We start from the raw sequence: 144,179 nt of genomic DNA, 5'->3' as shown, positions 1-144,179 counted from the left end.
TATGGGAGAGAAGTAACATCTGTGGGCTGGATATAATGAAGTCTTCGCTCCTTCCCCCAAATGATATTCTCTTTATGTATTTTCTGCCTACTCTCTATCTTCCTGAAAATTAAAACTTGGACCTCTGGTGTACAAAACAAGGGTTCTACAGCTGGTCTTCCTCCTCAGGCCACTGAATGCTTTCTTGAATCCCATCACCCATTCTACATTTAAGACTCCATACAAGCCAGGCCCGGTGGCACACACACCTCTAATCCCAGAACTCAGGAGGCTGAGGCAGGGGGAATCTCTGTGCGTTTTACATCAATGTGGTCTATAGAGAGAGTTTTAGGCCAGCCAGGGCAACATATGCAGGGAGACCCTGTCTCAAAAATAGAAAAAGGAATCCACACACAAATAATAAACGTGGAGATGTGCCAGCTATAGTGGAGCACTTAATAAATTCTAAAAAGCCTTATGACGGTGGGAAAGCTTCTAGTTTATTGTCAAGCCTCTTTAGCTAGAAGCAATACCTCATTAAAGATAAAAACCTTTGTACTGGGAAGAAACACTCCGAATGTAATGAATGCAGTAATCTCCAGCCAGAAGAAAAACTTCCTTGTTCATCAGCTAATCCATACAAGGAAGAATTTTTAATGTCATAGGCATGAAAAGGCTTCTTATAAAGAAGCCCTGCTTAGGGCTAGGGATGGAGCCCAGTGGTAGAGTCCTTGTCTAGTGCCCCCCCCCATTATATCATCAGAAACACACACATACAAACACTAAATACCAAAGAATTTGTAATGGAGACAATTACTGTGTGTATAAAGAAGGCAAGAAATCACCCAATAGAAAATCAGATCTCATATGAAAATCTGTATTTGTGGTAGGCCCTATAAAAATATTCATCTTAGTTGGGAGTGTTAACTTATGCCTATGATCCCAGAACTTGGCAAGTATAGACAGGGACATAGTGAGGTCAAGGCAAGCCTGGGCTACATGAGAGCCTGTCTCAAAATGAACCAAGCCAACCCCCCCCCCAAATAGTAATGAATGTAGCTCAATCATGAGGAAATCATGAAACAGTGTAACAGTGACCCTGAGGAACCACTCTGCAAATGTACCAAAATGTCTTGTTTAAGCTGCTTCTTGTGCTTGTAAGAATCATACATATAACACCAAAGCCCCCACATGGCAGCTCACAACTGCCTGTAACTCCAGTTCCAGGGCTTCTGACACCCTCACACAGATATAAATGCAGGCCAAATGCCAATGAACACAAAATAAAAGTAAATGATGCTCACAAGACTTTTGTCTATAGCAGCCTAAACACTGAACACTCCATTAACAGCTAAAGGAAAGGTTCTTCTTTTGGCCAAGGGTCAAATGAAGACGTTTAGGAGTTGGCGTAGCTTGGTGGTACAGCGTGTGCTCAGCATGCCCTGGCAAGATCCCTAGCACCAAGACAATATGTGTAACATAGAGCTTATAGGAGACCCTATATATTTTCCCCCAAGAAAATTAAAGTTAAGAGAATTAGCCAGATTGCAGTGCGTGGTGGGGAAATAAAATAGGCCAATTTCCTAGACTGAGAAGACATGTGTGGGAATTCATAGCTCAGGATATTTGACATGTAGGGGCCACATAGAGAGACAGAGCTCCACAGTAAGACAGGCTTCTCATAAACCGTGGGGGTGGGGTGGGGTGGGGTAAGCTCTGAGTGTGTGAATCCTCAGTAGTGGATGTGTCATGTTGACATGTGCCAGCCATGTCCAGGACTCCAGAGCCTTGGGAAAATGCCAAAGCCTTCCCCTACCTGGGCTGAGGTTCAGGGGGAAATGACAAATCTCTCCCTTCTAGTCTGTGTTCAGATATTAACAGTGTATGGGGAAATGTCCACTATAACATTCTCCCCCTGGATATTTATAGCCTATAGACTGCTCCCCTACAGAGAGTATTCCTACAAAGATTAGCTGAACCTGTCTCCTCAGTACAGCTGTATCCCATAAACTATGTCCCCTTGTTTATCTATAGCTAATAACCCAGCCTCTTTGTTCAGCTGTATGCATAGCCCCACCCCTGTTGAACTATATACAATATACACACTGGGTTTCCAGGGTGCTGGGTGCAGAGGTTTCTCCAGCAGAGTCTAGACTAGCTGATCCCAGCTTTCTGTCCATCTGTCTGTCTTTTCTTCATTCCTTCACCACCCTTCCTCAAATCAGAGTCCCTGGAACCATACAACGACATGGCAGTAGACAATGCAAGCGAGACAGACACACCACAGCACCAAAGAATATGTGTATATGTTGAAAGTATTCACACGAAGAGATTATCTGTATCAGCAATCAGTAGGAAAACACAATTATTTCTCTAGGAAATATCATGGTGGGACCTGTTAGATTGTCCGATAGACGATCGAATTAATGTTGAGAAGACATGGGGCAATTAAGCTGGAATACGAGCAATTAGGAAATATTTGACACCTTTTTGAAGTTTTTTTTTTTTTTTTTTTTTTTTAGTTTTTCGAGACAGGGTTTCTCTGTATTGTTTTGGAGGCTATCGGTCCAGCTCAGCCTCGAACTCACAGAGATCTGCCTGCCTCTGCCTCCCGAGTGCTGGGATTAAAGGCGTGCACCACCACCGCCCGGCTCTTTTTGAAGTTGTGTGTGTGTGTGTGTGTGTGTGTGTGTGTGTGTGTGTGTGTGTGTGTGTTAATGTTCATGTGAATGCAGCTGCCCTGGGAGGGAAGATTCTCCTGGTGCTGGCATTAGAAACAACTGGGATTCACCCAACTTAAGTGCTGGGGAACCAAATTTGGGTCCCATGGAAGAGCAATAAGTAGTCTCAACTGTAGAGCCATCTCTCCAAGCCCCTATTGGGCACCTTAACCATTTTAAGTCATCACTTTTATATGGTGGTTCTTAAAACACGACTTTTTCTATGCCTCAGTACCACTACTATATATATATTTATAAAAGAGAAACAAAAAGTACATGACCATATAAAGGCATGTAAATGAATGTTTATAACAGTTTTATTTGTAGCTGGGTGTGGCGGCACATGCCTGTAATACCAGTTCTTGGGAGGTAGGAGAATCAGGAGTCAAGATCACCTTTGGCTACATTTGGAGTTGAGGCCAGTCTGGGCAACATGGGATCCTGCCTCAATACACAGGAGCTGGAGAGATGACTCAGTAGTTTAGAACACTGGCTGCTCTTACAGAGGGCCCAGTTTCAATTCCCAGCACCAGCATGACAGCTCACAACCATCTGTAACTCCAGTCCCAGGGGATCTAGTGCCTTCTTTTAGGGCATTGGGCACACGTGGTGCAGGGCATATACACAGACAAAACACCGATATACATAAATAAATCAAACTAAAAATCTTAAATAATAAATAAATTTAAATTTAAAAGTCTTATTTGTAATAGCTCCAAATTGGAATGTCCATCATCATTAAATGGAAATTATGTAGCCATGCGACAGTGCTTCTAATCAATGAAGGCAAATTAACAGTTTATAAGTGCAGAAGCATAGACTAGCTCAAAATGATTATGCTAACTAAAACCAGCAAGACTCCCACAAACTTCCTTACAGCATCATTCTATTTAGATAAAATGCCAGAAAATATAAACTGATTAGTAGTAATAAGAAACAAATCTGGGGTTGGGGGAGGAGAGGAGGAAGAGGGAACTGAGAGTAATGTGTAAAAAATTAAATTAAAAAAAAGAAAAGAAAAAAGGAAACAAATCAGGGGGCTTAGCTGCAGTGGTGCACACCTTTAATGCTAGCACTTAGGAGGCAGAGGCAGATCTCTGTGAATTCAAAGTCAGCTTGATCTACAAAGCGAGTTCCAGGACAGCCAGGACTGTTACACAGACAAATCCTGTCTGGGAGCGGAGGTGGGGGTGGGGGAGTGGGAAGCAAGCAAACAAAAAGGAAATAAACAGATGAAATCAGGGAGGATGAACAAGAACAAAAGAAAACTGGCTGGGGATGTGTTCACTTCCTTGACTGCAGTGACAGATTCACGATGGGAACATATTTCAAACCCTATTAAACTGCCTACTATAAACATGCTGTTTAGGGCACCTTCTACCCCCTAAGAGTGCTTTGTTTTTTCAATTTCTGAGAATTATAAGTTAAGAGCATTATAAAAATAGCTTAGAATTACATCTCCATTTGTAATACAATTCAGATTTATTAAGATCTCTTAGGTTGCTCCTCAATTTTATAAGACACTTGTAGGAGGAAACTTAGGACTGTGCCATTAGCCATACGGATCTAGAGGTGCAAACGGATGTGGTAACGAAAGGGCGGAACCGCGTCGCTAACCACACCCACTTTGGGCAGGACTAGAGACAAGGCGGTGAACTATGCTGCTAGCCTGGCCCACCTTTGGGTGTGGCTAGAGTGGTGTAAGGAGGTTCTTATAAAAGACTGCAGCAGAACCGTATTCTCTCTCTTTTCGGCTTCCGGTTTCCTAGCGAAGGCTGCTTGAGTCGCCTGGGTTGCCCGTTTTCTCTTGTAAGTAATTTCTACAATAAACAGTTACCTATACCCTCAACAAGTGTGCCGTTTATCGTTAGTTACATCGACAGACACTAAAAAATATTGTGAGTGGTTAAAGCGCTTGCGCCTCTTAAAGAGGACTTGGGGTTCAGCTCCTAGCACCCACAGCTTCCTGTACCTCCAGCACCAGGGGAATCTGACATTCTTTTCTGGCTTCTACAAGTACCTGCATGCCCACAGTGCATATCAACAGTCTTATACACATGCACATACAATCGTGTGTGTGTGTGTGTGTGTGTGTGTGTGTGTGTGTGTGTTCCCACTTGTGGACACCAGAGGTCAATAATAGGTATTTTCCACAATCACGCTACACCTTACATTTTTTTTAAGTTGCATTTATTATTTGGGGGAGGAACACACCATGGCAATGGTATGGAGGTCAGAAGACAATTATTAGAAATTGGTTCTCTTCTGCCATGGGGTCACAGAGATCAAACTCAGGTTTGGCAACAAGTGCCTTTACCCACCCAGCCATCTCACCTGCCCCCCATCTTATTTCTTGAGACAGACTGTTAGTATTCAGACACCTGTACTGGCCTGTCCTTGGGTTGTGACAGGGTATGCCCTCAGCTGCAGTCACTAAGAGCACTACCTGTGCACATTCAAACACGTTCCCTTTTAAAACGGCCCTGACCTCCCATCCTCCCTTTTCTTTCTTCCCTGCTCTCTGTCTGTTTCTCTCTCTCTCTCTCTCTCTCTCTCTCTCTCTCTCTCTCTCTCTCTCTCTCTCTCTCTCTCTCTCTCTTCCTCTCTTTCCTTTCTCCCACTATTTCCATCCCTGGAGACCGGTCTCTCCCCTCCCTTTCCCCCTTCTTTATGATTCCTTTACCTAATTAACAACAACAAAACTCTTCTTGAACCCGTCGCATAGTCGCATAGCATCTTTCTCTCGTGCACTGCTTTCTTAAATTACAACAGAGTCGCTCACTGAACATAAAGCTCACTGACTGGGATCCTCCACCTCTCCAGTGCTGAGATCACAGTTGGACTTGGTTGTTTCTTGTTGTTATCATTTAATGTGGGTAGGGAGATTGAGCTCAGATCCTCAAATTCACCTGACAAGCACTTTACCCAATAAGCCATCTCCTCAGACCCTAAGACACAACATATTTTGAATAAGAAGAAAAATCATCAGATCATAGGAATTGAATCCAAAAGCTGTGTGGTAGTTTGAATGTAATTGGCTCCCAAAATCTTATAGAAAGTGGCACTATTAAGAGGTGTGGCTTTGTTGGAGTGGGTGTGGCCTTTTTGGAGGAAGTGTGTCACTGTGGGTTTGGACTTTGAGATTTCCTATGCTCAAGATACCACTCAGTGAGACAGTCCACTTCAGATTGCCTCTGATGAAGATGTATTCAGCATCATGTCTCCCTACACACCACCATGCTCCCCACCATGATGATAATGGACTGAACCTCTGAAACTGTAACCCAACACCTCAATTAAATGCTTTCCTTTATAAGAGTTGCAGTGGTCATGGTGTCTCTTCACAGCAATAGAAACCCTAAGACAGGCTATAAGAGCAAAAATGGTACTAAATGTCTTTCTTTAAATATGTTTTTAAAATATATCTTATTTTTAATTGGGGGAGGTGTTATGTGCTTGTAAATTCAGGAGCCCACAGAGATACTGGATCCCTTGGGGCTAGAGTTACAGGTGGTTGTGAGGCTACACAGAGAAACCCTGTATAGAAAAAAAAAAGTCTCTTCTAGATGTAGTGATTACCTTTCCCACCAAGGTAACAAATCAAGGAACTATAGTTGGCTATGGGGTCTAAATTGTATACAAAAAGAATTTTTATATTTATTTATTTATTTTTGAGATGAGGTTTCTCTGTGTAACAACCCTGGCATTCCTGGAACTCTACTTGTAGACCAGGCTGGCCTCAAACTCACAGAGATCCTGCTGCTTCTACCTCCCAAGTGCTGGAATTAAAGGCATGCACCATTAGGCCTGGCCATAGAAGGAATTTTTTAGTAACTGTAAATAATTATTTTGACTATATATGCCTTAAACTTTGGTAAACAATATATTTAAATTGTGCTATAGAGATCGGAAAGCACAGTTTAAATGAGTCCACCAGATCCAAGATAAGTGATAATTAGGTATTTATTAGGGAAGCACTTACACAGATAAGAGTAAATAACCACCTTGGTCTTCCTGCTCCAGAAGATTCAGCCTCTGCCCTTCCAGTGCTCTTACCACAACACAAGAGAGCAGGTCAGCCCCTGTTCTTCCTATAAAGGTTATCTCTGCATACCTGAAGCCACGCCCATAGGATGTGGCCACCACCAAAAGTTCATTGGCAAAGCAAGATGCCACTACATTTCCCCTTTTTGTCTAAATAAGAGGGTTTTAAGCCTGATACAAAAACTATATACAATGATAACAAATATCAAGCGTAGTACAAGAGAAAGAAAGGTAAAAAACATATACAAATTCAGACCTACAACCAGCAAGAGCAATATTTTCTTTAATTTTTATTTTTAAATTTAAATTTAAATTAGAAACAAGGTTGCTTCGCATGCCAATCCCAGGTCCTTCTCCCTTTCCCTCCCTTCCTCCCACACCCTACCACCAAACCCTCCAATACCCTCCAGCAAGAGCAATATTAAACAGGAAACACATGCTAAATGTCCAGTCCCAGGGTAATAGCATGTAACAGAGATTATTACTCTGATAGCTGTCCTATTCTAATCTTGTATCTAATATGCTCTAGCTAATATAAGAGAGGATAGTAGCTGTGGCTATCTAGTCTTCAACTTCATCAAAGACCTGAGAAGGAAAATAACATTACTAGGGTAATTAGGAAGTACAAGCAGGCAACTTCCTAAAGGTGCAAGAAATGACAGAAAAAACAGGCTACCTTGACAGTCACCCAAGGTCTCAAAGTAATACTGGGGCAATCAATTTTGACTAAGGCCGAGAGTATCTGACAGACCATCTCAGAAGCAGGAAAATCTAAAGGATTTTCCTCCCCTGACTTGACAAGATTGAGCAGTTTCTTTATGTTTATTTCCTGCTAGCCCAGTTAGGTCAGTGTGTCCAATGTCAGTGGTCAAGGCAGGGGCAGTTCTTTGCCCAAAAGGCCAGCATTGCCAGGAAGAAAACAAACTCCAAATGTTGTGTCATCAGTGCCTATTGAGATCCTGAAAATGTGTCTATTGTGTGGTGTACATGCTTTAATTTTCCAAATTCTGCAAAATGAAACACATCCATTTGCCAAATTTCATTCTAACTATATTTTTAGGGTTACTTCCTCCTCGTAAAGGAGTTTGGTTATAGAAGGAACAAGTAGAACTTTTTTGTGTGTGATTTCTTTAGCTTCTTGCCAAGTGATGGAGAAATCTTTGTAAACCTTTGCTATTCACATGTTTTTTTAAAATGAAATTCAGAGGCCTCCAGCATACTTCCTATTAATAATTAATCAATTTCATCATTACCTTGTGGTAGAGGACCTGACAGACCCATATGGGATTTTATGTGTGTTATATATGTGGGATGATTCCTTTTCTTGATTATTTCTTGTAGTTGTATAAATAATGAAGTTAATTTGTAGCATCAGTAATAAATTCAGCAGTTTCAATGTGTAAGACAACTCTGTCTGCATATTGAGAGTTAGTAACTGTATTGAGAGGTTCTGGAAAAATCCATAAGTACCATGAGAATAGCATACAATTCTCCCTTTTGTACAGAGTTATAAGGGCTTTGAACCATTTTACTTGTATCTACTGATTTATATCCTGCCTTACCTGATTTGTTTGTGTTAGTGTAGAACATAGGAACTCCAGAGATTGGTATTTTCCTTACAATACGTGGAAGGATCCAAATGGTTTTCTTTATGAATTTTATTCTCTCATTTTTGGAATGATGGTGGCTAATCTTTCCCCCCAAAATTACTGTAAGCTCTTTGCCAATATTCATTATCTTTCCATATGGACAAAATTGTCTCATGAGTTAAAGGTACTAAGATTTCTGCTGGGTTCATTCCTATCAGTTGATGAAGCCTAAATTTTCCTTTTAAATCAAATCAGAAATGTTTTTATATGTTTTTTAAAATTTTTATTCTGTTTATATGACAGAAATAACTATTCCAATATGATGTTTTCCCTCTGCATCAAATTCCCTGAAGGGTATTCCATAGATGGTAATATAACCAGAATGCAGTCAAGCTTTGGATCCACATAATCCACATGTGCTTCTTGTATTCTCTTTTCTATCCATTCCAATTTCTTATCACCTTCAACTGATAATATTCTTGGATATTTAAGTCCTTGTCCCCTTATAGGGTATTTTTCAAATTTTTTAGATCATGTCCTTTTATTCCAGTAATGGTCTGTAGCTGGGAAATCTCAGCTAGCAATTTTTGATGATCATTAAAAGTCTGATATCAGTCTCTTCTGGTCTGTACATTTTGTGGTTTAATTTTCTGTAAATCTATTTTATATCCTAAGTAATTAATATAATCTCCTTTCTGTAATCCCCACCAAGGCAAAACTTTCTTTATGCCCTCAAACATTTTTTCTAACGTCTCTGCCTTAGAATCAGCCAATAAAATACCATCCATATAATGGTAAATTTTCTAGATTGTGGAAACTGTATATGAATTATTTCCAGTGGTTTTTGCACAAAATACTGGCACAGGGTGAGACTATTTAACATTCCCCATGTGAGGAACTTCTACTGATATTTCTTGACCAGCTGAGAACCATTGTAAGTAGGCACCATGAAGACAAAATTTTCTTATCCCTTTCTTGTAAAGGCCTCAGCCTTTCTCTTTGTCCTTCTGGCCCTATACATTCAACCCATCTCATTCTTTGTTTTACCTGAGATAGAGTTCCAATTCCTAAGAGGCCAACTTGGATTCCAAGATTCTGGAGTTATAATGGTGACATCCATTCCTGTGTCTAGTAATCCTTTGAGTATAATGTGTATACTCTTAGTTTTGGTCTTTGGTCATTTATAGAAGTTGGCCAAATGTATGTTTTGTTTTTCCCTCCATGAATTTTTGATTCATCCTCCAAAGCTATTCTACCATCCAGCGCAGTAGATTTTTTTATAACAGGGACTGGATTTCCTAATTTTTCTGGGTAGGATTGTCCTCCACAATGACTGGGAATGACTGGACCACAATCGACATGGGGGCTTTTGAGAGGGCCCCAAAGGAGTTTCCCTGATGGTAAAGGTTGCCTTACTTGTCTCTTGTTGATCTACATCCCTTGGTCCAATGTCAGCCTTACTCACATCTTCTACATAATCCAAAAGGTTGTAGCCTTCTACTTGGGTTATTCCCAGAAGAAGCATTATTTCTCAGGATGCCTTGTCTACAATTTCTTCTCAGATGTCCTATTCTACTACAATTAAAACATTTGGTATTCTTATGTTGCCTCAAACTTTTGGAGATCACTTCTCCTACCCAAGCCTCAGTGTTACAGTCAAAGCCTGAAGACAGATAGTTATGGTTTGTCTTAGTTATGAAAAAAGAAAAATCACATATAAAACTTTAGACTAACAAAGATAGGATAGGTGATAGAATACTCTCTTTAAATTTTCCAAAATGCCATCATTTTGGAGGTAACCCAGCCACAAAAAGACAAACATTGTATGTACTCACTCATATATGGACATTAGACATAGAACAAAGGATTACCAGACTACAATCCACACTGCCAGAGAGGCTAGGAAACAAGGAGAACCCTAAGAGAGACATACATGGTTCCCTGGAGAAGGGGAAAGGAACAAGATTTCTTGAGCACATTGTGAGCATGGGGGGAGGGGAGGGGGAGAAAGAGAAGAGGAGAAGAGGAGCAGAGTGGAGGATACAAGGAAGCAGGAAATTGAGTCAGGGGAAGAATAGAGGAGAGCAAGAAAAGAGATACCATAATAGAGGGAGCCATTATAGGTTTAAATAGAAATCTGACACTAGGGAAATGTTCAGAGATCTACAAGGATGACCCCAACTAAGAATCTAAGCAGTAGTGGATACCTTAAATGCCTTTCCCCTATAATGAGATTGGTGACTAACTTATATGCCTTCATCCAGTAGCTGATGGAAGCAGAAGCAACACCCACAGCTAAACACTGAACTGAACTCTGGAATTCAATTGCAGAGAGGGAGGAGTGATGAGCAAAAGGGACAAGACCAGTCTGGAAAACCCACAGAAACAGCTGACCCAAACAAGGGGGAGCTCATGGACCACAGACTGATAGCTGGGAAACCAACATAGGACCAACCCAGACCCCCTGAACATAGGTGTTAGTTAGGAGGCCTGGACCTCTGGTAGTTGATCAGTATTTATCCCTAATATACGAATACACATTGGGAGCCCATTCCACATAGAGGGATACTCTCTCAGCCTAGACACATGGGGGAGGGCCTAGGCCCTGCTCCAAATGATATGACAGACTTTGAAGATCCCCCATGGAAGGCCTCACCCTCCCTGGGGAGTAGAAAGGGGATGGGATAGGGGGTCAGTGGAGTGCAGGGGAGGAGGGAAGGGAGAGAGAACTGGGATTGACATGTAAAACAAGATTGTTTCCAATTTTTTAAAAAAAGGAAAATATTTCCAAAATGCTAGTGGACTAAATATTGTTGACTATAATTCTTGTTTGATAACTATTTTGTTACATATAATTTTACTATGCTAAAGTTAAAAATCTTACTTTTTAATAAGACAGAAAAGAAGAGATAATGGGGGAGGTCCTTCTGTATGCTGTGAATATATGTTTCTTTTATTGGTTTAATAAAAAGATGATTGGTCAGTAACTAGACAGGAAGTATATGTGGGGCTACCAGAGTAAGAGAACGCTGGGAAGAAGAAGGAGAGGGGAGCTGTCAGGCAGATATCATGTAGCTGCAGAGGGAGCAAGAGGACTGGGCATCACCGGTAAGCCAAGACAAAGTGCAGATGCATAGATAATAGAAATGGGTTAATAATTAAGAGAGAGCTAACCAATAACAAGCCCGAGCCATCGGCCGAACAGTTTATAACTAATATAAGCCTCTGTGTATTTATTTGGGACTGAAGGGCAGCAGGACTGGTCTGGGCAGAAATTCCATCTATGAGATCAAAGAATTTTTTTTCAGAAAAAAATGTTAATGGAACCAGGTGAAACAGAAACTCTGTCTACAGTCCAGGGGCATCATGCACGCTGGACACATATTCCACCACTGACAGACAATCAGAACTCCCTAAAATTTCTTAGGTGTTTTATCCAGTGGTAAAATAAATAACTGTTTAGATTCTCATTAAAAGGTGCTATAAGTATATGCATCATAGAAATGAAAATTGAGGGAGTAAGATATCATTTTATAGTTATTGAAGGGAAAAAAATTAAGCCAGGCATTGGTGGCACACGCCTTTAATCCCAGCACTCCGGAGGCAGAGGCAGGTGGATCTCTGTAAGTTTGAGGCCAGCCTGGTGTACAGAGCGAGTTCCAGGACAGCCTCCAAAACAGTACAGAGAAACCCTGTTTCAAAAAACCAAAAATAAAAAATAAAAAAATAGAGGGAAAAAATTAAGACCATCAGCACCTACAGAAGGGTTCTTGGGTTTATGTTGGGAGTAGAATGAACCAATTCAACCTCCTTGGAAAGCAATATAATAACATCCATTAAAATTAACTATGCTGGACAGGCTGTGGTGGCACATCACTTTAATCCCATCACTTGGCAGGCAGATCTCTGTGACTTTGAGACCAGCCTGCACTACAAGAGCTAGTTCCAGGGCAGGCTCCAAAGCTACACAGAGAAACTTGTCTCGAAAAACCAAAAGTAAAATAAAATAAAATTAGCTATGCTTATAAGAATGTTATAGAAGACATCTATGTTGGTTCGCCCTAAAATATGTCACTCTAACAAGCTAATTATTTTAAACTAGAGGTCCTTGGAGAACAGCTGATCTTGGAAGAGACTTTACTTTAACATCTCTTTATCTGCCTAAAACCAGACTTTCCAAAGAATGCAGCTACCTTTGCTTCTTTCACCGATTTTTCATTAACTAACCCCCTATCTTTAGGAAGAGAGACAGAGGAATGTAGTCACACCTGGACAGATTTTTCACAAGTCATTGACTATCTCCTAAATCCCATTCAATTCCCAAATGCAATCCTTCACTAACTACTGTCTGGGCATTGAGTTCATTTATTCAGCTAATATTGTTTACCACTCCTCAAGTTAGTCATCTTTCCCATCTCCCAGTTCCCATAAAGAAGGCAATATAATTATCTAGACCTGATTGGTTATTGGATAATGGCACTTCTGTGGTTGTCCCTCAAGCATGTTGATAGATGTGTTTATCTTTTTCTCCCGTTAATCTTCCGTTGTTGTCTCATTCCAGAAAAATTGTTGGAAAGAGCCAGGAAGCTTTCCCTTTGTCCCACATCTACATAATCATTCAATTCAGCTGGAAAAAAGGAAAGCGCTATAGAAAGCTTTTAATGAATCATGTTCCACAATGGGATGGGATGAAATTAGAGATGACCAAAAGATAAAAATGCTACAAAAGTTTGTGCAGTGGTGAAAGATAATGATCGATTGCACTCTCCATGGGCTTGGAATGACTTCCAAGAGATACTGTTGAATGAAAAGGGCAAAATGGAAAAGCATATTGCATGAATCAGTGCTCCCCTGGAGAAACAGGACTAGATAGGGACTTTTGGGATGGAGGTGGGGCAAGAGACCTGAAGGAGCAGGCCATAGAATGGAGGTGTGGCAGGTGATGTATTTTGGCACTGAGTGAAGTTGCTCTTCTTCACATGGAATTCTTTTTTCTTCCCAGATATCTTAGTTCTGCTGTTAAGGGTCTGTCTGTTTCTGGTTGGTTGGCTGAATGGTTGGTTGGATGGATGGTTGGAAGGATGGAATGTTGGTTGGTCGGTTGGTCAGTTGGTTGGTGTTTTGCTGAACTTTAGGGCTCTATGCCTTGTAGGCGAGTGTTCTGCTACTGTACCACACCCCAGGGCCCTCTGAACACCTTTCAGCTCATTATATGAGTGATAACTGAGAATGCTACCCTTTACTTAGAATCAACCGATTATGACTTCAAACACATATCCAAACACCTTCACAGCAACACCAAAACAAATAATTGACGGAATAACAAAAAAAAAAAAAAAGGCGTGTTTGTTCCTCCACAAGTGACTGTAGTGGTACAATGCTTCTCTTGTTCCCTGGGCACTTGATCTAGCCACAAGGCCAATGAGTGATTGTTTAATTTTTATAAGCAAATAATGAGAAACCTTGGGCCACACCTTCCACACTACGTGGTCTTATCTCTGGAGCCACTTTGTGCAGCTTCAGTCAACCATAGCCAACTGAGAGCAGAGTTCATGGGAGTTTCTTCTTCCTGCAGTTTCACTGATAGAGGTGTAGTTTTTGCATAGCAACTTTAGCAGGCAACTAGCTTTCTTTCCTAACTAAGCAGATAACTTCCCATCTTCCCATTTAAAGGAAGCACCAAGCACAAATTCTAGGAACAAGTTTCCCTGAATAGTGATAATAGTCACAGGAAAATATGTGTCTACAGTGAGTTTCGTTAGATGTATGTGATGTCCGAGTTATGAAGATTGCACTTCAGAGGGCAGCAGCCAGCAGTTCTTTCCAAAGCATGAGCAGCTTGCATCAGTTTTGTCTGGGGTCTATTCACTTGCCAGGGTTACTTGGGAGCCTCTCTGTACCCCTCACTGACAGCTGCAGACACAAATGGGCAGCCTGTGGTTGTCTTTTCTCTGTTTTCAATCTTGGCAGTAGTTCCTAAGAAGGAGTTCAGAGGCCCATGTTTGTGTGTGTGTGTGTGTGTGTGTGTGTGTGTGTGTCTGTCTGTCTGTCTGTCTGTCTGTCTGTCTGTCTGTCTGTGTGTATCTGAAAACTAGAGTACCTGGAGTCCTCGTTGTTTTTTGGAGGTCACTCTTCAGCCATAAGTCCAGAGTACAGTTAATTAAAAACTAATTTGAAACTTGGTTGTTACAAGAGCGGAGACTGGGTAGTGAGAGATCGCTCAACAGTTAAGAGCACTGGCTGCTCTTACAGAGGACATAGGACCCAGACTTTGTTCCCAGCACCCACATGGCAGCTTACAACTGTCTGTAACTCCAGTTCCAGGGGATCCTACACTATCATCTGACCTCCAAAGGCACCAGGCACCCACATGGTGCAGCAGACGCACATGTGAATAAGACACCCATATACATAAAAACAAATAAGTAAAACTTAAAAATAAATAGAGCCTGGTGGTGGTGGCACTTATCTTTAATCACAGCACACAGGAAGCAGAGGCAAGAGGATCTCTATTGAGTTCAAGGCCAGCCTGGTCTGCAGAGCAAGTTCTAAGACAGCCAAGGATACACAAAGAAACCCTGCCTCGAAAAACCAAATAAATAAGTAATGAAATAAAGAGCTGGTGAAGTACCTTACCTGGTAAACATGTTTGTTGCACAAGCCTGACAACCTGAGTTCAGCTACCCAGAACCCAGGGTAAAAAAAAAAGAGAATCAACTCCTGAAAGCAGTCCTATGACCTCCACATGCATGCCAGTACATGCGTGCCTACAGGAACGCGCACAGACACACACACACACACACACACTCTCTCTCTCTCTCTCTCTCTCTCTCTCTCTCTCTCTCTCTCTCTCTCTCTCTCTCTCTCTAAATAAACAGTAGTCAGCATTTCCTTCTGTGTCTGATTTAGCTTCACCTCTAACTGAACAATGATGGGGAAATGACAGAAGGAAATGGTAGGGACAGAATGGAAAGACAGCTGCAGGATTTGATCCTGTGATTTGATTGTTTCCTTTCCAAGCAAAAATAGAAAGGCAGTACTAGGAGCAAACTGGGGGGGTGAGGAAACACCAAACTTCTGTAGGGTGAGCTGAGAAAGATATTCCTCACTAGGTTTATGGTGATGGTCACCCGAGACTATTAAAGAAAACATTTTCTGGTACTGGAGAGATGGCTCAGAGGTTAAGAGCACTGACTGCCCTTCAGAGGACCCTGGTTTAGTTCCCAGCACTCACATGACAGCTCACAACTGTAACTCCAGTTCCAGGGGATCTGACACCCTCACACAGACAAACGTGCAAGCAAAATACTGTTGCGCATAAAAAATAAAAAGGGATCATCAAAAAAACCAAAAAACTTGTAAGCTGGGAGATGGTGGTGCACACCTTTAATCCCAGCACTCTGGAGGCAGAGACCGGAATCGATGTGAATTAGAGGTTAGTCTGGTCTACAGAGCTAGTTCCAGGATAGTCAGGGTTACACAGAGAAATCTTTCTTGAAAAACAACAACAAAACAACAACAAAAAATTTTGTAAAAAGAAAAGAAAGAAAGAAAATACTTTCTAGGAATTTTCATCAACAGAGCATGGAGATACCCTTTTAAAGGCTTATTTAAATTTTAGTTTCTGAAACTCTATGCAGGGCAAGGTATCTCTATTTTGAGTAACTCTCTGTTTTTATATAAAGCCCCACAGAGTACCCAGCCTTGTCTGTGCATACAGCTCTGTCTGAACCACAGGAAATTGCAAATATAGTGGCTGACCAAATGTTAAAAGAGGGTGAATCCTAAGCTGAAATGGAGAAAAGAAATGGAATTTTTTTTTAGAAAACAAAACCCTAAGACAAACATAGCAGAGATTAAGATCCATGGGAACAGGGTTCTGAATATTTATGGGTAATCCTTGAATAATCCTTAGAAATAGATATCACCGATGCAAATGATGATAAAAAATTGGATGGATTTTCCCATCGCATATGGCAATAAAACCTATGTGATGACTAAAAAGACAGCGATGCTATTACCAGGGTCATGGATGCATAATTCTGAAGGCACAGAGGAATAAGTGACATCAGTTCTAGAAGTAAGCCCTCTACTTCCAAGGACCACACTCCTATGATTATTAGGACTAGGAGGCAGGGCTGGGAGTGGTTTATGTAGGGCACTTGCCTAGACCTTGAGTTTGATCCCAGAATTATGAAATAAAAGAAAGAAAAATCAAGAAACAGGAAGCAGGGCACCCAGTGTGAGTTAATGACTACAGAGACTCCGGGTTTGATTTTTAAGTTGTTAAAGCAAAAAATCTAAGCAAATGAGCCAGATCCTGCATGCGTTTAAATTTAAGCAAGGTCTTTTCTTCTTAACAGCTTTTGTTATTTACTTTACCCCAGTGGCTGTAGAAAGCAAACATGCTTTAAATTGTTTGTTTCTTGATCACGTTAAAATAACCCTCAGAAAACTTGAGAGCTAAGCAAAAGTCTTCATTTTCAAATTGCAATACAACACAATTCACTTTTTTTTTACTTAATGAAAAATGTTTTTAACCAGGAAAATGTTTTTAATCACTAATACCAAAAAAAAAAAAAAAAGACAAAGAAAAAAATCAATCCTGGAGACTGGGTCTCTATAGAGAGTATCTTTAGTTTTATTTGTTTCTTCACCAAAACTCACAGACATAAGCATCACAACAACTTGTGTTCAGAACCTAGTCATGAAATCCATCTGCAAGCAATATGTCTAAGTTCAAAAGTGAAGAAAATGAGCCTCTTGATTGAGGTCAGATTTGGATCCCTCTAAAACTTACAGAAAATGTGATGTTGAAGGTCAAGTGTGCACGTCTTCTAATGAGTGGCTTCATATTTTCTAACATAGTCTTCAAGACATCTAGGACCCCGTAAAGATGATCATCATACAAAAAGCCATAGATGGGACTCCTTCTGTGTTGAAGTCTCAAGATGCTTGGGTTTTTTGTTTGTTTGTTTGTTTTGTTTTGGGGGTGTGTGTTTCAAACTTTGTGGTGGTGGGGTGTGTGTTTGTGTGATGCGTGGAGGCAGATAGTGCACATGCCATGATGCACCCGTGCAGGTCAGAGGACAACCCGTGGAGTTACTTCTCTCCACCTTCACAGGGGCTTCGGGGCTCTCACTTAGATCGCCAAGAGGGTGCATGCAACAAGCACCTTTGCAAGCTGAGCCATCTTGCCAGACCTGCTTGCTTGTTTTTGTTGTGGTGAGAGGGTGTCTGTTTATGAAACCTATAGAAGCCTTGAATTTATAATCCTTTTGCCTCAGACTCCAGAATGTTGGATTATAAGCATGTACCACGATGCCTGGCTCTGTAAGCTTTCTTTCTTTTTTTCCCCCATTTATTTATTTATTTATTTTTGGATGTGTATATATATGTTTGTTTGTTGTTTTTGTTTTGTTTTGTTTAGAAAGGGTTTTCTCTGTAGTCCTGGCTGTCCTGGAATTCACTATGTAGATCAGGCTGGCCTTGAATTCACAGAGATCCTCCTGCCTATACCTCCCATGTGCTGCTGCCACCACCGCCCAACTCTGTAAACTTAATGCAGCAAAACAATTCTTCTCTCCCTTCTTCTCTTTTTTCCTTTTCTGGGGGGAGGGAGTGGGATACTTGTTTTATTTTATGACAAAGTCTTATGTAACCCATGCTGGCCTGTGTTGTGTAGTTAAGGATGACTTTTAACTCCTGATCACATACCTCTGTAGCAGCTCCCAAATCATGACACAGAGATTTAATTATGAGTTATGAATGTTCAGTCTCATCTTATGCCAACTCTTATAACTTAATTTAACCAGTTCCTCTTCATCTACAGTTTGCCTCAGTTTTTTTAAACCTTTTTACCATTCTATATGTCCTATTCTGTGTCTGTCTGTTGACTGCTGCCTGGCTTCTGGCCCCAGGCATCTCCCAGTCTTTCTTCCTCATTCCTCAAGCCTGTATTTCTCCCCCCACTTATCCTCTCTGCCTGCCAGCCCCGCCTATCCCTCTACTTCCTAGCTATTGGCTGTTCAGCTTTTTTTTTAGACCAATCAGGTGCCTTAGGCAGGCAAGGTGAAACAGCAACACATTTTTAACATAATAAAAAAAAGCAACTAAACAAATTCAACAGTTAAAGTAATGTTCTTCAACATAAACAAATGTAACACATCTTTACATAACTAAAGCAATATTCCACAACACACTTCCACCTCCCGAATGCTGGGATTATAGGGACCTGTCATCACTTACAGCCTCACTTTCAAGATTCCTTTTATGATATCTGGGCTCAAACCCAGGGCTTTTGTGCATGCTAGTGCTTGCTTTCCAAGTCTTAGTTTGACAAGTATCATCATGTGGGAGCCCTGTTTAAAATATAGATTGTGAGCCAAGTGTCGCAGAGCATGTCTTTAATCCCAGCACACTGGAGGCAGAGGCAGGCAGATCTTTTTGAGTTAATGGCAACCTGGTCTACAAAGCCAGTTCTAGGATAGCCAGAATTGTTACACAGTGTCCAAAAAAAATGTTGACTGTGATTCAAAATATGTAGGCTAAGATTTAGACATTTGCACTTCTGATAAAGTTCAGGGTGATGCTGTTACTGCTGGTCCAGGAGCTAAAGAGGATTCGAAGTGTTCAGAAAGCTTCACTCACTAGCATCCAGGAAAGACTGGCCAGTGAACATCAATCAGTACTGGCTTCTGTCAAGCTTAGGAGAAATGTGGAATATATTGCTGATAGGAAAGCCAGTCACAACAGCTAAAAAGCCTGAAGCTGTTTTTTTCACAGATGTTCCGTGTCATGTAGACTCTAAATTCCCAAATTTTAGTTTCTTTCGTTTCCCCACACATAGATTTGGTGTTACAGGAGCCTAATAAAATACTGTCTATCCTTCAAGTGTAGCTATAGATAGTGATGATGCTCCTAGTCACCTTCTTAAGCCATTGTTGTAGCTGGGCCTGGTGGCACAGGGATATAGTCCCAGCTGTTAGGAGGTGGAGGTATGAAGACTGTGAAGCCACCCTGTGTCACAGTGAAAACAAGTGTGTAAGTTCAAATGAATATTAGGGTAAAGACAGCAAGAGGGCATGAGTTATGGCTCAAGTGGTTCAGAGCACGGGTTGTGTGGCAGTTTGAATGTAAGTGGCCCCCATAACTCTATAGGGAGTGGCACTATTAGGAGGTATGGCTTTGTCGGAGTAAGCGTGTCACTGTGGAGGTGGGCTTTGAGGTCTCGTATATGCCCAAATCACACCCAGTGTCTCAGTCCCCTTCCTCTTGCCTTCTGATCAAGACGTAGCCAGTCCCGTGTCAGTCTGCACACCACCAAGCTCCCCACCATGGTGATAACAGACTAAACCTCTGAAACTGTAAGTCACCACATTAATTAAATGTTTCCTTTATAAGAGTTGCCATGGTCATGGTGTCTCTTCACAGCAGTAGAAATCCTAAGACAGATTGCTTTTGCAAGGATCTGAGTTTTTTTTTCCTAGCACCCACATCAGATGGCTCACAACCACTTGTAACTTCAAGTCATGGGGATCTGACACTCTCTCTTGTCATCTATAGCCAGCTTATACTCACAAGTACATACTCACACATAAGCATAGATAGATGATAGATAGATAGATTTTATGTATATAATTTAAAAATAAAATCCATCTTTTTTAGGGGGTGGGGCAATGTCTCAGTATACAACCCTGATTGACCTGGAACAAAATATGTAGACCAGGCTGGCCTTGAACTCACAGAAATCTGCCTACCTACTGTTGGCTCCCAAATGCTCTGACTAAACACACATGCCAACACACCCAGCTCTAAAATGTATTCTTGTAAATAAAACAGCAACAACAATAACAAAGCCATAACAGTGAAGTAGAAGATTAAGATAATAATCAAACCAAACAGATAAAATATGGGACTCTGTGACAATAATGATGTTGGTTTGGGAAGCTTCAGCTAGCTCCTGAGCTGGGGTCGGAAACACAGCTAGGTATTTCCTAGTTCTTGGTCTCTTATCCAGAGAACTGGAAATGAGGGCTCGCACAGATCTGTAAGAATGGTAAGGTAGAGCCAATAGGAGACAGAGGTTGGGTTGGACTATAACGCACAGGCCTACTTTCCCACTCCCCAAATAACCAATGTCCTTTCCACTTGGCCTAACCTACAAAGAGGTCCACAAACTTCCAAAATAGTGTTCAATCAAGTGTTTAAAGATACGAGCTTGTGGGGATAATTTCACATTTGAACTATGACATGGTATTACTCAAAGTCTCTGGAATTCATGTTCAGCTGTTAACATGAGGAAGTCAAAGCTGAACCCCTCTATGATCCTGGGGTTTTCATTTTGTTTTGTTTTGAGACAGGGTTTCTCTGTGTAGTCTTGACTGTTCTGGAACTTACTCTGTAGACCAGGCTGGCCTCTAATTCAGAGATCTGCCTGCCTCTGCCTCTTGTGTGCTAGAGTTAAAGGCTTGGGCCACTACTGCCCAGTTCAGTGGAAATTCTTAAAATGTATGATGGCTAAAGAAACTCCATTTTATGCTAGGCATCCATGTTGGTCCCCACTGCCTATCTGTCTTTCCCTATTGACTGAGTGACTTCCACCCAGAAAAGTACAGCTATGACCATCTACTTGTTATGTTATGACTAACTGCCTCTTTGGCTTCTGTAACGTGCTTGTGCAGACAGTCAAGGACTATTTTGAGGTTGCCTTGACTACCTAACCTTGGCAGAGCAGAACAGCCTCTTCAGGATCTTCTTGTAGTTTTTCACCTTTAAAAATCCTTCCCTTGCCCCCTCTTCACCCTGCAATCTCAAGTTTGGCCTAGAGATTGTTGTCCTGCTATCAATTTCAATAAATTTAATAATTGTTATCCATATTTGAGTCCATAACAAATATTTGAACTTGAATTAAGAGCCCTAGTTTATCTTTCCACTCATGTATTTTTTCCTTGAACAAAGTGAATTTGTATTCTGAGGCATGCTGTTTATGGGGAGCCCAGCAACTGCATGTTTCTTGGGGTTACCTATAGGTATCCTAATAGTCTGCCCCAAGCAGTCATAGGCTCTCTAGTGTCTTTGACCAGTTTCTTTTATCCTGTTTGTTGACCTCCTCAAGGGTCTGGCACCTCTCTCTAATCTTCCCTCAACTTTCCAGCTCTCACACATGATACTCTATTTCATGTTAATCAGAGCAGACAATTAATTGACATATAAAAGGATAGACTAGTACAAATGACTTAATAACCAGCAACTGTATCATGATTATTTTTAATGACAATACACACTTCTAACCACTGAGCCTTCTCTCTATCCCACCCCCTTTCTGTTTTTACCCTAAATTCATTTTAACTCACATACAGTTGGTTTCAGTATAACAAAAGGTGGCTTTACAATCCTCCTGCCTTTGCATCTTAAGTACTGGAGCTATGTCCCTGTGCCACCATGCCCAACTACAACAATGACTTAAAAAAAAATGACCAAGTCAGTTCTGGTGGTGCAGGCCAGTAGGATTTGCTGAAGGAGACAGAGCCAGGAGGATCCTGTGGTTCCAGGCCAACCTGAGGTACACATTTTTTTTTAATAACAGATCTTTAATAGTGACAAACACTAAGTATACATCTAGTGCATATCTTAGTCAAACATGAAAATTTTAGAGGGTCTTCTCTAGTAGGGCATCACACCACGTTGGAAATGCCTACTGCATTAGTAATATTAATGGTGGTTGGCATTTGCTGATAAATATATGCTAATTAGCATCCTTAGCACCTTCTAGCTACTCTCTTACATGGTATTTACAAATCTCATTAGAAGTAGGTATTGTAATGATAGTTTTACAGATAAACTGATGCATGGAGATACACATTTTTGCTGGGCACTGGTGGTGCACATCTTTGATCCCAGCACTTGGGGGGCAGAGGCAGGTGAATCTCTGTGAGTTTGAGGTCAGCCTGGTCTACAGAGCTAGTTCAAGGACAACCAGGGCTACACAAAGAAACCCTGTCTCAAAACAAACAAACAAACAAAAACCAAATGACCAATAGTATCGTCAATTTCTATCTACATCTGTACTTGAAGGATCAATGTGAAAGCAACAAGAAGGAGCCAATAAGCCTTTTTATCTTGGTGTTTTGGGATAGCGTCTCACCATGTTGCTCAGCTGGCTGAGAACTCATTGTGTAGCCCAGGCTGCTCTCAGACTTACTGTCTTCCTAACTCAGCTTCCATGGTCTAGGACAACAGGCAAGTGCCACCATGCCTAGTGGGCTCATTAGTTTTCAATTATATTAATATCAATCAAGGTCAGTCATAGAAGAGCATAAAATAAGTAAAAGAACAAGGAAGTAATAACACTATATGCAAAGGGGAAAAATATTAGGGTCCCTGGAACTCTCTGTGTAGATCAGGCTGACTTCAAACTCATAGAAATCTGCCTGCTTCTAGCTCCCAAGTGCTGGGGTTAAAGTGGTGTACCATCACACCCAGCTTTGGGATATTTCTTTTTTTTTAATATATTTTTTAATCTTTTATTTTTATGTGGAATGGTGTGCAGCCTGCATGTGTGTCATGCAGTGCTCTTGGAGGCCAGAAATGAGTGTCAGATCCCCTGTGACTGCAGTTACAGATGGTTGTGAGGCACCACGTGAATGCTAGGAATTGAACTCAGATCCTCTGGATGAGAAGCCAGTGCTCTTAACCAGTGTGCCATCTCTCCAGCCCTTCTTTGAGTTATTTCTTTGCAAGGTTCTTTGGTGACTTCACAAAGTTGCATTTGTTTTGGATATGTAATTTATTTGACAATGACTGTCATAATACGGATATTTTCCATGTTAGTACATTGGCTTTTCTATGGAACTACTTGATAGCTACATCAGTCTTAATTCAATTTGTTTTTCACCAAACCCTGGTCCTGTGCATAGTAGGGAAGAGCATTCTATCACTCAGCTACATACACAGCCCTGAATTTTTTTTTACTGAGCTGTACATTTTTCCCACTCCCCTCCCTCCTGGCCCCACTCTCCCAATTTACTCAGGAGATCTTCTTTTTTTTCCTCATTCCTAGGTGGACCCATGTATGTCTCTCTTAGGGTTCTCTTTGTTATATAGGTTCTCTGGGATTGTGGACTGTAGGCTGGGTATCCTTTGCTTTATGTCTAACATCCACTTATGAGTGAGTACATATTATATTTGTCTTTCTGGGTCTGGGTTACCTCACTCAGGATGTTTTTTTTTCTAATTCCATCCATTTGCCTGCAAATTTCAAGATGTCATTATTTTTTTTAACCACTGAGTAGTACTCCATTGTGGAAATGTACCAAATTTTTCTTATGCATTCTTTGGGTAAGGGGCATCTAGGTTGTTTTCAGATTCTGGCTATTATGAATAATGAACATAATTGAGCAAATGTCCTCATGGTGTGAGTGTGCATCCTATTGGTATGTGCCAAAGAGTGGTATTGCTAGATCTTGAGGTAGATTGATCCCCAGTTTTCTGAGAAACCACCATTCTGATTTCCAAAGCAGCTGTACAAGTTTGCACTCCCACCAGAAATGGAGGAGTGTTCCTCTCTGCATAGTTGTCATCAGTGTTTTTGACCTTAGCCATTCTGACAGGTATAAGATGTATCTCAGAGTTGTTTTGATTTGCATTTCTCTGATGAATAAGGATGTTGAGCATTTCCTTAAGTGTCTTTCGGTCATTTGAGATTCCTCTGTTGAGAGTTCTCTGTTTAGAGCTGTACCCCATTTTTAAAACTGGATTATTTGATCTTTGATGTCTAGTTTCTTGAACTCTTTGTATAGTTAGAATCAGTCCTCTGTCAGATGTGGGTTTGGTGAAGATCTTTCCCAATTCTGTAGGCTGCCGTTTTGTCTTGTTGACTGTGTCCTTTGCTTTACAGAAGCTTCTCAGTTTTAGGAGGTGCCATTTATTAATTGTTGCTCCCAGAGTCTGTGCTACTAGACTTATATTTAGGAAGTGGTCTCCTGTGCCAATGTGCTCAAGGTTTCTTCCCGCTTTCTCTTCTATGACATTCAATGTGGTTGGTTTTTTTGTTGAGGTTTTCGATGTATTTGCACTTGAGTTTTGTGCATGGCAACAGATATGGATCTATTTACATAGACATCCAATTATGCCAGCACCATTTGTTGAATACGCTTTCTTTTTTCCATTTTATATTTTTAGCTTCTTTGCTAAAAATCAAGTGTTCGTAGGTGTGTGCATTGATATCAGGATCTTCTTTTTTATTCCATTGGTCCATCTGTCTGTTTTATGCTAATACCAAGCTGTATTCATTACTATAGTTCTATAGAAGAAATTGAAGTCAAGGATGCCTCCAGAAGTTCCTTTATTGTACAGGAATGTTTTGGCTATCCTGGGTTTTTTGTTTTCCGTATGAAGTTGAGAATTGTTCTTTCGAGGTTTATGGAGAATTTTGCTGAAAACCCTGAATTTTTTAAAAAGTATTTTTAAAATTTGTGTGTGTGCTTGTATGTATGAGTTTATGTGTCTGTGTCTTTGTGTGTGTATAAAGTGCTCTGGTGCCCACAGAGGACAGAAAGGATTGACTGTTCCCTTGAATTTATTAGCTGCCATATATAAGTGCTAGGATATGAACTCAGATCCCCTGAGCCATCTCTCCAGCCCCCTAGGTTTTCGTTTTTTTAAAAAAATAATGTATTTATTCTTATTTTATGTGCACTGGTGTTTTTCCTTCATGCCTGTCTATGTGAAGGGTTCAGATCTTAGAGTTATAATTTCTTTTCTTTTTTTGGTTTTTTCAAGACAGGGTTTCTCTGTGGCTTTGGAGGCTGTCCTGGAACTCCCTTGGTAGTCCAGGCTGGTCTCGAACTTACAGAGATCTGCCTGCCTCTGCCTCCTGAGTGCTGGGATTAAAGGCGTGCGCCACCAACGCCCAACTTAGAGTTATAATTTCAAGCCACAATGTAGTGTTGAGAATTGAACCTTGGTCCTCTGAAAGAGCAATCAGTGCTCTTAACCACTGAGCCATCTCTCCAGGCCCTGTTTTTTTTTTTTTAAACCATTTCATAACAGCATAAAAATGTCATTGTTTACAGTGTGCCACGGGATGTTTGGATACAGGTACACACTTTATAATGTTCAAATCAGGAAATAACCTACTTCCTCAAACATGCATCATTTCATTTCTTAATTTTAATTTTTTTGTTTTTTTAAAAATGGTTCCTCTGTGTAGTCTTGACTGTCCTGGAACTCAGTCTTGTAGACCGGGCTGGCCTTGAACTCAGAGATCTGCCTACTTCTGCCTTCTGAGTGCTGGCATCAAAGGTGTGAGCTATTGCCACCTGACTCTATTATTTTTTTATTGTGAAAACATTCAAAAATTCTTTAATTCAAGCACTTAATACTCTATATTCATCACAATATATTTAAGACACACAAAAAGTTGTAAACAACAATAAAATGGGCACCTATGACTAAGCACTGAGATTATAAAATGGCATATTATGGTCCAGAGGTGTAACTCAGTGGTAGCTTGTGTGTTTATCGAACATAAGGTCCTAGATTCAATAGTCCTCATCAGAGAGACAGAGACAGAAAGGTAGGGGGGAGGGGCATTGCCAATGCAAGTCTTACCTTTGTGCAATCCTCCTCCCTTGCGGTTTCCACCTTCTCTAACATACTTAACTGCTTTCTGGAAGTCAGTGACTATTCAGCCATGCTTTGATTTTGTTGTTGTTTTGGTTTTTCAAGACACAGTTTCTCTGTGGCTTTGGAGGCTGTTCTGGAACTAGCTCTTGTAGACCAGGTTGGCCTCGAATTCAGAGAGATCTGCCTGTCTCTGCCTCCTGAGTACTGGGATTAAAGGTGTGTGCCACCAACGCCCTGCCAGCTCCACTTTTTTTTTTTTTTTTATGAGACAGGGTTTCTCTGTATTGTTTTGGAGGCTGTCGGTTCAGCCTGGCCTCAAACTCACAGCGATCCGCCTGCCTCTGCCTCCCAAGTGCTGGGATTAAAGGCGTGTGCCACCACCGCCTGGCCAGCTCCACTTTTTATGTTTTCCTTTTTTTTTCTTCCAGACAGGGTTTCTCTGTGGAGCTTGGAGCCTATTTTGGAACTCACTCTGTAGACCAGGCTGGCCTTGAATTCAGAGAGATCCACCTGTCTCTGCCTCCCAAGTGCTAGGACTAAAGGTGTGTACCACCACCACCACCACCATCACCGCCCAGCCCTTTTTAAGTTTTCTTTAACAAAAAACTCACAGGACAGCCAGAGCTACACAAAGAAACCTTGTCTGGAAAAAGTGCATGCCTTTTAATCCCAGCACTCAGGAGGCAGAGGCAGGCAGATCTCTGTGAGTTCAAGGCCAGCCTGGTCTACACAGACAGTTTCAGGAAAGCCAGGGCTACACAGAGAACCTCAACCGCCTTCCCCACTCCAAATCAACAGTAACCAGCAGTTCAACTTTAAATGACCATTAAAAACCTTTCAGATTGGGCTGGGCAAGGTTGTACACTCCTTTAATCCCAGCACTCAGGAAGCAAAGGCAGGCAGATCTCTGTAAATTTAAAACCAGGCTAGACTGGTCTACATAATGAGGTCTACTACAGCAAGGGCTATATATAGAGATTCTGTCTTAAAACAACAAAAAGCAAGGCCACACCTTTAATCCCAGTACTCGGGAGGCAGAGGCAAGTGGGTCTCTGTGAGTTGGAGGCCAGCCTGGTCTACAGAGTGAGTTCCAGGACAGCCTCCAAAGCCGCAGAGAAACCCTGTCTCGAAAAACCAATAAAAAAGAAAAAGAACAAAAAGCAGCAACAATAACAGCAAAATCTCTCAAATTACATTCACTATACTTCCCTGTATTATGAAAATTGGCATTTCATTATTATTTCACTTTTTTGTTATTGTTTTATTTGGGTTTCTGTTTTTGTTTGTTTTGGTGGTTTGTGTTTTTTTGTTTGTTGTTTATTTGTTTTGTTTTTCCAAACATGGTTTCTCTGGGACAGCTTTGGCTGTCCTAGAACTCACTATGTAGACTAGTCTGACCTTGAACCTGGAGATCCACCATCCTCTGCCTCCTGAGTGCTGGAATTACAGACATGTGCCACCACAGCCTAGTTTCTTTCTTTTTCTCCTTTCTTCCTTCCTTCCTTTCTTTCTTCCTTCTTTTCTTTCTCTCTCTTTTTCTTCCTTTCTTCATTTCTTTCTTTCTTAACAGAAAACAAACAAACAAATGAAAAAAAAAAACCCCAAGGTCTTCCTGTGTAGCACAGACTAGCCTTGAATTTAGATCCTTCTGTTGCAGCCTCCCAAGTGCTAGGATTACAGATGTGTAACACCATACCCAACTTATTTGTTATTTGTCAATGAATTTCTTCTATTTTGAAGCAGGGACAATTATACTATCCTAAATTAAAGATGACATTTAAAAAAAATCAAGATGCTGGCTGAATGAATCAGTGATTCTACATTGAGAAGAGTAAAAACAATAATTTATTTGCCATCCTTACACCTCCACTGACGAGAAGAAAGACAGAGGACTTAGAAGAAGCCTTGGAAGCTGTATTGAATGACTAGTGTTCCTGACAGGTCAAAGCAGCTGTCAGTCTAAGAAGAGGCCTGTGTTGAACTCTTCCTTCCCACCCAGGCCTGAAGCAGGTGCTGGAGCATGTAAGAATGAATAGACGACCTTTCAAACGGAGGAGGAGGTGAGTAGTGAGACTTCAGGCTGTACGTTTCAAGTCAGGTCTCTCAGAATCTGCTGAGGAAAAAGTGGGTTTTGTTGACAGTAATTGACAGCTTTAAATGTTTTTTGTTTGTTTGTTTGTTTGTTTCTTTATCTGGGGTCAACCCCTAAGCCAGCAGTCATCTTTAAAACACACACAGATAAGGCTGGGGAAGTATAGTTTAGCAGTAAAGCACTAGCCTAGAATGAGTGAGGCCTGGGATTTGAATGCCAGCACTACAGATGTAAAAATTAAAAAAGATGCATTTGGGGCCTGGCATAGTGGCATGCTTCTGTAATGCTGTCACTGAGGAGGCTGAGGCAGGAGGATCGGGAGTTCAAGGACTGCCTAAGCTACCTAGTGAAATCCTGTCTCAAAACACATACATACATACACACACACATAGGTCAGTTAATTAAAATCATTTTTAAAAGATTGATTTGCAACATGGATGTAGTTCGGTAGCAAGGTACTTCGACACATGCAGTGGTCCCCTGGGTTTGACCCATAGGCCTGCAAAAGTAAATAAACCACACGGAAATGTCTTGCATTGCTGTTGTCTTATTTGCAACGAGATGGCAAAAATGTCATTTTCTTTGAGTTAAAAAAGAAAGCACACTAGAAAGATAATTAAGGAGGCAGCGTAGAAACCAGACTGGATCAAGGAAAGATGCTGGAGAGAGCAGCCACCTCGAGACTGATTGATTGCCCTACTTTAGGAAGGCTGTGAGGGAGGGCTGATGTTACAAGGCATCATGCCATGCTCCGTGGGAGGACCAAGCTGAATGAGACACAGCCCCTGTCAAGGATGAATGAGAGGAAATGCCAAGCTCCACGCTTGCTCACCCCAGCACGCCTCCCCTAGAGACAGTGGAACAGAGAGACATGAATGAGAGAAGATGGGCTTTTGTAAAAGATCCCAGTAGGGATAAATTCCAGAAAGCGGGCACTTTGCTCCGTCTTTTCAATCTGACAATGTCACTTCCCATGTCCTAGTAGGAATCTGTCTGAACACCCAGCTGCTGGTGTTTTGACAAATAATACCAAAAGAGGTGACGGGAGCAACACATGCAGAGGTGGCCTGGACTTGTTAGCAGATGTGGTGTCAGAAACTGCTCACTGACTCAGAAACAAGAGGGGAGCAAACATTTTCCCCAGTTCTGCGGCTGTCCAAAGGACTGCAAGACTGTCAAGGTCTGCAGTGAGCGAGCCTCTTTATAGTTTGTTTATTCACCACGTTCCTTAAACCTAAACTGAAGTCTCATCTCAAACTCCAAGAATTAAAGGAGTCATGTGAATCATTTCCGGGGCTTGATAGCCTAGGTGACACAAAGACTAGACACTCTTTCCCTGACCCGAGGCCCCATTATTCACCCGATTTATTACAAGATCACAGCCCGGGCTAGAAGAAAGGTCGCCGCTGCCTCCTCCCAGGGCACCACACCCATCTGTGTTCACGAAGGCAGACACCCAGCCGAGATCATCCCGTGGTAGACAGGTAATGGGATGTGGAATCAGATTAGCCTGAATGCTGACTTTGTCGGTGCAGAATGGCTGCCTGCAAGTTAGTTAACCTCTTACAGACACAGGTTTCTCACTTCAGAGACGAGGTGACATTCTTTCTCCCTCCCTCCCTCCCTCCCTACTCCCCCTCTCTCTATCTCTCTGTCTCTGTCTCTCTGTCTCTGTCTCTGTCTCTCTCTCTCTTAGACACACACACACACACACACACACACACACACACACACACACACACACACGAGTTGTGTGTGAATGTCCATACCTGTTCATAGCTAAGCTACAGAAATATCCTACTAAAAAAAAACAAACAAACAAAGGAGAACATACACCTCAGGAGTTCATTTATGTAGGAAAGAGAGCATGACAGGGCTGGGGACAAGGGACAGAAAGTGACAGCAAATACATTTAGGGATCATTCTGAGGTGATGGGTGTGAAGGCATACCTTACTGAAAGTGGAGAGATTTCATGGTATATAAACTTTACTGTATTGAAGTCACTAAAGGTGAGTGGCAGCAATGACTCAGTGGGTGGAGCTTTTCACCACCATGCTTGAGGACCTGAGTTCTAGCCCCTGTAAGAGGAACTGACTCCTTGGAATTGTTCTCTGACTTCCACATTTCTGCTGTGGAGATCAAAATAGTAAAATGTTTTCAAAGAAAAATTAAAAACCTGCTGGGCACCTTTAATCCCAGCACTTGGGAGGTAGAAGCAGGCAGATTTTTGAGTTCAAGGCCAGCCTGGTCTACAGAGTGAGTTCCAGGATGGCCAGAGCTACATAGAGAAGCCCTATTTCCAAAAACAAAACAAAAACCCAAACAAAAACTCACTAGGATGCTCAATGCTATAGTGAGTACCAAACATTCAACAAGCATTTATTGGTAAGCAAGCATTAATTTCCTCATGATGCATACCTTAGCTCAATTTCACATCTCCCTCTCTTCTTCCTTTTCTCCCTTCTTCCCTCCCTCCCTTTCTTCCTATCTTTCTATGCTGGGACTTGGAACATGCTAAACCTATGAACTACACTACCTCACTTAGTATCTACTTTAAGTTTATATTATTATAATACATACTATAACATATATAAATTTATATGTCATTAATTTTGTATATTATTCTTAGCCAGGTGTTGGTGGCACACACCTTTAATCCCAGCACTTGGAAGGCAGAGGCAAGCAGATCTCTGTGAGTTTGAGACCAGCCTGGTCTACAGAGCTGGTTCCAGGATAGCCTCCAAAACAATACAAAAAAACCCTGTCTCGAAAAACCAAAAAAAAAACTGTTTATTATTCTTATGTGTATGAGTATTCTCCCCTCATGTATAAGTGTACATCCCGCATGCCTCGTGGAGAGCCTGGAACTGGAATTATGGGCAGTTGTAAGCTACCATGTGTGTGCTAGAAACCAAACCCCGGTCCTGTGGCAAGAATGCCACACTCTCCCAGCCCCTTACACTACTTCCTTCTAATTTTTAACACTTTGGCTATGCATTGTTTTTAAATATGCAAAGAGTCTTCATTTATTTCTGCTTATTTAGTTTCAGATTCTGGAAAGTTCAAGATCGCAGTGCTGGCAAACTCAGTGCCTGGCGAGGGCTGCTCTCTGCTTCGCCGGTGTTGTCTTGAGAGCTGTGTCGTGATTCAGAAGGAGGAGTAGATAGGCAACAGGGGCCACTTTCACTCTTCTCCATAACCATCTGCCACTGTGTGATTGCTGACTATGATTTTGATTGAAATCACTGTGCTTGTCCATGAGCTTACTAAGTTCACAGCGCTGGAGGCAGGACTCCATTGCAGAGCTCATGGTGAATCCTGAGACGCTCATCCCTAGCACTGTCAAAAATAAACAAATGAGTGTCACCTAGCGTCACCATGGTAATGGAGAAACAGTAACGTTCACTGTAAGTTACATGCACTATGAAGACATGCTCAGAAGACTAAATAAAGGCTCCCATCTGAACAGAACTAATGTTGTTGCCTCAGGAAGGCTTGCTTCCCCTAAGTGACAATGACAGAGATTAGGGAGGGGGTGATTTCAATTAGCAGCAAGGAGCATGTATATGAACCCACACACATATATGCACATATCCAAATGAACACGAGAGAGGGGAGAGGGAGAGAGAGGGGAAAGAGGTCATGTAGCCAGGAAAGGCCACATGGCACTTCTCTAATAGGATGAAATATTTATGGAGGATGTGTTTGTCCCATTTCACAGAAAAGAAACTAGAAGAATAGAGGGAAGCAAGAGGGCAAACATGTATTTGGATATGAGACGCTAGGAGTCTAGTTCAATGGTAGAACACTTTCCTAGCATGGATAAAGCCCTGAAGCCATCTCCAACACTGCTGACAACAGCATCGGTAAATTATACTGGACTATTCTTTCTTTCTCTCTCTCTTTCTTTCTTTCTTTTTTTTTTTTTCTTTTTGGTTTTTGAGACATGGTTTCTGTCTGGAACTCACTCTGTAGACCAGGCTGACCTCGAACTTACAGAGATCCTCCTGCCTCTGCCTCCCAAGTGCTGGGATTAAAGACATATATCATCACTGCCCGGCCTATTTTTTTCTTTTAAACATTTTTTGTTTGTTTGTTTGTTTGTTTGAGACAAGGTCTCCCTGTATATCCTTGGCTAATCTGGGGCTTGGTATGTAGATGAGGTTGGCCTGAATTCACATCTACCCTCCTGTGGCTGCCTCATGAGTCCTGGGGTCACAAGCACGCATCACCATACCAAGCAATTAGCTTTTTCTTTTAACTAAAAGTGTCCTGACCGGGAGGCACAGGCAGGCGGATCTCTGTGAGTTCGAGGCTGGGCTGGACCGATAGCCTCCAAAACAATACAGGGAAACCCTGTCTCGAAAAACCAAAAAAAAAAAAAAAAAAAAAAAAGTGTCCTGACATTTTGGTCACCCTGCCGGAGGGGTGACTAAAGAGAATTCACTTTTTCAAGTTAGAACACCCCATCAATAGGGAAAACATTGGAAAACAAAATACTCTTTCCTTCTTAGGACAAAAAAGGGCTGCAGAGGTGGCATGGTGGCTCACAGGCTCATTTTGTTCCAGTGCTCGATTCTGGATGCTCAATACACTGGGTCAAAAAGGAGTAAACACTTTCAAAAGAGCTCGTTTCCTGACCCCAACAGTCTATGAGTATTATCTCTGGTGGCTTAAGGGTTCTGGCGCTGACCTAGGGGATGAGAATACCTGCTTGCTGCCCCCTCTCTAACCCTGGGGTTGCCAACCGGGGTGTGAAAGAGCATAGCAGGCTGACATCTAGGCTCCTCTCAATATCTGTAAACTGTGGTCTGTCTTTCCCAAGCTATGGGCATCTGTGCCTCCCCATGCTTGGTCCAAATGGCCATTTTCTTTTCGTTTAATTTGTCCCCTCTCTCTTCCTTTCTTACTTTTGGTTTTTCAAGACAGGATTTCTTTGTATAGCCAGCTATCCTGGAACTCTCTATGTAAATCAGGCTGTCCTGGAACTCTAAAGCCTGTCTGCCTCTGCCCTCCAAGTGCTTGGGATTAAAAAGAGTACACCAGCTAACTTGTCCTCTATTTCTATTGCTCTTTCTTTCTTTTTTCTTGTTTTTTATTTTTTTTTATTTATTTATTTTTTGGTTTTACGAGACAGGGTTTCTCTGTTTTGGAGGCTGTCGGTCCAGCCTGGCCTCGAACTCACAGAGATCCGCCTGTCTCTGCCTCCCGAGTGCTGGGATTAAAGGCGTGCGCCACCAACGCCCGGCTTGTTTTTTATTATTTTGAGACAGGGTTTCTTTGTGTAGCCCTGACTGTCCTGAAACTAGCTCTGTAGACCAGGCTGGCCTCGAACTCACAGAGATCTGCCTACCTGTGCCTCCTGAATCCTAGGATTAAAGGTGTGAGCCACCACTGCCATCACTGGCTGACTCTCCCTTTTCTTCTCTAGCCCTGCTTTTCTGTAACTCATTTTCTTCCTCCCTTCCTTTTCTTTCTTTTGAGACAGGCTCTTGCTGTTTCAGAGTCTGTCACCTGCATTGCCAGGCCAGGGCCCCTGTTTTCTTCCTCTCCTCCTCCTTTATCTTTACTTTTATTCAAACAAATAACAACAACAAATAACTACAGAGGTTCACTATGTTGCTCCGGCTGGCGTCAAACTCAGAGACCTGCTTGCCTCTGCCTGCAGAACGCTAGATTTAAAAGTGTATGCCGCCGTGCCTAGCTCCCAGCTCATTTCTTGGCTCTTGCCTTTTGTTCTCTAGTGGAAGCAAAGGGGTTAAATGAAAAGTCATGAGGGACTGCGAAGATAGCTCAGTCAGCAATGGTGACATGCACGTGTAATCCCAGCTCGAGGGAAATGAAGACAAGTACATTTCTAGGGTTCATTGGCCACACAGCTAGACAAGTTCCAGGTCAGGAAAGGTTGGTGGTGCACACCTTTGACCCCAGCACTCGAGAGACAGAGGTAGTCGGATCTCTGTGAGTTTCAGGCCAGGCTGGTCTACAGAGTGAGTTCCAGGACAGCCTCCAAAGCAATACAGAGAAACCCTGTCTCAAAAAACAGAGAGAGAGAGAGAGAGAGAGAGAGAGAGAGAGAGAGAGAGAGAGAGAGAGAGAGAGAGAGAGAGAAATGCCAGGTTGTCCTCTGGCCTCCATGTGTATACATATATGAACTCTTGTCTTATTCTCTCTGTCTCTGTCACTTGGTGTCTCTGTCTCTCTCTGTCTTTGTCTCTCTTTCAGCATGAGTTACCCCAGGGTACTGTGCAAGGCAGTATGTTGAGATACACTGCCCAAACTGTCTATTGAAGACACATTTGACTTCGGGTTCTAGTTTATGCCTTTAGCCTTGAACAAGCCCCTGAACCTCCTCCACCTCCACCCTTAGGGTTAGGGATAGGACCACGGACCTCATGCATGCTAGGTAAGTGATCTACCAATATACATCTTTCCCCCCTTTGAAGCAGTCTACGCTGCCATAAACCACTGTCTTGAGTCTTTCAGCTTCCTGAAATCCATCCCTTATCTAAGTGGGATTGGTAATATCTGCTTTCCCAGGTTGCTGTGGACTTGAAATGATGTAATGTACAAAAATACCAAAACACCACACATCATGCACCACGTTGCTTCTCTCTCTGTCTCTGTCTCTGTCTCTGTCTCTGTCTCTGTCTCTCTCTCTCTTTCTCTCTCTCTCTCTCTCTCTCTCTCTGCTTCTCTCTCTCTCTCTGTCTCTGTGTGTGTGTGTGTCTCTCTCTCTCTCTCTGTCCTATCTACTTTGTGTTAGGGATCAAACCAGGGCTTTGCGAATGCTAGCCAAGTATTCTCCATCTAGCTACTAATTATCCCGAGTGTAATAAAAAGTTACCTTTTGTTTTCTTATTGTCATAGTGGTTTGTTTTTATTTTATTCCTAAGCTTTTTAAAAAAAAAGAAAAAAACCACATTTATTTACTTACTTTTTGTGTGCATTCCACCATGTATGTAGAGGTCAGAGCACAACCTGTGGGAGCAAATGTGAATTCTTTCCTTCTACCATGTGGGACCCAGGGATTGAACCGGGGTTGTCAGCAAGTGCCTTTACCCACTGAGCTATCTCACTGGCTTGGCAGTGGATTTGAGGAAACACACACACACACACACACACCACAACAACAACAATAACCCTAGTGTATTTCAGCATCTTACATACATAAAATTAAATGAAAAATGGTAATTTGGTGGTATATACCTGCAATTCCAGCTATTTAAGATATAGAAGCAGAGGTCTCAAGAGTATGAGGTCAGCCTGGGCTACACACTACGACTCATCTCAAAACAAACAACCCCCCAGCTCCCAAATGCAGCATGATTCATTGTGACTTTCAAAGCACACACGTTTTTCACGGATTGTTCTTCGTGTGTGCATATGTCAGAAGAAGCACTTAAAACGGGTAGAAAGCCCTGGAACGTGTGTTAATGTTTACTCCTTGATGGGAGGTGCAGTGAGGATGGGCTGGGGACTTGTGTTGTAGTTGAAGGAAGGAAAGGGGTGGGGAGAAAGGAAAGGAAGGAGAGATGAATGAAATGAGGGAGGGAAAAAAGGAGAGAAGAGGGAAATGTTCAAAGCAAATTAAGACACATTAGGGCTTATTAATCCAGTCTGCGTGTGTTGAGTCTTCACTGCCTGGGTCTCTTTTCTGCTTTTCTTTATTGAAAATATTTTATTTTTGTGTGCATGCTCATATGGAAGTCAGACGTTGACATTGGATGTCCTCCTCTATTCTTCTCCACTTTATTTTTTGAGATAGAGTCTCACTGGACATGGAGCTCACCAAATGGCTAGACTGTCTCTATAGCCCCAGCACTGGAATTATAGGTGTGTGTGACCATAACTGGCTTTACTTATTTAATTATTTTATGTGGGTGTTGGGGATTTGAACTCTGGTCCTCATGTTTGTATAGCAAGCACTTTACCCACTGAGCAGTCTTCAGGGTCCAGCCCCCAACCCATCTCCTCACACCACCCCCATAAAAAGTATTTCAAGGCTGGGCATGTTGGTGCATACCTTTAAAAGTGGCCATCGGGGAGCAGAAGCAAAAGCAAGTTCAAGGCTAGGGTTGGATACATACTGAAGCTTTGTTGTTAGATACAAAACAAAATCAGTTTCAACTTAGCTGAAAATCTGGAGAAAACAAAGGGTTACCAATGGTAACAACAACCACCCAACTTAACAGAAATAATCACCACCAATGTGTTTGGCATGTACATTATTCATCTTTTTATTCATCCACAGATACAAATGCAGTTTTAAAACAGCTGAATGACTTTATTTTGTGATACTTGGGTTACCTGCTGGCAGCTGGGTTAGATTGCCTCTGACCCAGGTGTCAAACAGCAGGCTTCATACAAACAGAACAATTTCCAGCCCCTTTTATTATTGAAGTTTCTGGCTCATAGAATTGCCCTTCACGAAAGATCTGCTGTGTAGTGTGTAAATATTTAATTTAATCCACATCCACTTAGGCCTTCTGGTGTTTGTTATTCATTTATATTTCACCATGCTACATAGTGCCAAATTTATCTGCCAGTTCACTCCATTCCATTTATTTGAAGAAAGGAAGGAAGGGAGGGAGGGAGGAAGGAAGAGAGGCTGGGAGGGAAATAATCAGAATGGTTTGTTTGTGGTGTACAGATACCAAATATTCAGGCAATCAACCACACTTTTATTATCTACTTGGCTTATAATTATATGTGTTTTTTCTCCTACCTAAATAATAAATGAGAATTTTTTTTCCTCTTTCCATTCTTTGAGGGGTTTTGTTTGTTTGTTTTGTTTTTTGACACAGGGTTTCTCTGTGTAGCTTTAGAGGCTGTTCTGGAACTTGCTCTGTACGTCAGGTTGGCCTCAAACTCACAGAGGTCTACCTGTCTCTGCCTCCTGAGTGCTGGGATTAAAGGGGTGCACCATTCTTCGAGTTTTTAACAATTACTTTCTTGACTTTGAGTGCAAATCCAATGTTAAGTTTTGAAAAAACGCAGTTAACAGTATGGATTTGGTGCCTAATATGTAGAAACCTTCCCTTCCCTGGCTAGCATAGTAGTCACTAGCTACCTGTGATAAGTTCAAGATCACTAAAACTAGAATTGCTGGGCACAGTGGCATCACCTTTAATGCCAGTGCTAGAGAGGTAGAGGCAGGCAGATCTGTGAGTTTGAGGGCAGCCAGAGCTACACACTAAGAACCTGACTCAACAAACAAACAACACCAAACAGAGCTCAGCTGTACTGTTTCTTGTTCAGCATGCCCAAAGAATTGGGTGTGGCCTCTACACCCCAAGATAAATGAAAGGGTAGAAGAATTCATTAAAGAAAATTTAAAATTCAGCTCTCTCAGCCACACTAGGCCTACTTCATTTCCTTTTCTTTTCTTTTTTCCTTTTTCTTTTTCTCTTGTGTTGGGATTGGTGCTAGGGATTGCCTGTTCCCAGGGTCTTGTAGATGCTAACTACATGCTCTACCTCTGAGCTACATCCCCAGAGCATGCAACATTCATCTGGCTTTTGGAAACCTCTGCTGATTCATGGTGGTGGAAGGAACCTGAGAGATGAAGGCGGAGCCTGAAGGGTGAAGGCGGAGCCTGAGAGGTGAAGGTGGAGCTTACCAAAAGCGCCTCTGTTCTTCCCTAGAGACAGCTATTCTTTTGTTGTTGTTCTCATTATTTATTTGTTTATTCATTTATTTGTTTATCTATATGTTTATTTACTTATTTGTTTGTTTGTTTATGACACAGGGCATCAAACCTGGGGCCCAGGGCCTCGAACATGGTAAACAAGCACTCTACCACTGAGTTACATCCTGGGCCCAGACTTTGAAATCTAAACTTTGATCTCTTCTCAAGCTAACAATTCATGGAATGATTTTTCTCTTGTGACTCTGGGCAATAGCACACAGCACGGCAGCGCTCCCAGTTAGCCTGGGATCAGGAGGGAAACCGCCAAACTACCATTTACCCTGCTGCTGAGCCAGGCTGAGTCATGTCGTACATTATGTATATTAAATGCATTCTTTGAGGCAAGGTCTCACTACATAGCACAGGATGGAGTCGGACTTGCTATCTTCCTGCGTTGGCCTCCTGAATGCTAGGATTAGAAGCACATCCCACCATACCTGCCTTTAAATATGCTTTTATTTTTAGCATTTAATTGCTTGCTGGGTTCGTGGTGGCACACACGTTTGATCCCAGCACTCAGGAGGCAGAGGCAGGCGGATCTCTGTGAGTTTGAGACCAACCTGGTCTACAAGAGCTAGTTCCAGGACAGCCTCCAAAGCCACAGAGAAACCCTGTCTCAAAAAACCAAAGCAAAACAAAACAACAACAAAAACATTTAATTGCTTAGAATGTATATACACGCATACAGATGACAGCAAGCACCTGGGCAGAGGCTGAGGACAACTTTAGGCCTCAGATTTCTCCTTCCAACATGTGAGCTCTGAGGATCAAACTCAACTCTGATGGCCGGGATTGGTGGCAAGTATCCTTCCCCACTAAGATATCTTGCTCGCTTTTTGTTCTTGATTTTTGTTTTTGTTTTGTTTTGTTTTTTGATAGAGGTATCACTCTGTAGTCCTAACTGGTCTGGTGCATATTGCACAGCCCAGGCTAACCTTACACAGGCACCCTTCCTGCCTCAGCCTCCAGAGTACTGGGATTATAGCAGTGTGCCACCACGTTGAACACTAAATGAGTTTGTTGTTGCTGTCTCTCCAATCACGTTCTCAAGTTCTCTGAATGCCCAGGCTGGTCTTGAACTGTTTTTTGCTTGCTTGTTTGTTTCAGACAAGGCCCCACTATGTAGCCCAGTCTGGCCTCAGATTCACAGAGATCTGCTTGCCTCTGCCTACCAGTGCTGGGATTAAGACATGCATCACCATGCCCAGCTGGTCTTGAACTCTTGCTCCTCTGCTCCACCTCCCAAGTGTTGGGATTATAGGTGTGCACTGCCACACCTAGCCCTCTATATGCACTTTTCACTTATGGGTGTGGTGACACATTATTTGTGACTTAATAAAGCTTGTCTGGAGATGAGAATGCAAAGCTAGCCACAGTCATAGAAGTTGGACTCAGGAGTCAGAGGTAGATGGATCTCTGTGAGTTCAAGGCTACCCAAGGGCTGCATGAGAGTGAATCAGTCTAAAAGAGAAACAGAGATCCTGGCTTTAATCCCAGCACCAGAGAGGTATGTAAGATAGGAACAGGACTTTCAGTATTCAGTCTAGCCATGTTGAGGACAGGAGAGATTTATGTTTCTAGACACAGGGAAGACAGGATCTCCATTTCAGCCTTGGTAGAGGTAAGAGTTAGTGGCTGGCTGCTTTGTTTCTCTGATTTTCACCTTGAACACCAATACCTGTCTCTGGGTTTTTATTATTTGTGTTACATATGGATGGTTTGTTTGTGTGTTTATTTTTGTTTTTGCAATTATGGCTATCAAACTCAGAGCCTCACAGATACTAGGCAAGCATATCACTATAGATAGATTCATACACCTAACCCAGATGATTTTTTCAATGATGGAGTAATAGGAATATATATATATATACATATATATTATCAGAGAGCATCTATATTTCCTTTTTAAAAATGAAATTAATGATTCTCATTAATGCAATGTATAGAAAGCAGGAATTGGCATTGGCCAGTGAGCATTAAGTGATTTTATAAGACCACTAAGTGGTTATAGCACAGGATTAGGTCATGTTCTATTCTACTGGAAGATGGGACAACTTGATAAATAAAACCTTTGCATTAAGGAAACACAATTAGCAAATGAAATTTCCACTGACAATATCTTTCTAAAGTTCAGGAGGAGTTGTAGCTCAGGGCTGGAAGGATTGCTTAGCATGTGTGAGGTCCTGGGCTCCACCCCTAATACCTGGCAAAAACTAAACTAAACTAAACTAAACTAAACTAAACTAAACCAAACTAACTCCTGGCGTTTCCTATGACCTCTGTGAGGTGCTGTTTAACTTTTTCATTCTCCTTCTGTAATTTTCCTTTGGCTTTTACAAAGGTGGGCTGTGTTGCTACTTGAGAATGACTCAATCTGCCATTTAAACCTTAAATCACCTCATTTTATTAGAACACCTACAAAGCATTTATGATTTCAATTAATAAAAGTGTGTCCTCTGCAATAATTGCCTTGGACCATAAGCGCAAAGTTAAAAACACTCAGGAAGTTATGTAAAACCCTTTAGCAAATGACAAATGTGTGCCTTAGGCATTAAGCCATTTCAAATAATTTTAAAGTTGCTTTCACAAAATACCCTCAGCCAGAGAGGTCAACTGAAGAAAAGAAATGCTGTGCCAAACTGTACAAAAAGCCAAGCTGGGGTTCCACCAAGATTGGAGCGGAGAGGCAGTTAAGTAAACAAGGCTGTCCAGAGCGAGACCTCTGTAGGGGGGACTTGGGGACATTGGTAGATGTACTCTCAAATCTCAGATGGCACAGGGCTGCAGCGGGGACAGCAGTCACTGGGTAACGGAATCCCAAACCACCAAGGTCTCTAATTAGCATGGTCACCTTGTAAGGAAGAGAACAGACAAGCGTTCCAGACCGCCCACCAGCACCCCACCACCCACCCCTGCACCTCCAAAGACACCTTAGTGCACACGTGCAGAGTTGCAGAGGTAAAGGAAAGACTCGATTGATTTAATGCGAGCCTTCCTCCGAACTGTACACAAATGCTAGTGTCTCACCAAGTCCTCGGCTCAGCCCTCTGGGGCTAATCATCACCAGCTCCTGTCTTTGCCTCTTTGTATTAGCAATAATGAGCTCAGGGAGAGCTTCTGAGAGGCTGGGCTGATTTTAATCAGCCGCGCCGAGTCACTGGTTACAAATAATCTCATTGTTGAATATATCTTTGTGGCAGCACTCAGATCCCCTGAATAAGGATAGTTGTGCACTTATAAAAAAGCACATTCCCAGGCCTCACCCAGGACCCAGTCAATCAGAACCCTTAGAGAGAGGTACCAGGAATCTGCATTTCAATAAGCTTTCCTTTTAATTCTTAAATATATTAAAATTTAAGATCGAATATATGGAAATTTTTTGTTTGTTTTTGTTTTTTTGAGATAGGGTTTCTTTGTGTAACCTGGCTGTCTTAGAACTCACTTTGTAGACCAGACTGCCTCTGCTGTCCTTCCCACGTCCCCCCCCCAACCCCTCCCACACCGGGCTGAGAGTAAATGCCACGATGGCCTGGCTATGCGGAATATTTTGTAAAAAGGTTTTTACTATGCAGAATCAAGTTTGAAATTCAGCAAAATCTTTGGATCCGAATAAAGAAAAAATAATAACTATGCAATAATTCAGGGCCAGAAACAGCAGCAGTAGGCACAGTTTAACAGTATAAGGACTTCTAGAGAGTTCAGAGAATTGGCAAGCCCTGGGTGATGATTTAGCTCTTATTTTCAAGCTAGTCTCCATTTCAAATAACTGTATTCTATGGACTGAGGATGTTGCTCAGTGGTAGAGAGCTTGTTTAGTGTGCCTACGGCCTAGGGTTCCTTTCCTATCACCACAAAACAAACAAAATTGTGTTCTAGTAGTTGGGACCATCAGTAAGTTTTCATCTCTTATTTCCATACTGTGTGCATACGTTCATGGGTGTGCATGTTTGTGTGCGTGTGTGGTATATTCATGGGTGGGTAGGTTGGTTTGCAAGCCTGGTCATAGTATGATACTGGGTATTTCCTTCTATCACTGTTTACCTTATTGCCTTGAGACAGGGCCTCTCACTGAACCAGAAACTCACCCATTTTGGTTAGACTGGCCGCTCAGTGAGCTCTCCACTTGTCTCCTTCCCACAGTGCTGGGGTTATAGGTACTTACAGTCATGCTACACTTCACGAAGGTGCTGAGAATTTGAACCCAGGTCCTCAGGTTTGCAGACCAAATGCTCCTATCCATTGAGCCATCTACCAGCCCTCTTATTTCCATTTCTTATTTGTAACTTGAAAATTGAAAAAAATGTTTTTTCTTTGTTTTTTTGCTGTTTGTTTATTTTGAGACAGGATTTCTCTGTGTAGCTCTGGCTGTCCTGGAACTTGCTTTATAGATGAGAAAATAGAAGTTTCTATGCTATGTACTACAGAATGGTTTTTATAAAGATGGATAAAACAAGAAAGCAGTTTGTAAACAACAAATTTACAGTCATTAAGTCTAGATAGTAGAGAGTTGTGTTATTCTTCTACTGACTAATGTTTTCTTTAAAATAAAAAAAGCAGCTACTAATTCACTTATTATCCTCTGAACTAGGACCATGTCTGAATGGTGAGTGAACTCTCCATTGTCTTTGCAATTGAGTTAACAATGTGGTAATTTACAGTGATTGTTGAGACTCTCATGAGTTACGTAGGACCATTCATAAGTACAATCACAGTTTAAACCCTCATCCCTCTTGCCTTTTTTGTTTGTTTGGTTTAGGTTTTTCAAGACAAGCTGTTTTGTGTGTAGCGCTGGCTGTCCTGGAACTCATTCTGGAGACTCGGCTGTCCTCAAACTCATAGAGATATGCCTGTCTCTGCCTCCTGAGTGCCACCACCACCCAGCTCTTCTCGTCATTTTTCTTCATATTGTTTCTTTTTTGTTTTTCATTTAATGTTCTTTGTTTGGTTTTTAAAATAAATAATACATTAGGAAGTGTCAAAAAGTGTACAAAGCCCTAAAAGAAAACGTTACTTTCTGTTTCTACTACCCATTCACCTAGTTCCCACTCCAATCACTATGACTGATTTCATGTGTACATTTTCAGACTTAATTTTATTTATGCATAGATATAACTGCATATATTCTTCTATTTTTGTTTTTCTCCTCACGCATGCTAAACAAGGATTCTACCACTGAGACTCCCCTTTTACTTAAAAGTAAGTATTACACTTATTCTGTTTTGTGTATGTGAGCTTGTGGAGGTCAGAGGTCAATTTGCCCTAAGGATGAAATTCAGATTTCCAGGCCTGACAAGAAGTGTCTTGTACTCAAAGCCATCTCACTGCCACTCCCCCTTCATTTTGATACACACCTTTAATCCCAGCACTGGGGAGGCAGAGGGATCTCTGCTAGTTCAAGGCCACCCAGGGCTGCACCAGATTGAATTTGTCTAAAAGAGAAACACATAAAGGTGATCCCAGCACTTAGGATCCCAAGCCTGTAATCCCAGCACTAAGGACAGGAGTGATATGGCTGGGCAGAGAAAAATACAAGGCAGGAGGAGACAAGAGAAAGATGCAGTCTGAGGATGCAGTCTGAGGACAGGATCGCCCCTTTGGTCTGAGCATTGGTTAGAGGTAAGAGCTCTCTATTGGTTAGCTGCTGCTTTGCTTCTCTGATCTTCAGCTTGAACCCCAATACTTGACTCTACATTGTACTATTAAGACCTATTAGAACTGGTGTTACATATAACTATCTAATGGTTTGAAGTAGAGTCTTGATATGTAGATCAGGCTGGTCTTGAACCCTGGCTCTTCCTGCCTCAGCCTTTAGATGTTACTAGAAATGCAGATGTGTGCTGCCATGCCCCTACTCCTCCATCATTTTTAAAAAATGATATGGGGTGAGTTATAGATGTGCTGTCATTCATGGAAGGCTTCCAATCTTTTGTTTTTGTCATAGTGCATGAGCTTCATTCATAAGTACCTATTTATGTGAGTGTATCCATAGGATAAATTCCACATGGCTTGTTTCCTAGCCTCTGAATATTTTGGTTGAGACTATTCCAAAGTTTCTTCTATTGGGAACCAAAATTGTACACAGTACTCTACATGTAATCTTTATAGTCCTGAATACAGGAAGATTACATTTCTGTCTTTTTATTCTTGCAAATCAGATCTGCCAGAACTATAAAGCAATTTTTAAATAGCCTAATAACTGCTTCAAAATAAGGCTTATTGAAAATAATGGCCTACTGTTAATGGGAGAATATTAAATTTCTAAACACTGTGATTTTCAGTTTTCTTGCACCACTAAATTTTAGACTTTTATTCTTTAGCACATGTTCTTTTTATTGATTCCCTTCTTAGCAGGAGTGTTTGATTAAGGCCAAATACTTTTGTATTATTGTGTATTGTTGAATACACCATAATAAAAGCAATTACAAGCAAGGAGCATAATGGGAAACATTATAACTGTCAAGAATGCATGGTGGCTAAATGTTCTAATTTAAAGCACTTCATCTCGTGCTGGAGAGATGGCTCAGTCATTAAGAGTTCTGGATGATCTTCGAGAGGATCTGGGTTCTATTCTCAGCATCCACATGGTGGTTCAGAACTATTTGTACCTCAAGTTCCAAGAGATCTGAAGCCACTTCACCAGGCATGCATGGTACACAGATATGCATGCAGGTAAAACACCCATACAGCATTTTTAAAAGTCTAAAAATTTCATCTCAAGTGGCTGGAAAGATGCCTCAGTAGTTAAGAGCATTTGTTGTTCTTGCAGAGGACCCAGTTCTAATCATGGTACTTACTTCTTAGTTCACAAAGATTTGTAACTCCACTTCTTGGGTATCTGATGCCATCTTCTTGCCTCCACAGGCACCTAGCATGCGTATGGCATACATACATACATGCATGCATACAAACACATATACATACAAAGTACTCATGCACATAAAATAAAAATAAATACATCCTAGAATATTTTGTCTCATTTTCATATCAAAAATCCCAATTTTAAACTTTAAGAAATATAATCACGACGGGCATTGGTGGCGCACGCCTTTAATCCCAGCACTCAGGAGGCAGAGACAGGAAGATCTCTGTGAGTTCAAGGCCAGGCTGGTCTACCAAGAGAGTTCCAGGACAACCTCCAAAACAGTACAGAGAAACCCTGTCTCGAAAAACCAAAATAATAATAATAATAATATAATCACAATAAAATTATAGAATTTTTGTTGTTACTTTTTTAAAACAGAGTCTCACATAGTCCAGGCTGGCTTTGAACTTGAGATGACCTTGAACTCCTGGTTCTCCTGCCTGCTACTTCCCAAGTGCTGGAATTATAAGTTTGGACTGCCACATTGGACAACAAATAGAGAATACTTTTGGTCCCCAAATATTCTATAATCTATCAGCGTCTAAGACAGTGGTTTTCAACCTATTGGTCTTGACCCCTTTGGCAAACCTCTTTCTCCAAAAATATTTACATTATGGTTCATAACAGTAACAAAATTACAGTTATGAAGTAGCAGCAAAAGTAATATTAGGATTGGGTGTCATCACAACATGAGGAACTGTATGAAAGTGTCAAAGTATTAGGAAGATTGAGAACCACTAGTCTAAGACATCAGCAATTGCTTGAAAATTTGAAAATTTCCAGTTTTTCTTAAAAATTTTTTTCGATGGTGTCTAGCTATGTGGTTCAGCTGACCTCAAACTCACAACCCTCTTCCCTCAGTCTCCTGAGTACAATATCATGACTTGTCTTACTGACAATTGATCCCCAATGACTCAGAGACTGAGTGTCAGGAAGAAATAAACACCAAGTCTAAGGCCATTTTAAAGGATTGGTTGGACCTTCTCAAAACAAATGACATTGATTTACTTTGCTAAGAGGCAAACTTCCAGCTGAGTGTGGTGGCACACTCCTTTCAGCACAGAATTTGGGAGGCAGAGGCAGACGAATCTCTGAGTTCCAGGCCAGCCTGGTCTACAAAATGAATTCCAGGACAGCCACAGCTACACAAAGAAACACTGTGTTTCAAAACAAAATGAAAAAAGGAAAACAAACAAACAAAAACCCCAACAACAACAACAAAAGCAAAAAAATTAAAATAAGTAAATAGGCAGAACTTCCTTAATGGAAAACCACAATCATCCTCTGAAGTTCACTTTAATTAATTGGCTCAGTGTGACGTTTTCAGTTAGAGCTGTGTGTTACTTCCTGTCATCTCGCCCAAATGACCTTTTACCATGATTGCTCAAACAGGAGGAAAATAGACTTGGGGGAAAAAATATCTGTGCTGGTGTTTCCTCAAGGGAATGCATAAAAAGAATGTTAGTAGGTTGAGAAACTAAGACAGAGGTCTTAAACAGCACATGAAGTAGATAGATGACAGTTGCTGTTTTTGTCCCATGGATTATAATCAACACAAAACAATTTGTAGAAAACAAGAGAACTCGGGACTGAACACCAGAGAACTGCTTATCAGGAGTAATCAAATTGGCATGGTAGATGAAGAACCGGATGGGAAGCCATTCTTTATCAATTTTTAAAGACAAAAGCCCTCACATCTGCTGGCACTGCACCCTTTGTCACTGTAGATTCAACCTCCCAGATGCTGAGAGCTTCAGCCTTAATTTATCTAGGGAAGCAGCCAAGAGCTGGAGATTAAAACCCACGCAAAAGAGTAACTCCCCCTTGTAAGGATGGGCTATTGCACCATACATACATCAGGCTTTATGACTCGATGGCGCTAGCATCTTTTTATCTGGTGACATTAACTTGATCTTGAGATATTCCACTGTCACTTATCTTCACCTAATACGTGTAGTTCTCCATATGTGTGCCTCATAATTTGTCTTTCCTCTCTCCATGCAAATGATCCCACCCGATTTGAAAGGTGGTTCCCAAAGCATCAAAGTGATTTGAGAAACAGCTACCCATTTTAAACTGCAGGTATTACATACTCACTTGCCTCCCTTTCAGAGTCTCTCTCTTTCCTTCTCTCCACCAACACCTCATGTGTATGTGAACATAGTGTGCATATATGGCTAAGCACTCGTGAAGGCCAGAAGATATCAGTGCTCACCTCTACCAGACATTACTCTCTTGACACAGAGTCTCTCATTGAACCCAGAGTTAGGCAGGCAGCCAACCATCCCCCTGCTCTGCCTTCCACAACACAGTTTTTAACTATGTAGCCTTGTCTGACCTGGAACTAACTCACTATATAAACCAGGCTGGCCTCAAACCCGTAGAGATCTGCCTTTCTTTCTCTTGTGTGCTGGAGTTAAAGGCATGCACCACCACACCCAGTTCTTCATGCCCAGCTTTTTATGTGGGGGGCAGGTACCCTTTTGTTTGCCCAACAATTGCTCCTAAACACCAAGCCATTAGTGGGCAGTGGTGGCACCTGCCTTTAGTCCCAGCACTTGAGGCAGAGGCAGGTGGATCTCTTTGAGTTCGAGGCCAGCCTGGTCTACGCAGCTACACAGAGAAATCCTGTCTCAAAAAAGCAAAAGAGAAAAAAACCCAAAACAACAAAAACAGACCATTTTTTAAAATTTAAAAATACTAGCAAGTGAGCCTAGCACCTAGTCATCTTCCCAGCTACTCAACTGTCATCTTCTAAAGGCAACCCCAGGGATGGAGAGATGGCTCAGAGGTTAAGAGCACTGATTGCTTTTCTAGGGGCCCTGAGTTCAATTCCCAGAAACCACATGGTGGTCCATAACCATCTACAATTCAATCTGGTGCCCTCTTCTGGAATAGAGGCACAACACTGTATATGTAATAAATAAATCTTAAAAAAAAGATCCACATAAAGGCAACCCCATACTTTTTATTTTCATTTTAGATGCTTTTGTTTGTTTGTTTTTTCTTTTTTTGGTTTTTTGAAACAGGGTTTCTCTGTGGCTTTGGAGGCTGTCCTGGAACTAGCTTTTGTAGACCAGGCTGATCGTGAACTCACAGATATCCCCCTGCCTCTGCTTCCCTAGTGCTGGGATCAAAGGCGTGCGCCACCAACGCCGGGCTCAAAAAGTGTTTAAAATGGCCGGGCAGTGGTGGAGCACGCCTTTGATCCCAGCACTCGGGAGGCAGAGGCAGGCGGATCTCTGTAAGTTCGAGGCTAGGCTGGACCGACAGCCTCCAAAACAATACAGAGAAACCCTGTCTCGTAAAAACCAAAAAAAAAAAGAAAAGAAAAGAAAAGAAAAGAAAAGAAAAAAAACCCACACAAAACACTTTTGATATGCATCTCAAAGGGGGGAAAGGTATATGGTGGTTTGAAAGAAAATGGCCCCCAAAGGGAGTGGCACTAATGGGAGGTGTGGCCTTGTTGGAGTAGGTGTGGCCTTGTTGGAGTAGGTGTGGTCTTGGAGGAAGTGTGTCACCGTGGAGGTGGGCTTTGAGGTCTCGTATATGCTCAAGCCATGCCTGGTGAGACAGTTCATTTCCTGTTTCCTGTAAGATGTAGAATGTTTAGCAACTTCTCCAGCACCACACCATGTCCCACCATGATGATAATGGACTGAACATCTGAACTGTAAGCTACCACATCAATTAAATGCTTTCCTTTATAAGAGTTGCCATGGTCCGCCCCCCAAAAAAAGTTGCCATGGTCATGGTGTCTTTTCACAGCAGTAGGAACCCTAAGACAAATTATTGTTATCATGTAACCGTAATACATTGTCTCAACTAACAAAGTCCACAAACATTCTCAAGGTGAGAGAGTTGGAAAGATGGCTCAACAGTTCAGAGTGATTTCTAGCACCTACGACAGGTGGCTCACGACCACCTGAACTCCAGTGCCCAGGGGTCTGACTTCTGCAGGCACCCACTCGCGCACGCGCATATGCCCAGTCATTTCCTGTACCACATACACATAATTTTTTTATTCTCAAGATGAGTCTTACTTCCATATTTTACTATGCCTGTGTAACTTAGGTGTGAATATTTTAAGCACAATACAGGAGAGGATACCTCTGCTTTTCTGAAAAACTCTGGCAGAATCTAGACCTCCCAAGATCGGTAATATCTGACGGTGTGCTGGTAGTGCTGGTCACCACATGGTGACCCACGCCTTGCCTAGTCTACGACTCACCTTTGTTGGAGTGAAATCCATCTTACTGTCGCTCAAACTGGAAACAGCTCAAGCCTCCTGAGGCTCCATCGTGTACCATGTACCAGCCGATTTAAAAAGCTGACACTGGAGTATGCTTCTGGCCCACTGGATGCTGAACTCTTTTTATCTCAAAATAGTACAGCCACCATCAGAGTCTCTGTAGGGCAGGCGTCCAGGGGCTGCTCTGAATGCTGCTGACTGTGCGTTCAAGGAGGCGTGCCAGAGAGCCTGATGCTCTGAAGCAGTTCTCCTCAGCAGCCAGGACGCAGAGAGCCGCATGAAACCCCCCAGAGCTTAGAAACCGGGCCACTGTTTAAGAGCACCACTATGGAGGTTTAGAATGGGCTTTCACGGTGAACCTTGCTTGTCCGCTTGACACACCCAGGAAGAAGGAAGGTCTACTGAAGAATTCTTTCCATCAGATTGGCCTGTGGGCACATCTCTGGGACAGTTTGATTGCGGATTGACATACGAGGGCTCTGATGTGTTCTGACCTGCACACACATGGAACAGACAGGCCTGGGCTGCATTTAAAACCTGGCTAAGCAGCATTACTTCAAGGTTTCTAATTCAGTTCCTGTCTCCAGGTTCCTGTTTTGAGCCCCTGCCCTGTAAACTGAAATAAACCCCTTTCTTTCTACCCCAAGTTTTTTTTTTAAACCATGATGTTTTTCTCTGCAACAGAAAACAAACTAGAAAAAAAAAAAGCATGAGCCTAGTCTAATGTTCAAGGGGCGGTTCCAGAAAGAGGCAGACCTGAGTTCAAACTCTGTTTCTCATGTACTTCCTATGTAACGTAGAACAAATTATTTCACTTTTTTTAAAGCCTCAGAACATTTTGTGAGTATGAAATTTGCCATCAACATTTTGGCAGTTAAGAGGCTGAAGAGATGGCCTGGCAACTAATATATCTTGCAGAGGACAAGAGTTTGGTTCCCAGCACTAGCGTCCAGTGGCTCACAACTGCCCATGAGCCCAGTCCCAGGATATCTAGACTCCTTGGGCACCTACACTCACACATGATCATTCTCCCTCAAAAATTCCATCTTGACAATTAAAAACACTCATATACATACAACTAAAATGTTTTAATATAAAAACAACTAACAAATACCTGCTGACCTATAAACCAAATAAAAAGTGTATGTGTTAACCATTCTGTGCCCTATCTTCAAATTGAAGCCCTGCTAAGGTAATTAGAAGCACAGGGGTTTTGCAAACTCTACCTAATCCGTGTATATTCAATGATCACAGAACAAACTAAAACACAAGGATCGCAGGAGTGATGTGAGTCAGACCATTAATTGCCAAGTAAAAGGAAATATTGAGGTAGCATGAGGAGCATGGCCTGTTACCTAGTTAGCATCCTTTCCCAATGCATCCTTCCTGTTTGTTATTCATTCATTTATCTGCTCTTCCCCCACACTGGTCCTCCAATTCCCAAGAGGACCTAGATGGCTTAAGATACAGAGTACATTCCATTTCCACCTTCTCCTCCCACCTCAACCCCTGGATATCGATTGGGGTGAGCATGTGACCTAAATTGTTCAGCCAGAAAAATCTCAGGCCTTGTTTGGAAGGTCTGTGAAGAATCTGTCTTTTCTTTTCTGTATAATGTCCTGTGAGGATACAGAACAGGACATGAGACTGCACACAGCCTGCCACACCAGGAGCTGCCACACCAGGAGCTGTCATGTCAGAATTACCAAGAGGATTGTAATAAAGATGCAAATGGACTGGTGAAGGTGTTTACTGCCTGACCACCTGAGTTCAACTCAAGGACTCACATGGTGGAAAGAGAGACCCTCTGCTGGAGTTGTTCTCTGACCTTCACATGTTCACCATAAATAAATATATCTGCTGGGTGGTGGTGGTGGTGGCAGCACACACCCTTAACCCCAGCACTCTGAACTTAACCCCAGAACTCTACGAGTTCCAAGTCAGCCTGGTCTACAGAGTGAGTTCCAGGACAGCTAGGGCTGTTACACAGAGAAACCCTGTCTCGAAAACCAAAAACAAACAAACAAATAAATAGATGTGAACAAAAGTTCTGATCTGAATCAAGCCTAGTTTCTTCCCCTTCAAGTAAAACTTTTCCAACAAGTAAGTTTTTTCCCTAATACCTAGGATTGAACCAACGAGTTTAAGTCAATTTGAGTAGACCTTTCTGTTATTTATACTGAAATAGCTAACAAATTCATTCTAAGAGAGTTATAATGGCTGCCATGAGAAAGTTCCAAAAAGAGTTATAGTGATTACATTGACATCAGCATTAGTATTTTAAATGGAAATTATAGCAACTACCCTATCCACTTAACAACGGATTATTAATAAAACAGAGAAAAACAAAAGAGAAGGGAGCCATTACTTCCCATATTGTAAGAATAATACATGTTCATTAAAGAAAATATAATATATTGAGGAGTCCAAAGCAACTGTTTATAATCCTACTATCCAGAAAAATTAATATGTTGGTTTATTTTCTTCTAGTCTACTTTAAATGCATAATTAAAATTACTCTACGTATGCAATTTGCATTGCATTTTAAAATAGTTTATCATAGCTCCCTGGGTATGGTGACTCATTCCTACAGTCCTCAAACTAGGAGGCAGAAGCAGGAGGAACAGGAATTTGAGGACGGTCCGGGCTAAGCTCAAAGACAGCCTGGCTACATAGCAGGACTCTCATGGAAACTAAGAATTAGAGAGAGAGCTTACTTGTGTAATATTTGCCCAGCCTACAAGAAGAGTCTGTCTTCTACTTCCGAAGAAGTAAGTGGATAAGTAATCTTTCAAATGCATTTATTAGTAAACATTTATTTGCATCTTAGAGTATTTTCTTAGGATGGAGCCCTGCAGATGAAGTAAGGGAGCAGCTGCACAGGGTACATATGGATATGAAAATAGATAATGTAGACAAGAGAAATTGCTAAATTGAAAATCACTGTTCAAGATGAGCTATTATTGTACGTTTGCCGCCTCTGAGCCCTAAACTTTTCCTACTTTCTCAGACAATGATATATGGCTCCTTACCACCCTGTACTGTGTCCTGAGTTAAACTTTGGTCGCTAAAATCCCTTCCTTTGGGTTAAGGTAAACAAGGTCTACCTCACCCCCCCCCAAAGTCTCAATGACAACAGGGGAAATGATGCCAAAGTTCACTACTGTGCTTCCTGTGGAGGTAGGTGAGAGGTCACTAAGAGGGGTGTGGGATCTCTTCTCCCCCCAGCAGGCTTTGATTGGAACGCCGTTACCCAGCAGGACCACAGCTTCCGGGAAGAAGCTGTAGCAGTGTAGACTGGGAGCCTCCTCTGTGTAGGGTGATAGTCTCCTCCCAGATTGAAACGGTCCATCTTTCAGCAAAGCTCTTTAAGCAGCTCAAAATAGCTTCAGGAAGTCCCTGATTAACTAGGCCAGAGAAGGGAAAAAAAAAAAAAAAAAAAAAGCCGAGAGTCCTCACCTCAGACAGAAAGCAACTGAGCTGCAAAGAGAGACTCTGAGGCCAGCTGAGCTGCCTGGAAGAGGATTAGTCCAACCCAGGCACCTGGAAAGGACATTCTCCAAACTGTGGAGCAACCTGCAGGCTGTGCAGTGTGCTCCAGGTTCCCGCTGTGTGAGCTGTCACCCATGCTGAGGTGGGCCTTAGTAAAACAGCTGTCTTGGAGACAGTGTGCTACTGTAAGTAAGCCCCTCACCCACACTCCTGTAAGTGATCCCAATAACACTCACTGGTTTATCAAATTGGATGTTAGTGATATATCCATACTTTAGGTCTGCCATGTGGCGTCTCCCTATCCTGGCGTGAGTAGAGTGTATTACATCTCCTCAGGAAAAGGTATGTCATACAACGCCTCCATTCTTCTGGTCCTCATCTTCCTAGTTGCTCTAACTGTTGTTAAAACGTTTAGGTTTATCCAGTAAGGAGACACAGACCGCGACTCAACGAGCCCACGTGGAGTTTATTGGTGGACGGGGAGGGAAAGGGGGTGAGAGGTAACCAACCCGTACAGAGCAGAGAGAGAGATAAGAGAGAGAGAGAGCAAGAGTAGGAGCAAGAGCAAAAGAGTAAGAGAGAGTAAGAGAGGAAGAGGATCCTGTAAGAGAAGAGTAAACGGGCAGGGGTCAGTCCCTTAAAGGGGTCCTTTGCACCTGCCTGGTTCTCACGGAACTCTGGGCTGGCCAGAGTGTTGCCTGAGCGCATCCTGCCAGGTAACAGGGCAGGCCAGAGTAATGCCTGAACCTTTCACTAACGCCTCTCCAAGGCCATCTGCAATTAAGGCAGGGTTGCATAAGAGGTAGTAGGGAAATGTTAGATACTCAAGTGAGGGTCTTGTGAACCTTCCCACCCTCCATAAGGAGATGTAAACATTCAACAAGCCCAGCTGGGATGATTCTTTTGCAAACTGAATTGGCTGAATTTCCCAAGATGGTAGCTGCTTGGCTAGGATAGTTACACACAGCAACAGAAGCACTTTGTCCATCACTATGGCTAGTGTTTATGAAAGAAATCCTTGTTTAAAAGGTGATGGCATTCTATTTTATAAAAAGAACTCCAGTCTGGCAGTGGTGGCATGCACCTTTAATCCCAGCATTTGGAAGGCAGAGGCAGGAGGATCTCTGTGAGTTCCAGGCCAGCATGGTCTACTAAGTGAGTTCCAGGACAGCCAAGACTATACAGGGAAACTCTGGGGAAGCGGGTGGGGGAATGCCAGCCTTCGTTGAAGATACATACAGCCAAGAATGACATGGCACAGGGATGGAGAATCTGAGCTGACCTGAATATAAAGTTCACCTGCTGTCCCACTATACCTTCTACATAGCTCTCAGCTCAACCAAACCCTTAGCCCTTGCGTTTCTTCTGTATCCCTGAAGACGCAGAGTAGGGGCAGTTTCCAATTCCTGTCACTCCTGACTCCACCCTGATTCAGATTCTTATGACACAGTCTCTAGGTTACTTCAATCTCTTTAATCTGTTCTTTAGCCCAGAGTGATCTTTCTGAACTGCACATCTGACAGCTATTTAATGGTTTTCTATAGCTGTCAAAATAAATGGCAAAACCTTTGTCCCTCGGGATTCTTCTTTTCCTTCGTCCATGTGTTGTCACGACGCTTCGTGTCTCGTGCCTATTCAGACGACTTTGTACCTTTTTATTTTTTCATTTTTTAAAAAGATTTATTTATTATATATACAAGGTTCTACCTGCGTGTATGCCCGAAGGGCAGAAGAGGGCACCAGATCTCATTGCGGATGGTTGTGAGCCACCATGTGGTTGCTGGGAATTGAACTCAGGACCTCTGGAAGAGCAGTCAGTGCTCTTAACGTCTGAGCCACCTCCCCAGCCTGACTTTCTACTTTTTAAATTCCACATTTTCAGGTCATGATTAGCAGGTTAGAAAGTATGTGGAGATATAAGGATAACCGGAGCCAGCTGGAGATATTGTCACCGTCAAAATAGTTAAAGAAGGGGCCATATTTATAGCGAAAGACAGACTCTGAGAGTGAGGGGCCAAATGAGAATGGCAGTGCCTTCAGATGTATGAGAACATCTGCCCAACAGAAAGACAAAAACTCGGAGGCTAGGCATGTAGTTTACTTGATAGAATACCTACCTAACAGCCACAAAGTTCTTGGCTCAGCCCTCAGTCCCACACAAACCAGGTGTGGCAGCACAAACCTGTAATCCCAGCGCTGAGATAATGTGGAGACAGGAAGAGAAAAAGTTCAAGGTCATTCTCAGGTACATAGTCAGTTCTAGCCAACTAAGGATAAGTAAGATCCTTTCTCAAAAAAAAAAAAAAAAGATGTTTCAGTAGTAGAGGTTTTTCCAACTTTTCATTGCATATGTTGCAGCTTCATTGTTTTTCTTTTGAGATTGGGGTCTCAAGACATTACCCAGGATAGCCTTGAACTTCTGGAATCAAATGATCCTCATCTCTCAGTCTCCCAGACAAGATTACCTGTGTTCCCTTCTGAGCCCAGCTTCATTACAGATATTGTAGAATGGACTTCCGCACAGGATAGAAAGACGACCTAAGTGTTTGCAAATTCTTTGACTTGGGTGTCTCAAAGTTGTGTGTCTTCACATCAGTATTTCTGGAAGGCAAGCGCCACATAGAGATGACCAACAATAACATTTAGAGTGGAGGCAGCTCCTGGCTTCGAGATTTTACGTTTTTGCACTGGAGGCTGAAGAAGAATGACATTATTATGGACATCTGAGAAAAAATAATGACAGCACAGAGGTAGAACAAAGGAACTGAAGTAAAAGGCATGACACAGCTTCTTTCAAAGGCGACCTGGGAACAGCAGTAGACAAGGAGGCCAACCAGGTTGGCTCACCCACGTGGACCACTCCTCCTGCGTCATTTGAGCCAGAGGCTGTTTTCCCTGTAGAGTTTGCAAACCCTAAGCTTCGAGGCTGCTCTTTTGCCCCAGCTTTTTTCTAAAGCAATGATGAGAGCTCTCAAAGTCTTGCCCAAGTTGCCTTAAAACCCAAACCAAACCAAATCTGTTTGCTTCATGCCTGCAAGCCATCATTCTAGTGGAACGAAACTTACAGTCATAGTATTTTTTAAGTGTTATTTTCAAGCATTTGATCTCAGACATACCTACATACCTAGACTATATTTAGAGTCTAATTAATGCTAGCAATATTATCTTTGAAAACAAACACTATTCATATGCTTACTCTCAGGAGCTCTACCCTGACTTTGAAAAAAAAAGAAAATAAAAGCACTTGATATTTGTCTTCTGTTTGTCTTCTGTGACAGATCCTTGTTTTAGTTTAGACCAGCAGGAATTAGAGGAAAAGCTTTGTAGATTAAAATCTTCACATCATAATTATCCATTCATGTGGTAAAGCTGTGACTCACATAAGGCCAAACCCTTCTGCTTCTGAGCAATTCATTGTTTCCTTGAGAAGCAATTCCACCTGCTCAGCCTCAGTGGCTGAGGGAACACAGAAGCCTTCTCAGCCTGAAAGAAAGATAGGCTAGCTAGATAACTTCCTAACGCCTCTTGAGTCACATTTTTAATTAGCAGTAATCCCTCTTGGGAGAAACCTCATTGGCTATGACACTGTCAGTGTGCACAGCTATGAGTCATCTTTATAGTGGTTTCTCTGTTTATTATTAGAAGTGCGATTTTACAGAATATCACAAAGCCATATTAAAATGTGGGAGAAAAGAAAGACAAGCCATTGAGGGGTTTATCAGAGTATCTTTTGACAAATCAAAAACCAAGCAGGGGGCATCTCTAAGAGAGGACTCTGCTTATTAGCTCTCACTGAATAGCCACTTATCTCTCCATTTCCTCCAAGTAGCTTTTCTCCTTACAAAGGCATGACTAATGATCCGGTCTCCAAGGTCAACGGGCCTGTCCTAGTCTTCATACTACTTGACTTTGTCTAGTTGTCTAGTCTCTGATACCCTGCTTGATATTGATTGGATAGAAAATAGCATCTTTTGGATGTCTTTCTACTCTTCCTGTTGCAGGGCCCATTAGCTATCTTACAGACTTAAGTGATGGACTTCGTGTAGCCATCTCCCCCAAATCTAACCCTGATTGCAACTCTCCCAAATCTAACCCTGATTGCAACTTCCCTGTGAGCGTTGTCCCCCAAGTATTTTAGGCATCTCGTGTGGGTGTGGTTCCTGGGATTTCACATCATCTTCTTCACATGTCATAATCATACTTTCTCTGTTTCTGCCAATGGCAGCAGCAGCAGCAGCACATTTTCCTAGCTACTGTTTGGACCTATGGAATCCTTTTTATCCCCCTTCTTTATCTCCACTGTATACCATGATATCTCAGACAGCTACTGGCCAAGACAAGAGATTCCCTTTGTTCCCGTCTCCATTCAGTCCCAGCTCATCTCTATCAGATCTGTGGCTCCTTACTCCTTCCCCAGAATTACAGTAGATGTCTGCCTTCTCTTCTGCAACCTCTACTTGATCCCTTATGTAGCCATCACATTCATTCTGGCTTTAAAAACCAGCTCTGAGGGGCTGGAGAGGTGGCTCAGAGGTTTAGAGCTCTGGTTGTTCTTCCAGAGGTCAATTTCCAGCACTCACCTGGTAGCTTACAACTGTCTATAACGGGATCTGATGCCTTTTTCTGGTGTGCAGGTGTGCACGCAAGCAAAGCACCAATATACATAAAATACATACATAAATATTTATATATAAAAAGCCTTATTGTGTTCTTTTTGTTTTGTTTTGTTTTGTTTTGGTTGTTTGCTTTTTGAGACAGGGTTTCTCTGTGTAGCCCTGGCTGTCCTGGAACTCATTCTATAGACCAGGCTGGCCTTCTCATCTATACTTCTTGGGGTAAACCCACCAGCTCTCCTATCTTAACTATGTATTGCAAACTCTCTTTTTCAATAAAGTGAAATGCTCATACACCCCTTTATACTTTCCCTGGCTTCCCAGGGCCACACTTTGCCTGTATTGTTTCTTCCATGCTCTCGTTCTTCCCTGGCATGGCTTATGTGCGTCCTGTGTACATGCTTGCTGTACATGCCCAGGAAATCTCATGCACCCCTCTGTTATAATCTCTGGCTGAGGTCCTCAACACAGGTGTGACTAACTTCCTCCTCTTTCACGCTCTCTTCTTAAGGAACTTCAGTTTTTCTCTTTTGCTGGTTATGACTTTCCACCCAGTACAACACTTAAGTGTGCTTAATTTTCCTTTTATTTGCTAGATTTTAAAGCTCAATTATTTATACATCAATTCAACAATTTTAAAGGAGTGCCTGGAATGGAACCCAAGGCCTCATCCATGCTAAGCACATGCTGTACCACTAAGCTGTGCCTCTGACCTAGCAAATATTCTTCGAATATTTCTTAAGAATAATCCCTATGCTAGACTCTGGAGGTAGCTCCCTTCAAGGACTATAGCTACACTTTGTCTACAGCTAGTGTGCATCTGCTCTTTGGGGAGACACAGAGGTGTTCTAAATTCAGCAAGGAAAAAGACAATGACCAAATTACCCCAAAGAAAACAATACATGAACCAATCAGAAAGAAGACAATGTGTAGAAAGAAGCAGGTGTATGAAGGCTACCAGCATTAGCCTAGGAATATTACTCATTTACATCTATTTCCCTTACCGAAATGGTTCGAACAGCTGTTAAACAGAACTATTCCATTAGGAGCATCCACAAGCATGAATTGTAATGACATAACAAAAGCATCTATGGAATTATCAGAAAGTGCATTTTTTCTTACCTTTTTGTTGTTAGCTGCTCTATAATAAAAATGTGATGTCAACAAAGCCATATCTCATTCATAAAAAAATATTTTTCTGCCGGGCGGTTGTGGCGCATACCTTTAATGCCAGCTCTCAGGAGACAGAGGCAAGCAGATCTGTGTGAGTTCAAGACCAGACTGGATCTACAAGAGCTAGTTCCAGGACACAGAGAAACCCTGTCTTTTTTTTTTTTTTTTTTTTGGTTTTTCGAGACAGGGTTTCTCTGTAGCTTTGGAGGCTGTCCTGGAACTCGCTCTGTAGACCAGGCTGGCCTCGAACTCACAGAGATCCACCTGCCTCTGCCTCCCGAGTGCTGGGATTAAAGGCGTGTGCCACCAACGCCCGGCTGAGAAACCCTGTCTTGAAACCCCCCTAAAAATATTTTTCTGAAGAAGTAGGGTCTTGTTGCTCAAGGTGCAGAGTCAGTGACTGCCTTGCCTCAATCTTCTGAATAACTGCGCTTACAAGTGATGGTCTCCTGTGCTCAAGTTATAGATGGTAATTTAGTGTTCTAATTTAGAAAGCTAAAATAAACATCGGCAAATTTGTTTCCAATTAAGATTATTTTTCTGAGGTTGGTAGCCTAGGCCTGCAAAATCCCAGCATTTGAGAAGCAGAAGCAGGAGAATCACAAGGCTGAAGCCAGCTAGAGCTGCATAGAAAGACTGTCTCAGCAAAGCAACAATGTCGTGGGGTTTTGTGCTGTTAATCCTGCTTAATCCTGCCTACCTTATCCAAGAAACCACTTCTTCTTCTTCTTCTTCTTCTTCTTCTTCTTCTTCTTCTTCTTCTTCTTCTTTTTCTTCTTCTTCTTCCTCCTCCTCCTCTTCTTCCTCTTCCTCTTCTTCTTCTTCCAATCCATTTTTAAAGTTCTTAAATTCTTGTCACTCTTACATTTCTTAGTGACAAACAGAAATAAAATCCATGATCCAAAAAACCCAAACAAAACTCAAACCAGGGAAACGCTTATAAACTAAATATGGATCCTAGCAGTAACAGCAGAACAGAGAACATGATTTTCCTTTAAATTCTTAGCAGATGATAAAGTGTAGAAACTGAGCACTTACACATAATTTAAAGCCTGGAATCACTGACCAGAAATTACACAGTTGGATCATGGGAAAACAGCAGAAGGAGGTTACAAGTGATCCTAGTGGAGCGCTGATTCTTACAAGGACTAGTGGAGTGGGTTGGGGAAGTAGCTTAAGATAGAGTATGCACAAAAGATAGAGTGTGCCTCTTATGCTCAAAGCTTCAGTTACCAGAGCTAAAATAAATAAAATACTAGTGCAGTAGAATTTCCTAGAAGCTTTATGAATATGTGTATATTTTGATTCCCTTAGATCATCTTAAACTAGAGAGTTAGAATTTCTGAGACTCGAGTTCTTTTTGGGGGGAGGGCAGGTTGAGACAAGGTTTTTCTGTGTAGCAGCCATGGCTGTCATGGAACTCATTCTGTAGATCTCTGCCTCCCAAGTGCTGGGATTAAAGGCATGCACCACCACCATCGCAGCTGAGGTTTGGGTTCTTTTTACAAAGTTCTTAGTTGATTCTAGAAAGCATCTTCATTTGGGAGCAACAGTCATAGACAGTCTGCATTCTCAATATATGTTGGATACACACATGACAGACGAATGAAGACTCCTACTGGGGTTAGAAGGCTTTTATTTTTCCAAACAGAGAAATGCACATGCCTTAAGTGTATATGGAAGATAACTGTTTTAAAAGAATGTCTGCATCTTATGAAACTAGAATAAAGATTATTGCAGTTCATTTTACTTTTGTTCACAAAAGATAATAAAAAGTTAAGATATGGTACTCAAACCTTGGTCACTGAGATGAACGTATTTGAGACAAAAATTTATTATATGAAAGCTTCAAGACCAGGTATACTCCAACAGCGTCACTTAATAAAAACAGAGTAATATTTTAGAGTACAAACTATTGGTGAATGTGTCATTTATTTTTCCTGACCAACTTGTTTTAGGCTGAAGACCCCTAAGTCATTTCCTACATTTCCTTTCCCTTCTCACACATTAGATGCATTGACTATGTCTTCATAAAGGTCAGGGAGACAGAGGAGAGAGGGGGAGGACCCAAGAAGGGGGAGAGCAAACTCTTCAGGTGCTCTTATTTATCTCTTTTAAGGGCCACGAATTCCCTCATGAAACATCCCCACCATCCATGACCTCAGCTAAACTTAGTTACCTTCCAAAGGCTCCATTGACAAACGCCACGACATTTGTTCAATGTTTAAACGAGAGCAACAGCAAATTCAGCACGAAACTCATGCCAGGTCTATGGCCGCGGGATTGTATAACACATCATTTGGAGAGGCACTGGGCACAACACACACAAGTCTTGTCAGTGATGTGAGAGACATAGAGACCTAGCTAGGGGGAAATACCACAGTGGGATACAGCCCTCAGCATTCTGAGGTGGGTGAAAAGACAGGTCTGTGTGAAAGATATTTCCTGTAGGTGGATAATGGAGGACTGCGGGAACAGAGGGAGGACTCTGCAATGGAAAGGTGCTTGGCATCTTTGGAGAATGAGGCAGAGCCAGTTTGACCACAGAGGGACTGCTCACGTTGGCGTGTAGTTGCAGAATACATATGTAAAACACAGGGTTCTTTCCATCCTACTCTGACCCCCATGGACTCTGTCTCTCCGTCTCCATCATGAGTTTCCTGTGGGGAGAAACCCAGCTCCCTATTTGGTTGAAGCTAAGGAAATTAATCCAGGCCTCTGCAGAGGGTGGTACATAAATCACCCGCTACAGAAAGGAAACAAAGCCAGCAGAGTCCTCGTGACGAGGAGGACAAGGTGCCAGTTGTGAAATGGGGCAGCAGGCCGCTTTCCCAGGAGCCGAGATGCTGAAGAGCATGGAGAGAGAGAGAAAGCGGGTCTTCTGCTTTAGACATCTTAAACTGAAGAAAAACGATGCTAGAAGCCTATCCTGATACAAGAGAAGGGGGGCCTTGTGTTGCAGTGGTCCCGGCGCCACTGGCCTCGGCGGAAGGCCTCTGGGTGCTGCAGGGGCTGCGGCGAGGCAGAAAGGGCTGAAAAGGGACCTAAGGAGCAGAGGTCAACGGCGTGCAGACGCTGCGGGGTTCAGGGGCGAAGCAAGGGCGCAGCGGTCTGGGGGAAGAGCACATCCTGGGACGCGCTAGGGAGATCAGAATGCTGGCTTTCATCCTCCGGGGCCTCGGGGACGGTCCTCAGCAAACCGTCCGGGACTCCCAACAATTCATCCTGTTTTTAATTAAAACATTTTCCAGAACCCCCAAAGAGGGCGGTACCCAAAGGAATATGAAAAATACCCCGCCGGGGTGGGGAGTGGGGCGTGCCCGAATCTCGAGGCTGAGGGCGGATAAGGCAGAACCACACCGACAGATAACCGCACGGGAGCCTCCCGCCCTCGGAGCAGCAGCTCACAGTCTGCCCCGCGATCACTCGTGCGCCCCCCGGCCGCGGGTCCGGAGCGGGGGCGGGGCTGGCCGCGGATGGGGGCGGGGCCATGCGGGGGCGCGCGCTGGGCGGGGAGGGGAGCGGGTGCGTCCATGCCCTGATTGGACCTGTGCTGAGCAAGGGGCGGCATCTTAGGCCAGCTATGCAGGCTTGTATTGGGCCCCGCCGAAGAAGGGCGTGGTTTTGTGAAGTCAGTTCCGGTCGGTGTAAAACCCCCGGGGCGGCGGCGAACGGGCTTCAGATGCTTCTGGGTCGCGGTGCGAAAAGCGCTCTAGTCCTGCCGTGCGTGAGAGCGGAAGAGTCCAGCGCCACAGCTACCCGGAGAGGGATGGCGGCCACCAGGACCGCGGCCGCTGCGGCCACCGGCAAGCTTCTTGTCCTGCTGCTGCTCGGGCTTACCGCGCCCGCCGCGGCTCTGGCTGGCTACATCGAGGTGAGGACCGGGCGAGCGCCGGAGCGGGGTCTCCTCCGACCGCCGGGGAGCGCGGCCTGCGGGCGGGCGAGGGTCCGCGGCCGGGGGGCGCGGCGCTGCTGCGGGTTGCCTACCCCAACCCCCCGCCCGCGCGCCTCAGCTTTGCGCAGAGCTTAGCGCCGAGGTTGGGCTGCCTCCGCCGCCGCAGAGGCCAAATGAAAGGCGTCGGGGCTGCGGGGCCGCCCCAGCCCCCTACCCGCCGCCGGCGTCGCCGCATCCTCGGGGACACCGCACCGCGCGCCCTCCCTCCCCCGGGACGGTGCGCGCCTCGGCCGTGCGCCTTGCGGCTACGCGGCGCTCTCTCCATGGGGGCGGCCGGCGCGCTGTCCATGTCCCTGGTCCCCGCGGCGGTCGCGGGGCCTCGGCTTCGGGCTCGCACCTGGCGGCCAGCGCGCAGCTTTGGTTGGCCAGGTGGACTTGGCCGCGGGGATGCGGCTCCAGCCCTGGCGAGCGGCCGAGATGCCGAGGGAGTCGGGCGTGGAGACGCCGCCGGGATAGCGGGGTGCTCTGCGCCCTCCACCGCCTCCCAGCCATTTGCCCAAGTCTGGCAAACTAGGGAGCCCGGCTTCCCTGCTCCCGCGAACGGAAGGTACCCACCAGTACATCGGGAAAGCCTTTCAGGGGTACTTTCGCTGGATCAGGATTCCAGGGGTTGCTCTGCACCAGAGGTCACCCCTATTAACATCTCTGCTTGCTCTGGTGAAGTGGCCGGGGTCCCTTGTGGTTGGCGGGAGTTCAGGCCGCTGGAAGAGGCGGGTGTGGAACGGGTACTGCGGCGTGCTCTGCACCTAGCCTCCTCTCAAGCACCCCCTGTCGCCAAGGGAGAAGTGGGACTTTATGTTTACCTGCTTTCTCGAAATAGAGCTTTTGAGCCGTTGGACTGGAATGCGTGTTTTGGTAGTTTATTTCTTCTTTGTGCCTGTCTAGTCGTTTTATTTCAAAACACAATGGTGGATCTCTGCATGCTGAGCTAACGTCAGCGATTGCGTTTGATTAAATAGGGATTACCTGAGAACTTTGTGAGTAAAACCTCAGTTTAGAATGTATTCATTTCTACAGAATGTGTAAATATTTTTTTTTTCGGGTAGAAGAGATCTAACGAGGAGAAATCATCCGGATGGAACAACTCAAGAAAACCTTTGTATTCACCCTGCTTAAAACTTTTTGACTGAGGTGGGGAAAAGGATGTTAAGTCTTAAGTAGAAATAGCTAATGCTTATATACGAAAACTTTTAGGTATTATTTTACCGCTCACACAGTAGGTAGCTGGTAACACAACTTATCTGTGATAAACTGTTTTGTGGAAACAGCCACACAAAGCAGGATGAGAAGGGGTGGGGATAGGGAAATTGAGTTTTATGTATTAGGTGGGACGTAATGGGTTAGGGAGTCAGAAAGCATTGTTCACACTCAGCCTCACTTCCCAGTGGTGTGAGAAACTTCAGGCGTTAGTGAATTCACAACAAAGGACTCATCAGTTTTAAAGAATCCATTTAACACACATGTCTCCAGGGGAAAAAATACCAATATCAGAATTTGTTGTTATGGATTAGTTTTGACTGCTAGCCACACTGTTCAATTGAAAAGCCTGGCTAAACAAAGTACAAAACATTTTTGCAAAAACGCTTTTAAAATGGTGTTTTGTAGAAACTTCATTTTCTTGGAACTATATTTTTGTACGCACTGTTATCTTTTCAAGTGGTCTCCACTTTTGCTGACTGGCAGAATTTTATTCACATGTGTATAATTTGTATTTGCTGTGAGGCAAAGGATTGCTAAAGCCTTAATTTAGATGAGAATAGCTTAAATCAGAATGTCTTTGAGAAGGCGCTTTATTGAGATTAGCCAAAGGGATTCTGGCCAAATCCCTGATCAAGTTGCTTGGCACAGAATTATTGATTGGTGAATTTTTCGTGTTGCTTGGTGTTGACTAAATTAATCTCTTACACCTGTTTGCTTGTTGGTTTATTTATTACTTATTTTAAACCACCTATCAGGACACTTGATAAATCCCAGAGCAAGTTCTCTTGTGTTTAAGTCCCACTTAGGAACCACAGGATAGTGTTTGTGCCCAAACTGTTCCCTTTACTATGGATGTCTAGACTTCTGAGAGACAGAAGAGGTTGTTGAATTCTCTGGGACTGGAGTTAGAGGTGACCGAGTGTGAGCCCCCGGGTGTGGGGCTCCAGACTCAGGCCCTTTGGAGGATCGAGAAGTACTCTGACCCTCTGAGCCATTCATTTACCCAGCCCCCTCTTTAAGACATTTGTAAGACTAAATTCATTTATTTTGTGAATTTGTAGTGGCAATAGGAGAAAGTGTGGGAGTTGTACTCCTCCACTGTGTAAGCCCTGTAGCGCAGACTCAGTTGATCGGGCCTGACAACAGTACCTTTATCCACTGAGGTATCTCATGACTGGGAAAATAAACTCTCAAGCAACTTCATTTTGTGAATCCGCTTTTAAAAGTTCATTTTATGAGGTAAAATGCCAATCAGGCATTTCCTATGTAACTGTAGCTTCTGAATTGAGATGTGCTATGAAGTGTAACACACATAGAAGGATGTCAAGATAGTATGAAAAACTCAAAGTATATCAACATTTATATTAACATATTGGCTAACTAAAATGCATTTACATTGTTTTTTCAGTTTTTTTTTTTGTGCTCTGATGTGGCTGCTAGAAAGTTGACTACTGCCTATGTAAGCCCATTTCTATTTCTTGTGAACAGGCTTGCTTGGCTGCTCACTGCTGGTCCTGCATATATTGAATACATTGCCATGCTACCCCCCAATAGTCTTGCTTTAAGTTGTTGGCATGAGCCTTAGTTTTTTTGGGGGGGGGTGGGCTTTTTTAAAAGCACAATTTTGAATGTTATTTTTTCCCCTGTGTTAAGTTTTTCCTTATGACTTCAAGCTTACAAAAATGCAAAATTGTGCAAGCAACTCTCATGCAATTTACCTGCACTCAGCATCAGCATTCTGAATATTTAGAATTTTTGCTTTCATGTGTCAGGGTGCAGCTGAGTGACAGAGTGCCCAGCACCCTGTAGGGGAGAAAAAGAGTGTATCATTTGTTCTGGTATCATTATTGTATTTGTCATTGATCTGTCTGAAAATCAGTTGCATACATTACCCACCGTCTTTGCCGCTGAAAAGCATTCTTGTACAAAACGCTGGGACAGTTATGAACCTGAGAGATTTAATATTGATACAGTATTCTGTGTTTTGTCTGTGTATCAGTTTGCCGTTGATCTGGTCCCTTCTTTTAAAAAGCTCATGGTTTTGTAACTTTTCCAAATACAAAGGTTAAATTTTTAACTTATCTGATAATGTTTTGACTTTGGAAGATCAAAACATAACTTCAAGGTTCTTCATTCACTATTACTGGATTCTCAGGAGTTCTTTCTTCTTGTTTTGTTTTGTTTTTCAAGACAGGGTTTCTCTGTGTAGCATGGCTGTCCTGGAATTAGCGTTGCAGACAAGGTTGGCTTTGAACCTAGAGAGAGCCAATCCACCTGCTTCTGTCCTCTTTAATTGAGTGCTGGAATTAAAGGCATGTGCCACCACTGGCTGGCCAGTTTCATATTTCTTGCTTATTTGAGATGTAGGGTCTTGTTATTGCGTGTGTTCCAGGCTGGCCTAAATGTCATGATCCCCTGCATCAGGCTGCTGAGTGCTAGGAGTGCCAGCACGTACCACCATACCCAGCATGTACCACCATACCCAGCATGTACCACTATACCCAGCATGTACCACCATACCCAGCATGTACCACCATACCCAGCATGTACCACTATACCCAGCACGTACCACTATACCCAGCATGTACCACCATACCCAGCACGTACCACCATACCCAGCACGTACCACCATACCCAGCACGTACCACCATACCCAGCACGTACCACCATACCCAGCTGTACCACCATACCCAGCTTGTACCACCATACCCAGCTTGTACCACCATACCCAGCTTGTACCACCATACCCAGCATGTACCACCATACCCAGCTTGTACCACCATACCTAGCATGTACCACCATACCCAGCTTGCATTTTTTTCCTCTTTAAAGCATCAAAAGAAAATTTGTATAGGCGATGCATACTTATTGTAAGATTTTAAGAACAACAGAAAACAATGAAAAGTAGCCTGAAATCATATCATTCAGGGAAACATGGTAAAGTTTTGGTGATGTTTACATTTCCAGATACATGATTTGTAGAAATTTTATAAAAGTGGCACATATGCATATTGAAGCTGGTATCAGCATTTATTATTTTTAATTCTCTTAAAATGAACTACTTAAAGAAAACAACTTTTCTGTGTGACCAAAGGTAGGGGCTAATCTGTGTTCATATTGCAGTTGCTATGGAAGAGCCAGTTGAGAAGAGAATTCTAAATTGCCTCTAATTTGATTTTTATGTTGTTTTTAGTGTGATAAACTAGATTACTTCAAAGCTTAATTGAATTTAGTATACTGTACCTTGATTTATAGCTTAATTTGGAAAGTAGACCATGTAGGTGTTTTCAGATAGAAAGGGATGCCAGTTCTGTGTATCAAGTACAACAAATAAGAACTTTTGCTGAGGTGTGTATGTATGTATGTGTGTGTGTATATATATGTATATATATATATATATAACCATCATCCATCATGAAGTATTTTTGTTTTTGAGAAGGGAGTCTTTTTTTTTTTTTTTTTTTTTTGAGACAGGTTTCCACTATATAGACCAGGCTGGCCTGGAATTCACAGAGTTCTGTCTCTGGCTTCCTACGTGATGAGAATAAAGGCGTGCTACCACAGCTAGCAGAGAAGTGAAATTTTTTTTTTTTCTGGTGAGAAATGAAGTTTAAGACCTAAAAGCATGCCAGACAAGTTTTCTATCTTGATTTGCATCTCCAGCTGAAGTTTTTTTTTAAATGGGCTTGTCTTAAACTGTATTTGTTTTCATTATTATTACTATCACTGTATGTGTATAGGTATTTTGCCTGAATGTATATCTATACCACGTTCGTGCTTGTACCAGAAGATGCCAGATTAGGGTGCCAGATCTTTGGGAACCGGGTGCTAGAGATTGAACTGGGACCTCTGGAAGAGCAGTCAATGCTGTTAACTACTGAGTCATCTCTCCAGCCCCTGTAATCTGTCTTTAAAGGAGGAAGATTAGCGAGCTGACTATTCATTAGTTATTTGTCTAGCTAGTACTAACCTCTAACTGGTTCTGTGCAGGATGCCAAATGGTACAGCAGTAGAAGCTGCATCTGTTGCTTCTTGCTGTCCAAATGCACTTGCATGTGATTTCAGGATTTCATTGGCAGCATCAGGGATGCTGTTTTCAAAAGTTCCCCCCTCAGATAAATGAAATGAGGGCAAAAAAACTGTACCAAACGAGCGGTGCTCTCAACACCAGTTTAGTCTGGTGAAATGGGCATTCTCGCTACTATCTAAAAAGTGAGTCCAGTAGATTCCAGGGTTTGAAGGTATACAGTCTGGCCAGGGCATGAATCTTCTCTGTTTAATTCTAAGTACACTGCTCTTTTCTTTCCTAATGTGACTGTAGCTTTCTGTAAATTCATGCAAATTACAGTATGAATTGATACACACCAACCTTTACAACGTTTTGTTGTCATTATTATATTATGGAATATAAAATATATTCCAGAATATAAATATAACTTGCCATTTCCCATTGATTATAAAAACCTTTCAGTGACTTTCTCTATAAAATGCATTGTTATATTACAGAATATAACACATATTCTGGAATATAAATATAACTTGCCATTTTCCATTGATTATAAAAGCCTTTCAGTGACTTTTTCTGTAAAGTGCAAGCTCTCTTTTAACACACATACACAAATTAAGACATTATTCCCTGTAGGGTTGTTGTATCAAAGTCGGGGGTATGGGAAGAGGCTGCCAGTTCCAGATGTATTTTATAAATCTTGATCAGTGAGCTGTGTAATTAGTAGATTGAGGTTTGGGGGGAAAGTTACTTAGATTTTGCCATGGGATGGGATAGCTGTAAAGTTAGTTAATTGAGCAACTTACCAACAACCTTTTTATTCTGCCTTCCTGAGACTCACTTCTGAAGATGGTAATGTCCAGAGGAGGAAATTGCCTTGTATGTCTCCTTTTGTAATGAAGAAACATTTCCCAGTTTGCTGGCAACAGACTCCTTAAGTGTCACTGGCCGAAATTAGTATTGTGTGCTTTTAACCAATGCAAGGCTCTGTAGAAGAGAGATAGTCCCACTTCACTAGTCTCAGATCCCTTGGACCTTCTTTGGAGGAGAATAGAAGCAGGTTTGAATCAAACTGGGCTTGGTTTGAAGAGATGAATGGTAGCAATCCAGTGTCTATTGTGAGGGCACTCTCCACTTGGGAAACTCTGTCTGTATGTGACGACTTAAAGAGAAACAAGTAATTCCCACGTACTGAATTATTCTGGGTTAAAAATTAGCCGATGAGATTTATCATGTTACGTATTGTTCACTTCCTTTTAAATACAAGTGCGTGCGTTCCTGCATGGTGTGGAAGTCAACATCTGGCATTTTCCTGTTGTTGTCCACCTTATTTTTGAGATAGACTCTCTGACTAAACTCAACGATAGATTTTCTGGCTGGCTTGCCAGCAAACTTCATGCAGCTACCTGTCCTCCTACCCCAAGCTCGGGTCTAGATGTTACCTGACTTTTACATGTGTGTTAGTAGAGAGAACTTAGGTCCTTGTATTAGCATGGCTGATACTTTTACTGAACTGACCAAGCCAGTTCTCCATCCCCATTGTATTTGAGAGATGTCCACCACAGCAGAATGGTTGGAAGATTATAAACAAATGGGTTTGGATAAACTGGAAGAGATAGCTTGCCTATAAAGAAGAAAACGGAAGATCTAGTTAGTAGTGTGGTAAAAACAGATATTTTCAAATGTTTTTCTGGAAGCTAAATTTATGATTAGTAATGGCAGAAATAGGATTTTTATTTGAGAGATAAAGGGCAACATTTATTTTCCTCCTTTAATTCCGAGTACCACAGCAAAGCACCTTTAAAACTACTTACAGCCAACATCTGGTTTTCGTCATCTTACTCACGTTAGCTTTAAAAATGACTAGCCAGGCATGGTTAGCATACTGCTGTAATCTCAGCACTCCAAAGGCTGAGGCAAGAGGATAGAAAGTTAAAACCCAAAGAAGAGGCATGTGATTCCAGGATTTAGGGGTGGAATCAGGAGGCTCAGGGCCAGTCGGGGCTATGAACAACAAAACTGAGACTAACATACTTGGGACAGAAATAAAGTTTACAAATGAGGTTGTTGTTTGAACTTCCCTTGAGTTTGATTGTTTAGCATTTCCATTCCTATTCCTATTTTCATAAAACTTGCTGGGGATTTTATTGAGTTGTAACACTTTGTTCATTGATGCAGTGCTCATTACTTGGGCCTGTGAGGATTTCATGAGGTAAGAATGTGGAAATCACATTAAGGTGCCCACTTACTTGCTGCCCTCCCTAGCAAGGCTTTCCACAAGTCTTTGCTGTTTTAACATTTTTTGAGAGCTCGAGCGCATCCGTGTGCATGTGCTGGCAGGGGTGGGGAAGGGGGGAGGCAGAAATCAGTTCTCTTTCAGCTTGTGGATTCCAGCACCGAGTGCTTTTGCCTTTCGACCCTCTCAGTGCTGCTCCCCTCCACCCCCCATCAGGTCTCAGCCCAGGCTGGACTTGAACTCCCTGTGTAGCAGAGGATAATCTTGACTTTTTTGTACCAGGCTTTTTCTTTTGGGCCACCAACTAGCTCCCAAATTATGACACGGAGACTTCTTATTAGTTATGAGTGCTTGGCCTTAGCTTATGCTCCTTTTTGGCTAGCTTTTTTTTCTTTAACTTAAATTAGCCTGTTTCTCTTCATCTACGCTTTGCCTCCAGGCTGTTTACCTTTTCTTTCTGTATATGCTACTTTCTGTATGTCTGCTTCTCTGCTTCTTCCATGAATGGCTTGCTGGTACCTTCGAGGGGTAGGGGGGATGGGGGGCGGGGGGTGGTGGTGGAGGCAGACTGGCCAGCCAGCATCCCCCTATTTGTTTCTCATTCTTTCCTCTGGAGCCTAGATTTCTCCTTCTACTTATTCTCTGCCCACCAGCCCTGTCTACTCCTCTCTTGCTTAGCTATTGGCCTTTCAGCTTTTTATTAGACCAATCAGGTGCCTTAGGCAGACAAGGTGAAACAGCTATACATCTTTTCATAATTAAACAAATGCAGCCTAAACAAATGTAACACATCTTTACCTTGTTAACAAAGGCAGTAGAAACAAATGTAACATACCTTTGCCTAGTTAAAATAATATTCCACAACACTGTTTTTATTTTTTAAATAAAGAAACCAAGTCCCAAGAAGCAGGTCTGGCCTGGAGTTCCCTTTATAGACCAGACTGGCCTCGAACTCAAGATCTACTTGCCTGGACCTCCGCAGTATGGGAATTAAAGGTGTGCAGCAACACCATGCTTTGTTTAACCTTGGACTTTTGATATTCTTGTTTCTACTTCCCTTTGCTAGAGTTACAAGAGTAATTAACAAGTGTGTGCCATCATGCCTTGTTGTATACGGTGGTAGGGATGGAACCTGGGGCTAGTCACATACTCTACCAACTGAGATATGACCCCACCTGTCCCTTGCTTATTTTTGAGCTTTTAAAAGTTGCAAATAGGGGCTGGAGAGATGACTCAGCAGTTAAGAGCATTGGCTGCTTTTCCAGAGGTCCTTAGTTCAATTCCCAGCAACTACATGGTGGCTTACAACTACCTATAATGGGATCTGATGCCCTCTTCTGGCATAAAGGTGTACATGCAGATAGGGCACCATATACATAAAATAAATCTGTTCTTAAAAGTTGCAAATAAACAAAGTAGCCAAGCATATTGTCATGAATCACTTCCAAGGTCAAAAAGAAGAGCACACAACCATGCCATCTTTCTGACTTCCAGAAGTAGCTATCCCAGATTTTACATATTTATTCTTTGCCTTCCTTTGTAGTCTTAGCAGATGTCCTCATTAAAATTTCCCTTTTCTAAGATTCATGTAAATGGAATTACTCAATGTATTCCTGAGTATTTGGTGTCTTTCACTAAACATGTTTCTGAGAGTTGTTTGTACTGAGCATAAGTGTGGCTCATTGGCTTTTGTTGCAGTGTTGTCTGAATAAACCACAACTTTGCCCTTGGACACTTGAGTTGTTTCTCTCTGGAGTTCAGATGTGCTTTTTCTCTGACTTTACTGAGAACATTTTTGTTTGTTTTCTTAGGCTCTGGGAATTGAACCACATGCTCTACTGCTGAACTAATTAACTTCCCACCAGAGGATTTTTTTTTTAAATTTTATGTGCATGAGTGTTTTGCCTACATGTTTGCATGTATACCCTCTGTGTGCCTAGTGCCCTCTGAGGCCAGAAGCCCTGTCAGATCTTTAGAACTGGAGGTATAGCTAGTTATATGGGTGCTGGGACTAGTCTTCTGCAGGACCAAATGCTCTTAACCTCTGAGCCATCTCCAGCCTACCCCTTATAAATGTTATTTGAAGAAGTTGTGCTTTTTTCCGTTTAGGTGTTGTTGTTTTGCCTCAGCTGCAGCTGTGGGCAGTGAAACAGGAACCACAAAGCTCAGCGTACCCCATGCGGAGTGTATTGGGGAAAGGGAACAAAGAGAGGGGTAGATATTAACTAACTGGGAACAGAGTGGAAGAGGGGAGGGGTGGGGGGTGAAGGGGAAGGGGGGACAGGTGGGAGCAGGTGGGAGGTGCTTGCTTAAAAGGGGAAGCTTGCACATGGGTATAGAGCCCTTACACAGCCACACAGCAGTGTGTAGCAATGCAGCCCAGGACCCTCTGAGCTGCCTGAATGTTGGTATGCATACCCCGCCAGTTGTCAGGGGGGCGGGGCCAGCATAATGCCTGGATACGAATAAGCATCCAGCACATGTCAGATAGTGAGCCTGTTTATTGTCAATGTCGACTTTTTCCTTTTTGGCAGGGGAGTGGTGGTGGATGTTGAACCCAGGGCTTTATATGTGCTCAGCAAGTGCTTTGGGACTGAGTTTGTCTCAGACATTTTCATTTTTTTATTTTGAGTTAGGGTCTTGATGATAAGGTACCCAGATCAGCCTTAAACTTGTGATTCTCCTGCCTCAGCCTCCTGGCTTCTAGAATTATAGGCCTGTGCTTTACTATGCCACCTATCTTCCTCACCCTCCCAGACAGGGTTTCTCTGTGGCTTTGGAGTCTGTCCTGAAACTGGCTCTTGTACACCAGGCTGGTCTCGAACTCACAGAGATCCACCTGCCTCTGCCTCCGGAGTGTTGGGATTAAAGGCGTGTACCACCACTGCCCAGCCTACTGTTTTAAATTCCTTATGTTCCATTGACCTCTTTGCTCTTGGGCTAAGTAATAAGTTTTACATTTACTAGAACAAACCTTTTGCAGCTTGGCTATTTTATCTGTTGTTGGTTTTTTGGTTGTTTTGTTTTTCTATTTCTTTGCATGCTTGTCATGCCACCAAAAACATACCTGTTGGAATTTGTTTGGGATTGCACTGAGCTTCTGTTAGGGATCACTGGGGAAATGACTTTTCCCCAGTTGCACTTGATGTTGTAAAATTGCCCATTTGTTCAGCAGCTTTGCTTGTGTCCAAATTCTAATAGTTTCCCTATAACTTTGAGATTTTTTGGAGTATATTCTGTGATTTGTGACTACTTTATGTTCAGTCCATGTAAGCTTTCTTTTCTTTTCTCCTCTGTTTTGCACTAGCTAGAGAACTCTAGTAAATGTGTCTATGTAGGTGAAAAAGCTAGATTTGGTAGAGTGTCTGTCATCCCTGGTCTCAAAGGGAAGCTCTGTTTACCATTTATCTGATACTTAAAGATCCCAGGTAACAGGTCTTTGACTATAAACTTACAAAGATGCTTGGTATGAATGGGTGTTTTGCCTGTGTGTGTATGCGCACCATGTGTGAGCAGTGCCTATAGAAACCAGCAAAGGGTGGAATGGGGCTTATAAACGGTTGTGAGCCATCATGTAGGTGCTGGGAATGAAAGCTGGGTCCTCTGGAAGAGCGCAGCCAGTGCTTTAGCCGCTGTGAATGTCCTTTATGCCCTCCCCAAACTGTTGCTGTTGCATAGTCCTCCTCTCCCCCTACTTTTTAGTTTTTAATTTATTTTTTGGATTTGGTTTGCTAAAATTTCATTTAGGATTTTGCCTTTATGGTTCAAAGTGGGTTTGAGCCAGCCTTCTCATTTAAATTCATTGCTTAATTTGCAGCTATGTGGAGTTTTTGGCTGTCCTTGTTATTTTAAGCTTAATTGCACTATGGTCAGAGTATTTGATCTGTTTGATTGTTGCCTTTGAATTTTTTTGAAACATGCATTTAAAATGTTTTTAATTTTATGTTTATTGGTATTTTATCTGTATGTGTATGTCTGTAGGAGGGTGTTGAATCCCCTGGAACAGGAATTACAGGCAATTGTGAGCTGCCATATGGTTGCTGAGAATTTAACTCTAGTCCTCTGGAAGAGCATCCAGTGCTCTTGGACCACTGAACCACCTCTCCAGCCTTGAAACATGTATTATTAAAAATTCCTTTTCCTTGTGTTTACAAAGAGAAGTTGTATATATTGTTTATACATGTTCTTATCTTGTTTTCATGTTGTTTGGATTATTACCATACATACATTCATACATACATACATACTGTTTTTTGAGTCAGGGTTTCTCTGTGTAGCTCTGGCTATCCTGAAACTTCCTCTGTAGACCAGGCTGACCTCAAACTCACAGAGATCCACTTGCCTCTGCTTCTTGAGTGCTGGGATTAAAGGCGTGTGCCACTGCTGCCTAGCATATTTTAATTTTCTGTAACTGAAAAAGGCATATTTTAAAAATTCTCATTATTTGGCTCAGAGGTTAAGAGCACCAACTGCTCTTCTAGAGGTCCTGAGTTCAATTCCCAGCAACCACATGGTGGCTCACAACCATCTGTAATGAGATCTGGTGCCCTCTCCTGGCATGCAGACATACATGGAGGCAGGGTGTTGCATTCATAATAAATAAATCTTTAAAAAAATTCTCATTATTTAAGATCTCTTTTTCTCTGTGTATATGGTGTGTGTGTGTGTGTGTGTGTGTGTGTGTGTGTGTGTGTGTGTGTGTGTGTGCGTGTGTGTGCGCGCGTGCTTGACCAGGTGTCCAAGTAAAGCACTTGATCCCCTGGAGTCAATCCTGAGGCACTTGTGAGATGCTAGGTATAGGTACTGGGAACCAAATTTGGGCCCTGTGGAAGAATACCAAGCATTCCTAACCACCGAGGCATCCATTTCTCAGCCCCACCACTGCTGTGATTTAAACCCTCCAGCCCCCCTTTTTAAACAAGTTTTGCTTTCTCTTTCTGGAAAAAAAAAAAGCCTTTGAAAACTCTTTCTACCTAGTAAGTTTTTGCCTTTATCAGTTTTAAAAAATACTGAACACACGTCCGCATGTGTCCACACATGTATGCATTTGTATGTGTGCACATGTGCCAGAGGTTAGCCTCAAGTATCATTTCTTAGAAGTTGTCTACCTTGTTTTTTGAAATAGGGTTCCTCACTGGGGCCTAGGGTTTACAGTTGAGAACAGGCTGGTATGGTAGTCAGCAAGCTCCAAGATTTCTCCAGTTTCTGCTCCCCAGTGCTGAGATTACAAGCATGCACCACCACGCCTGCCCCCCCCCACACCCGGGTTTTTTGAGACAGTTTCTCTGTGTAGCCCTATGTGTCTTGGAACACACTTTGTAGTCCAGTCTGGCCGAACTCAGATCCACCTGCCTCTGTGTCTCAAGTGCTAGGATTAAAGGCGTGTGCCACCACTGCCCAGCTACATGTACCTTTTTATGTGAGTTCTGGTGATTCAACACTTGTCCTCCTACCTGAAGAAAATTACTGAAAGCAAGATTCAACAAGAAAATCTTAAAAGTAATCAGAGAAAAGAGCTATAGAGTCTCTTAAAAGAATTAGCTATACTAACAGCTAACCCCAAAGTGACTTATAACCATCAGTACCCAGAAATGAAATATAACCCTCCCCCCTCGAGCCCTGGACAGGGTTTCTCTGTGTAGCCTTGGCTATCCTGAAACTGACTTTGTAGACCAGGGTGGCCTTGAACTCAGAGATCCACCTGCCTCTGCCTCCTGAGTGATGGGATTAAAGTTATGTGCTACCACAGCCCTCTTCATCCATTGAATTCTTAATTCCAGTTTTAAAATTGAAAATGTTATTTTTAGGTCACAGTTTGTCTTAGGGTTTTTATTGCTGAAATGAAACACCATGACCAAAAAGCAAGTTGGGGAGAAAAGGGTTTATTTCGTTTACACTTACATATTGCTGTTCATGATTGAAGGAGGGGAGCTGCTTACTGAATTCTTCCCTGTGGCTTGCTTAGCCTGTTTTCTTATAGAACCCAGGACCACCAGCCCAGGGATGGCACCACCCACCATGGGCTGGACCCTCCCCATTGACCACTAATTGAGAAAATGCTTTACAGCTGGATCTCAAGGAGGCGTTTTCCTCAGCTGAGGCCCCTTCCTCTGATGACTCTAGTCTGTGTCAAGCTGACACAAAACCAGCCAGTACACAGTTGAAATTCTCAATATTCTGTTTTATATTTGAATATGTTTTGGTGCCTTGGACAGTTTTGTCTGAAATTATGGTGTATGTGTATTGGGGCTGGTATTCCTGTGAATCCTTAAGTAATTAAAGAAGAATTGAGGGGGCTGAGAGATGGCTCAGAGGTTAAGAGCACTGCCTGCTCTTCCAGAGGTCCTGAGTTCAATTCCCAGCAACCACATGGTGGCTCACAACCATCTGTAATGAGATCTGGTGCCCTCTCTGGCCTGTGAGCATACATGCAGGCAGAACACTGTATACATAATAAATAAATCTTAAAAAAAAAAAAGAAAAAAGAATTGATAACCAGAGTCTTGTGTTGGTTAGAGCAGTTACAGTGTCGGGTGTTTTTTGTGTATCCACTGGAGCTTGTTCAGGACAACCGTTTTAAAACACGAGTTAGGATTATCTTACAGATGCATGAACTGAGGTGACAGGTCTGATGCGTAAGTGTGAACTTGCAATATACATTGTGCTGACTGGAGGACAGGTGGCCCTTGAGGTGGGCTATCTCAGATCAGTGTGGGTACCAAGACATTTGGATAAGCCTCACCATTAGGCACTCATCATTTAGGCGTCATTAGTCATACAAAATGAAGGGGAAAATATGGTTTTTCAGTGTTTCTTACCAAGTCACTAGCATGTTAGGAATTGAGGTTTCCAGTAATTGCACAATACTACTTGAACATGTGTGAAGTGTCTCGCTAGATTATACTTGCTTCTTAAAATGTGTTGTTATAAAGACCTAGAAGGGACTAAATGGTTGTAGCTCAGTGATAAAGTATGCTTAGCATGCTTAAGTTCACTTCATGGTGTTTGGGTGCACACATGTCTGTCACACCTGTAAAGGTTTTGAAAAATAGATTCTTCGTAAATGGTTTTGTGGTGACTTACCACAAATCCCATTAAGGAAGAACTATGAAGTCACCATGAGCAATTTAAATGCTGGTAAGCAAAACAAAAACAAAGGAATTTACTACCCAGAGAAATCCAATTTTGTTTTCTGTCCATCTTTATTTCTCAAATAATAGAGTGCCCTTTATATGTTTACAACCCATTTTTTCCAGTTAACATGTTGAGTAACTTGTCAGGGCATTAAATATTTTAATTTTCACTTTCAATTGAATTTTCCTCATGGTTTAGAATTACTTTTAATTGACTCATCCTCATGGTCTGGAAAGTTTGGACTTGCTGAGATTTTAAGTGCACAGTACTCACCCTCTGAAGTCGCCTTTCATACCCCCAATTTGGATTCAGGTAAATGCACTGTTGCGTAAATACGTTGAGTGTATTGTTAGAGATGGGCTTGCCACCATCAAGTAGTTGGCTACTTGTTTGAATATTTTGGTGTATTTTGCACACATCTTAAAAGGGTATGTGAGAAAATGACATAAAGAACTTGGTTTGATAGATTGTTGCTTTTTTGGTGCTTTCTAGGTGGAAATCTTGAATTTTGCTGATCATGCTCAGTGGGCACATTATACAGGGATATATTAAATGCTAAATAAGTTTTCAAGCATGATTTTCCCCCAAAACACTGGAAGTAATTGACATTTGGTAAACTCCTAGCATGCTAATGGCAGAAGACCTAAATAAATGATATGCATATTTTTGTAATTCGACCATGTGGTGTTTTATTTGTGTTGGAGTGTGTGTGTTTGGGGGGGGTGGGTGAAGACCAGAGGTCGATGTCTTCCTTGGTCAGTCATCATCTTTTTTTTTGTTTTTTTTTTTTGTTTTGTTTTGTTTTTTTTTTTACGAGACAGGGTTTCTCTGTATTGTTTCGGAGGCTATGGGTCCAGCCCTGCCTGGAACTCACAGAGATCCGCCTGCCTCTGCCTCCGAGTGCTGGGATTAAAGGCGTGCGCCACCACCGCCCGGCTTCATCATCTTATTTTTGAGATAGATTTTCTTACTGAGTCTAGAGGTTTCAAATTCAGCTAGATTGATTGGCCAGTGAGCTCCAAGTACCACCCCCTCTTTCTCCTGACACTTAGATTGCACGTAGCTGCTACTGTGCCTAGTTTCATATGGATTCTGGGGATCCAAACACCAGTCTTCATGATTGTGCAGCAAGTGCTCTCAGCTGCTGACCTAGCTCTCTGTCTCCACGTGTTTCTAATATTTCTCTAATAGCGTGCAGTGGAGGTTTAAAATTCTTTAAGATATAACCAAAAATGATATTTAAAAGAATGTTTGAAGGGCTGGAAAGATGGTACAGTGGTTAAGAGCTCTCAGTAGTGTAAGCGTTTCTGGATGGGTCGGGACAGGATGGAACAGGAGTGGGTCAGGTATTCTGGCACTCGGGAGTCACAGAATACTGAGTGTTACACAGCTCAGGTGGAAAGGTATCCTGGAGCTCGGGAGCCAAGGATACTGAGTGTTACACAGCTCAGGTAGAAAGGTATCCTGGAGCTCGGGAGCCAAGGACCACCACAGGTTGCAGTAAGCTTGGCAGCTTACAGCCTTACCTCAGAGAAAGGCTTCTCCGGTGTATCAGCTCCGCTCCGCTCCGGCAGGACAGGGTCTTCCAGCTGGGGATGTTCGCCTAGTGTAGCAGTTTTGCTAGGGAGGAGGTTTCTCGGGCGAAGTTGCTACAGTTCAGCTCTGCTCCTGGAGAGCGGAGAGCGGGAGCCGGGAGCAGAGTGTAACAACTCCGCTCTGCCAAGGAAGGTTTCCCGGGCAAGTGTTACAGCGCTGCGCTGCTCGCTCTGCTCTGCTCTGCTCTGCTCTGCCCAGGGTCGCCTCTGCTTGCTCTGCTCTGCTCTGCTCTGCCCAGGGTCACCTCTGTTCTGTCGCCACCGCAAAAGAAGATCTTCACCCGAAGCTCATCCAAAGGGGTTTATTGGAAGGCAGCTGGACCAGCCAAGCTGAACATACATAGGGTTTATATAGGGATTCTTGGGGTTGGGGAAGTTTTTCCAGAGTAGGGATTGGTCCGATTTCAGTGCTGAGCTCAGATTGGCTAGAGCTCTGCTCCGGGATTGGTTACTTTTTTACACAGGATTAGGGTCAGATTTGGCTCTGGTTTCAGGGCCAAAGTGTGTTTCTTTCTCTGGTCCTTTTAAGCCTTTTGGTTCCAATTTTAGGGCCAGGGTACATTTCTTTCACTGACTCTGATTCCAGGGACAAAGTATGTTCCTTTGGCACTGGTTTTAGGGTCAGGGTACATTTCTTTAGTTGTGGTTGCAGGGCCAAAGTGTGTTTCTTTGGCTCTGCTCAGGGTGTGTTTCTTTGACTGGTCCCTTTTCCCTACAAGTAGAAGACCTTAGTTCTAGTCCCAGCACTCACACTGGGAGGCTCTCAAGCACAACTCCAGTTCTCGGGGATTTGACACTCTCCTTTAGTTTCTGAAGGCGTCTGCACACAGTGCACTTATTGAGAAGCAGGCACACACCAAATGAACAGCATATTTAAATTTTCTTTTGAAGAACTTCTGGATATAACTCTTCAAAAGTTGAAGGTGTTGGCATGGTAATCGGTTCATTTGAAGTTCTGCATAGTTAATCATTGTTAGTGAACATGAGTTGAATTGCTGTGCAAGGTATTATGACAGAATGTAGTTGAAGGCACTATTGTTCCTGAGATGAGTGAAAAATATTCTTCTGTGGGCAAAATGATAGTCAATGCTTGTTCAGTGTTTTAATAGAGGATATTTTAATCTCTCTTATCTCCTCTTTCCTTATTGATTATATAGGTTTATTATAGGTTTATTTCATAATAGTTTACATGTCAGCCAAAAGATGCAAAAATTCTCTAAATTGCACAATTCAAAATTCACATCTTTTTGAGTATGTAGTAAGATATATGTAAAAGAAAATTTATCCTTTTAAAAGTTAACTTTTTATTGTTGGCAACATTTAATGTGAGATCTCTGGATATACATTCATGTTGGTACATGTATGTCTGAGTGTGCATGTGTGTAATTGTCATCCTTGTTCCTCAGGCACCTCCCACCTTGATTTTCAAGATAAGGTCTATCACTGACTTGACAAGTAGGCTAAGTTAGGTCAGTGAGCCCCAGGCATTTGCCTGTCCCCACACCTGGTCTGTGGGATTTGTAATGTATACTACTATACCTGGTCTGTTTCCGTTTGTTTTTCCAGACAGGGTTTCTCTGTGTAACAGCCCTAACTGCCCTAGAACTTGTTCTGTAGACTAGACTGACTTCAAACTCACAGAGCTCTTCCTGCCTCTGCCTCACGAGTGCTGGGGTTAAAGGCATGCGCAACCACAACTGGTGTACCTGGCATTTTTCATGTGGGTTCTGGGGCTCAAACTCAAGTCTGTATTCTTGATGCACTTTGCCTTTCAAGTCCTCTTGCCAACCCTTTTAAGTACAGGATACACTGTTAATAAGTATTGGGCAGGGTTGTAGAGTGGATCACTAGAACTCAAGAATAGTCTATAAAGAAATGTATTCCCGTGGAATAGTAAGTTTTTCTTTCCAGCCTCTGGTTACCCACAATTCTAATCTCTGTTTCTATGACTCTTACAATTTCAGGTGACATACTCTAGTGGAATCATTCCATTTTTGCCCTCTGACTGGTTTATTGCATGCAACAATGCCCTCCCTGCTCATTAATGTTGTTTAAAAAAACAAAAAACAATAGGGTTCTGTCTCTTTTCTTTCTCATCTACTCCCCCTCTCCCTTTTGGTTGTTTTACTCCTGGTTCTCTTGCCACCTAGTTCTGGCGTTGCAGGCCTAAATTTGTAATTATCTTGTTTGTCCTTCTTTGCTTGGGCATTGAAAAAAACGGCCTTGTGGGTACTTGGATAGTGGGGTGAGCAGTGTCCAGATCATGCTGTATCTCCCTTGGCTCTGTAGCCATATGTGAGATTGCTGGGTTTTTGTCAATTCTGGTGTTTTCATTTTTGAGAAATTGCCAAACTGTTCTACCCATTGGCTGTGGGCAAGGGTTCCAAGTTCTCCATATTCTTGTCAATAATTCTTTTCCCTAGTTACTAGTTTTCAGTGACAGGCATCCTAACTGTGGTATGAGTTTGTGTTGGCATGATAACTAGTGGTGCTGAAAGTCCTTTCATGTTGGCTTTTCTTTGAAGAAATGTCTTCTCAAAATGTTTGTTTTCAGACTAGACAGTTTGATGCTGTTGAGTTGCAGGAGTTCCTTTTATTTTTCTGGATGTGGGTCAGAGCAGCTACTTGTAAATACTCTCTCCCATGTCTTTTCACTCTTGATAGTGTCTTTTGATGTACAAAGGTTTAAAATTTGATAATAGAGAATTTTCTATTTCTTCTCTGTAGTTACCTATGTTAATGTCATATCTGAGAATTTACTAAGAATTGTAGCTTAAAGTTAGGTATTCCGTAGTTTCCAGTTATCTGTGCGAGGATGTGTGTACCTGTGTGCCTGGAGAAACCAAAGAAGAATGTATAGCTAGTCCTTTCCTCTGAGACAGGATCCCTCTAACCCTGTGGCTCGTTTTAGCTAAGCTGACTGGCTGGCAAGCTCCTGAGATCACCTGCCTCATCTTCCCAAAGCTGGGTTCCAGAAGCGTGCTTGTGTGCAGCCATGCTCCAGCCTTTGTGTGGATGCTGGGGATTAGATTTCAAGTCGGGTTACTTTCCCGGTGAGTGCTCTCGCACACTGACTCATCTCCCTAGGCCCTTTATTTCTATGTCTAGTTTAAGGGAGGGACCCAGTTTCATTCTTAGAGGTTGCTATCCAGTCAGGACCATTTTCAAGGAGCTGTTCTTTTCCTGTCACATGGTCTTGACATCCTTGTCAAAAATCAGTTGGCCATATATACGGTTTATTTCTGAACTCCTTTTCAAGATTCTGAGATCCCATCCATAATGACCCTTATGGTGGCCTTTCTATTTCTTTAAAAAGCTCTGTTGAGATTGCACTGAGTCTGTAGATTGCTTTGAGTAGTGGTGTGATTTTAATAATATTAAGTCTTCCATCTGCAAATGCCAAGATTCTTTCAGTCTTGAGAATGACTCTAGGACTTGTGCATTCTAAGCATACACACTTCATTGAGTAACATCCTTTGCCCAAATGCCAAGGTCTTTAAGGCTAATCATTATAGTAATTTTGTAATTGACAGGATCAATCAAATTTTAGTTTATACTTTGTCTTCTAGCTTTGCCAAATTTTGTTCTTTTAGATTGCCAGTCTTGCTTCAAAGTCTGTATATTAGCTTTAGGTTTAAAAAAATAGAAAAAGAAAAGGAAAAGAAAAAATAGTGTAGCCTGCAAACAAGAGTGTGGGCTGTCCCTATTTTGTATTCACCCTGTTAGACTTGAGTGTATTTAAATTCTAGGCACATAATTCCATTTTCAAATAATAGGAATTTTAATGCAAAAAAATTCTTGCCAGGTTTTGAAGAAATGAGCTGACAGCAGGAGCCAAGTAGAATCAGACTCCTTTTAGTCAGTGAAGAAATGCTGTGGTTCACCTATCCTGTTTTCTATTTGTTACCTGTAGGCATTTGGCTTTTCAACCCTTGTTAAAAAGGAAGGAGAAAGTTGCTTTAGACATGATCTCATGGTCCCCCTCACCTGTGAGAGGTGTGTTCCAAAATGTACAGTGGGTTCCTGAACCTGCAGAGCCCTGAACTCCGTATCTACTGTTTTTTCCTGTGCGCATATATGTATATATACACACACCTATGATAAAGCTTAATTAATACATTAGGTACAGTAAGCTATACTAGAAAGTAATAAACAGGACAGTTTTAACAGCACTGTGATTAAGATGGCATGAATGATGAATGTATGTTACTGAACTGAGCTTGCCCCTTGTGATAGTGTAATATGGTATGTGAAAGAAGCATTTTATGGTGTGCATGCTAGGCATGCACAAGGTCCTGGGTTTAATCTATACCAAAAACAAAAACAAAACCACAAAAAAACAAAAACAAAACAAACAAACCCAAAAAGCAGATTGACTAGAGGGAGGAAGCAAGAAAAAGCAGGCTTGAGTTGCCACCATCACCGCTTTGTGTTTAGGCGGAGTAAAGGTTACTTAAACACACATGCTGTGTTTCTGGAACAGTTTGCTAACTGAAACAGCTACTAAATGACTTGGGTGGGTAGCAGCACAGGACAAAGGAATGGTTTGTGCCCTTGGTGGGGCAGGGTGAAATTTCATTTTGTAACTCAGAATGATAAGCAATTCAGGACTTAGGAATTTGTTTGTTTCCAGAATTTCTCTTTTAATATTTTTAGTCCACAGTTCCCTGTAGATAATGGAAACCATGGAAAATGAAACTTCAAGTAATGAGCTGCTGGTAATTTTTCTTTCTGCTGTGCACTGAATTGTTGAACATGCTAGGCATGGGCTCTACCCTGAGCCATTTATAGCAGAGCCTTTGGTGACTTATTTATTCCTTCCCACCAATATTTCTGCTTAACCTTGAATGTCTTTTCTTTGGAGCAGCCTTGTCCTTGTTAGCTTTAACTGAATTTAACACAGCCTAGTGCCACCTGAGAAGGGAGTCTATTGAGGAGTTGCCCAGATCAGATTGTCTCGTGGGCCTGTCTGTAGGGTATTGTCTTGATTGCTAATGGATGTGGGAGGGCCCAGCTATCCAGGCACTGCTTCTGGGCTTTGTAAGAAAGCTAGTCAAGCGTGTTCCTGGAGTGATCATGGTTTCCTGCTGTACTTCCTAGGCTTGGGAGATGAGCTTAGAGGTTATAGATAATTCTGCATGGAATAGCAAGCAGGCCTGCTTTCAGGTCCTTCCTTCAAATTTCTGCCCTGATTTCCCTCTGTGATCTGGAATTGCAAGCCAAATAAATCTTCTCCCCCCTTAAGTTGCCTTTGGTCAGAGTGTTTTTAATTGTAACAGAAGGCACATAGAACAAATCTTCTCCCCTCTGTCTTTTACAGAAGCCGTTAGAGAAATGGTTATTTGAGGCTTTGCTAGCTTCCTTGGGATGTACATTAGTAAAAATCCTGCTGAGTATTATTTTAGACGATTAATCTTGTGAATTGATAAAAGTCATAGAAACTGAATGGTGTTCATGGTTTTTTACAGCAATAGAACACTCAGGACAGATTAAAATGTCTTTAGTATTGATCTTAGAAGATTGAATATCAAGTGTGGCCTCAAGCCTGATGAACTCCTCACAAAGCAGAGTTTGCGTATGTGATGAATGTGGGTGAAGACGCTGGACCTGCCTTAGAAAATGTACTAGTGAGGAAGCTGTCATAGAGCACTGGTGCCAGTCTCAACTGGAAAAATTCGAAATGTGTTACCAGTACTTTTTTAGATGCTGGGGATGGAACCTAGGGCCTCATACCTACCAGGCATGCACTATACCACTCAGAAAAAAATCAGTAGGAATGAACTGAAAGAAGAGAGGTGTGGGAAGCTGTCTTTTAGGGGCTGCAATTGGAGCCAGCCGACTAGCTCATGGTTGGTACCTGAGAGGGGGAGTGTGGATAAAGAAAGGCTAGCTAAGGACATTAAAGGAAGACGTCAGGAGGGCCATCCAGTCCATACTGAACGCCCTTAATTTATTCTTTAACATTCTTAAGTAACCAACCAAAAGTGGGGCAATGGCAGAAGACTTCTATTATCATGTATAAGGGGTAAACAGTTACTTCACTTAATCCTCCAGGTATTTGGCAGCCTCACCTGAGCCCAAGTCTTTGTTTAAAGACATCCACATCAGCTACCAAGGCCGAAACTACATATGGGAATTTGTACAGTCCACTAAGAGCTAGGCTTGATGAGAGAAACACAGAGGCCACAGAAGAGGCATTAGGATGAACTAAGCAATGCTAAATAAATATTGGAAAGATAGAGAAAAACAGGCTTGCATCGAAGAGTCAGATTGGCTCTTAGTTTTTCAGCAGCAGTGTCAGAAGACCTCAAATTCTGAGGGAAAATGTAATTTGAGCCACAATTTAGTATTTATGTATGTTACCATGAAGTGTGTACATAAATAAAAGGTCTTTTGAAATCTGTTATGTTTGAAATATTCTACTTTTAGGTGTTTTCTGAGGAAGCTGTGAGCTCTAAAACGGAAGTCAGTCAAGAAAGACAAAAATAGTGAGAAAACCAGAGGAAAGAGGAAGGAATCTTCAGGACTGATGACCTCGGGCCTAGAGAATAATGAGGAGAATGGGAGGAAAGAAGGAAGTGAAAGCAGCAGACCTCAGTGTGTGCTCTGCAAGGTGTTCATGGGCCTTCCTGGCAGTTTCAGGTCCATGAATGGGGCACCAAGCTCGTAAAAGGAAAGGCACAATTGGTTACTCTATTGTAGAGTGACCCACATAAGTTAATGTATTGAATGCGTGCTCATTAGGGAGGTACTATTTGAGAAGGATTGGGGGGTGTGGCCTTGTTGGAGGAAGTGTGTCACTGGAGGTGGGCTTTGAGGTTTTAAAAGCCCCTGCCAGGCCCAGTTTTTCTTCTGCTGTCTGTGAGCAGGTCAGGATGTAGACCTTTCAGTTACTTCTCTAGCACCCTGTCTGCCTCTACACCACCATGTTCCCTGACATAATGGTGAGCAAGTCCCATATTAAAGGTGCTCTTAGAAAAGTGTTGCCTTGGTCATGCTGTCTCTTTACAGCAGAATGCTAGAGTACTAAGACATCTAGGGAGAAACAGATACCTAAGTATGGACTGGAGAAATGGCTCTGGAGTTAAGACCACTAACTGCTTGTTGAGCGTACCCAGGTTCAATTCCCAGCACCCATACGGTGGCTTACAGTCATCTGTAATTCTAGTTCAGGCAATCTGACACCTTGTTCTCACCTCTGTGGGTACCAGACACACATGTGCTACATAGAAGTTCATGCAGGCAAAACACTTATATGTAGAAAAAAAAATAAGTCTTTAAAAAAAATTGTAATCCACAGCACACATGTATGTTACGGAAATGAATAGTGCTTTAATCATCACGGCAAGGAGTGGATGCTTTAAGATAGTGTGATGGCTTGAGAGTTAAAAGCTTTTAAAGTACAGAGCCAGCGAGATGGCTCAGTGGGTAAAGCAAGTGCTTAGGGCCAAGTCTGACACTCCAACCTCAATTCCCATGACTTACTAGGTAGAAGCGCTGACTTCTGGAAGTTGTCCTCTGACTTCTACACATGGCATGGCCCAAATGTCCTGTCCTACAAATAAACATCACCTTTTCAAATTAAAAGACAAAATTTTAGTGTCTGGTCTCAAAAAACCAAGAAAATGCCAAGGATGTGTTAAGAAAAAAGGAGGTAAACAGCAGATGAAAGACTGAAGTCCTCTGAGGGTTGTGTGCTCCTGCCTTGTAGTGTGTAGCTTTTCAAACCATGTCTGTGAAAAGTCATTTGGAAAAGATTATGGCTTTCAAAATTGAAGCTTTCCATCTGCATAGAGTTGTTTATTTAGTCATATATTTTTGCTTAGTTTCTTCTAAAAGACTTTTTTTTAAAGCAAATGTGTATGTGTGTATGTCTGAATTCATGTCACATACACACAAGTGCCTGTAGAGGCCTGAAGAGCGCATCGGATTCTCTGGAGCTGTGGGGTGGTGTGAGCTGCCTGGTGCAGTTGTTAGAACTCTGCACGAGCAGCAGGCACTATTAGCCACTTCTTCAGCTCGTGTTTGTGTTTGTGGATGTGCTGATACATAAGTTAATGCTGTGTTGACTGCACTTTAGGGAAATATACAAACGAAATCCAGGGTTTAGAGCCTGACTGTCTTCTGGGAATAATTGATTACTTGCTATATTCTAGGTACTATTGCTAGGTAGAGGTTAGGAAAAGTTACTTAAATTCTGTCTCTGTGATATGGACATGGCAAGCACAGGAGGAACCTTTACTTGGCTAGGACTGGCAGGCAGCCTCTGAGGATGTCCACTGAGAAGAGTCCTGAAAGGTGAGAGCACATTTGCTTTGGGAAGACCAGGAAAGGAAGAACATGGGATGAGGCACCGAGGCTCAGCCTAACAGTGAGAGTGGTCTTGAATGTGGGAAGATGGACTCCATCAGGGCTGTTCCACTGTGGGCCTTGCAGACAATACTTGCCATGCTATTGATCTTTTGGAACAAACTATTGTTTCTGGAACCCAGAGTTGGGTGGAGACTGCATCCTGGAGGGCAAAGGCTGACCCAGCGCCCTGGTGGCCACCTGGCTACAGTACTAAAGTGCTGTTGCATTTCCTGCCGCTTAGGGTGTTCACTGTATCTTCATCCTTCCTTACTTCTTGAACTTGAGTGTAACTTTTCCTGCTCCCCTTTATGCGTTTGCTTAGTAGTTAGGTGCTAGTACCAAGAAAGGATAATTAATGGCCCGTTCGGCAAGCAGTAAACATACCGAGTTTTGGAGTGTATTAGCTTTATTACCTTATTTTTTTAATTGCTGATAATTACAGTAATGCACATGGGCGTTGGTCCAAGGCAGGAAGAATTATTGTTTGAGAGCAGATCTGGTGCATGCTGATAGTGCAGTCTATTTACTTTTAAATTTAAATGCTACATAAACCATGAGAAAGATGTCCTTTGACTTGTTTTGAACTTGAAGAGGGTGGGGCAATTTCATATTTTTCTTATTCTTACAGTTTTAATGAACATTAACGTTAAAACTTGCTAATCAAGATTGATATATTAATATTGCTTGCACTTAGGAAAATACCCTAACAGAACTGTTTAAATTTTTCTCTTTTTTTCTTAAGCTTTTTCCTGTCCTATGAAAATAATTTAGTCATTAGAAATTTTTTTTTTAGTTACAAAGAGAGATACAGGTGATTCACCCATTCAACATCATAGACTCTTAGAAATAAAAAGCTAGTTCTGTGACTTCTAGTATTTGTTTTTTTATTTTTTTAAATATTTATTTTGTTATCCGCAGTGTACATGTGGCAACCAGAGTCTGTTCAATCCTTTGATCACATGGGCCTCAGGGATCAAATTCTGCTTCACAGCAAATGACCTTACCACTGAGCTATCTCAGGAGCCCAGTAAGGAAGTTTTGGGTGAATAAGATTGCAATTACTTCACATTATAAAATAATTTTTTTTAAGGAAAGGCTAGCTGCATACCATTGCTGTCGTTTTATGACTTCAATAACACAAGGTGGAAAGAAGGAAGGTATCTTAGAACTCAGGACACCAGTCTCAAAAGAAGGCATCTTCTTACATACCATGAGCATGCACTAGTACCAGGACTTGTGTTTGGCCCACTACCTCCAGCTCTTTGTTATGGTGCATTGCTGAAGTTTGAACCCAGAACCTCCTGCAGTCTAGGCAAACATTCTGCCACTTAGCTACACCACCACTCTGTAGTTCTCACTTTTCAGGATGCCACCAAACTTCTGTTGTGAACCTTATTAGCTCCCTGGTTGGTTTCTGGGGGATGTCTGATTTTAAGCATCAGTAAAAATGGTTCTAGGAGCTAGGAGATGGCTGTTCTTCAGTAGACAATTCTCAGCACCCACATAGCAGCTGAAAATGGTCTTTAACAGTCCCATGGGGATATGACACCCTTTTCTGGCCTCTACAGGCAGTGTATGTGCATGGTGCACAGACTTACATGTAAGCTGTAAGCAAAAGACACACATGAAAATGAACATTAAAAAATGATCCTGGGGCTGGAGAGATGGTTCAGAGGTTAAGAGCACTGTGGGTTCTTCCAGAGATCCTGAGTTCAATTCCCGGCAACCACATGGTGGCTCACAACCATCTATAATGAGATCTGATGCCTTCTCCTGGTGTGCAAGCATGTGCACAGATTAAAAAAAAAATGACTGTATACATAATAAAATAAAATATTTTTAAAAATGATCCTGTAACCTGGCGTTGGTGCAGGCCTTTAATCCGAGAACTTGGGAGGCAGAGGCAGGTGGAACTCTGTGAGTTTGAGGCCAGTCTGAGCTACAGAGTCAGTTCCAGGACAGCCAGGGCAGCACAGAGAAACCCTGTCTAAATCCCTCCCACCCCCCAATAATCCTGTATATGAAATCATCAGTGTTTCCAGTTACATGGATAGTTTTCTTTCCCTAACTATACTAAAGGGAAAGTGAGCTGGTGTGGAGTCAGTTTCAACTCTCTGATGTAGATGAAAGTTTCTGTCCTGCCCGGTCCCACAGCCATTTAGTCCCAAAGAAACACACAGATGCTTATATTAATTATCAACTGCTTAGCCTATTGCTCAGGCTTCTTGTTGGCTAGCTCTGTCATAATTATTAACCCATTTCTATTAATCTGTGCATCTCCATGTAGTCTTGGCTTTACTAATGATGCCTGGACTCTTGCTTGCTCAGCAGCTACATGGCGTCTCTCTGGTGATTTACCTCTGTCCTCCTCTTCCCAGCATTCTCCTACTCTGATCACCCTGTCTATACTTCCTGCCTGTCCATTGACCAAACCAGCTTTGTTCATCAACCAATAGGAGAAACACATTCACAACATACAGAAGGACATCCTCTGTCACTCTGACACACTGTCTAGTCATATTTGAAATCTTGACACTGTGTAGTTACGTAACGTTTTAGCTAAAACTGAATGTTGGGTAGTTTCTCAACCTTGGTAACATCTCCAAGTTAAATACTCATTTTAGTAAAATTATCTGGTAAGTGGAATATTTTAAGAAATATGATTTATAAGACTTAAAAGATGCTTACAATTACTTGATTGACAGTGATTTGATACATATAAAAACAAAACATCCTAGAGCATCAGATCAACCAGAGGCTGCTTATAATGTAAGAGGATTGCCAGGCTTGTGTTTGGGTACTCAGTAGAAAACACTCCATCATTTCCATTATGTGACTCACTAAGAATAATTTAGATTGAATGTAATTCATTATGAAAATTTAATCCATAGCATTTCTTGGGTATTTGTTACTTGAAATCATTTCTCCCCTTTAAAATTTAAGTAAATCCATTCCTGTACATTTTCCCTAATCTTGCACACTCAGCTCTTAGTAACAGCCTAAGTAATGCTAGTGCCAAAGAGTTAATAGATTAAGCCCAGGCTCACATGATTTAGATCATACTGTATTAATACAGAAACCCCTTGGCACCCTGATTTCTGCAGTTAGCTGGCATGCTTTGCAGAGTTTGGCAAATGACTGCTGTGTCATTGGAGAGAAATGTGATTCAGTAAATGCCAACTGGTATTCCTTGAGAAAGTAGACTGTTACAGAGTGAACAAAAGCCTCACTCTTTGAATTGTAGTTTTCTCATCTACTATATAAACTAAAATTCTTTCATGTAAAACATTAGATCAAGAAGGATTAACTTCCTGTAAGATTTTGCAGCTAATAAGTAGATGGAATGATATCAAGAAAACCGATTGAGGGTGAATATAATCAAAGTACATCATATATATATATATATATATATATATATATGTTTGAAGTTCACAAAAAATAAAATAAAACAATAAAGAAATAACATAGAGGCTGTTGTTAATATTTTGTATGTGTATGGAGGCGATGCCATAGTTCTTTTGTGGAGGTCAGAGAACAACTTTGTGGAGTAAAACTCTACCTTTACGCGGGTTTTGGGTATTGAACTCGGATCATCTGGCTTGTGTGGCAAGCACTTTGCTTGCTGAGCCATCTCACCAGCCCCTGTAATAGCTCAGTGTCAGAAGCCTTGGTAGTAGCAGCAGGTTCATCTTGACCTCACTTCTAATTCAGCTGGAAAGTGGTTCAGAGACATGAAACCAGCAGCTCCCAGTAGTTTTCTTTTAAAAATGACAGGGCAAGCCGGGCATTGGTGGCGCATGCCTTTAATCCCAGCACTCAGGAGGCAGAGGCAGGCGGATCTCTGTGAGTTCAAGGCTAGCCTGGTCTACAGGGCGAGTTCCAGGACAGCCTCCAAAACAATACACAGAAACCCTGTCTCAAAAAAAAAAATGTCCCACAAAAGAAAGTATGAAGCAGTAATGCAACCGTATTTTTTTAATCCCTTTCCAAGTTTAATAAGACACACAACATGGGGCTTGCACTCTTATGAAGGCCAGACGCTCACCTTGAGTGTTATTCCTCAGGAGTTAAACAATGTCCCCTCTTGAGACAGGGTCTCTCACTAAACCGGGGGCTCACCAGTCTACTTCACCACCGTTGGCATCACAGACCCTGGTGTTGCGTAGTCTTTCTCATGCTGGGTGCTCATTCATCCTTGTTCATACAGCTTACCATCTTCCCAGTGGCACCCCGCCCCAAGTCTCACACTGTAGCCCACAGTGGCCTTGAATTTGTAATAGTCCTCTTTATTCTCCCATCCTGTCCCAAGTATAAGTCAGGTATAAGTCACTATGTTTGGCTTGGCTTTTGAAAGTTTTTTTCTAAATTTTTATTTTATGGGTATGGATTATGTCTGTGCACCAAGTATGCATGGTGTCTGTGGAGGCCAGAAGAGGGCATTGGATTCCCTGAAGCTGGAGTCACAGCCACGAGCCACCATGTAGATGCTGGGGAATTGACCTAGGTTCTCTAGAAGAGCAACCAGTGCTCATAATTGTTGAGCCATCTCTCCAGCCCTCCTGGCCTGTCATTTCAATAGAAAAAGTAGACTTAGAGTGTTAGGTAACCTCCAGAGGTTTACAAGTGATGGAACTGGACTTACAGTCACATCCTTTGCTACCACCTCATGCATCACTTATGAGGCTGTTTATCCAAGACAGGACCCTAGTGGCTCTTACACCTGGAAATAAGTTTGTTAGACTTCCTGTGTTATGATAGCAACTGGGCAGGGACAGGAACCAGTTTTAAGCATCAATATATTTTCTACAGTTTTTGTTATGAAAGACTCAGTTTCCATCTCCTGTAAAGTGGAAGTCAAACTTCTATTTGATTATAGTGTTTGGATTTTTACCAATATAATCCAGTTGGACAAATTACCATGTTCCTATAAAAAAACCCTGGAGATAGTCTAAACCATTTTCAATCTTGGAAATGGTACTTCATTTCTGCTTTAGTATTTACATATCTAACAGTGAGGTTATTTGTACAAACTATTGTGTCTGAAAACAACACTTAACAACTGATATGCATCAGTGTAAGAATAACAGCTTTTAATGTTTTGAATTTCCTCCTATACCTAGTGTCACCTCTTTCTAATTAGAATTAAGTTGGAATATAATAAAGTACAAGAACTTTGGGAGGTAGCCTGGAGAAATAGATCAATATGTGCTATGAAGACTTCTGACCCCAGTTCCAACCCTGAATCCCATTTGGTAGAAGGGGAGAGAATCAACTCCTGAAGGTTGGCCTCTGACTTCCACATAAGTACCATGGCATGTGCATGCACGTGTACACACACACACACACACACACACACACACACACACACACACACACACACACACACACAATGTAAAATTTTTCATTTGTGCCAGGCATTGGTGGCACGCGCCTTTAACCCTAGCACTTGGGAGATAGAGGCAGGCAGATCTCTGTAAGTTTGAGGCCAGCCTGGTCTACAGAGCAAGTTCCAGGACAGCCTCCAAAACAATACAGAGAAACCCTGTCTTGAAAAACGTAAATAAATAAATATAAAATAAATTTTTTTCATTTGTAATGCCATCATTAGAATAAGCCATTTATTTGCATTTTATGTCTAAGTGTTTGCCTGCTTATATGTATATATGTATGCAGAGGCCAAAAGAGAGCATTGTATCACCTAAGGTTACATAAGCTACCATCTGGGTGCTGGGAACTGACCCCAGATCCTGTGCAACAGCAGTAGTGCTCACAACCACTGAGCTTGTCTCTCCAGCCTTGTCAGAACTTTTTTTTTCTTGTATTGCTTAAGAGTTCTGCTGTTTTGTCAAATAGTGAGTTGAAATGCTTGAAGGTCGGCTAAACTTTTCCTCTTGTGCTGGAGAAGATGCTACGAAGGTTCTGAACCACTGATTCTCAACCTGTGGATTCTCACCCCTTTGGGGTTGCATTTAGATATTTTATACTATGATTCAGAGTATCAAAATTACAGTTAAAGAAGTAGCAACAAAATATTTCATGCTTGGGGGTCAGCACAACATGAGGAACTGCATTAAAAGGTCACAGCATTAGGAAGGTTGAGAACCACTGCTCTAAACCATAGTATATCAGTTAACCCTTTCTGTTGCTCCTGCAAAATTCCCGACAAAGGCAACTTGAGAATAGAAAGGTGTATTTTTTGAGTAATGGTTTGAGCGCAAAGAGTTTCATGGTAGGTACCATGTGGTGCTAAGGGAATCTCTGGCTGGGGCAGCAGGAGTTTGGGATTTGGATTACCTTAGTCAGGAAGCAGAGGTAAATGTGTGCTATGCCACTTCCTTTGTTTTCAGTCTGAAACCCCTGCCCACAAAGTGTGTACATAGTGGGAATGACCTCATAGACATGCCTAGAGGTACTGTCTTCTAAGTGATTCTAAAAGTCAAATTGAGAGGTTTAACCATCATGCAGTCACACTTTTATCAGCAGCCAAAGTGCTTAATATGTGTAATATCTATGATATGCTATGTTAGGGTGTTTGCTTTTCAGGTATTGAGTGCGTTCTGATAATCCTTACTGGTTGTCTTTTCCTTCCCTCTCTCCTTTTACCCCCATCTCCTTTTTGAGGTAAGACCTGACTGAGTCTTTCCTCAAACTTCTGGGCTCAAACAATCCTCCTCCTCCAACCTTCCCAGGTACATGCCACCAGACCCAGTTTGTCTTGTCTTTTTGACAGTTGGATTTGTAAAATTGAAAGTATGCCCTCCAAAGTGAAATGTAGGCAGTTTGATGAGGATTAAAACAAAAGCACTAGTTATTTTGGTGGTGCTGGACACTATCCCACTTGTTGTACGTGCTGAGCAGGTGCTGTTCTGATAAGCTACACCAGCTCTCAGATATTTTTATTTGATTCAGGGTTTGACCTTAAATAGAAGTTGACAATACTGCAGAATTCTCCTATGCTTGGCTGTGGAATTAATATCTTACATAACCCACAGAGCACGTACAGGAGCTTGTGTTGGCACAGCTTATGCAAATGATTGGTCTGGTTTCCCCCACTGATGTCCTTTTCCTGTTCCATGATCCTGTTTAAGCTCCCACATTGCATTCATTCCTTGTTTGTATCTGGTCTTTGCTGATTTGTAACTGTTCTCAGTCTTTTTTCCTGACTGGTTTCCTTGAATGTCTCGGTGCTGGTGACATTCACACTAGTGTTCTCACTCTGATTGCCTTCCCTTTTGTAGTTAATCACAGCTTGAGAGAGGCTTTTCCTTCCTTACTATTTGTGAAAAATTTCATATAACCTGATAATATCCTTTCCCCCAGCTTCTTCCAGATTGCTCCACCCCAACTTCATGTTCTTTCTCCTGAGGCAAAAATCTTGATGAATGCTAAGAACAGAATGTGTTTCACTTTGTTTTGATAAGAAATCTTTGGTGAAAAGTTTGTGGGCATATATTTAAATTGTTATATTTATATTTTAAGGCAAGGTTCCTGTGTGGAACTCTCTGTAGACCAGGCTGGCCTGGAACTCAGATCCACTAGCCTCTACCTCCTGAGTGCTGAGATTAAAGGTGTGATTGTTAGAATTGTGGGTCATGAGGCTAGGTGTTTTGTTTGTTTGTTTGTTTGTATGTCCATCGATGTTTTGCTTGCATGGATGTCTATGTGACTGTCAGAATGTCAGGAACTGGAGTTACAGACAGGTGTGCCATGCGGGTCCTGGGAATTGAACCTGGGTTCTGGAAGAGCAGGCCAGTTCTCTTGACCACTGAGCCATCCTTCTAGCCTCTCAATTATTAAACAAGAGTGAAAATGGCATAAAGGCTCTTCAGTTTTTGATTTATGTAATTTTTCTTTTTGAAGACTTTAAGATGTAATGGACAGGACATTTGAATAAGAGTGTCTTACCATTAGGCTGTAAGCATAGCTAGATGAGCAGAAACCTGCTTCACTGGTGTTTCTGAGAGCTGAGCTGAGTGGAGTATGGCTGTAAACACTGCTTTTCCATCTAAGGAATCCTCATTCCCACCCTGCAGGAGAAAACCCTGCACTTGGGAAGATGCTACATAGGCTCTCCTTTATTCATCAAACCGTGGGGCAGTAGCTTTAGTGAGGAAAGCATGAGCTTTGAGGTAGGAGAGCTGTTCACACTGAGATGGCTTATGAGCTCCACCCAGGGGCTGGGCTCTTGAAGTGATGTTAAGGACAGACGAACGGACTTGTTGCAGGCTCTGACTTACATTTTGTACACTGACTGTAAATGCTTTAAGCTGCTTCAGATTATTAGGAGGTCCTTCTACTAAGTCGAATTCCTTTCCTTGGATAGCTGAACTCTTTCTGAGCCAAATTAATAAAATGGCATTTCTTATTAAGAATGAATTATTAAGTAAAGTGAGGCACTGGGTAGGAAAGCAATTGATGCAGTTTGTTTTCAAAACCCTGAAAGTGCTGCCGTGTGCATGGATCACAGGGACTGGGGCTTAAGTGCCCACACGTGGGAGCATTAATTTTCTCTCATAGAGGATTCCAAGTTCACAGGATCTCACAAGTGCTGACTCGGCAGTGAAGTCCCATTTGTAACATGTTAGATTAGGAAGCAGATTGATTTATATGTTGAAGTAATGGATCAAAGCACAGTTGGTGCTTAAGGAAATGGAGAGCACATTAAATAAGAGCATTTCCAAGTAAAGAAGTGCAAACATCATAGAACAGTGACCCTGTCACATTCTAGGTGAGGTCGGGGTATGTTTGATTAGTTGATTCTTAAATGTGGCCCACAGAGGCCTTTTATATTTCAGAGGATACTGTCTTGAGAGTCTCTCATGACCACAAGGATTAATCTTTCTGAACTCCGAAGTGAATCACTGTATCCTATTAACTGTCTGGATTGATTCCAGTTACTCTTTTTCTTGGTGGTAACTGATGTGAGGATCTGGCTGTTTTGCTCTCCTTTCTGTTGCTTTAACCTCTGATACTTTAGACTCTTTAGGGAAGATAACACTGACCATCTCAGTGCAGAAATCAAATGCACTTACACTGATGTATTGACCTCCGTGGTTGACCCATTAACTGAGCATTTATACAGTTGAAACTCTTGTGGTCTTGTAGCCAACAACCATAATGAGTAACGTGTGGAATGGAGTCCTGGCTGAGGAATGCACTCGAATTGACTGTTTCAATGTCGTGGCTCAGTGAGCTCACACAACAAATCAACACTTTATCTATGTTCATTCTGGGGACATAAGGGCCAAATGCTTTCCTCTGTCCTCCCAGTCTTAAGAATGATTTGATATGGCACCCTAAATCGTATTTGTTCAGTAGCTGCCTTCAGTGTTAAAGGATTCATACAAGATCATACATGGTTGAAACATTAAGAACCCTTAATCTTTAAATTTACTTCATTTGTAATGAGGAAATAAATTATTTCAGATTTGTTTTTCCCTCTTTTAAAAAATTTTAATTTTATGTATATGGGTGCTTTACTTGCATGTATATGCTATGCATATGTTTAGTGCATGCAGAGACCAGAAGAGAATACCTGTTTCTCTAGAACTGGAGGTACAGCTGGTTGTGAATCACTGTGTAGGTGCTGGGATTTGAACCTGAGTCTTTTTAACTGCTGATCCATCTCTCCAACCCTTTGGTATTTATTTCCTACTATGCTTAATTTACACATTAAGCTTTATTATGACATGGGAATATATGCATATATTCAGTTCAGCGTACTCTAGTTTTAAGCATCCACTGGGGGTCATGGGACATAGCTCCAAGGATAAAGGACTAATGTAGCACCAAATGCACAGATGTTCTCCAAGGACCCGTTGCTTAATAGGAGCCTTGCATACTGGGCATATTGCAAATAACCTTACTTGATGGCCTCTTCTTCATTCCTCATATATACTCTATCACCATATCTTGCTGTTTTCTCTATGTGATCTTGAGTCTCTTACTGCACATCACCTTAGCCCAAACAAGCACTACCCATGGACTTCGGCAGTCCGAGCCCTTCCCCTGCTTACTTACAGTTCTACTCTGCAACCAGAAAAGGCATTGGGAGTGATAGCTTTTTTTTTTTAAAGATTTTTTTTTATTATGCAACCAGTATTCTGTCTGATGTATGCCTGTAGGCCAGAAGAGGGCACCAGATCTCATTGTAGATGGTTGTGAGCCACCATGTGGTTGCTAGGAATTGAATTCAGGACCTCTGGAAGAGTAGCCAGTGCTCTTAACCACTGAGCCATCTCTCCAGGGAGTGATAGCTTTGATTTAAAATCTCTCAGCACTTGCAGGGGTGAAGGCTGAGATCCTTGTGCTGCCCGTCAGTGTAAACCTGGCTCTCTTGCAGGTCTGTCCTTCCTTTGTAGTCTCCACACCTCCACACAAACCTCACATTCCTCTGGAAGCTTCCTCTATTAGCTCTCTACTCAAACTGAGGTCAGGTTCTGTTTAATGTTTTCTCAGTTCTATGTTCTTTTCCTCTTTAGGACCATGAATCTAGTCAGTTTTTTTAGTGTATGTTTTGACTTGATACTAGATGGAGTACTAAGGAAGTAGGGTCATGGTTGCTTGTGCATGCTTGTATACTGAAAACCTTTAGCCCTTTAATACAGTTGCCTGATGAAGATTTCTTTGTCGGATGATGAAGAATAAATAAATTATTAGAAGTTTTAGCTGCTCTCTGTTTTCATGTTTTGTATGTGAAGAAATGTGTAGCTTGTATTAGAACAGAAGCAATCAGATTCGAGGTATTTCAAGTAGACAGTAGTAGGGTTAGAGTTCCCATTAGCTTTTCACTTCAGATACACATAGAGGTCATTTTTAGATTCTGGCATACTTCTTGGGTCAAGAATTAGTTTATATAAAGTACCAGAGACCTACCATCCCAATCATTCAGGAATCCGAGGCAGAAGAGTTCAAGACAAGCTTGAGTAACCTTGTCTCAAAATAAAAATGTATGGAAAAGGTAGGGCTAGAGTTCAGTGATAGAGTTTAGGCCTAGCATGTGTGAGACCCTAGTTTGAGTCTCCAGTACCAAAAGGGGAGAAAGAGAAAAAGTAAATATCTGAGATTATGAGACATTTTGAAAAAGAAATAACAAAGTTGATGCTGAATCATAACTATTCCTACCAACTGCAGTTTGAGACAGACCAACAGAGGCGTGTAGAGACTGGCCATTCTTTCTGATATTCAGACACTCAAACTTACCATAGGAGTCAGTCAGTATAAACCTGTTCATACTTAGGGATTAGTTTCCATAAATACAAAGTTGAATGTCCTTTTATTTGTTTTGAAATTTGAAGGGACTTCAGTTCTACGTAGTTTTTGGTAATTTATTACTTTCCCCCCCTAGGGTTGGGTGGCTGTTGAGTGGGTGTAAAGGCCTTAGCACACATGGAGGTCTGAGGGCAACTTGCAGGAGTCAGCTCTCTCCTTCCACCACATGGGTCCTGGGGATCAAACTCAGGTCAAAAGGCTTGACAACAAGCGCCTTTACCTGCTAAGCCATCTTGGCAGCTTGGTGATTCTTTTTTTTTTTCAGACCATATCAGAATGTCCTACAGGATTCATTCTTCAGCGCCTTCCATCCACCATTCGGTTCTTCCTCAGCTTTCAGATCTTAAAGTATAATAGACAGACCTGTATTGAGTAGTTTGGTTCTAAGATGTTGATCCTCTATCAACTGTTAAATGACTGTGCCTGTCTGCATAGCTTTTGACTAAACCCAAAACCTCTGGCTTGTCTTTATAGGCTCTTGCAGCCAATGCTGGGACGGGCTTTGCTGTTGCTGAGCCTCAAATTGCCATGTTTTGTGGGAAGCTGAACATGCACGTGAACATTCAGACTGGGAAATGGGAGCCTGACCCAACAGGCACGAAGAGCTGCCTTGGAACAAAGGAAGAAGTTCTTCAGTACTGCCAGGAGGTAAGAGTGTTGCTAGAAAGCTAACACCCCCTTCTCTTTCTGGGTCAGGGTTGTATGTGTTCCCCTGCCCAAGACCAAAGTGCTAAGAACTGGAGCTCCAGCCCTTTGTTTCTAATAGTGCAGAGGTTTTGCTTGTTTGAGTTGTGAGCTCAGTTCTTTGCAGAAGGTTGGTAGGTACCTAGTTCTGTTCTACAAAGATGGAAAGCAAAATATGTCACGTGTAAATTTGTGGGTTTTGCTTGTTCATTGAAAGCTGCCAGTGTTGTGAAGGGTCCTATAGATATGATTCAACTTAACCCTTTGCTTCAGTAGCAGAAGAATGTGAGCTTAACTTCTTTTGAAGTCTCACATGTAGGACTAGGGGTGAAGTATGGTTTAAATTCGTTAGTACGTACTTTATAGATTTGACTCTATCTTCACTTCAAGAGCTCAGTGTTATATACACATCCTATGTGTGAACTTGATACCCAGTCAGATCTGTGTTGGGTTGAAAACCTGCTGCATTTGCCTTACATACAGACTCCCCTTTAAATGCAGTCCATGGGAGGCATCAGAAATATGAGCTATCAGAAGAAAACTAGCCTTTGTCCTGTCTGCTCTCACCAGAACTGGAGGGAGCAGGTGCAGCCTCACATGCAGAATGAGGCTGGCAAGTTTGTGAACCTGTACATATCCATTCTGATGAATGTGGCCGAGGTTGAAAAGGGCATCGGCAGGTTTAATGACCAGTTTAGAATGTATGCTGTCACAAAATATGCAAGACAGATGATTCTGCTCTCCCATTGGCTGATGCTGTTCTGAAAAAAAATTTTTTTACTAGAGGAAATTGGGTATTATCTGTTATAAATAGTGAGAAACAAAAAAAAACAAAACAAAAAAAAGCTAATAGTTGGAGTATATTTTTGTCATTAGAGCACATAATAGTGTAATAAAACTGGAGGTTGGCGTGGCATATGGGTGGAGGCAGAAATACCCATCTACAGCAGGTTTAGTGTGTGGATTTGCTGTTGTTTTTCTTAAACAGATATATCCAGAGCTGCAGATCACAAATGTGATGGAAGCAAACCAGCCAGTCAGTATTGATAACTGGTGTCGCAGGGACAAAAAGCAGTGCAAGAGTCACATCGTTATTCCGTTCAAATGTCTTGGTAAGTGCTTTTTGTTGCCTTTTAAAAGTGCTCCTTCCCATCCCTTAAGCTTTGCTGTTGTCTCACAGTAAAGTATCTACATCTGTTAAAATGAAGTTATTGGATGAATTTCTCCCTATGAGTACCTGGTGCTTCCTTGTGTTGGTGGTAGACTTCTCTGGAACTAACTGCCTCTGGAGGATGAGTCTTATCCAGGACACCAAAGAGAAGCATTGCCTGCAAAGCAGTACACTGCTACCCTTAACATTAACCATTTGAAATCCATGCTAAGAAGGATAGTTGAGAAACGGCACTAAAGAGAGCAGCCAAGGAAAAGGTCCTCTGTTCCCTACAGTTCATCCTCTTCAAATTGTGTAATCAGATTAGTGCACGTTCTCAGGGGGAAGGAAAATGACTCATGGCATGTGGCTAGGTGCCAGGGCCAGATGTGTGTGACCTGCCATTCTGAAGTTCTGAAGTTTTACCCTTGGTTGTCACATTGCTGGTGCCAAAGTTTAGTGCCAGCTTGAACAAAGCTTCGAGTGGCAGTGTGGTCCTCAGAAATAGGGTTGTTACTTAGTGAATGTAGACTTCTTAGACCTTCCTTGCCTGACCTATGTGAATAACTATAGTCTGCGTGTTTCAAGAACAGTTTCGGTCACAGATGAGTGGAACACTTGTAGTTGGTCCAAAATACATTACCACAGGTGAGGGAGGCAATAACACTGACACCTGAGGAGATCTTTAGATCTAATTTGAGCCATCTGTTAAATTTATTCTTCTCAGCTGTGTGGTGGTGGTGCACATCTTTGAGGTCAGCCTGGTTTACACAGTGAGTTTCAGGATAGCCAGGGCTACATAGAGAAACCTCGTCTTGAAAAACAAAACAACAAAGCAAAAATTGACTTTTCTCCCTCGTTACATTACGTGAGAGACTCTGTCTCATAAGATGAGGTGGAGACAGAGGAAGGCCTCCAACATGACCTCTGGCCTGAATATGTGCACACACATGACTACACCACACAGACACCAGAAGGGCTCACAGTGAGCAAGACAGTTCTAATATTCTGTTCATGTGTCATAAATAATCAGTCTTTGTTTTTTTTATTAAGTTTGAAAAGATAAGATTTATGTACTAAATAATTACCCATTTTTAAGGATTCAGCTAAATGGTTTATACTATAGCAGTAATGTTACATGTCCATAGATAATAACTACTACTATTTTTTATAGTGTGTATTGAGAGGGCAGAGGACAACTTGTAGATCTCTCTCCACTGTTTGGGGAGGTGTCTCTGACGTCAAACCCAGGTAACAAGCTTCTCAGTGTAAGCACCTTCACCTGTCAAGGCCACCTCACTGGCTCCTATTGATAATTCCTTTTACATTATATGTCAAAGCCGAGACTATCAGTATTTACGTGGAGAGTCACAGTGGGTCCTTTGACATGTACTGAGATGAATGCTGCATATTGGAATAGAGAGATGATAGGAAAGAGGTTGGGCTTCAGCCTAGAATCTTTGAAGATGTTACAACCTCTTTTTTGTTTTTGTTTTTGTTTTTCAAGACAGGGTTTCTTTGTGCTTTGGAGGCTGTCCTGGAACTAGCCCTCGTAGACCAGGCTGGTCTTGAACTCATAGAAGTCTGCCTGCCTCTGCCTCCCACGTGCTGGAATTAAAGGCGTGTGCCACCACCACCCGGCTATACATACAGATTTTTAAGTCTTTAAAATACAGAATATCTCTGAATTTTAATTTGTTTTATCGGAATATAATTCTAATAACTAATTTTGGCAGAAATACTATATGTGATACTGATACTCTTAGGACATTTTCCTTAATTGAAACATTGTCTTGGTTACCATGTTTTGGCAGTTTCCCCTTATAAAGGTTCCTTCTCATTTCTTAAAATTGTATCTATATCACTTGTTCTAGCAGTTGTGTATAGAAAGTTTCAGCACATTGGTTTCGAGGAGTGGTTATGTGTGTACTTGAGGTGATCATGGAGGACGATCCTGCTTACATATCCCCAGAAATGTGTTGCTGTAGTTCCTGCACAGGAGGGTAGCCAGGAAATGCTACTGCAGAGTTCCTGGTGGGAGGGGGAGTTCTGGTGCCCATACGTGCTTATGTGTGCCTGGCTGTGCAGGTGTCTGTGCACACCTACTTAGGATCTTTCCTGAAGGCTGTCTGCGCCCTGAATCACAACCAGATTTGCTTCTGACAGAGTCTGTTTTTTCTCCAGTGGGTGAGTTTGTTAGTGATGTTCTGCTAGTCCCAGAAAACTGCCAGTTTTTCCACCAAGAGCGGATGGAGGTGTGTGAGAAGCACCAGCGCTGGCACACCGTGGTCAAGGAGGTAAGAGCACTCGTGGGACAGGCAGCTGCCATTCCTCAGGAGACAGCGTTTCTGGTCACCCTCATCAGGGTTTTGGGTTACTTCAATTTTCTTTTCCTTTCTTTTTTCTAAAGCAGACTCTTTCTGTGTGGCTCTAATTAGCCTGGTACTTGATATATAGCTCAGACTGACCAGGAACTCATCACAATCTTCCAGCCTTAGCCTCCCTCAGGCTGGAATTCAGAGGAATGCGTACTGCCACACCTAGGTATTTCTGTGTTAAAACACCTAGAAGGAGGCTGAAGAGAGAGGGCTTAGTGGTTATGGGTGTTTCTTGCCCCCCAGAGGACTGTGTTCAGTTCCCAGTGTCCACATCAAGTGACTCACACCACCTGTAACGCCAGGTCCCTGGGATCTGATGTCTTCATCTGGCCTCACAGGCACCTGAATATATGTGGCAAACACAGAAATAAAAATAACTTTAAAAGATACTTGGGAGAAGAATAGATGTTTTTGTACAGAGGTAGAGCATGAGCAAGTCTGGTTCCTAGAGTTTAAACTGTTAGTGAGCCAGCAAGAGAAAATGGTGACAGAGCTCTTGCATAGCATGTTTGAAGTCTTGGGTTCAATTACTCCTAGCACTGCCAAAAAGAAACAGAAATACTTTAGTAAATTTCCTTCTTCATTTGGGCTGGGATATAGCTTAGTGAAAAAGCATTTATCTAGCATGTGCAAGCCACAGAATGGGGTGGGGGAATGTTATAGATAGCAGGGCTCCCAAGAAGGCATCCTGACTCCTAAGCTCAGTGCAGAACTAGCCAACTCCAGACAGTCTAGGTGTATGCACGCACACAAACAGCAAGGCAGGCTTGGGTGCTGTTTCGTTCTTCTAGCAGGGAGGAACACCCCTTCTTGCTCTGATCCTTCAGTTAGGTTTGTCCTCCAATCATTTTGTCTTTGGTCAGAGTCTCAAGTAGTGGCAATCCTAGAAATAATGGCTTTGAACAGATTTAACTGTTGTTAAGTCCTGAAACTTTAAATTGTTCCTTAGATCTTAAGTCTGGTCTTTCAGTTTTGGCTTAGATGAGGTTATAAATTAAGTAAAAACATCAAGGTTTTTTTTAGAGGGGGTGAAAGAGGTGGGCGTTTTGAAGACAGGGTTTCTCTGTAGCTTTGGAGCCTGTCCTAGAACTCATTTTGTAGACCAGACTGGCCTGGAACTCACAGAGATCTGCTTGTCTCTGCCTCTCGAGTGCTGGGATTAAAAGCATGTGCCACCACCGCCTGGCTCAAGTTTTCTTAAAATGATAGCATGATAAATTTTTGGCACAGCAGTTGTGTCCAGAAGAGAGTGAATTATCACCTAGTGTTTTGATAAGGATTTCTTTTGGGTGAAGCTAAGGATCCAGGGAGCTTATGAAAATGTCCTGATGTGATTGGTCTGTGGGTTTCTTGTAGGCATGTCTGACTGAGGGGATGACCTTATATAGCTATGGCATGCTGCTGCCCTGTGGGGTAGACCAGTTCCACGGCACTGAGTATGTGTGCTGCCCTCAGACAAAGATTATTGATTCTGACTCTACTATGTCCAAAGAGGAGGAAGAGGATGAAGAGGATGAAGAGGAGGACTATGATCTTGATAAAAGGTAAACTGTTGTTTAGGGTATTGAACTCATTTTTCCTGGTTTTGTTTGGGGACTGTGGGGGGTCCCCCTTTTCCTTGCAGACTCTTGGCCACCAGTCTAAGAAGTCAAAGGGGCAGAAGCAGTGACGGAGAGCTTTGTAGGGCTTGAGAACACAGTGGAAATCGCCACCCTGGGAGACAGCTTAGCTTTAGTCCCGCGTGAGGGGAGATACAAGGATGGGAACAGGGCTGAGGCATCACTTAATTTGCATTAAACAACATGTTCCTATCATAAAGCTCCTGGTACTAGTCTCAGTTATCATGTGTGAAAGCACAGTCCTATCCTAAACTTCGTAGCACAATGTCTGATTACCATATGGGCAGCAGGGGGAGAGCTGTAGTAGGGAACTGTGCCAAGGTTCACATTAGATAGTTAGAGATCCAGGCCTACAGGCATTCTCCAAATAAGGTCAGATAGAGAGTGACCACCCCACCCCTCACCCCCCCACACCTCATGTGGGTTGGGGGTGGCGGTCGTCCTCCATGTTGCTGAACTCAGAGGACAGGCCATGGTAGACGGCAACCTCTGACCAGCAGGGCCTCCTAACAAGGGTTGGGGAATCATGTATGTCTGTGAGGCAGGGGTCTATGTAGCCCTAGCTGACCTCTAATTCCTTATACAGACCAGGCTAGCCTTGAACTAGTGATCTGACTGCCTCTGTCTCCAGAGTTCTGGGACACCTGGTCGACCTGTTTTTTTGTTTGTTTGTTTGTTTTAACTCTTCTGTAAAAGTGGCTGTTGGCTCCTCAGTGCTGGATAGGGTAAGGTTGGTGTCTTAGTTGGTTTTCTATTGCTATGATAAAACACTGACCAAAACCAACTTGGGGAGGAAAGGGTTTATTTCACTGTGCAGCTTTATTAGGCCTTCATGAAGGGAGTCAGGAGCCTCGAGGGAGGAGTTAAACAGACCGTGAAGGTGTACTGCTTGCTGGCTTACTCAGTTTGCTTCCTTATGTACCTCAGGTCCACCTGTCTAGGGTGACACCACACACAGTGGAGTAGGCCCTTTCAGATCACTCATTAATCAAGAGAAACACCCTGCAGACTAGGCTACAGGCAATTGGCCAGAGGTATTTGTTGGAGGCATTTTATCAATTGAGGTTTCTCTTCCTAGAACTCTGACTTGTGTCAAGATGACAAAACAACAACAACAACAAAAAAAAAAACCCAATAACCAGGACAATGGGTGGCCCCTTGTGCTGAATTTCATCCATTTTGCTTTTTATTTTAGTCATAACCTGAATATATATGAAAACCTGTGGCTTTTGTCTTTGTATTACATTATTATGGTTATTATTTTGAGACAGGGTTTCTTTGTGTAGCCTCGACTGTCCTGAAACTTGCTCTGTAGACAAGGCTGTCTTTGAACTCATATCAGACTGCCTCTGCCTCCCAAGTGCTGGGTAAAAGACGTATGCCACCACCACTTGGTCATGTTATTTTTTAAAGATTTATTTACTTAATATTTTTACATGTATGAGTGTCTCACCTGCACTTACATATGTGTACCGCCTGTGTGCCTGATGCTCTTGGAAGTTAGAAGAGGGTACTGAATCCCCTGGGACTGGAGTTAGAGATAGATGACTATGAATCTCCATGTAGTTGCTAAGAATTGAACCCAGGTCCTCTGCAAGAGCAGCAAGAACCAATGAACCATCACCAGCCCCTGTGGCACATTATTTTCCATAGGTTAATGCAGTCTGTATTCACTAACTTCCTTTTTGCTAATAAAGCTGGGCTGAGGGCTTTGGTGTCACAGTTACATGTGGGATGAGCTTATTTCCTGTCTCTGTTTTTGAGTTTCAGAATAGGGAAGGGAATTGTGCTTTGTGCATAGAAATTGCTACTAACCTTCCCTTTTGGCCTATGGCCTCTAGTGAATTTCCTACTGAGGCAGATTTGGAAGACTTCACAGAAGCAGCTGCGGATGAGGAAGATGAGGATGAGGAGGAAGGGGAAGTGGTGGAAGACCGTGATTACTACTATGACTCTTTTAAAGGAGATGACTACAATGAGGAGAACCCAACTGAACCCAGCAGCGATGGCACTATTTCAGACAAGGAAATTGCTCACGATGTTAAAGGTAACTCAGTATAAAGCTGTGGCTTTAAAATCCACATGGTTCTTTACTTGGAAGTTGTGGTGTTCTCATTCCTCACCACGGGTAAGTCTCAGAAGGCAAAGCAGTGTCTGCACCATCAGGAATGCAGCTTTGTTTAGTGTGGCGATGGAGCTGTCAGCATGAGCAGCTGGGCAGGTCCACGAGAGACTCAGAATGGAACCAGCAAGCAGAATTTGGCATTACAAGACACTAATTAGAAAATAAGAAGCAGCGACTCTTAGGATTTTTCCACAGCCAGTTTAAAATGTGCTGTCTGTTGTCCCAGGGGCAACTCCTACTTCAGTGCTGCTCAAGAACCAGCTTTCTAGGAGGGAATGACTGGCTTGGGTTTTCTTTCCCCATGTGTGTTCCTGCCTGTAGACTACTTCTGGCCAGGCATTTGCAGTGGGTAGGATGAAACTGAAAAAGAGAAGTCTATGATAGTTCCAGAGCCATTACATACGATCACTGCTGACTGTATGTTTGAAGCCATGTAAGATCTGAAGCATCAGGACACGACTAGAGGAAAACACTTGACTTGTCTAGAAGTGTACAATTTGCTCTGGAGATTGTGACTGGGGAAACCCTGATCCCTTGAGGCACTTTATAGTCCCTGCTGCAGGTATTACCACTTAAAATGGCCTTTCCTCTCAGGTTGACTCCTTTGTCCTGGGAGCCATCAGAACAAACAAAGCAGGCACCTGTCACCACTGCACAGATCAGAAGTGTGAGGCTCACAGCAGATCCGATGTCAGCCTTTGGTATTAATCTAGACTCAGGGCAAAACACCAGAAAAGTAAAGTTACCTTTCTCCCTAAATGTCTTCATCCCATGAAAGTGATTCTGTCTGCTGGTATTGGAGAGTGAGGCTGGTCAGGTCTGTGGAGGCCAGTTGTGGTTCCACCTTGCCCCGCTGGCCTGTAGCACTGTGACGTCACGCATTTGAAGCTCTGCCTCTGCCCTGCTGACACTCTGACCATTTTCACACAGCTGTCTGCTCCCAGGAGGCGATGACGGGGCCCTGCCGGGCTGTGATGCCTCGTTGGTACTTCGACCTCTCCAAGGGAAAGTGCGTACACTTTATATATGGCGGCTGCGGCGGCAACAGGAACAATTTTGAGTCTGAGGATTATTGTATGGCTGTGTGTAAAACGATGAGTAAGTCGCGCCTTGTGCTGGCCCTGCACAGCAGTGCCTTCCTGTCCAGCCTTCTGTCTCTCCTGGCCGTCCTTGTGACTGCATCTGTGTCATGTTTATGCTGACTCGGGTGTTTGCTGTCAGTCGTTCCCCCTCCTTTGTGCTTTCTAGACCAAGGCTTTGCATCCCCGTTGGCAGTTGTGAGCTCAGATTTTGCTGTCCTGTGTTCCTGTGTGTCTACTGATGGTTGCTAGTAGGATTATGCCCACCCTGGTGCAGTGGGCGACACAACCAGGGTCTTGTTCTCTCTCGTGAGCCTTGGAGTCCTAGGCTGTAGGGTGGGTTAGGATTAGTGTCAGTAGGGGAGGCAGCTGTGTCCTCTGGCCATCTGCTGTTGAGAGGCGCCATAGAGCAGTTACATGATAGCACCAAGGGCTGCTCAAGCATGTGCCCTGGGCCTTGCCCCTTGTTCTGTCTGTGACTAACATGTTTCTGACCCCTGTGCTGCGTGCTGCCTGTTAGGACACCGCCATCAAAAGGAGTGCCAGCAGGAATACTTGTGGGATTCCAGAGTATTGAAATACCGTACTTTGTGCACTCAGGTGGAGAGTTGTGACCCAAACCTCGACTCGGCTTTGCTGGTATTGTGGCCACATGGGTTTTGCAGGGCTCTAGGAAGTGAGTACATTTCTGATTGTGTGGTTTTGTTTTAGAGGAAGGACAGTGCCTCAGTTGAGTTGCACTTATGTTAGACATAGGGAAAGTTTTTCTTTTCTCATAGTTACTACCTTCTTTGTTAAGGCCCTGTCTTGTAGTGTTAATTTATGTGCTAGGAAAATCCTCAGACCAGGCAGCTTCCCTGGAACTCATCCTGCTGCTGTCTGGTGTTTGCTGTAGCTTCTGCTAGTTTTTCATTTGGATATCTATCTTCACAGCCTTTCTTCTTCCTCCACCTAGAGATGTTTAAGATCTTAATCTAGTATGGTGCTTTTATTGCGTCCATTCCAGCTACGCTGGGGAAAGGCTATTTTTATTTAGTAGTCCTGAAAAGGGTTAACAAAATGAGCCATGTGAACTTTCATCCAGAAATTTATTTAGTGAGGATTTAGAGATAAGAATTTTTGTGATGTTTACTGCTTTTAAAAATAACTCAGTGAAGGATTTACAAAACATTGTTTTGGGCTAATGCTTAAGGAATTGAGGCCCTTTGATGATCTCGCTGAATGTGGAGATACTCTTTACCCAAAGCTCAGACAGGGCTTTGGAATAAGGTGAGGTTTCCTGGGAAAGCTCTGCTGAGGAGAAGCAGTTGCATATGTACTTCAGGGTCCTCAACTGCAGAGTCTTGCGGACCTATGGATACCGGGTTTCTGTGATCACACTGTGTCTCTTAAGGTGGCTGAGGTGAATGGGTAGGCTGACCTGTCTGTCATGATTCCCCTTTTTAGTTTCTAGGAGTGTTCAGACATACATTTGCCTTCTTCCAGCCCAGAGACTGGAACCATCCACACAGCATGAAAGCCTTTATACTTCTGATTGTGTTGCTGATGACTGTTAATACAGTGGCATAAATAGATTTGAAATTCTTCACTAAACTTTGAAAAAATACTAGAGGAATATGATTTACTAAGAAACATACTGTAATTTAATTCATTTGCAAGTTAGATACTGAGATCCTTTTTCAAATCACAGAGAAACGAAGTATCACAAAATTACAGTTATAAGTCTTACTGAATTAAAAGGGAGCAGGGAAAGTGTCTTCCAATGAAGTTTGTGGAGTGGCCAGCTGATTTCTAGCCATTTTATTTATTTATTTTTTATCATTTTCATGCTTACTCTGTGCATTACAACAAAGCGAACTTGCTCACCAGTCCATTATCCACATAGTAATCATTTGCCTTGGGGACCATAACAGCTTATGCCTAAGCAGCAGCGAGGTGAGAGGTTTCTGTGTCCCTGGATCTGTGCACTGAGGACACCTGGAAGCATCCTGAGTCAGTGTCATGAATCAAATAAGACCAAAGCAGCCTTCCATCAGTAGAAAGTGTCCTCATCAAGTAAATTTAGTTTAACTTCCATTAGCCTTGCTACTGGACAGAAGCTTAAGAGTCCTTGAGTGATGCGGAACTAGAGTGGTTTGAACTTTGTCCATTCAGCCTATATGCAAAGAAATTCACATTTGAACCAGTTTCCCCCAAATTAAGCCCAAAGAGTGACATAAAAAAAAGACAGGAAACTGTTCCTTGAAAGTGGAGACCTTTGTGAAGTGTCTCCATGAGAGCTGATTTCAGCCCTGGGTTCCATCTATATACCATTAGCAAGAAAGAGTAGAGAGGCACTTTTCAGGTTTGTAGGTCTCAAGCTCTGAAAGGAAGACTGCAGAAGCAGCCGTCTCTTTTTGTCTGTCCTACAGTCCTAGGTAAATGTCTTGTGGGTGCTGAAGGTGCTAGGGCTTTGGACTGCCAATAAATTGCTGTATTAACATGAGCTGACATGGTTAGTGAATATTATGCAAAGAAGACTGCCCACTGCAGTCTAGCATTGGAGTCTTGGCAGGCCACAGCACCCTGCACTTTCTAGCAAAGCCACAAGACAAATCGAGTCCATCCTGTGGGTCCTGTGCTTGACTATCTGCCTGATTCCCTCTGTGATTTTGTTTCAGTTCCCCCAACTCCCCTGCCAACCAATGATGTCGATGTGTATTTTGAGACCTCAGCGGATGATAATGAGCACGCCCGCTTCCAGAAGGCTAAGGAACAGCTGGAAATTCGGCATCGCAATCGAATGGACAGGGTAATGGTGCTTGTATTGCTGTGGTGCTAGGGATTGGGTCAGAGTCTGATGCACACTGGGTAAGCACTCTGCAAGGCAGGATTTGCTAGCTAAAATGCCATGAGGTTCTGGGGACCTACCTCTAGTGAACAAACCCCTTTTTCTCCACATACTGTCTCTCATGTGATGAAATTTTGTCCAGTGGTATTGCAGATACTTCTGAATAAGTCCTATACTGGTACTTGCTTGTTACTCTTTTGCTATTGCTGATTTAAAGTTTTATTTTTAAAAATCCAATTTTTTGTCACTCAAAATTGAAGACTTGGGTTATGAAACTGTAAAAATAGATTACATTAAGTAAAACAGTCATATACTTTCAAGTACAGAAGGAAGATTCTAAGTCTTGGGAATGTTTGTTTACTTGGAAGCATTCTAAGTTGAAGTGGGGGATCCGTAGTTCATCCTCCTCTCAGGATCGTGCATACTCTATAACCTAGGTTAGCCTTGCTTGGGGGCTTAGGATGTAGCTTAGTTCAGAGAATGCTTGCCTAGCATGCCTTGGGCTCAGCCCCAAGCACCATACAAAACAGGTTAAAGGGGCACACCTGCTATCCCAGCACTTGGAAGGAGGCAGGAGGAAGATGAAAGCTTGAAGATCATCCTTGGCTACACTTGGAACCTGAGGCCGGCTTGAGCTACATGAGAATGTCTCAAAACAACAGTAACAGAAGGCATTGGTTGATGGGCTCGTGCGCCATTCTCAATCTTATACAATGGACTTATTCTTAGCAAAATGCTCATTTTTTATATTCACATCAGTTCTGATAAAAATATGTATTAATCTTAGATTTTAATGAAGGGGGAATAAGCATAAGAGTAACTCGCTCAAGGTATATAACAAGGAGATTATGGAATTGAGGTTAAGTCTGGACAAGACTGAGGCTGAGATATTTCTGGGTAACAGTCTGACCTCAGGGATTCATGTGATGTGGTTTCCTTTTGCACAATTTCCGGCATTGGATTCAGTACCCATTGGTATTTTTAGAAGATGGGGAAGTTGTTTCAGAGGCTTATTCTCTGATGAGTGTTTTTGATCTTTGTTCTAGGTAAAGAAGGAGTGGGAAGAGGCAGAGCTTCAAGCCAAGAACCTCCCAAAAGCAGAGAGACAGACCCTCATTCAGGTAGGGTGTGTCCTCAGGGCAAAGGGGACAAAGGGTCCAGTGTGACCTGCTGAAATACAGTCAGGGCCAAACTCCCAGGGAATTTGACTTAACACCTCCTTCGAGTCTAGGACTTAAATTACAAGGAAGTTGTCTGTCTCTCCCCCGTCTCTGCCTCTCCTCTCCTTCTCTTTTCTTGTCCCTTTCCTCCCTCACCCTTCTTCTCTCTTCTCCTTCCCCTTCCTTTCTCCTGTCTTCCCCATTTAGTTTTCACCAGTAGTATTGCTTGTCTGTGGTAGAAAGAAACCAAACCCTCTCCCAGGGCATACCTAATTTGTGCAGGAAGTAACCATGGCTTAGCTGTTGGTTAACTCTGCTTTCCTGGCAAAAGCCCTCTGTCACCTTATCTTGTTCATGGGCTAGGACTTGTTTTTCAGCATTGCTGCATCAAAAAGAAACTAACAGACTCATTGACAAGCCAAAAGGCAGAAAACAGCTATTTAATGCAAGTTTATTCCTAACTTTGTAAAAATTAACCTCAAAATCCTATCAACAGATTTGTTGCTATTGTACTCCTTTCAGTAGATGGGAGGGGTTAGCTATAGAAACAGCAGTTCATAAGACTGCTTTGGTTTTAAAACGTGGATTGTGTTATTGCTTTAATTTTTTGTGGGTGGGAGAGTTGAACAAAGACCCCCATCTAGACTAAGCACACATTTTAAAATCAGTATATTGTCCAGTGAACTCTCTCCTCATCACTGGTATGTTTCCTGGAGGACTTTGACTTTGTTTTTTTTTTTTTTTTTTATCAGTCACTCAAAATCTCAGAGCTTTAATTCTTACACAAGCAATTTTATCTTCTATAAGGATATTTGATTCAGCAACCTTAAGCTGCCAGTAAACATGGGTAGGCAGCTCAGATACTGTTCCCTTCACAGCTCTAGTAGGTATGATTCAGTGTGAGCCAGCACATTACTGAGCTGTGTTTCAAAACATGTCCTATTAGTTACTGACTTCAGGATTTAGAAGTTGGTATCATATTAGAGCATGGAAAAGATGACAGTAAACATTGGAAAACCAGATGTGGAAATTGCCAACCAACCTAGTAGTTCAGCTACAGAAACTTAAGAGTTCCTCTAACACAGAAATGTAATTTGTTTTTTATGGATGGAAGTATCCTAATAGAAGTCAGAGATAATGTCACTCTGAATTTGTAACTGTCTTACAGAGACACAGAGGCACTAGACAAAGCAAAGCATTAAGTTCTGAGGGTGCTTGCTTAGACTGTGCCTACTTAGCACCTACTGGTGCCACGAATTATGTGGTGTTCCTTCTTTCTTGGCTTAGCATTTCCAAGCTATGGTTAAAGCTTTGGAGAAGGAAGCAGCCAGTGAGAAGCAGCAGCTTGTGGAAACCCACTTGGCCCGAGTGGAAGCCATGCTGAATGAACGCCGGCGGATAGCTCTGGAGAATTACCTGGCTGCCCTGCAGTCTGACCCACCGCGGGTGAGTTTGGGTCAGAGCGGAATTGTAGACAAGTCATGTTCTTACTGTTGCCTGTTTAAAGCATGTACGTAATGGAACTCCAGTGTACTGCATACAGCTTGGTAAACAATTAGATTTTTATGGTGAGTTTTGACAAAACTGAAGGTAAAGATGAGAAAAACAAAGGAACTGAGTCTAGTGTCTGATGTATGAGCTTGGTGCCATTGCATCACAGTGCCTGCCTGTGCTACCTGTGCCATGCAAGTGGACAAACACAGTTACACAGTGCTGGGTTTCTGTGGCCCCCTTGCTTTCAAAGAGGGAAAGCATGCCAGTTCCATTCAAAACAATGTTGTGAGGGAAAGGGAAAGGTGTGGGCAGTGGTGGTACACACTTGTAATCTGAGCCCTTCAGAGACGAGGCAGGGGAGTCTCAAGCCGGGGCCAGCCTAGTAAAGAAGGAAAAGGATAAAATAATTCATAATGGAACTCTTGAATAAGTGGTCTCAAGCTTTTTTAATGCTTGAATCGGACCTGGCTTGCTTTGAGAGTCACATAGAAAGTACTGGACAGAAAGCTGGTGAGATGGCACGGGATAAAGGCACGTGCTGCATAAACCTGACCACCAGAGTTCAATCTCCAGAACCCACATAAAGGTGGAAGAAGAGAGCAAAGTCCGCAGAATGCCCTACATGCATGCTCTGGCCTGTCCTCCCTCTCATGCCCTCAGATCCACACGTACTGATAAACTTGTCTTAATTAAGAATATTTGACAGAAGAATATTTGTATCCTTGATTGAGTCACTGAAGTCTCTCTAGAGCGACACAGAAAACCACCTAGCTCACAATTTATGTATTAAGCCACACCAGGAAAAACAAAGTAGCTCACAGGAGGACCTTGAGCTAGAGTCTGCAACAGAGTTTGGTTTTTGGTTTTTTGTTTGTTTAACCAAGAAAGATAGATCTTTGCTTGTTTCCAAGTTATAGCTTTTGTTCTTTAATCAATTTTGAAGCTTTTGTTTTCCTTACCTGCTTTGAATTCTCTGGTCTTGGCAGCCGCATCGCATTCTGCAAGCTCTGCGCCGTTACGTGCGTGCTGAGAATAAAGATCGCCTGCACACCATTCGTCATTACCAGCACGTGTTGGCTGTTGACCCAGAAAAGGCTGCCCAGATGAAATCCCAGGTAAACTAGATGGATTGCCAGCAGTGCGGAGACATGCTGCTGGTTGTGCTTGTTGTTAGAAGACACTTAGTACACAAGTTGGATTTTGCCAGGAGGAGATGAGCCAGTTTCCAAATCAAATTTTTATGTCAGTTCATTTCTGATGCAGCTTATCACCTGAATTAGTATGTCAAATCTTTTCTAGGCATATACATTGTGTGGGTCTTAAAAGCTGATCTTGGCTCACTGGTAGGGACGTTTGCCCTCTTTGAGTCCCAGGATTTGGTCTCTAGAGCCACAAAACAACACTTTACTTCCTGTTTTATCCATTGAAGTTTTTATTCGGACAGATACATTTCTGAGTTTGTCCTACGCATAGCCCAGTTTACCCCCACTGTCATTTGTTCAGGTTTGTTCTGTTTCTTATTTTGGTACTTGTCCATATGTTAGTAATTCTTCTCATGTATTCATAGACCATGAACTGTGCATAGGACTGCAAAGTCTAATAGTCTGTTGGTTTTTCTTAGGAGTACCAGAGCTTAGTTTCATTCCCTTTGTTGGGTAGAAGTTTATGTGTTGCCATCTACATGTTAAAATTTTACATATAGTCTAATGAAGTTTGATCCCTTGAATACAACTCAAAGATGAATACAAACTAATTTTGTTAACTATGAAATGAAGAGTTACTTTCCTCCAAGGTACAGAGTTCACATTAGAAGTTGGATGTTTGAGAGAATTAAAGAACTTTGGTGCCCGAAGAGTGGGACTGTGGGAAGGGACATTTCTGAGGCTCCAGCAAGCGCCTGCTATATGTAGGTCTGGAGTTGAGGTTTCATTTACACTAGATGGAATGGAAGAGGGAAAACACCAAGAGCTCTGGACCGCCTTTGGAAGACAGGTGTAAAATGAGTCTTGTCAGCATTGGACTGGTTTGACCCTAATCTTTTATTACATTTCTGTTGTATCTTACAGGGAGGGTCAGGGGGATGAAAACCAAATTTAAATTTATGGTTACATATCCAGGTATATATTAAATGCATTTTGGAGGGGATATTTATTATTATATAATACATATTATATATAATATAATGGAGAGAATTTTTTTTTTTGTCTTGGTGCTAAAGGTAGAATCTGAGGCCTTATACATGCTAGCTAAGTATTCTACTACTGAGCTACACATTCCTGGGCCTGATTGATATATAAATAATTTATTAGCAAATTCCTGAGACAAAGATCCACAACAAGCAAACTGAGGAATAGGATCATCTCATTGTAGCAACTCTGTGGAAAAACCTAGCTCTCCTGGGACCGTGAGTCTGTTCTCAGCTTGTGATCTCAGTGAAATGGGACCACCAAATTACATTGTCTTTTCCTGTTCCCTGTGCTGCTGGAGCACTCAAAATGTAAATACTCAGCTTGTTACATACGTGTCCCTTATCCAAAATGTTTCGGACCAGACGTATTTCTGATTAAGGATTTAAGAAAATGTTTACTATGTACATAATAAGATATTCCTGGGAACTGGAGAGAGGCCTAGTGGTTAAGATCTCTGGCTACTCTTCTAGAAGACCTAGCACCCACATGGCCATTCACAATCATCTGTAACTAGTTCCAGGTGATCTGATGCCCTCAACTGACCTCTGGAGGCACCAGAAACATGTGCCACACACATAAAATAGGCAGAACACTCACACACATAAAATAAAACATCTCGCAAAATATTTTTCTTTGACATGACCCAAATTTAAACCTGAAATTGGTTTGTTTCATAAATACTTTATAGCTCTTTAGCTCAAAGGTTCTGTAATGACTAATTCCCACTATTCCACTCTGTGGTTCTTGTCCTCTCAAATGGCTCCTTAGTTCATCTGAGGAAGTATAATGGTATCTATACATGTGCTTGGACTCTGAGCAGCACATTGCAATTCTATTTGCATTTTTTTGCCAAGACTCTCACACTTGTGCTTTCCCATCAGTTTGTTTGATTGGCAGAATGGCAAATACAAAATTAAATTGCTTTCATCTTGCTTTTAAAGGTCAGAAGCACATCTACAGTAAAAGTCTACAGTAAAAGCATCTTTAATTTTTTTCCATTTCAAACCTTCATGTTAATGGCTTCAGGGCCACCCAGACCACTAGTTCTGAGCGCCCTCTTTAGAAGAAGTTCAGTCAACGCAAGCTTAAGCTGGAGAGGGTGATGTGACCATAAGTTGTTTGAGCTGCTGTAGCAGAACTCTGCTGTGTCTTTGGGTCACATCACCTATCTTTTCTACCCTGCATGCTTTTGTTGTTATCCTTGGATTAACAACCTTTTGCATTCAGAAAAGTAGTGAACTAGCATAGATAATTCTTTTTTCAACACTTAAGGAACTATAATTTAAACAGGAATAAATCAGTCCTGGTCTTAACCATAATAGTTTCAGGCAGTTGCTTCACCATGCCAAGTCCGTGAGCAGCCCTGCCTTCCAGCCTGTAGTTTCAGTGTAGATTTGCCTGCTCTGCTTTTACTAGTTGAGAATGTGGCTGGCACTCCCCCCTTTATTTATTCAATTCTAGCACTTACAAACCGGAGCCCTGACTCAGTATAGTTAGTGACAGTTATCTTGTATAGAAATCAAATCAACTGACTAGTGAGCATTTATTTAATTTTATGTGAATGAATGTTTTGCCTGTATACATTCCTGGTGCCTGTGGAGGCCAGAAGAGGATGTTGGGTCCTCTGGAACTACAGTTAACAGCCAGTTTTGAGCTCCCATGTGGGTGTGCTGCAGATTGAACACAAGGCCTCTGCAAGAGCAGCAGATGCTTATAACCACTGAGCCATCCCTCCAGCTCCTCGTGACCATATTCTAAAATGATTTGTTTTTTTAAACTTGTAGCCCTCTCTGTGGATGAATAGCTATCACTCATACTGTGTGTTGTCTTGTCTTAGAGGTCAGCTAGTCTGGCAAGGGACGTAATAAACATCTCCTTCCAGCTGTCCTGTGTTGTTCAGTAGGAAGTAGGCCTTTGAGTCTCTGGAGCTGTATGTGAGTATTTTTTCTCCTGACCTCATAGTTTTCAGTGACAAGACCTCTCTCTCCCCATACTGTGTTTCTAGGTGATGACACACCTCCATGTGATTGAAGAAAGAAGGAACCAAAGCCTTTCTCTGTTGTACAAAGTTCCTTATGTGGCTCAAGAAATTCAGGAGGAAATCGGTGGGTACTAGGTATATCAAGGCCAGACTGGACTTGTTTTGGTGAGGCTCAGGAGTGGTGGCTGGGTAGGATGCAGTAAGTAAGGAGAAAGCAAGGCTGGTGAGGTAGGCATCAGCACACTGCGGTTTCAGAAAGTCTGGAATTGACTAGAGGTTTACGTGAGAAGGCTGAGGAGTCTCCAAAGACAGATGTACTGGCCTGGAGCCAGAGAGCCTTGAATTTCATTGGCCTTGACTCTTACTAGCGGAAGAAACTCTGTAGTGTGAAATTGTAGGGCCTGGGATGTTTCCTGTTACCAGTTTACCCTGTGTGTCATTCTGTCTTCTGCTGTGTATTCCAGGTTAATATGATATGCCAGTAGACAATATCTGCTTGAATCCTTGTAGAGATACAGGTAGTAAAATAATCCAAAAGGTGTGAAGTGGCAGTTATGTGTGATGACTTATCTAGATATGGACCACAGGCACATTAGGTGTAGGCAAGAGTTAGGCAGGGCGTAGGTCACAGACTGTGGGGCTCTTGCCAGATCTTGAGCTCTGGGATGACAAGAAATTGGCCTTTTTCAGAGTGCTGGTTCTGTGCCTAGACTTGCTTCTAAAAGCCGCTTATCTGCTCTGTGGTGTGTTTTTGTTAGATGAGCTCCTCCAGGAACAGCGAGCAGATATGGACCAGTTCACCTCCTCCATCTCAGAGAGCCCTGTGGATGTCCGGGTGAGCTCTGAGGAGAGTGAGGAGATCCCGCCGTTCCACCCTTTCCATCCCTTCCCATCTTTGTCTGAGAATGAAGGTACGTATGGTTCTTAGAGTCATCCCTAGGAGCAGAGGAGAATGAAATTAGAAAATTGGAATACGTTTTTCAAAAAACTGGTTGAGTTGGGGGAGATTATGTCGTTGTGAGAAGCAGGGAAAGGGAAGACATGGATTTCCCAAGCACCTGCTGTGTGTGGGCACTGTCCTGGGTTTTGTGGGGAAGTAATCACTTGGATATCAGGGAAATCAGAAATGTTTCTCAAATTTTGTAGATTGCTCACACTCTATAGCAAGCCTTCCCTTGTGTGATGTCCCCTTTACGCGGGGTCCCTTTGGGTTGAACAGAGCCTCACCGCATCATTATCTTTCCTAACAGTCTTGGGAGGCAGGTTAGGGGGAGGCTGAAGAGGTGCCCTGGCTGGCTCCGGGTCACATCTTTGATGTGAGTTAGATGAGAAGCTGTACCCTTTGATTCACAAGCATGTTTTCCTTTATTCTCCTGCTGGCTCTCAGGATCTAAAAGTGTCCCTGAAAATCATGAGTCTGTACCAAAAATAAACAAGCTGCTGAGACTTGTGCCCTAAGACTAGTTTGTATAATCAGATTCTATTTCCTGCCACTGCTGATGATGAGGGTGGTAATGATAAAAATGGCCCATGGCTTTGGAGTCCTAATTTTGTGCCAGCATTGGACTTGGATGTCTTTCATTCAAACCTCAGAGCACTCTTTGAAGGTGGATACTGTGAGTGTCCCTTTGGAGATTCTAAGGTTTGAGCGGATTAAGTACTTGTCCAGGGTGTCATGTAGCTTAGATTCTAAGTGGAATTGAATCCACACTGACAGTTCAGTTCCTATGGCTTCTGGGATACAGGCACATGACTAATTAGCTATAGTAGCCCAGTGCAGCTTCCAAACCAGTGGAAAGCTGTGCATCCAACCCCGCCTTCAGAGTAATTTGTTAGCTCAGAGGTTCAGATGCTCCTGACTTCCCAGTACTAAGTACTCAGGAGACTAGTGGCTGAAGTTGCCACCTTCCTAATTCCCACTCTACAGATCCCACACCTCCAGGAGGCTGCGGGGCGGCCACACATGTGCACCTTCTCTTTGCTTTGTTTGGGATTGGGGCATTGTGGGCGAAGCTCAGCCTGATAGTACCTTATCTCTTTGTCAGCAAACCACAGTCAATACTAACTTCATTTTTTTTTCTGTTTTCTAAAAATAATAATAGTTTGTGGGGGTAAGCCAAATAATATGGGACTCTTCCAAAATTTCTCATTAAAGGCCCGATCCTGACTTCCCACTTTTCTTTCTCGTCAGAGATACATCTAACAATTTTCTATTTAGATTACTGTTAGTTTGTTTATGGGATGTTTTTATGGAAAAATGCCTTTTGTTCACTTTGTAGAGAGGAACTTAGAAGGAAACCATTTTCTTTCTTAATCTCCTTTTGTGCTATTTTGTTTTTTATTGTTTTCCTTTCTGCTAGACACTCAACCGGAGTTGTACCACCCAATGAAAAAAGGTTGGTTTGTCAAAGACATTCCCTTAAGACCTCCATTCCTTCTCACTTCCCCAGTGTGTTGGAAGTTCATTTTATGTTTCATCCCACCATCTGACTTTCCCCGCCTCATTTCTGCAGCCATGGCTGAGTGGAGCTAGAGTAGCCCTGCCTCCATGTTCCTAACAAGCTCCCTGGCTGTCCTAGTGTGTAGATAGAGTCTAGTCACCGTGTGAGCACCCGCGCTTGGCTTTGGGTGCCCGAGAAACAGATGCTTTCCTGAGTCTTTGTCTGGGTAAATGTCAAAAAAGTGTGTCAGTTTAACACAATTGTTGTGTATACCTAGTCTATATAAGAGTATGTTTAACTTTTACAGTCAGGTAGACTGTAAATTTCCCTCTCTCTCTTTCTCTGTTATTACTGCCAATTGCATTCCCCTCTAGCTGTCTTTACCTTCCATCCCCCACTTGTCTCACTTCCCCAGTTACAGTATCCCTAAACACAAGATGCTGCTGCTGAAAGAGGTGGAAACAGATGGACTCCAGGTGCAGTGAGGCCCCCCGTCTTCAAAGACAGTGCCAACTGCATTATCATCTTGTTTACCCACCAAACCTCCCTCTTGGGCAGGACTTTTTGTTCAATTTTATACATTAAGCAGTAGAAAAAGTCACTGAGGTCTTGCTTTCTAAATCGGCAAGTTTAGGAAGTCGAAGATCAAGTTCTGGACCCACGACTGTCTTCACAGCCCATGTGGTTTCTGCTGCCTGAGTTGCTAGTGGTTGGACAGTCAGTCCCCTCTCTTAAGTCATTGGCAGTAGTGCCTGTTCTCCGTGTATTTTATGAGCTTACTCTCTTAGCTTTGGTAGTCTGGTCATGGGTGGACCAAGTGAGATTTCCTGGCTCTCAGAATCTAGTGTTCTCATATATGCCATAATTTATTCTTAGAATCAAATAGTATGCTCTAACTCTTGTGAAATTCTTTGCATGCTAGTATTATTCAATTGTGTCTCCTCTTACAAGTCACTCTGCTACTACTCCTCTCAACCTTTGTCTTAACTGTTAAGCCTGACTGGCTTTTTATCCTACTTTAAAAATGTGTTGGGACAATATAACTACTAACTTTGCTCTCTTGAAGTGACTTGTGTGTATTATGAAACCAAAGTAAGCTTAGTCAGTGTTGAAGAACCATAAGCTATAGCACTGAAAAGGCCTTAGGACAGCCTGAACCAAGGCAAGCCCTTGGATGAGCTAGTTCAGTATCTCTCTGTATTCTGAGAATCTTGCCCTTAGGACTTTGGAAACTGTGAAGAGAGTATTGAGGTGGGAAGAGCTCAGAATTAGAATTTAATAGTCTTGATTATGAGCATGCATACTAAGTAAGTCAATACCCTTCTAGATTCCTCTTTCTTGAATGGTAGACAGGCAATGTTGTTTCATTTGAGACACCAAAGGCAGCCCTGTTTTAAACTGGTATTAAATTGTGCTTTTCTTTTGAAGCGAATGCTTTAGAGAAAAATTGCATCATTTTGGCTACAGTGTAATGAGTTAATAAATTAACTAGGCTGCAACTCAGCATGGTTATTATTAATCTCCTGTTGGTCTGTGTTAAGAAAACAAGTCTAGTTGTAAAATAAAAACCTTCGCTATGGCTGGGTCTCATTGCCTGCCTTTGGCAGCTTCTGGACAGCAGTGTTGAATATAAACTCACATTGGAACCTACTCACTGGCAGGCAGTTTCCTTAGCATGTCAGGTTGGTTACCAAGTCTCTTTATAAAAGGTTCAAATCATAAATATATACCAACTAAATATGTTGTTCTTAATAAGAAACTTGTGATAGCTAAGGAGCATATGCTTGAAACTAAAAATAAAAGTGATTTTTTTCTCTCTATGTCTGTACTGAGTCCAGACATGCTATGGATGTGGCTGTTGTCCTTCTATGTGCCACACATGCGTGACATTGGCTCAAGCCATTTCTGACCTTGGAAAAAGGCCAGTTGTTGCTCTTGCTCTTTCCACCTTGATTAGAATTCTCTCTGTTGATGAACTCTCTTCCTGCTCACCTGGGCTTACTATTTAGGATGTAGCTATATGTAAGGTCTAAGTCTGAGGGATAAAACATCCAGTGAGAGACATAGGAGGAGACAGATAATTACAAACTGATTTTAAGTGCTACAGTGTCTCCCTAGAGAACCCTAGAGTCTTAGGGGCAAATAGGAGGACTTGAAGGTGGAAGGTGGCAAGGGTTGATATTTGAAACAGAAACAATTTCTTGTGGAAAAAACGTATTACGCTCAAAGCACACATGCAGGTAGCAGTCCTTCGTCTATACAGTAGGATCTAGAATTGTGCTGTTGGATAGCCAGTGCTCATTACAGTCATATGTAAGGGTGGGAACATGTTGGCCATCCTGGAACACCCCCAGATTCAGCTTCTCCAAAGGCTTACATTCCATCCCTTCAGGTGGGAGACCAGCAAGCACCCTGTCTCCCATCATCAGTCCTTTGCAATGCTCGTATCATTCATCCTTGCAAAGCACAGTGCATCCTCAAACATGCCAATGCAGTGACATACGGAGTCGTGGGGGAGTGTTTGGTGAGAAGCTCTCTGGCCTCAGGCAGGAATTTGCTGCTTCTGAGAGACTGCCTGAGGTGAGCTGCCTAGAAACTCAGCTGTGAACCTTTTATACACAGGCTCTGGAGTGGCAGAACAAGAGGCGGGCCTGATTGGTGCAGAAGAGAAAGTGATTAACAGTAAGAATAAAATGGATGAAAACATGGTGAGCATTTGTTTGCTTTTGTACACAGAAGCAAGTGGCATGGTTGTTAGTGCTTCTGGGTAAATGTGCACGCTCCAGTTTTCCACATAGTGCGAGAGAGGGAAGCAGCTGCTCCCAAAGGTTGGTTTTGTACTTCACGTTTACATGAGGGGACCAGTGAAGCTGCTTTTTCTTGAGTGTGGTTCACCTCTTATTCTATGGTAGAAAAACTCGCCTGCAACTAAAGATACAAATAACATATCAGAAGCTATTTTCAAGAAAGTAAAAGTTTATCAAGTGGAAAACTGAATAAAATTGAGTTTTTTGTTGTTTTCCTTAAACAGTGTTGTTCTTAGTCCTCCTTGCGTTCTGGTGTTTTCTGTCTTTTTGGGGATGGTCATGTGCGTACCATGGTGTGCATGCAGAGGTCAGGGGGCGATTAGGAATCATTTATCCTTCCATATAGATTCTAGGGACCAAACTTAAATTGTCAAGTTTGGTAGCAAGTACTTTTGCTTGATGATCTGTCTTGCTGGCTCAGTTCAGAATTTAAATGTAGTTTGTTAGTTGTCTGTCCTGAGCTTTGTCTCCACCACAGTTACTTCATGGAAAGTTCAGGTAAAGAACCTGACTGGAGCCAGGCCTGGTGACGCACGCCTTTAATCCCAGCATTCAGAGGCAGGGGCAGGCGGTCCTCTGTGAGTTCAAGGCCAGCCTGGTCTGGAAAGTGAGTTCTAAGACAGACAGAGCTACAGAGAAACCCTGTTCCCCCCCCCCCAAAAAAAAAACCAAACCTGACTGAACTGGCCACCTTATAGCACCTTGCCCATACTTACCTCTCCTTTTGGAGGCTTGGTGAGCAGATTGATCAGTGTGGCCAGAGAAACCGCTTCCAGTAGCATATGGGATAGGAAAGAAGTGACGTGTGTGTGTTCCTTTCTCCCCCGTGCTCTGAGCAGATGCTAATAATTGTGACCATTTCAGGTCATTGACGAGACTCTGGATGTTAAGGAAATGATTTTCAATGCCGAGAGAGTTGGAGGCCTAGAGGAAGAGCCGGTATGTGTTTCTATAGAACAGAAAGGCGGTGTTCACTCTTTTTCCTTTCGGTCATCTTACTTCGTGTAGAGATGAAAGATCCCTGGTAATAAGATAATAAGGCACTCTGGTCCCAACTTCCCACATTTCTGAGTAAAAAAGAATGCCAAAAAATGAAAATTTCCACGGAAATTAGAAAAGTGGGCATCCTCCCTGATCTGATTGACAGGGTGGACAAAGTAGGGTCCCTGAGTTTTAGAAACAGGCTGAGAGGAACATGGTCCTCTTTGGGTTTCAGGACTCAGGTTCCAGGTGGTCCCTGAGACTTGTTTCTCATGGCTTTGTTGTTTTAGGAATCTGTGGGACCTCTGCGGGAGGACTTCAGTCTGAGCAGCAGCGCCCTTATCGGCTTGCTAGTCATTGCAGTGGCCATTGCTACAGTCATCGTGATCAGCCTGGTGATGCTGAGGAAGAGGCAGTATGGCACCATCAGCCATGGGATCGTGGAGGTAAGGACTGGGCCGGCTCCTACCTTGGCCTAAGCTGACAATGGTCTGCTCTGCACTGTCAACGGGCAGTGAGGACTTAGGGCTGGAACTAACCCTGAATTCAAAGATCTGGACTTACTTGTGCTGGACATACTGCCATCATTGGTAGTATCACACATTGGAATATTAGGTTACATTTTGGAGATCAGCCATTGCTGAGTTACGTTACCCTTGTTTCAAGGGGGTGTTACCAACTTTCGGCATCCATTTAGGTTTTAATCATTTAATTGGGTCAATATTAGAAGTTCAGCTTCAGAAAGTAAAAAGAATATTCTATTTCCCTGCTGTGTCTTTTTCAGAGAGAGAGAAAGGTATGTATACACACCTATGTGCATACATACTTGTTTATGTTGCTGGGGATTGAACCAGGAGCCTTGAGTAAGCTAGGCACGTGCTGTATTATGCTCTCAGACCTTTCTCTTTTTTATAATGGTTGGGAATGGGAACAAAAAACAAATGCGAGCTGTTTCTGTTCTGTCTCTGCTGGTGCATAGTTGGAATCGTTTGCCGCTCATTTTTTAGTGGATGCTGGGAAATATTTCTCTCCTAGGTCATATACATACACTAAGGAATATGCTGCACTGTCGAATACTGTAGACATGCAAGTCTTAGTACTGGAGCCTGGCTTCAGCTGGAGAGTTCCAAAGTTGGAAATGACTACAGACCATCTGGCCCCTTTCCTTATTTCATAGCTGAACCTCCACTATCCCAAAAACTGTTGGTCACTTGTCACTGTGACTTCCAAGAAACTGGCCCTTTAAAATAGTTCAGTAACTGTATCACAGTGCACTTCAGTTCCACTTAAAAGTTTCTCAGAAAATGGGAATACTGCCTTTTTATGTTTAAAAACAATGAATAAAATGAGCACAGCAAATGAGCCTAAAGAAGTGGCTTATGGAATGGGGATAGCCTCTGTAATGGTCTGTCATTTTAAATTACTCTTTTTTTGTGGGAGTCACTTGATGTGCATATAGAAATCAGAGGACAGTTAGACCGAGTCCTTCTCCTTCCATGTGGATCCCAGGGATCAAACTGAGGTTGCCAAATTTGTGAGGGACTGTTTCTCTCACTTGGAGCAAGCTTTCCGAGAGAAGCATTACCTCTCTTACCTCTCTCTTTCTCCCCTGCCTTGTGTCCTTGATACCATCTCTTGTGTGGTCTGTCCAGTAAAAAGATGCTGGGCTGCTTTGAGTCCCACGAGATTGAATAGTAAATAGCCAATGTCCCGATGCTCTGCAGGCCTCCCTCTCCAGTATACCACAGTGACCTGGTCTCTTTGTCCTACAGGTTGACCCAATGCTCACCCCAGAAGAGCGTCACCTAAACAAGATGCAGAACCATGGTTATGAGAACCCAACCTACAAGTACCTGGAGCAGATGCAGATTTAGGACAAGGACACTTGTGACACCCTGGCTGGAGGCTGGTGCAGGTGGACTAAAGAGGGTCAGCATTTGTGCCTGACTGCTGACCACCAGTGGGGCCAGAAAGCCTCCCGTTACACATCCTGCTCTCCTGGATTGTTAAGACTATAAAGTACTACTGTAGGATTGCAATTTCCATTCTTTTAAATGGGTAAAAAATGTTAATATAACAATATATGATATATAAACCTTAAGTGAAATGAAAAAAATGATCTATTGCAGATATCTGATGGATGTAGTTTTCTTTTTTAAAATTAGAAATGCCACTTCTATTGTATTGTCTCACACATGCTATATATAAATGAAAAATGTTGATTTTTTGATGATAGACTATATACACAGGCTATTCCCATTACGTAAGTCAGTTCTTCAGGCTCATTTGCTGTGCTGGTTTATTATTTGTTTTTAATGTAAAAAGGCAGTATTCCCTTTTTCAGGTTGCTGAGAAACTTAAGTGGAACTGAAGTGCATTGTGATACAGTTACTGAACTATTTTAAAGAAACTATATGTTTCTTTGGAAGCCTGATGTTTCCAGTGCTGGGTATCTGAGTGCTTCTGTACCAGCTGTCACCAAGCGGGTCTGAGGCACCGGAGCGAGCCCAGTGCATGCAGAGATACACTGTGCTCTCCTTCAAATCCAGTTCTTCCACAGCAACTAGCCTGCAGTTAGTGTGTGCCGTTCTTCCACTGTGGCTTGCTGTAGCTGTTTACTGTCCACTTTCCTTTACCAAGGGTGTCCTCACGTGCAGCCGCCGCCTCTTCGGACATCTCCCTCCAATGCACTGGCCCTCTGCCCTCCTTGTACCTCACTCTGCTTCCACCCAGGAGAATTCACGGGAGGCTTCTCTGTGTGAAAGGAGGATGTTCTGGTGTGTACATGAAACTGGATCTGTAGACACTGTGGAAATCTTAGACAAGTTTTGTTTCCTTCACATGACTCTGTAATGCTGGTGTAGCAGAAGTTGATGCTCATAACCTTTGGAGTTTTGTTGTTTGTTTTGTTTTAATCTGAAGGTTCTGGTAACCTGTTGTGGGTTTTTTTGTTTGTTTTATTTTGTTTTGAGATTTTGTTTGTGTTGTTTTGTATTTTTCTGTGATTTTCTCCCCTTTCCTTCGTCCCCCTTGGCCCTAGCCATACCTCTTCCCACTATGCACAGATTGAAACGTCATCTACAAACTCCTTAGTATGATCTGTGGAGAATGTACAGAACTTAACCACATCAATAAACACTTTAACTTCCCTGTAGCTGTGTTCCTGACTGTGGCGTTGATCTGTGATGACGGGGCTTTCTGGCCCTGCTTTGGGGATGAAGGCATCTTTCTGTGAGGTGGTATAGTCTGCATTACAGAGGCCATAGTAAGTCACACCAAGAGCCCCGTTTTCTTTCGTTCAGAGAAGAAGGTGGCTGGAGAGATGGCTCAGCTGTCAAGAGCGCTGGCTACTCTTCTGGACGATCGCAGTTGGGTTCTCAGCACCAGAGTGGCAGCTCACAACCGTCTGTAACTCTAGTCCAGGACATCCCACACCCTCTTCTGGCCTCCATGAGTGTCAGGCAAAACACTCACACACATAAAATATTTTTGGATGTTGTAGTTCTAATCTCAGCACTTGGAACTATTGAGTTGAAGGCCAGCCTTGGCCACATAGCAAGACCCTATCTGGAGAGCAAAGGAAGATGAAGGAAAACCTGCTTATGCATGCTGTCATTGCTAACATAAGACTTCCTCAGGAAAATGTCTATAGCTTTTGTTTCTGAGTTTAAATAACTTGCCACTAGGAGGCCCCTGTGCGCATTAACTTAGTTGTTAACTGCTTCCCAGCCTTTGTGCCCGAGCACTGTTAGCACCCAGTCTTTAATGCTCAGCTGTTCCACAAGTCAACACATGTTATGATACATGTAGGTATTAGGGTCATACTGCATGTCTACATGCAGGCATACATAGGAGCAATCTTTCTCGGGACACTGGGATAAGGGGCGACTGCTGTATGAGTTTCTAAGCCAGGAAGCACCTTGACTGAGTCTCTCAGCACTCCAGTTCTCTGTAATAGTCAACACCTCCCGGCTGCCTCTCCTATGATGTCCCCTCAGCTTGCTACCCAAAAGAGTCATGAAGAGAGAACTTTATGTTTAGAGTGAGTTTCTGTCAGAGCTCTCTAAAGAGGTGTCAATGGACCCTCTGTTGCCATTCGTGATCTAATTCCAAATATAGCAGATCAGCTTTGTTTATCTGGTGCCTTTTTGTCTGCTCACTGGTTCTCAAGCTGTGTGTGGCTTGGTCATCTTTGCGAACCAATTCTTGCTCAAATTCCATCCAACTGGTCAGCTCTCAGAACCTCTCAGCAGCACTCGGTTGGCAATGCAATGGTCCTGGGAGATGTTCGAGCTCATCAGAGGATAGTGCATGGCCCACGTGGGCTGGCACAGCTACAGTGGAGGTTGGGTAGAACACAATTCCTGTGGCCAGGCCTGTGTCTCACCCTGTACAGATTAGCTTAGCGCTCCAGCAGGGCATGGACTCGTTTAATTGAATCCTCCTTAAACTGTAGAGGTAGCTGTATTTATGATAGCCATATAGTGATTAAATTTTCTAAGGGAACACCCACAGAAATGTAAAGCAGGAACTGCCCTTTGACCTCACCCTAGGAGGACAGCTCCCTCGTGGGTACAGAAAGAAACTTACTCATCTCCTGGTTTCTGCTTCGATGACTAAGCCGTGACTTCTGGGGAATGTGGCCCTACCCACCTTGCAGTGAGTCTCGGGTGCTGGCTGCGGTGTAGGTGTGAAGATTCCAGCTGCCTATGTGCTCTCAACTGCAAATCCAAGCCCAGCAGCTGAGGTCTGTGCCATACCCAGGTATGTAGGTGCTGTGTGGGGTTTCCATTGCTCTGACAATACTCTCAGTTTAGCAGACACAGGTTAGACTGATGAGTCTCTGAGATTTCAGAGGTTCCAAGGGGGCACACTCATAGGAACATACTGTCAAATTTTATGAGAAGTCATGGACATGGACAAAGCAGAAAGAAGTAAAAGGGACATCATGATTTTAGTTGAAACATGACTACAAGGTCACCTACACCTAGTGGCAGAACCCAAGTCTGATTATGAACAGTGGGCTCTTTTCCAGGACCCAGGACAAAGCAAAGTGGTCCATAAGACAGATCAGTATCTCTTGCCTTGTTGCCTACAAAATAAGGATGTCTTTTCTGTCTTTGTGCTCTTGATCACGGATTCATTAGTCATGTGTCCTGTCAAGCAACCCAGAGATTAGACTTAAATTACATTTTCTCTAAAATCTTTGAAATGGATTAGAGATGACTTGAGAAGTCTGTAGATTTTTGGCCAAGAAAATTCATATCTGGATAACAACTTTTGATTGTTTTGTTTGAGACAGTTTCTCTGTGTAACAGCTCTGGCTGTCCTGGAACTCACAGAGACTCACCTGCCTCTGCCTCCCAAGTGCTGGGATTAAAGGCGTGCGCCACCACGCCCAGCTTCTAGATAACAATTTTGAAGTCAGATGTTGGGTTGTAATAGTGCACACCTGTAATGCCAGCACCTGGAGGCTGACTGAGGTATGAGGACTACTTCAAGTTCAAGGCTAGCCCGGCTTACATAGTGAGTTCAAGACCGATTTGGACTACAGGAGATCCTGTCTCAAAATACTGTGTGTGGATGTGGATGTGTATGCACATAAACATGTATACATGTGCAAATAGAGGCCAGCATTTGATATCTTCCTCAATTTCTCTCTCCACTTTAAAAAAAAATCTGCGGTATACTGTATTTGTTTATGTTTGCAGAGGCCTGAAGAGGACATCAGATACCTAGGAGCTGGAGTTACGGGTTTTGTGAGCTGTCCAACATGGATTCTAGGAACTGAACCCCACTCCCCTGGGAGAGCAGCAAGTGCTCTTGTAACTGCTGAGCTATCCATCTAGCCCAATCCCCCCTCCCTCCACCCCCCCTTTTGAGACATAGTCTCTTACTGACCCTGGATCTCCCTATTTGGTTAGACGGGTCAACAAGTCCTAAATCCTTTACATCCCAGTGCTGCCTGGGTGTGCAAACACTGGGGACCAGAGTTGGTGCTCCAAAGCAAGCACTGTGACAACCATATTCCTGTCTCCCCTGATTTTTCAGTGAGTAACTGAGTGGAACTGTGTCTACCATCAATGAACTCTTTTAGTAAACAGAACCATGTGAATATTTACATGGTTATTTTTAAATTATGAATGTGTGGTGTATCTAAAATAGAAAACCAGAAGACAGAAAGGAGATGAAATAATTTTTCCCAAATAATGAGATAAAGCCTTTTGGAGCCATTAAGATATTGCTCAGAGACAGACAGAGACAGAGAGACAGAAAGATGAGAGAGAAGATAAAGCTTTGTAGAGCAGGCTTAGCTTCAAGCTCACAGCAATCCACTTGTGCCTGCCTTGCCAGTGCTGAGATAGACATGGTACTGGCACCACACCTAGCCGGAGTGACTCTGGTGCTCACTCTCACTTGTATGAGGCAGTGCACATGTCCCTGTCTCACTGGTCCATTGTTGACTTGGGTTTCTGTGGCTTCTATCTACTGCTCTCTTTCTGTCCTAGGATGTGACCGTTGTTTTGGTGGTTTTGACATGTGAATACTGGTTAGCTATTTTGTAAGATGTTCGCTCTTGGAGTGTGTCTGATATTTTTTGTGGTTGTTGGCTCCTTTTTTTTTTTTTTTTTTTGTAAAAACTTCCTGGGAGTTGATCTTCATTTTAATTTCTTTGGGATCAAGACCTTGTGCACACTAAACACATGCAGCTCAAGTTACACTGCTTTGGATGACCACAGACAAAAAACTATATTGTCCTCAGGACTCATCACGGTTGATGGTGATCTTGACGACCTGGGTGGCCTGGTGATGTCAGATGTATCTACTTTAAAGTTACTTTACCCTCCCATACAATGTTGTCTTTAGAAAAGACGCTGTTAATGTCACCCATACTGAGAGTGGAGAGGTAAGCAGTCTTTTTATGACTTGAAAAAAAAAAAACGGACGAGGAGTTTGACATAGCAGCTCACGTAGCTCAGGCTGACCTCAGATATGTTATGCAGCCAAGGAGGGCCTTTAACTCTGTCCCTCTTGCCTCTGCCTCCCAAGTTCTAGAATTATAGGCATGCCCCACCACTCCAGTTTATGTGGATCTGGGAATCAACCTGGAACTTTATGCTTCATTGGTGAGCACTAGGTGAACTGTGGATCCTTAAAGGCCCATTGTTAGGCTTGATCTGCAGCATGTGATACCGCTGAGACCTAGATCATTGTGGAAATGTCCTTAGGAGACATTTCCCCTCCTGCCCTGCTGCTTCCTGGTCTCTAGAAGGTGAGCAAACCTTACATGCTTGCCAGTGTGATGGGCTGTCTCGCCATAGGACCTGGTGATCATGGACAAACACAGTTCTCCCTCCTTAGACGTTTTGATACCTGAAAGAGAGCAATTGGAGAGAGAGCCTGACTCTAAGGTCAGGTTGTTGCAATGCTGTACTAATGCTTATCAAAACTGAAAGAACATTCTAGGTTGTGGTAGTTCCGCAGGTATAATACACATCTGAACTTAGACACATACACATTTTATTGTGTGTGAGTAAGTCTGCAATCTATTCCTTGCTTTTCTGTTGCTGTGATGAGGGAGGTACCCAGTCACAGCACAACGTAGATGAGAAAGGGTTTGCTTTGACTCACAGTTCCAGAAGTGATGAAGTCCATGGTGGTGAGAAAGGCAGTCAGGAAATAGAGGGTGAACAGAATTGGAGTCGGCCTATGAAACCTCAAAACTCAGCCAGACATGGTGGTCCACGCCTTTAATTCTGGTACTCAAGAGGCAGAGGCAGGTACATCTTTGGGAACTACATAGTGAGAACTCCATGTCAAAACAAACCCTCAGCTTGACCCCAATGTCAGACTTCCTCCAGCAAGGAAGTTTCCATAACATCCTAGAGTTTCTGTAACATCCTTACACAGCACCACTAGCTGGGAGCCAAATGTTCAAACACTTGAATCCATAGAGACACTTCCTATGTAAACTGCAACACTCAATAGGGCTGTCTTCCTGTTTTTAAGGTAAAAGAGTGCTGGTGATAGAACACAGTTGGTGTGGTTAGCATTCATGAAAACCTGGGTTCCATCACTGGCACCACCACATAAGTCAGACACGCGTCTGCGTTCTCTACAATCGGTGGAGGCAGGAAGGTCGGAGTTTAAGGTCCTCTTTAGCTATGTAGGGGGCTTGAGGCCAGCTTGGCTAGAGATCCTGTCTCAACAAAACAAAACAAAACTGAGGTACTTCACAAGATTAGAGAAGGATGATGGAGAGAGGCTGAGAGCACAAACTGCTCCTGCACAGGATCCAGGTTGGGTTCCCAGCATCTGCGTTGAGCAGTTTACAACTGTTTCTAGTTACAGCCTAGGAGATCCAACGTTTCTGGCCTCTGTAAGCACTCAAATGCACATACAACACTAAAAATAATACAATCTTTTTTAAAGGCTTGCAACTGCAAAAGATTCATGTGGTAGGCTTGTGGACCAAGGTGTGAGCCCTCAGCTGTCCCTGCCACCATGCCTTTGCTCTGGCATCTGAAAACATACACCCAATTAAATGCTTGCTTTTGTAAGTTGCCTTTGTCATGGTGCTTTGTCAACAGAAAAGTTTAGTGCTTTACCATGTAGTGACTATTCTACAAAGTGTTTTCTTGGTAGAGTCCAATCTATTTAAAAAATATAGTGAAGCCAGGCATGGTGGTGCATGCCTTTAACCCCAGCTCTCAGGAAGCAGATCTCTGAGCTAGAGGCCAGCCTGATCTACATAGTGAGTTCTAGGCCAGCCAGGGCTACTAGTGAGAACCTGTTTCAATATATATGTGTGTGTGTTTAAAAATACAGTGAGACTAAGCTCTATAGTGTGGACTTGTTAGTCCCAGCTACTTGGGACACTGGAGCAGAAGGCTTACTTGAGCCCATGGGTTGGGGGCCTTCATGGCAACTTAATGACGTCCAATCACAATAATAATAACAGTTCTTTTGGTGTTTTGTACTGTTGTCAGAGTCTCACTATGTAGTTCTGGCTGGCCTGGAACCCACCAAGATCTGTGTGTGTCTGCTTCTGAGTGCTGGGACCAGAAGTGTGGTCACCTCATCCCAGGGCCCTTAATTTTTAAGCAGTACTAGTGACGTTATCCTCATTAGTTATACCTCTGTACACAATGGTACGGTACTCTGCTATCCATGAGAAGTAAGTTCCAGGACCCCAGTGGGTACCTGAAGCCACAGATCGTTCTAACTCAAAAATGCTTCCTACACACACATACCTGTTGCTGTGGTTTGCATCTTTGTATCTGTAAGGCTGTGTGTCTCCAGGTTGGCAGTCTTTAAGAGTGAGGTCTACTGTCCCTAACACCTGAGCTGGCTTATGTGAACCCAATCCCCGTGCAGGCTTGCCTCAGCCAACCTTGATGCAGGGTGAGGTTCTCAGTCCTACCTCAACTTGATGTGCCATGCTTTGTTAACTCCCATGGGAGGCCTGCCCCTTTCTGAATGGAGACAGAGGAGTAGATTGGGAAGGGGCAGTAGAAGGAAGGAAGGGGAAGGAGTGGGAGGAAAGGAGAGAGAGAAAACTGTGGTCGGTATGTAAAATAAATTTTAAAAACTAAAAAAAAAAAAAAAAGATGAGGTCTAGTGGGAAGTCTCAGGTCACTAGGCTGAACAATTTTGCCTTTTTTTTAAAAAATAAATATCCAGATATTTATTACAGTACTAGAAAGCTGCCTAACATAATAAAGCTCAATTTATTGGTTATGTACAGTAAGAGATTGACAAGAATGCAACAGTTATAACTGCTGTAGTAAGTTACTCAAATGTTCTCTCGGTGCTGGGCTCACCCTGTCTCTTGAGATGATGTAACGTGATGCAATGCCTGTGTGGTCAGATGAATGGTGTGGATACCATGACACAGAGGGTAAGGGTTACTTTAACAATGACAGTTGCTCTGATAATTGGAATGGCTGCTAAGTAACTTAATGGGAAAGTAATATATACAGCATTGATATGTGGGCAATTGGATGATTCATGGACTGGGAATGTAGCTAGGTTGGTGGAGTGCTTGCCTTGTGTGTAGGAAGTCCTGGATTCAATTCCCAGCACCACATAAAGCAGGTGTGATGGCGTGCACCTGTAATTACAGCCCCTGACCAGTAGGGGCGAATCTGCTCATTTTCGGTTACAGCAGACTTGAGGCCAGCCTAAGCTATATGAAACTCTAGTAAGGTAATTCGTAGCTTAGGTGGGATGAAGTAGAATGATGGCTGCTCGAAATGGTATACAATTTTAAAAGATGGTTTTTTATTTGTGTGAGTTTTCGTTTTGTAGTTTTCAAACTGCTAAACTGTCAGAAAGTGAAACTGAGCATGGCGGGGAGTGCTGTCAGGGCAGCTCCAGGGTCTTTATGATTTAAAGACTATTTGGGGGCTGAAGAGATGGCTCAGCTGCTAAGAGCACTGGTTGCTCTTCCAGAGGACCTGGGTTCAATTCCTGGCACTCACATGGTAGCTTAAAACTGTAACTCCAGTTCCAGGGTATCCAACATGCTCTTCTGGCCTCTTCAAGGCTTCCGACATACATGTATGCAGACAAGACACCTTTGTGTGTGTGTGTGTGTGTGTGTGTGTGTGTGTGTGTGTGTGTACGTATGTGTATATGTTTTTGATAAATAAACATTTAGAAAATTACTTGGCCATGGTTTGGTTGGTTGGTTGATTTTTCAAGGCAGGGTTTCCCTGTGTAACAGTTCTGTCTGTCCTGGAAGTCACTTTTAAAATCAGGCTGGCCTCGAACTCACAGAGATCTGCCCGCCTCTGCCTCCTTAGTACTAGAATTAAAGGCGTGCACCACCACTGCCTGTCTTGGCCGTTGTTTTTTATCAGATGATAAGCATTTTCACCTAAGCACTGATTGAAGCATGTGATTGAATGACTCAGTGGACTTTGATTTTAATAAAGGCCTATGTGGCACTGAGGACCAGGCGGTAGGCTACACCATAGCTGCATACACTGCAGGAAAGATGAGCCTAGATGTATTGATGCCGTAGACAGGGCAGGAGAAATCAGAGATAGATAACGTGGAATAAATAGCCCAGGGTGAGATGTGTTTCCCTCTGAGAAGAGATCCTAAGTGAACATTCCAGCTGTGTCCACAGTTCTTTGCTGTGACAAATGCTTGAAAGAAACAGCTTCAAAAGAGGAAGGGCTTATTTTGCTCCATGGTCTCAGAGTGTCTAGCCCAGTGGTTCTCAACCTTCCTAATGCTGGGCCCCTTTAGTACAGTTCTTCATGTTGTGCTGACCCCCAACCATAAAGCTATTTCGTTGCTACTTCATAACTGTAATCTTGCTACTGTTATGAATCATAATGTAAATATCTGCTATGCAGGACATCTGATATGCAACCCCTGTGAAAGGTCTTTTAACCCACAAAAGGGTCGAGACCCACAGGTTGAGAATGGCTTGTCTAGCCCACGGTTGTTTGGCTGTTGTGCTTTGGATCTGTAGCAGCGTTGTACATCAAGGTAGGAGGGTGTGATAGAGGAAGCCTGTTCACTGGAAAGTGAGGGAGAGGGAAGCAGGGCCGGAGTCCTAGTATTCCCTTCTAGGGCATGCCTCCAATGGCCTAACCTCTGCACTGCTCCTCCGCCCAAAGGTCCCAGCCCTCCTTGTAGCACCACAAGATGAAACCACACCTCAGCACAGGGGCCTTTGGGGACATTTGCAATCCAAGCCATGGATCAGTGCATCTTCGCTTACATAGCTTTGGACTCGACTCCTCTGGCTTTCAAGTTTCCCTCTTCTATTCAGAGAATTTGCACCCACTGAGTCCTGACTAGACAGAATTCTTGGCTTACATATATAGGCCACAGACCCAGGGAGACATGTCCAGGGGAGATTTTCAAAAGGTCTCGGGGAATTTGCTTTCCAAGGGTCAAGGGGGGAAACACCTGGTTTTGTGGACAACAGTGGCATCCTGACTGGTGTCCAGATTCTGGACTCTGTGATGAGTTGTAGTGGTAGGAGCAGTTCAGTGTGATGGGTCATGTTCTGGATGTTTCTATCCCCTCTTGCCTCTCTGGCTCTCCTAGACACTGTGTGACTCCCTTAGAATCATTTCATTGTCCCCAGCCATGAAAAGTAAAACAAAAATAATTAAGGGGGATGGGGGGGTGGGAATCAGGGTAAGTACAGGCAGGGATAACTCCTGAGAAAGTCATATAGAAACCTAAAATACATACAGGCACATGCGTGTTTGTTTTGTTTTTTATTTTTAATATTTCTTAAAGACTTACTTATAGCCAGGCTGTGGGGGCACATGGCTTTAATCCCAGCACTTGGGAGGCAGAGGCAGGTAAATCTCGGAGTTTGAGGCCAGCCTGGTCTACAGAGTGAGTTCCAAACAGTCAAGGCTACACAGAGAAAAAAAAAAGATTTATTACTGTATACACTGTTCTGCCTGCATGGCAAAAGAGGGCACCAGGTCTCACTATAGATGGTTGTGAGCCCCACCCTGTGTGACAGGGGACGTCCTCTGTATGCTGTGACTGTGTGTTTCTCTTGTTGGTTGATGAATAAAGCCGTTTCAGCCAATGGACAGGCAGAAAGTTCGAACAAAGAGGCAGGGAAAAGGAAGACAAAGGACAGATTTCATGTAGCTGCCCAGACACCACCCATAAGACATAGATTAATAGTAATAGGGTAATAGTTAAGAGAGAGCTAGCCAGTAAAAAGCCTGAGCCAATGGCCAAACAATTATAAATATACATTAAGCCTCTGATTATCATAGTGGCTTCAGGGACCCAGGTGGGTGGAGAGAAACCTGTCCAGTGGGGCTGAGAGGAGATAGAGGAAATCTCCCACTACAAATGGTACCCAGTGTGTGGCAATAATTTGCATGTAAGGCCTAAAAAGCAGCTTCTTGGTAACCACAAATTTTCAGATAGTCTCTGTTTGCTGATGGCAATTAAGACACATGGCTCCTTTAAGAAATAGCTTCCTTCCAAGGCAGCATTCTGGCTTGAGCAAAGCATGGGGAATTCCCACCACAGTACACAGAGACATTTCTGGGCCGAGTAGCACGATTCATGGCAGATTTAGCTTTTACTCAGACAAAAGATGTTTACGGGCAGCATGCTGTACGCTGCTTCCCAGAGCTGGTGGTAAGAATACCAAAAGTGGCAGAGCCGATATCCAGGGCCGCTGCAACCACCGCTTCCCATTTTAAAAAACCCCTGGTCACAAAAAGGATTTCAGATACTCAAGAAGAACAGATTCAGACAAAAGGGACCTCTAATTGGGTCATAGTATATTTAAAGGATGTACATAGCTTAGGAGAGAGAGAAGGGAAAAAAGAGACAGTCATAAATTAGAAAAGTAATTTAAGATAATAAACTAAGATCCTTAAAAATAGAGTAATATAAGCCATGTAAAGATAAAAATACACAGAACATCTAGATTATGTATATTATTGTGTTTTCTTTGAAAATTTTGACTGCATAGAGATGTTTGATTCTAAAGAGTACTTAAGCTAAGCCAACATAGATATTTTGAAGATATCTTGACTTCAAAATTTGAGTGTAAGGATATGTTACTTTAAAAAAGAGGTTCTGCTTTTGTTTCCACAGAAGATGAGAACCTATGGATTCCTTCCAGTGTATGGTTTGATTAAGCAAGACCTCCAGAAGCAGTGGGCCATGTAATTCAACATCCAAAACAACTGATACAACATAACCTTACAGACTGCTACGGCCAGAATTTAGCCATGGTTCTGGATTTTCTCAGGATCCCCATGGGATTAGCAGAGCCCCCAACAAACAGAAAACAGTTTGGAGAAAACTACACCCAAATACCCAAATATTGTTCATAAATGTTTGTTTTCATTTAAAGGGGGTTGCTTACATGGTTGATGGTCATAGTCAACCTCTTTCTTTAAAAAAAAAAGGGGGGGACTATGATACAGAAATGAAAACTTTGCATTAGTATGGATTTTTATTTATTGATGCAAATTTAAGGTCAATGTTGTTATATGTATGTTTCTACTCTTATTTAGGTATTGGGTTTATACAGCTTATTTAAAAATGTAATGTATAATTAAAATGCACCTTAATAGATAGTCATTATAATAGCCAAAACTCATGGTCATGTTACTTAGGTTTTCTAGATATACAGAGATATATTTCAGATGGATAGATAGTCTTCAAAACCTTTCAAAGACCTACAGAATATGACATTTAAAATTATTTGTTAACTTTGGGCTTTCCATGGCAATGAGACACATCTGCTAGTTGACAGCACCAATTACATCAGAGAGGAAGACGGACATCAAAGAAACTCGTTATGGAGTTTGCCTTCAATATGACAGGGATAGCCGTTCGGACAAGAAACTGCTCTTGCCTGAAGTGCTTGACAGCACGCTGTCCAAACTGGACAAGCAGATTACAAAGGAAAATGACTACTGAACTTGCCAAGGAGCAGGATGGTCCTTCAAGGCTCCTTTTTCATTAAAAAGTCTGCCAGACACTCTGGACCTATAGGCTGAAGATGGATGGATATCCCAATGTTACAGAGGAATTTTGGGTGACTGTCCAGACAGCAAGATGTCTCTGTTCATTCTAGAGTTTATATTATATCCTTCAGGGGTATTTGATGGGGTTGAAGACAAGTAGTTATAATTGTTTTCAGTAATTATAATAAAAGATAACTTAGATATAAAACTTTAAAGTCACAAAGATAGGACAAATGACAAAATATTTTCTTTAAATTTTGCTAAATGTAAATGAGCTAAATATTGTAACTGTAATTCTTGCTTGGTAACTATTTTGTTGTATATACATTTACTATGTTAAAGTTAAAACTTTCCTTTTTATTTAGACAGAAGCGGGGAGATGATGGGGGACGTCCTCTGTATGCTGTGACTGTGTGTTTCTCTTGCTGGTTGATGAATAAAGCCATTTTGGCCAATGGACAGGCAGACTTTAGCTAGGCAGAAAGTCAGAAAAAAGAGGTAGGGAAGCTGGGCGTTGGTGGCGCATGCCTTTAATCCCAGCACTTGGGAGGCAGAGGCAGGTGGATCTCTGTGAGTTCGAGGCCAGCCTGGTCTACAGAGCGAGTTCCAGGACAGCCTCCAAAACAATACAGAGAGACCCTGTCCCAAAAACAAAACAAAACAAAACAAAAAAAGCCTAAGCCAATGGCCGAACAATTCTAAATATACATTAAGTCTCTGAATAGTTATTTCATAGTAGCTGTGAGGACCTGGTTGGGTGGAGGGAAACTGGTCCAGTAGGACGGAGACTAGACCGAGGAAAGTCTCCCATTACACCTGTGGTTGCTGGGAATTGAACTCAGGACCTCTAGAAGAGCAGCCAGTGATGTTAACCTCTAAGCCATCTCTCCAGCACCTAAGATCCTATTTTTGAAGGTACCACATACTTAAGTCCTAGAATATTGAGAAATCAAGCTGGTACTGACCTAGACGTTTCATCCTTATTGGCTAGTTTTCATAGCTACTATGTTCACTATTGTAATCAATAGTCTTGCCCCGATGTGAATCTTGTGAGCTGCAAAAATGACCAACCTGGCATATACCCACTGGTGCAATAGTGGCCTGCTTACTATGGGAGTAACCAACTACCTTTTGATTTGGATTTAAGAACCACTGCACAAGATGAAATTCATGCATGGCACCATTAAGTAGGTTATAGGTTCTAGGAGAGAACTATGACTACTGATTGCTAAGTGGCCATAGTATTAAACCAACTCCTAATGACTTATTGCTCCACCCATAGATTAATGTATCTCCCAACCCTCCTCAGAGAAGCTTCTTTTGCAGTAGATGGTGATTAGCATGGAGACACACAACTAGTCATCATGCACAGAATAAGAGACTTCAGAGTGTTCATCTCTAAAGGGGACATCTGTGTCATACACACAAAGACACCTTCCCAAGGCTCTGGGATCATGGTAGAAGAGCTGGTATAAGGATTATAGGAGCCAGAAGCAGTGGGTGACTACAGCAAAGAGTGTTTTCTGAATACAACAGGGCAATTGCATATATGAACTCACAACAGTTGTGACAAGCGTGCACAAGACGTCAAGCTCAGACCAGACAAATTCCCGAGTATGGAGGAGGAAGAACATGAAGTCCCACCCGTGCCTGAGGAGTTAATTGGCAGTTGATGGCACCGGGAGAATGAAAGTCAGCTCCCTTCAGGTATACAGCCCGAGAGTCTGCCCATTCTCAGTAGATGGTCCTACACCCATGCGCATATTGACAGCATTAATGAACTTAGTGGGTTAGAAAAACACACAAAATTGGGGATGGGGAATAATGTCCAGGGGAAATAGAGAAACAATTGGAGGGATGGTAATGAGGGATGGACTTGACCAAAACACATTATATGCATTTTAAAAATTCTCAAAATCTTATCAGGAAAAAAGTTCCTGCCCCTCCCCTTTTTTTTGCTCAGATAGCGTTCTGTTGTTTATCAACTGTTGAGTGGGCAAAACTCCACTAAGGACAAGTTCTTTGACTTCTCCTGGAAGAAATTACGTGTTGCCTTTATTTGAAAAAAAGTTATGTTGGACAGTTGGTGGTGACACTCACACCCCCACTCCCCCTAGCCCTCCCCCCCCTGCCCCCCACCCCCACTCCCACCCAGACAGGGTTTTTCTGTGGCTTTGGACGCTGTCCTAGAACTAGCTCTTGTAGATCAGGCTGGTCTCGAACTCACAAAGATCCACCTGCCTCTGCCTCCAGAGGGCATGCATTACCAACGCCTGGCTGACACACACCTTTAATTCCAGCAAATTTCTTGGTTCGAGGCCAGCCTGGTTTGCAGAGTAAGTTCCAGGGCAACTGTGGCTACGTAGAGAAACCCTGTCTTGAAAAACCAAACAGATGAACAACAACAAAAGGGAGCTGGGGAGATAGCTCAGCAATTAAGGATACTGGCTGCTCTTGCAGAGGACCTGGGTTCACTTCTCAACACCCACATAGTGGCTCACAACCATTGGGAACTCCAGGGAATCTGATGCCACCTCTGACCTCTATGGTCACCAGGCACATGCATGGCAGGTAGAACACTCAAAAAGCTTTAAAAATTAAAAAAAAGTAAAAATAAAAGGCTAAGGTTAAAAGCAAAGTGAGGGCAGGGACTGTACCTGCCCAGCATGCATGCATGAGACCTCAGGTTCAATCCTCAGTATGACTAGAGCAATAGCAAAGTTCATGTGAGGGTCTCTATGAGTGGAAAAGAATAGAGAAACACATTAAAAAAGCTGTATCGTGTGGTCCTACATTGTAAATGGAGGTCTCAACTGGAACATGGAGAATATTCTATTTCCTCTAAAGGTTCCAGCCTCCTGAGCCCAGAGCTACAGTTCACAGTTACAGTACATGGCTCAGCATGAGTGTGGCCCTGGGGTTGGCCTCCAGCATCAATTAAAAAATAATAATTTTTAAAAAAAATAGACAAACAAACCCAAAACCCCTACCTTTCTAACTGAAAGTCCATGAAAAAAACGACCAAGGGACCAAGGCACATATCTTGTGCCCACATTAAGATCTTAACATTTCATTCTCTAACTGACATCAGGACATATTACAGAAATGGCTGTTGTCATGTGAGCAATGAGCACGGTGAATGAGGGATGTTGTACCACAACAAAAAGATGTATCTGTAAAGATACCCGGGATTGAGTCAAAGGACTCTCAGCCACTGAAAGTGTCTCCGCTGGTCAAAGAGGATATACTTCGAACATACAAGGGCTCAAACTGTCAACCAAGTTTAACTCCCCAGCATCCTATCCCATAAAAGGAACAGATTGTGCTGGGAGTGTAGTTCAGTGGGGCAGCATTTGCCCAGCGCATAGGAAGCTCTGGACTCAAGCCCCAACACTGTGAAAGAAGCAGCAAAACAAAACCAACTGGTCTGCGATAGACTGGGTAGAAAGAAGCCCCACAAGCTGTGTGTTAAAGGCTGGGTTTCCGGTGGGGGACAGAACTAAATAGAGAATTCTCAATAGCGGAGTCTAAAATGGCTGAGAGACATGAAAGTGCTCAACATCCTTAGCCATTAGGGGAATGCAAATCAAAACAACTCTGAGATATCATCTTACTCCTGTCAGAATGACTAAAATAAAAAACACCAATGTCAGCTTATGCTGGAGAGGATGTGGAGAAAGGGGAACACTCGTCCATTGCTGGTGGGAGTGCAAACTTGTACAGCCACTTTGGAATTCAATATGGAGATTCCTCAGAAAATGGGAATAAGCCTACCACAAGACCCAGCAATTCCACTCTTAGGCATATATCCAAAAGATGTGCATTCATACAACAAGGATGTCTGTTCCACTATGTTCATAGCAACATTATTTGTAATAGCCAGAACCTGGAAGCAGAACCTAGTTGCCCCACAACTGAAGAGTGGATAGAGAAAATGTGGTACATTTACATAATAGAGTACTACTCAGAGGAAAAAAACCAATGGAATCTTGAAATTTGCAGGCAAATGGATGGTACTAGAAGAAACCATCCTGAGTGAGGTAACCCAGTCACAAAAAGACACAAGAGGTATGTACTCACTCATACATGGATTTTAGACATGGATCGGGGAGGTTCAGCCTACAATCCCATTGCCAGTTAGTCTGGGAAATAGGGAGTTTCCCAAGAGATATGCATGATATTCAGATAAGTGGAATGAAGTAAGATCTCCTGAGCAGATTGGGAACATGGGGGGAGGGGAGAAGGAACCAGGAAAAAGAGAGGGGGAGAAGAGGAAGGGAGAGGAAGACATGGGGGAACATGAAGGTTGAGTTGGGGGAAGAATAGAGAGCAGGATGAGAGATACCATAATAGTAGGAGTCTTTATAGATTTGAGGAAATTGCTGATGCTAGTGAGATTTTCAGAGATCTACAAGGATGACACCAACTGGCAAACTAAGCAATAGTGGAGAGACTACATTAATAGCCCCTCCCTGATGATGAGATTGAGGACTACCTTATATGCCATCCTAGAACCTTCATCCAGTGACTGATGGAAGCAGAGGCAGATACCCACAGCCAAACACTGAACTGAACTCCTGGAATCCAGTGACAGAGATGGAGGAGTGATGAGCAAAGGGGTCAAAACCGTGCTGGTGAAACCCACAAAATCAGCTGACCTGACAAGGGGGAGCGCTTGAATCCCAGACTGATGGGTCAGGGGTCAGCAGAGGACTGATCCAGACCCCCTGAATGCCTCAGCAATCTCTGGGGTCTTAGGTAGTAAATCAGTGTTTACCATGGCATATGAATGAACTTTGGGAGCCCATTCCACATGGAGGGATGCTCTCTTAGCCTGGACACATGAGGGAGGGCCTAGACCCTGCCCTGGATGAAATGACAGACTCTGGAGATCCCCCAGGGAGGGCTTCACCCTCCCTGGGAATGGTGTGGGTATTGGGTGGGGGACTGGCGGGGCTGGTGGAGGGACAAGGGAGGAGGGGTGGGGTGGGAGAGGGAGCTGGGTTGACGTTTGAAGCAAGCATGTTTCTAATTTACATAAAACATATATAGGGGGAAAAAGGCTGGGTTTCTGTTGGTGCTGTTGAGAACCAGTGGCATTTTAGGGGATGTGACCCATCAGGAAGCCATCCAGGAGTCTCTGAGGGGCGTGCCCTTGAGAAGGACTGTGAGACTCTGGTCTTTCTCTCTCTCTCTCTCTGGCCCTGAGATGAGCAGTTCTAATCCACTACATGCTTCTACTGTGCTAAACAATGCAGACAATTGACTGTGAAACAGCACCGTGAAAATACAGCCTTCTTTGTTAATTGGTTATGTCGGGTATTTTGTCACAGTGCCAGAAAGCTGCTAAATATCCTTGAAAGATCCCAGGGAATCAACCTTTTAAACCAATTTAATGAAGAGACAAGCAGAGGTTTCCTTACTCTCTTCCTGCCTTCTTGTGTGTGTGTGTGTGTGTGTGTGTGTGTGTGTGTGTGTGTGTGTGTGTGTGGTGTGTATGTGTGTATGTGTGTCTCCAGCGTGCATGTGCAAACACTATTATTATCCTGGGGAAATTTAGCAGATGTTGTGAAGACTTAATTTCTAAGTATTCTGACCAATCAATAAACAAGAATGATGGATTCAATATTAGTTTCCACTTTCTACTGAATTCATATTGAAACATGGAATGTTCACTAGGAGACAAGAGCAAACCAGATAGGCATTCCATATTTAAATACAAAATGAAGCAAAACAAAAACACTCCTTGTAGGGGGCTGGAAAGATGACTCAGTGGTTGAGAGCACTGTCTGCTCTTCCAGAGGACCTAGGTTCAATTCCCAACACCCACATGGCAGCTCATACCTGTCTGTAACTGGAGTTCCAGGGGATCCTACATCCTCACACAGACATGCATGCAGGCAAAACACCAATAAACATAAAATAAAAATAAATTATTAAAAAACAAAAAAAATACTCCCTGTGAAATCCATTCCCTCCAAAAAAAGGAAGCAAACCTTTGGGCCTGCAAGATGGTCCTTTGGGGAAGGGGATGCTTGCAGCCAAGCCTGATGGCTTGAATTTGATCCCTTGAACCCTCATGGTGGAGGATAGAACAAGTTTCAGTAGGCTGTCCTCTGCCCTTAACACATGTGCCACTGAGTCAGGATGTGCCCACACATACAAACATGAACAAACAAATGGTGAGTTTCTGGACAGGATAACTTTTGGGGAAAACCAAGGTCCCTGGGAGCCCAGTGAATAAACTACAGACTGAAAGATCATACCATGAGCAAAATGCAACTGCTAGAGAGTCTGCACAGATAGCAGTGGGGTAAAGGGAAAGCCAAAAACAGAACAAAACAAGATGAGGTAGGGCCAGATGTGCTGGGGCACTCCTGTAATTCCAGAACTCGGGAGATGGTGGCAGGAGGGTGATGAATTTGAGGACAGCCTGTCTAAAAATGATAAAAAAGAAGCCAAACGTCGATGTTAGCATGCAGATATTCAGGTCCAGACGACTAAACTAAGTAAAGCCACAGAAATAAGCAGAGAAATTGGAATAGCAATTTCTCATAGCGATGAGGGAAGACACGGCTTTGGGGACAGGTGCATGATTTGCGGTGAAGCTGATGAAATTCTGTGGGCTGTTGGGCATGGTGGCACATGTCTTCAATCCCAACATTCAGGAGAGGAAGGCAGGTGGGTCTCTGAGAGCTCCAGGCCAGCCTGGGCTACATAATGAGACCCTATGTCAAACAAACAAAGAAGCTAACCAGCTAACTCTACATTCTAAAAAAGAAAAGTGAAAGGTTTTGAGTGACACTATGACACAGGTGGAGACAGCCCACGCCTGGGAGGGACTGCACGTGCACTAGAAATGGTGTGTGAGGTTACACCGAGCTACA

The 144,179-nt window shown here is 42.7% G+C and overlaps 1 protein-coding gene across 4 annotated transcripts; it reads left to right on the top strand.

Moving 5' to 3' along the window:
* Positions 1 to 61,812: 61,812 nt before the first annotated feature.
* Aplp2 (amyloid beta precursor like protein 2) lies at positions 61,813 to 125,957 on the top strand. Of its 4 annotated transcripts, XM_005084443.4 has the most exons (18): positions 61,813 to 62,010; positions 98,360 to 98,533; positions 99,558 to 99,681; positions 101,904 to 102,016; positions 103,454 to 103,641; positions 105,558 to 105,763; positions 106,772 to 106,939; positions 109,581 to 109,711; positions 110,797 to 110,871; positions 112,198 to 112,356; positions 113,391 to 113,519; positions 116,599 to 116,698; positions 117,333 to 117,485; positions 118,935 to 118,970; positions 121,638 to 121,723; positions 122,687 to 122,761; positions 123,094 to 123,249; positions 124,576 to 125,957. In XM_005084443.4, the coding sequence occupies exons 1-18, from the start codon at positions 61,819 to 61,821 to the stop codon at positions 124,675 to 124,677; spliced, it is 2,367 nt and encodes a 788-aa protein (XP_005084500.1). In that variant the 5' UTR covers positions 61,813 to 61,818; the 3' UTR covers positions 124,678 to 125,957. The 4 variants fall into 4 exon arrangements, with proteins under 4 accessions (XP_005084500.1, XP_012979379.1, XP_012979378.1 ...); XM_013123925.3 differs by lacking the exon at positions 106,772 to 106,939; XM_013123924.3 differs by lacking the exon at positions 118,935 to 118,970.
* Positions 125,958 to 144,179: the final 18,222 nt, after the last annotated feature.

This window comes from Mesocricetus auratus, unplaced genomic scaffold (assembly GCF_017639785.1).
Source record: "Mesocricetus auratus isolate SY011 unplaced genomic scaffold, BCM_Maur_2.0 Super-Scaffold_100022, whole genome shotgun sequence".
NCBI classification, from domain to species: Eukaryota; Metazoa; Chordata; class Mammalia; order Rodentia; family Cricetidae; genus Mesocricetus; species Mesocricetus auratus.
Note: the sequence above shows the minus strand (reverse complement) of the source record. Positions and strands in the feature narration are given on the sequence as shown.

Excerpts from the sequence above, each read along its gene's own strand:
- Aplp2 (XM_005084443.4), top strand. The coding sequence starts at position 61,819 with ATGCTTCTGGGTCGCGGTGCGAAAAGCGCTCTAGTCCTGCCGTGCGTG. Across the intron at positions 103,642-105,557 it reads GACTATGATCTTGATAAAAG|TGAATTTCCTACTGAGGCAG; the intron begins GTAAACTGTTGT and ends TATGGCCTCTAG. Across the intron at positions 123,250-124,575 it reads TCAGCCATGGGATCGTGGAG|GTTGACCCAATGCTCACCCC; the intron begins GTAAGGACTGGG and ends TTTGTCCTACAG.